Source organism: Nelumbo lutea, chromosome 1, assembly GCF_056320005.1.
Source record: "Nelumbo lutea isolate HS-2025 chromosome 1, American lotus-T2T, whole genome shotgun sequence".
Taxonomy (NCBI): Eukaryota; Viridiplantae; Streptophyta; class Magnoliopsida; order Proteales; family Nelumbonaceae; genus Nelumbo; species Nelumbo lutea.
In genome coordinates this window covers 119065319-119209497 of record NC_142684.1, presented here as the reverse complement: position 1 = coordinate 119209497, position 144179 = coordinate 119065319, and the positions used below count along the sequence as shown (strand labels likewise).

The 144179-nt window shown below is 37.0% G+C and overlaps 4 protein-coding genes, 1 long non-coding RNA gene and 1 pseudogene across 7 annotated transcripts; 3 read left to right on the top strand and 3 right to left on the bottom strand.

Moving 5' to 3' along the window:
• Positions 1–35679: 35679 nt before the first annotated feature.
• LOC148877097 (dihydroflavonol 4-reductase-like) lies at positions 35680–40871 on the top strand. The gene is made up of 6 exons (XM_088981710.1): positions 35680–36041; positions 36183–36352; positions 38843–39037; positions 39797–39956; positions 40079–40271; positions 40392–40871. Exons 1-6 carry the CDS (start codon positions 35924–35926, stop codon positions 40621–40623), a joined length of 1068 nt encoding a protein of 355 aa, XP_088837836.1. The 5' UTR covers positions 35680–35923; the 3' UTR covers positions 40624–40871.
• An 11822-nt stretch (positions 40872–52693) lies between these two features.
• On the top strand, positions 52694–67629 carry LOC148877096 (ornithine transcarbamylase, chloroplastic-like; annotated as a pseudogene). Its single transcript, XR_016107001.1, has 5 exons — positions 52694–52904; positions 54499–54813; positions 65924–66055; positions 66174–66449; positions 67297–67629. The product of XR_016107001.1 is annotated as an ornithine transcarbamylase, chloroplastic-like (transcript).
• On the bottom strand, positions 67593–80658 carry LOC148877095 (uncharacterized). Of its 2 annotated transcripts, none has more exons than XR_016110936.1 (9): positions 79826–80655; positions 73419–77112; positions 73246–73321; positions 72974–73071; positions 72794–72859; positions 72582–72671; positions 72301–72375; positions 71614–71790; positions 67593–67890 (listed from the first exon to the last, which is right to left on the bottom strand). XR_016110936.1 is itself a non-coding variant. In XM_088981694.1 (9 exons), exons 2-9 carry the CDS (start codon positions 80206–80208, stop codon positions 67855–67857), a joined length of 4620 nt encoding a protein of 1539 aa, XP_088837820.1. In that variant the 5' UTR covers positions 80209–80248; positions 80450–80658; the 3' UTR covers positions 67593–67854. The 2 variants fall into 2 exon arrangements, 1 of the variants encoding a protein (XP_088837820.1); XM_088981694.1 differs by lacking the exon at positions 72301–72375 and having other exon boundaries at positions 79826–80248; positions 80450–80658.
• A 654-nt stretch (positions 80659–81312) lies between these two features.
• On the bottom strand, positions 81313–82541 carry LOC148877094 (uncharacterized). Its single transcript, XR_016110933.1, has 2 exons — positions 81867–82541; positions 81313–81771 (listed from the first exon to the last, which is right to left on the bottom strand). It is a non-coding gene; the product is annotated as an uncharacterized LOC148877094 (long non-coding RNA).
• A 14537-nt stretch (positions 82542–97078) lies between these two features.
• LOC148877093 (proteasome subunit alpha type-1-B-like) lies at positions 97079–111602 on the top strand. The gene is made up of 2 exons (XM_088981656.1): positions 97079–98047; positions 110905–111602. The coding sequence occupies exons 1-2, from the start codon at positions 97697–97699 to the stop codon at positions 111340–111342; spliced, it is 789 nt and encodes a 262-aa protein (XP_088837782.1). The 5' UTR covers positions 97079–97696; the 3' UTR covers positions 111343–111602.
• Positions 111603–113171: 1569 nt separating this feature from the next.
• LOC148877092 (gamma carbonic anhydrase 1, mitochondrial) lies at positions 113172–122518 on the bottom strand. The gene is made up of 5 exons (XM_088981646.1): positions 122048–122518; positions 119495–119638; positions 116954–117079; positions 116685–116836; positions 113172–113809 (listed from the first exon to the last, which is right to left on the bottom strand). Exons 1-5 carry the CDS (start codon positions 122160–122162, stop codon positions 113534–113536), a joined length of 813 nt encoding a protein of 270 aa, XP_088837772.1. The 5' UTR covers positions 122163–122518; the 3' UTR covers positions 113172–113533.
• Between the last annotated feature and the right edge of the window lie 21661 nt (positions 122519–144179).

Here is a 144179-nt window from a genome sequence, read left to right as displayed (position 1 = left end):
AATATGAGGCCAAGGGCAACAAGATGATTTCGTTAGTATCCGAAACCGATAGGTCTGATTTGTAAATAGGAAAAAAGCATATGTCAGAGGCCCCAAGTGTTATCGTAAGGCAAAGACTTTGATGGTTAAATTAGTGATTAAAGAGGGACCAGACTAGGCAAGAAAGGAGACCTTAGAGCTTAATCCTTAATAGCCAATAATGCATGGGTCTCTCTGAATTATGGATGCTTACCTTAAGGTGAGTGCCCATTTTATATCTAACCTTGTCTAAGGAGTGATTGGAAGCAATTGATGATGTACAATCAGGATTTGATCTGACCGATGTCGTATGGTACGATTTAAGGCCCGCCAAGTATCCTTACATCAGTTACCATTACCTTAGTCTCTACCGGCACTTTTGGGGATGTGGTTTTTCTTGTTTGAATTGCATAATTGGAACCCAATAGTACCAATAACCACATGTTGGGTGGGCCCAAACACCCATCAAGGTGGTGTGACTGTGATCCCACAACCATCCACCTAAAGATGGATTGGCCTTTTCAACTTTTTACTTGAAAATCTCTCCGACCGTCTTCCCCATGTAATTAATTTTGCTAATTTTAATTACATGGGCTTCCACTATATAAATATTAAATAGAAAACTTTTTTTCTGACCGGAAAGGACCATTGTCACATTTCAAAATACACATGGACCATATACACACCATTAATCTGAAATGTTGTAGATCGTAACGGTCAATAAAGCAGGTTCCATACAATCCAAATGTATTAACATGAATTTATAACAAGAAAATTTTGTATGCTTAGTATTTTGTGGGATAAAGCTGATATGGACTAGAGGATTCAATATGACGCCAATCCAAAAGGTTCCTTACTCATCTACACCATATTGGTGAACCTTCTCTTTACTGGAAAAAGTTGTGTGCGGTTTAGCTTCGATCTCTCTTTTTTGATAATTTCATCACCATGTACTTCAATGGTCCCATGCATCTCAACATCAAACTTTGTGTGGCAAGGATGCAGATAGCCACAGCCACAACCATCATTCAATGAGGAAGGTGTGGAGTCTAGACCTACTCTGGATTAAACAAGATTTGCAATACTTGTTAGAACACCAACTCAGAAAAAGGAAAAAAGAAAAAATTAATGCTAATTGCAGATGGCAGAAACCGTAGAATAGTAGGAATCACTTGACATGTTTGTTTTTGATTGCTAACTAGTCAGTCCGGATGCATGATACAAAATCATATACACCCAGTTAAACTATCTATAACAGTTGAATACGCCAGTACTCATTGTGAGATCCAATTGGGATTCAGCTATACTGAACACTGGCATGTTCAACCATGATATGTAGTTCAGCCAGGTGTGTATGTTTTTGTCTCCAGTTAATCTATTCCCTTAACAAATATTGCACATATTATATGACTGTATCCATTAGACATGGACTCAAAGTGTTTTTGTGATTTCGTCAATGTACAAGCAAGGTTTGAAGTATTGGCATTGACAAGAACATTGAAAAGTCAGTTGATACTTAATAAACATCTATACTACTTTAAAAAGTAGGAATGATCTCAAGAATATTTATGGAATTTTCTAAGGATAATATTTACCCCTCTATATTTAAATTTAGTGATAAAAAATGAGGACAAATAGAATAATTAGTTCTTGATATTAAATGAATTGAAAAGAGATAATTTAAATATATCCAATTCATTCAATCCTCATTAAATTTAAATATATTTAAATATATTTAAATATAAGTTAAATATATTTAACTTATATATTTAAATATAAGTTATTAACTTGCATTCGTGTTCATTGAATCATTTATTTAATTAATAAGTCATTTTTATTTCTTATTGATTTATCATCGACCTCAGCGTCTGTTCCCCTTAGCATCGGTTCTACTTAGCGTTGGTTCACCTTCCATTCTTCGATTATCAACCCAGTGTTGGTTTGTATTCTCAGGTACGTTATCCTCTAGCCATTGTCGATTTATCTCCCTCCTTACACAACCTTCTTCTAATTGATAACTAACCTCCGTCCAGAGTTGCATGCTAGTTTATCTCTAACCCTCACACCAGATCACCCCATTTCTGCATGCAGCCGCCTCTCAAGCTAGCAAGCTTATCAACCTTGCATGTTTGTAACTTCTTCTCTATAATGTCCTCCTTCTCCGTAACTTCTTCTCGGTAATCTTTTGCTAGCCTAGCACCTTCTCCTCCTCTGTAACTATCCCTCATCTGTCTCACGTAACACCGCCAACACAACCCCCCTTCTCTGTAACTTCTCCTCTCTCCAACATATCATCCATGTAACCCCTGAAATTATCACCCCACATTCCATTACACTCATATCGGGTGGATAGGTTCTGCTACAACATAGACTCTTCCACATAGATTCTTCCACCTTTCCCTATAGATAGATTCTCTCCCCTGTACCACCCCACATTCCGCAGTCCCCATAGGGCCCCATCGGGAATTTACTGACTCTCATCCTCTCTCGTGAAAACCGAATAGCCCTCATACCAGTATGTCCTCAAAGGGAAAAGAAATAATATCCGCCACAAATTCCATGCATGCAACTGCGAACATGGAATCCCTCTTCTCACATGCAGTAAATATAAGTAGTGACTTTCAAACTCCTTCCTTCGAACCTATAGAGGAAGTTATTAATGTTATAGCCGTTACGTTAAAGGGGCACATTTTCCTGCGCCGACAAGTAACTGAAGACACCTTGGCTAACCATGTTAGCATTCAGTGGAAAGCTACAACTCCTATTATGATTCAATTTATTGAAGGAGGAAGTTTTGAGTTCTTGTTTTCTAATCAGAATGACAGACAAATTGCATTAGAGGAGGGCCCATGGTTTTATCAATCCAGCTGGATACTTCTTGAAGAGTGGAGTGATTCATGCACTGGCACAGTTAAGAAGGTATGGAGTCAAAGGCTATGGTTGCAAATACACATGCTACCCAGAGGGACAGTCGAGGATAGCAGGGTTTGCTCTCTCACACAAGTAGCAGGAGCAATCGTCCCCAATCAGGAAAAATTCCAACAGGTCACTTAATTAGATGTTTGTATGTTAGGAAGAAAATTATTATTGATCTTCGCAAACCCCTCTGCATAGGACGCTTCATATTCTATCAGGGTAAGCCGATTTGGCTCCGTTTTTGTTACGAGCAACTTTCTTGTGTCTGTGCAAACTATGGCCCCACCGGCCTTGTTTGGACAAACTGCAAGTGACTTATCTCCATAGCTGTGGATTACAGACAACTGCTTGAAGAGAGAACCATCGACAACCCCGGTGAATGGTTGAGAGCAGAGTTCTGCCCAGAGAAACCCTTCAATCTCCCAGTCTTCAACTTGAACAGAGACAAACCAGACTCTTGCAGAGTCTGCCACAGTGAACATGGCTCGGACGAGGATTCTAAAGACGGCTTAGGTGGTCGAAAAAGACGTATCAACAACTCCAGTGAACATCTCGCACTCATCTCTGGTAACTCGTGCATGCATGAGAATCATCGAGTCCCTTCCAGCTAGCACTCCCTCCAAGTCAACACGTGGCTGTCATGCAAGTATTTTGAGCCTGCATGCTAATCATAATCAAACGAAGTGGCCTAATGACCAGAAACTGGATTTGACAGCCACTACCTTACCAAAACAGGGAGCTTAGGCACAATCAATTTGCTTATTGGGAAGAGAAAACGTGGCCGACCACGTAGCTACTATATGGACCCTTCCTCCAACACTCTATTAGCAGTAAAGGATGGACAAGTGGCTAACTTCTTTACCAGACAGATGGTTCCCCCTGAATACATACTATCCAAAACCACTCTCCTTCCACCTATGCTCTCATCCGAACCGGACCTAACACCCCCTCCCATCCCTTACCCGATGGAGCACTGCTTGGAGGATTGCTACCACACCATTGACTTCACTAACCTGACCCTCTCACACTTTGAACCTACCCAGGTATGCTCCATCTTGCATTTTCTTTTTAATTTCTTCTATCTATAATTATGCATTCAACATTCATCATTTTCTTTACATACATTATGAAAATACTTGCCTGAACATAAATGGAGTTAATGACTCCCAAGAAAATTAGAGAACTCTCCAAACTATGCCGCAAAGAGAAACCTGACATACTGTTCCTTTCTGATACCAAACTTTGTTCGTCCATAACTCCACCACTAGTTAAAAAATTAGTTTTTTCACACCATGCACTATGGGAAGCAGTGGGTTTATCCGGAGGTCTATTATGCTGCTGGTCGAATCCCTCAGATATAAAAGTTCTCCAAACACACCCCCATATAATTCAACTGCAAATAAAAAATTGCCCCCCAAATCAATCCTGGCAACTTCTCCTTTTTTATGGCCACCCGGTCAGGCATTACAGGAAAATACTATGGAGTTATTTAACTCAATTGCAGTCATCCACAAGTCAGCCTTGGTTGTTAATGGGAAACTTAAATGATATATACAGACCGGGGGACCACAAGTCTTTCAGAAACAACAGCCCCATCCTATCTAAAGCTCTATCACACTTCATCATCACCTTCAACCTAATAGATTTGGATTTCATTGGTCTATCTTTCAATTGGACTAATGGCCAGCAAGCTACGCAAAAGTCCTGGAGAGACTAGATAGAGCTTTAGCCACTTTCTCATGGTGTTCTCTCTTCCCCCACACTATTCTTCACAACCTCCCCATCACCTCATCGGATTATGGTCCCATTTGTATAAATACCAACCCATCCCCACCACTTAGAAGACCTCAATTCCATTTCTTACCTTTCTGGACTGAATACCCACAATGCAAAGAAACTATCACCCAAATTTGGGACCAAAACATTACAGGTTCAGTAGCTCACCCAAATTATCTCCCAAATTTGTTCCAACTTCAGGCTTGGAACAAATCCCACTTTGGTTTGATTCAGGACCACATTCAAACACTCTCTAATAAAATTTCCAGCATCCAAATGTCCCATGCTAATGAGAAGCAGCACCAACTACTAAATTCACTCAAAAAGCAGTACCATTACTGGCTGTTCAGAGAAGAGCAATTATGGAGACTCAAATCCCAAGAACTCCAACTTAGAGAAGGGGACAAAAGCACAAAATTTTTTCACCGAATGGCTAATCTTAGAAACACCAAAAATAATGTGGAATGGTTAAAAGCTGCAAATGGTCACTGGACAACTAATCGGGGAACCATAACTCTCACTTTTAAAAATGTCATCTTAAACACGGGAAGCCAGTCGGAAAGCTTTAACCCGAATCTGCTAGAGAACATTAGCCTGCTCATGCTATCTGCCCAGCAAATTGAAGCTTTACTCCTCCCCCCAAAGGCTTCAATAATAAAAGAAATGAGTCCTCATAAATCACTAGGTCCAGATGGCTTCACGGCATATTTTTATCAACATTTCTGGGAAGTGCTCAAACATGACATCCTCTCCATGGTTCAAAACTTCTTTAACTGTGAACACTTACCCTAGGAAATAACAAACACAAACATAGTCTTTATCCCCAAAAATAATAAGTCAGTGGACACCTCTACTTACCGGCCAATCAGCTTATGCAATGTTCTTTACAAAATCATTTCCAAATGGATGGTGCTTCGTTTGCAACCTATTCTGCAACAGGTGATATCATCATTCCAATCAGGATTTCTTAAGGGCAGACAGATCACAGACAACATTCTCATAACGAAGCAGATCCTACATAAAATGCAAACTCAGAAAAGAGGGAAAGGTTTCATTGCTCTCAAACTTGATATGTCCAAGGCATTTAATTGGATGGGTTGGTGCTTTCTATACCATGTCTTACGGAAAATGGGCTTCCCAGCAAAATGGTGCAACATGATACATCAGTGCATCTCCACAGCCACCTTCTCAACCAAAATTGCGGGAGAAGCATATGAACATTTTCATTTGAACCGGGGTTTAAGACAAGGTGACCCACTATCCCCATATTTATTTATCATCGGTATGAAGGTCTTCTCATAGCTCCTACTTCAGGCTTCCAACTCAGGTAGCATTGAAGGGGTCACCCTTTGTCCTAATGGAACTCCCATTACGCAACTGCTTTTTGCTGATGATGCATCATCTTCTGTAAAGCGGACATGCCACAAGTTAGAGCTCTAGTCAACACCATCAAAATGTTCGAATCCTTATCTGGCCAACAAATAAATTATGCCAAATCCAGCATATTCTTTAGCAAAAATGCCCAAAGGCAACACAAAAATTTCTTCTCTCACTCACTAAAATTCAAGTCATCTATAGCATAGCAGGATCTTAAGTACTTGGGCTCTCCTATACTAGTGAATAACAGATTGCAAACATCTCATAAAGAATTAATTGACCGAGTCTCTTCAAAGATCAATGCGTGGAGTACCAAGCTATTATCACAAGCTGGAAGAACGGCTCTCATCAAATCAGTCCTACAATCAATCCCTACCTACACCATGTCAACCACCATCCTTCCAAGCACTATGACATCCAAACTGGATAAATCAAGTAGAACATTCTGGTGGTCCAACTCCAAAGATCCTACACATCACACTATAGCCTGGCAAAAATTGTGTTGCCCTAAAACTCAAGGAGGGCTGGGTTTTCGAACAAGTGCCGAAATGAATAAAGCCATGTTTGGAAAGCAAATTTGGAGGTTACTCACAGAGAAGCATGGGTTGTGGAATAAACTAATAAAAGAGAAATACTTTCCTAATACTTTTCTTTTTGCGGCCAAGAAAGGACAAAGAAGCTCATGTTGGTGGAAACATGCTCATCGGGTCTCTAATACCATGAAGTCCAATCTACTATGGGTTGTCAAGGACGGTTCCAATATTTCCACTGTAGCTGATCCTTGGATCCCATCCATACCTGGACACATTCCCAATCGTGTCACATCAGGCAATACAAGTCCAAATGCAAACATAGTAGCAGAATTGCTAAATCCAGATCACAGTTGGAACCGCACAAAGCTCCAAGAACTTTTTGACGAGGATTTCATTGCCCACATTCAGAACATTACACTCTAGCCCAATCAATCTGAGGATCTACTTATATGGAAGAACAATAATTGTAGAGTCTTCACAGTTAAATCTGCATACCACCTATATAACTATGCAGAAAGTTCAGTCTCAGCCAATCATTTCGATTGGAAAATCTTATGGAAATTCAAGGTTCCCTATCGCTTCCAATTATTTCTTTGGAAATTATTATGGGATGGGCTACTCACGAAGGATAAATGCTCTAAGTGGATGAGAAGCCTAGACCTGCTCTGTATTTTCTATAAGGAAAGAGAAGAGATAGTCTTTCATCTTTTCTTTCAATGTCACTATACTAGAGCAGTCTGGTGGAGCTCCCAGATTGGATTCGACCCCGGCTCTCTTGCAATCCAACCGGCTCACATCATCATATCAGATTGGTACAATTCAATGAAAAACCAGTTTGGTAAAGAACAAGCCTCATCATGTCTAAGCAAGTTTAGCTTGATCACCTACCACATTTGGAAGGCTCACAACAAGCTACTGTTCGAGAACATCACTACTGACCCACTAATGGTAGTCCAAAAGGCTCTACAACATTATTTATAAGATGAATCATCTTGCATCAGATCACAAGCTCACCTTTCCCCTCATCATGCACCATTACTCAACTCACCCACCACCTCCATGTTTATTGATGGCTCTTTTAATCCAGTTACAGGAAGTGCCGAACGAGGATTCATCATAAAAAATACCACTGAAGGATTCCAAATTGGAGAACGAGGTTGTTGTTGGGCCATCAACAGTTACGATGCCGAAATATGATTGGCCTCAAAGCTGCAAGCTCGAACAACATCAGGCATCTCCTAGTCTTTTCTGATAATGCAGATCTTATAGATCCTGTGAATACAGATCCACCAGCGAAGCATTGGGTGGATCAACTACATTGCTACAATCTAAGACATGCTAGATCTCTCTTTTTGTCTACAAATTTTATACATATTAATAGACAGCATAATCAAGCTGCTCATCTCTTTGCTTACATATCTTGCATAAGGCAGCTATGTATCCAATATGACTCAAATTTTATACATATTAATAGACAGCATAATCAAGCTGCTCATCTCTTTGCTTACATATCTTGCATAAGGCAGCTATGTATCCAATATGACTCTAGACGATCTTCTCATGTAACTATTTCTACAATCAGTTAATGAAGATCTTTTTCTTTTGCAAAAAAAAAAGTCAGTTTTATTTCTTCTCATCATTAAGTTCTATCAATTAAATCTATACTTAATAAATTAATAATTTTAATAAAATAAAAGCTTATAGCCTTAAAATCTACCTAACAAAAATAGTGTTCTCATCTAAGTGGCGGTAAAAAATTAAATCCTTTTGGGTTAAATGGGTTAATCCATGCTGCCAAGATTAAATAATAAATTAAAAAAAAATAGATAAAATTAAAAAAAATTAGGAACATTTTTAACATACATATTAAACAATAATAAGTATGTTAAATAAGAAATGTTTTTATTAATGATAAAAATGGAATGTAAATTTAAAACCAATTGGAAATAAAAATATTTTCCAATTCTCTCTCATTAAATCCTATATTTAAAATATTTTTTCTCATCCTTAAATTCTTGTAATTAAATCCACAATATTAATTTTAATATTATAAAAATAAATATTTTGAAAATTAATTTGAAAACAAAACCATCTTCTTCCCTCCCAGTGGTGGGCAAGCAATTTGACCATTTGGGGTCAAATGGATTAATAAATAGTGCTATAATTAAATAATAAAAATTTTAAATAAATAACTATGAAATGTAAGAAGTATTTTTATTAATAATAAAAATGGAAAGCCAATTTCAAAATCTACCTAGAAATTATGTCATAGTCAAATAATAAAATTTTTAATAATAGAAAATACAAAGAATCCCAAAAATAAAAAAAAGAGAAAATTTTGGGTACATATCTAATGTTATATATTTATAAAAAATAAAATATTGGGTACATCTCTAATATTGTACATTCATTATATTGAACAAAAATAAGTTTTATACGTAATAAATAATTTTATCAATGATGCAAATGTAATACCAAATTTAGTGTCAACCTAGAAATCAAAAAAAAATTATTTTTAGATGGTGGGTTAGTGGTTTGAGTAAAATGATACTATAACAAAAATTAAGTGTGATAAGGAAAAATATTTTATATAATGTAAATTTAAAATGTAAATTAAAAGGAAAATTATAGTCAAAGTCGGTTGTACATTTAAAATTAGGTTGCAGGTTGATCCAGAAACCAACCAAACTCTGAAAACCGGTTCTACATTTCAAATTATAAAAACCCCCGCCATGTCATCAGAGGCTTATGTGGTTGTTGCCAACATGGGACTCTTATTCCATGTTGCACACAACATAAAAACTATATCAAAAATAGGTTCTCAATTTCTCTCCCACTCCCTCAGTCTCTTGATCTCCCTCCCTTCTCTCTCACTCTCACAATCATCTCTTGATCTCTCGCTCCCTCTATCTCTCCCACTCTCTCTACTTTGGTTTGTGGCCAAATCAAAACATCCATTTCTCTATTATTCTCCCTCAATCTTTCTCATTATTCTCCCTTACTCTCCTTCTCGATCAAAATATCCTTCTCCCTCAATCTCTATCATTCTCTAATTGGTGTTGATGTTGATGTTCCAGTTTCTGGTCACGTATCATTTTTTTGTGCTAAGTACCTCGTCATTTGGTCTGCTCCCAAGTGGTCGATGACTCAGGCTAAAGTGGAGATCCTTGGTGTAGCGCAACCCAGCTACTCCCTGTAGGAGATGATCTGCTCATCTTTGTAGACGGTGGACCTGGTTGATCTGCAAGAACTGAATCAGAGAACCCAAGGGTGTTTACCCGACGAGGTCACTCCGATGGCTAAGTCAACACTTAGTTGTGAGTTGAAGATTATATTAGAGAGTGGGAGAGCTAGAGGGCAGAGATTACCTTTTCATCCTTCTCCCTCACCCCTGGGGGGTGAGGCCTTTATATACTAGAGTCGTCGTGGGTTTGGTGGAGAAGTTCTTGGGTTCCCGCTATGATGGAATAAAGCCACCAATTGGTAAGGTTGCTCATTTCCGCCTAAATCGGGGAGTGGGTGAACTAATATAGCCATTACAAGTCATAATCCCGTAAAATGTGGGGTACGATGGTGAGCTCCTCGAGGTTGTCATGCGGTGGTCAGTCTGACTAGGAACCGAGCTGCCTGTAAGGTGCCAAGCTACATGGTGGCAAGCTGCCTGTGAAGTGCCGAGCTGCTTGGTGGCAAGCTGCTTGTGAAGTGTCGAGCTGTCTGTAAGGTGCCAGGCTGCATGATGACGAGCTGCTTAGTGGCGAGCTGCCTGTGAAGTGCTGAGCTGTTTGTAAGGTGCTAGGCTACATGATGGCGAGCTGCCTATGAAGTGCCAAGCTGTCTGTAAGGTGCCAGGCTGTATGATGGCGAGCTGCCTATGAAGTGTTGAGCTGTCTATAAGGTGTCAGGTTGCATGATGGCGAGCTACCAATTGGCGAGATGCCTGTGAAGTTTCGAACTATCTGTAAGGTATCAGGCTGCATGATGGCGAGTTGCTTGTGAAGTGTCGAGTTGTTTGTAAGGTGCCAGGCTACATGATGGCGAGATGCCTATTAGCGATCTACCTGTGAAGTGTCGAGTTGTCTATAAGGTGCCAGGCTGCATGATGGTGAGCTGCATAGTTGACAGGAGGTGCCAAGTGTCATAATGTGATTGGAGGGCCAAATCTGCCCTCATCATTTGCCCTCCACTCCCGAACTGAAAGTAACTCGGCGAAGGGAGTAGATTTCTCCTTGGCCCAAAATTCAATTAGCTCGTAAGCGTTGATTCAATTCCTTAGGCTCTAGGAGCGACTCGCGGTCCACTCCTGGATTTTGCCCATGCCGAAGAGGCGATTGGGTCTTATGTGGTGCCGAGGTCTCTACTAGTTCGGTACTTTATCCCTTAGTCTCTGGGAGCGACTTATAGTCCACTCTTGTTGATTTTGTCCATGCTGAAGAGGTGATTGTGTCTTAAGTGTCCAAGCCAAGGAGGCGACTGAGACTAGTTCGCCCATGCCGAAGAGGCGACCGGGTCTTAAGTGTCCATGCCAAGGAGGCAACTGGGACTTGCTCGCCCATGCCGAAGAGGTGACTAGGTCTTAAGTGTCCATGCCAAGGAGGCGACTAGGACTTGCTCACCCATGCCGAAGAGGCAACTGGGTCTTAAGTGCCCACGCCAAGGAGGCGACTGGGACTAGCTCACCCATGCCAAAAAGGCGACTGGATCTTAAATGCCCATGCCAAGGAGGCGACTAGGACTAGCTCACCCATGCCGAAGAGGCGACTGGATCTTAAGTGCCCATGCCGAGGAGGCGGTTAGGACTAGCTCACCCATGTTGAAGAGGCGACTGGGTCTTAAGTGCCCATGCCAAGGAGGCGACGGGGACTAGCTCACCCATGTCGAAGAGGCGACTAGGTCTTAAGTGTCCGTGCCAAGGAGGCAACTGGGACTTGCTCGCCCATGCCGAAGAGGTGACTAGGTCTTAAGTGTCCATGCCAAGGAGGCGACTGGGACTTGCTCGCCCATGCCAAAGAGGCAATTGGGTCTTAAGTGCCCATGCCAAGGAGGAGACTGGGACTAGCTCACCCATGCCGAAGAGGCGACTGGATCTTAAGTGCCCATGCCGAGGAGGCGGTTGGGACTGGCTCACCCATGCTGAAGAGGCGACTGGGTCTTAAGTGTCCATGCCAAGGAGGCGACGGGGACTAGCTCACCCATGTCGAAGAGGCGACTAGATCTTAATTGCCCATGCCAAGGAGGCAACTAGGTCTTAGTGCCCATGTCAAGGAGGCGACTGGGACTAGCTCACCCATGTCGAAGAGGCGACTGGATCTTAAGTGCCCATGCCAAGGAGGCGACTGGGACTAGCTCTCCCATGCCAAAGAGGCGACTAGGTCTTAAGTGTCCATGCCATGGAGGCGACTGGGTCAGGCCGCAAGGTCGGCGCATGTGCCAGGCTACCAGGCCGCGCCAAGCTGCACGCAGGTTGCCAGGGCGCGTCAAGCCGCGCCAGGTCATGCCAGGCCACCGGGTGGGTGCCTTAGAGCTATGATTGCGTTGCATCAGCCTCGTAATGTTGGTCACCCACTCTTATAAGAAGCTACTAGGAGCTTGACCTTCAAGGGCAGCACTACTAACTTTAGGTCGCCAGCTCACACGAGAGCCTTGGAAGGCTCGACCAGCAAGAGCACCCATGTAGTCTGTTGGCCGTCAACTCCCGCGGAAGCTATGAAGAGCTCATCTTTGTAAAGGGGACCTCACGAAGAGGACTGATGAGGTTTTATCTGAATTGAAAGTAAAACTGGTAGAGCTACTTAATCTATTATTCATTCTTCATACCCTTTCTTTTTCCTCATGTAGATTTATCTGCCAAATAACTTATGCTCTCATTCATTGATTGCACTGTTAGATCTCTATTCCATTTTCATTTTCACTCCTAGCTATCAGCACTTATGTAGTAAAATAACGATTTCCTTAATTCTTTAGCACCTTTTAGTAAAATAAAGATGTCCTTGGTTCTCTTCCATTATCTTTGTCTTAATTCAATCCAAATTCTCTCTCGTGATCCGTTTTTTTCCCTTAATTGTTATCCCAAGAAGAAGTGCAAAAAAAAACTCCAATTTCGCCAGCAAGAATCATTTATTCCATTCGATTATCAAGGTATCGTTCTTCATTTTTTTTCTTTATTTCCTCTTGCTTGATCTAAAACCATTGGGAAGACCTGTGACATCAGAAATAAGAAAAAGAAAGAAAAAAGTAAAAAGAAAAAAGAGAGACCTGTATAATAAAATTAAAATGGCAGAAATATTGCAAGGCAAAATGTAGTTGAGCACAGGCTTTCTGAGTCTTGGCCAGAGTTGTAGAGAGATGCCAATGGAGAAATAAGAGCGGCTTTCAACCAGAAAGTCTTCTGTAGTAACAGCAGCGTCATCTCAAGAAATTCCTTTTGCATGGGGGGAATCCTTTAGCAGCAGTACAAGGAGGAGTATTGCAGAGACCAATGGCCATTGTAAGAAGAAAGAGAAATTTGTGTTGACCCACCCTAGTTGGGTGGATCCACCAAATCAACATGATGGAACTTGTGCCTATTTATATATGGCCCTCTGTCGTTAGTTATTTTAGCACCTACTTTACAAAAGGGTAAAATGAGTATTTGAAAAAAAATTATGCATTGGTTTAACGTATTTTATTGGATTATTAAAAGAGAGGTTTTTGTTAAAGTGAAACTATAAGGGAGGTTTTTATGATTGTTTGAAACTATAGGGGAGGTTTTGTATTTTACCCTAAACATAAAGATATTTTGGGTTGATTAGAAAACTATGAGTATGCAAGGGAAATGCATTATAAATCAAGAGCTCAAATGATTCTCAATAAAGTGCAAACATGTAAGAAATGCACATTTTAATAGTTTATATTAGTTACCAATTATTAAAATACTTTTATCTATCAAAATAGGGTAAATTGCAGATTAGTACCCAGTACTTTGGGGGTAATTTCATTCTAGTATTTAAACTTCAAATCGTGTCAATTGCCATTGTAGTATTTGAATTCCTGAAAACTATCAGTTTAGTTCCTATTGTTAATAGTCCATCAGTTATCTACATCATGTGATGACACGCATGACTTAAAACAATTAAAAATATCAAAATTACCTTTCAAACAAAGAGAATGTTCATTATCTTCTTCCTTAAGACTGAACTAGAATATGGCAATGATCTTCCTTTCTTTCTTTTTTCCTTCTTCTTCTTATATGGCCATTAACAAATAACAGTTTCAGTGATGAGAGATAATATCGTTTGTTAACGAAGGCAATACTGCTTTGTGTTCTTATAGGCTTTTTCCAATCTTTTAGGCCATTGCTTCATGCTTATGAAGTCGTTAATGGAGGCCCTACTACTTGAGCAGGACTACAATTTGCAAATTCGTTCTACGCTTTGTCTTATTTCTACAATTGATGCTTCACCCAATCCAGTCTTGACAATTACAGAGACTTCTAGCTAGACTCCTGAAGTTACTGAGTGCTTTAAGGTGAATGCCATTGTATATTTGTGTACATGCATTTGTAGATAAAAAAGAAGAAGAAACTGTTAGTGCATACATAACATACAGGAGAGGGAAAACAATGGCGCATTCGTTGTATTATGGTTGGGGAATCTGGTCTAGTGGTCTACATCCCAGCTTCTATTGTGATGGTGAAAATCATGGTTGAAATTTCGAAGAATAATGGTGGAAATCATTGGAGTAAAGGATAGTTTGGTAATTTTAACATATATTAACGGGAAATTGAAATGACAGTTTTCGGGAGTTCAAGTATTGCAATAGCACATTTTAAAGTTCAGGTATTAAAGTGAAACTACCCCCAAAATACAGGGTACTAATCTACAACTTATCCCCCTCCCAAAAAAAATATTAAAATACCCTATAAATCATTGGAAATAATGAAAAAAATCAATATATATAGCTTGAGAGCCAAGACTTAAAACTCATACTACAACTTTTTTTGGTAAAGGAAATACTTCATTGAAAATTAAGGCGTATCATGAAGATCATGATACTACGTTAACTTGATGGTATGTTGTCTAGTGATAAATACTCGGTCACCTATGTTCTATTTCAGATATAATCCGAAGTTGTAAGCTAGAATGCTGGTAAAGTGTGGTCAGATGTGTGGCTCCAATTCATGGCAGGTAAAGAGTGGATAGGAAAAGTGAGTAGGAAATCCCGAGTCACCCCGTCTTATTTAAGCAAATTCCTCTTTTAAGAATCCAAGAATATTGCAGGGCCCATTCGTAATTAATAATCATTGTTTAATTTTACTTGAAAAACAAAAACCACTAGCAAGTGTACTTATTTAGGTAAATATTTCCTAAAAAACATTTGTCTAGTAGGCTATTTATCCAAGTAAATAGCTTCCCAAAAAACGAACAAGATCTAAATGAAAATATGAACAACATTGATTTATGATGGTAAAAATATACCCAATATGGCTATTTCTGTCTTTTGCACTATATATATATAGGAATAAGATTTTCCAAAATCACAAACATTAATTTAAGGGGGTGTTCGACAACATGATTGATTTTATTTTTGAAAACAAAAACAACTACAGTAAACGATGTGGCAGGTTTTTTTTTTCAAAAACAAAACCAACTATTTTGTGGAACACCCCTTATGTCTTATATTTTAAAACTATCATATACCCAGTATCACTTATATCACCAATCTATAAGTATGTATTCATGTATATAAGTACATTTTGTAATATGATCGAGAAATTCATTTCTTATGGACACAGGTCCTCTTATATATATATATATATATATATATATATATATATATATATATATATATATATATATATATATACATTAAAACTGGCCCGTCCATGTCAGCATAGCTCTCCTTTGAGAGAAGCTATTTATCTATTTTCTCCATTTTTTATATTTTTTTTCTCTTTTGTTTTAAAAATATAAAAGAGTAATCATTCCTTATCTTGATTAGAATAAACAACGAGTGAAATGCACTTTCCCAAAACCTAGATAATCTCTTCTCCTAAAATTTCTCCTAAACAATCATCTCCCCTACTTTCTCCAAAATTATCACTAATTCCTATTTATCTTCTAAATTATCTCTAATTTATATTTATCTCCAAGATTATCTCTAATTCCTATTTATCATCTCCCCTACTTTTTATCTATATCTATCTAAATAAGGTTTGGATTAAAAAATATAAGAATTATTTAAATATTCTAACAAAATTATAGAATAACATTAAAATATTTATTAAAAAACAAAAAATAATTCAAATATTTATTAACTATTTAAATATTTATCATAACTAGATTTTAAATAGTTAAAATAACAGAATTGTGTAATAAATTTAAAAATTTTCTTCAAAGTAGAAAAATAATTATAACATAATATTGAAATTAAAAATAATTAAATATTTTTACATAATATTGTAAATAACTAATTTCACTTATATCAAGTAATAATTCAAGAAAAAAACTTTCAAAAACATTAATATTTATTAATAATAATTTTAAACTCTTAATCTATATTTATTATATAGTTATATATACTAAAAGTAATATTTATTGTATTTTAGTAATTATTTATTGTTTTTTGTGATAAATGTATTTTCAATGATTATGTATACATTTATTTTGTTTTGTTACTTAACATAAAACTTTTAATAGTTATTGGAGATTAAACTACTATTATTAAATTTTTTAAATTTAATTTATAGTACTTATTGTATTTTTGTTATAACTTATTGATTAATTAATATTTATTAGAGATTAAACTATTATTTTAGATTATACTATTTATTATCTAAGTTAATATATTTTTAGTACTTATTGTACTTTTGTAATTATTGTATTTTTTTTCATTATCAAGTTAATAATTTTTGGAGATTAAACTATTGCTATTTATCAGAGATAAAACTATTAATTTAGTTAAAATCATGAGTGTTCATGAGTTGGTTCGGACCAGTCATAGGCTATTTGGCCAACAAATTGACATGGTCATGTTGAGGAGTTGGTCAGTTAAAGTCAACTGACCTTTTGTAAAAATCGACCCACTCAAGTTGTATCGGTTTGGGTCAGTTTTCACAAAAGGCCAATCAGTTCAAAAGATTTAAACTTAAAAATTTAATTTAATTTTAAAAATTACAGTGCAATTGTAGGTACATGGTGGTCACTTAAACCATCAAAACAGAGGAGATGTCAAACTAATACTATGCGAATGCCTATAATGAGTCCAGAACTCATCACACATCTGTGATGAACTCATATCCGAAATAAGTTGTGATGAACTTTGGACCCACGCGGACTTGTGATGAGTTTAAATCCATCACAGAACTGCAATGGGCTCCGAACCAGTGCAGACTTGCGGTGATTTTAAAGTCATCACATAATCGCGATGAGCGCAGAATCAACGCAGATCAAAAACAAATAATAGAAACCCGTGCATCATTAAAAAACGCGTGTGATGGGACACCCCGTGAGCCTAATGAGGGTGCACAAGATAAATAGTAACGTCACCCATGTCACGTCCTTTTAAAAGGGTCATGAAAGGAAATAGCGCACGTGTATTATGAGAATCCTCAGATGAAAGGAAAGTCCATCATTGAGATATTTCATAAGACACGTGCCAAAACCTTAACAATGTTCCCTAACAACTGACACCAAATCCAAGATTCACTTTCCTAATGGGAACCAAACACTTTTGGCTCCTTCCTTTTGGGACCTTGGGATCTCTCCCTATAAATAGGGGTCCAATTCATAATGAGATAATCATTCTATCACCTTGTTTGTCCTAGCTTTTGGCCTACCTCCTGCACTTGGCTTTCTTTTGTCCTTCAAGGAGACTCCCGTACATAGCCTAACCACCTCACTCACATCAATTATTAAAAAATAAATTTAAAAATTAGATTTATGAAATGAAACATTTTAGACTAAGAAATATGGGAAATTTTTAACTTTTTCATATTAAAAATTACATTTAAAATATAAAATATTAATATATATCCATGGTTAGGTCATTCGATTTTTGTCGGTTTACAATGGCCAAAGTGAAACTGATCCAACTTGGTCAAATTGGGAATTTTTGAACCAAAGCCAACATAAAATACTAGAAAATTGACCAACTCGGTTCAAGTTGATTAGGTTGGTTGGTTTCATAAGTTTGATGAATAAACCTTAAATGAAATTAATTGTTGTTACTTTTGTATTATAAAAAATTTATTAAAAGTAGTATATAAAATATGAATAGCTATTAATTATTTAAAAAGTTGAAAATATAAAACAATTGTATACTCTTATGTGTTTATATTAGGGTCATTTATTATAACACACCTTATAGTTTTATATATTTACTTAAGTCTACCTTCTTAGTTTTCATTTTACTAAAATATCTCATATATTTTACAATTTATTTACTTAATCAACATTTCATTAAGGAGTGTTTGTTTTGTCATTAGGCCCATGATTTTTTATTCCAAAAAATACCTTTGACATTTTTTTATACAAACAAAAAAACAAAATTGGCCAAATATAGCCAATAGAGTGGTTGATCGTGTCTTATTAAGGGCAAAATGGTGTTTTTTTATTTCTATTTTCTTTTGATTAAATTTATTTAAATGAACATTAGGGTCAATACTATCATTTTCCACTATCATCTAATGGAAGATTGATTAAATCCATTGCAAATTATAAGTGGTGTTTTAGTAAAATGCTAACTATAGGGTAATATTTAGTAAATCCATAAAACTATAAGGGTATTTTAATAAATGACAATTTTTATTATTTATCTTTTCCTTAATAAATCATGTGCATCGCATGGGTCCCCGCTAAGATAATTATTAATAAAACTAAATTTATTAAAAAATATTTATTCATATACAATTAATAATAATTATCGTTTATAAATCAATATTAAATAAAAAATAAAATTATTAAATATTTCAGATTGTTTTGTGCATCACATGAGTCCTTGCTAGTATATATGTAAAGCTACCTAACAGGGGTAAGTCATCCCAAAACCCATAACCCCCACCCCAACCCCGATGAAGGTGGGATTAAACCCCAAACCTTCCGCTACAACCAGCCACAGACATTACCATCTGAACTAGTTGACACCTTCTCTGTGAATATAGGTCAGGCCAGTCCAAGGTCAAGCAAAGCTTAGTCCAAATTCAAGTTCGGTCCCGTATTTTGGCCCAGGAGAGACTCTATCCTTATGGGCTTGCTAAGATGGATCGAACTCTGGTCCGTTGAACTCAATATTCAACCCAAGGAGCAGCACTCCTTTTCGGATGGAGAAGGGTAAGAGTCTTATTGCTTGGACATCCCAGGATTGAGGAATGAGAGTATGCAAATTTGTTTTTGCACGTTATAAAAGGCAATCTTTAAGAGCTACACTGTTGGGCCCAGACCATTATGGGATATTGACCCATATTATAGCCCACTCTCCTTTAGCCAACTGTTTTTTTTTTCAAAAAAAAAAAAACAAAAACAAAAACTAGGGTTAGATTTTCTTTTGCGTGCGGCGTGTTGAAGAGAGAGAGGAAAAGAGAGAAATCGAAATACTGTGCAGATTTCTCAGTGCGCAGAGTTCATCAAACGGCCGGAACTTTTCGATCCACCGTCCAATCGAGCAGAAATTTGGACAGTAAGTGGATAACTCATTTTTTCTTCATTCTGAACGGTCGGATCTTTGATCGGAGCTCTGAATCGCCGGTTATTTGAGGTCGAACAGAAGCAACTCGTTGTTGTTCGGGAAAAGAAAACATTTCGCGGCAGTCTTCATCAATTATTCTGATCAAAGGTCATTTGTGGTTCGATTTGGCTGAAATTTGGTGGGATTGTTCGAAACTCACAGAACTACGATCGGAACGGTGGAGATCTGATTTGGAGTAGTGAAGGTCTCTATGTTGTGGCCTGAACAGTATCCGCGTTTGTGAGTTTTTCTGACTGTTATTTTCACCGCTTTTGGTATTCTCGTTTGTATGTTTGAGAATCTGTATTTGCTCTAAGTTTGTGAGCATATTGTGGTGTATCCTATGACCACTTACGTGTCTTTGGCTGTAAAGCATTTGTGCATGTGCCAAAAGATGAAAGGTCCAAGTTAGATGTCAAGACAAGACAATGTATCTTCATTGGCTATGGTCACGATGAATTTGGATATAGATTGTACGATCCAATTGAAAAGAAACTTGTAAGAAGTCGTGATGTCATTTTTATGGAGGATCAGACCATTGAGGATATTGATAAGGTGGAGAAATCAGAGTCTTCAAGTACTGATGGATTGGTTGATCTTAATCCAGTTCCTGAGACACATACGCCTAGTGTAGCTGAGTTTGGTAATCATGATGATGGCGAGAATCATATTCATGATGATTTGGTTGAAGATAATGATGATGATGTTGCTGATGATATTGATGCTTCTACCAGTGGTGCTATTAGTGAACCTGTTGCCCCACTTAGAAGGTCTTCTAGACAGCATATTCCCTCTACTCGCTATTCGTCTAATGAATATGTGCTTCTCACTGATGGGGGAGAACCTGATTGCTACAAAGAGGCTATGGAGTCTGAGCACAAAAAAGAATGGGTTGCCGCTACGAATGATGAGATGGAATCTTTGGTTGACAACCATACTTTTGAGCTGGTCAAGTTGCCTAAGGACAAAAAAGCTTTGCAAAATCGATGGGTTTACAGGTTAAAGACTGAGGAGAATACTTCTAACCCACGATACAAAGCTAGATTAGTTGTCAAAGGCTATCGTCAGAAAAAGGGAATTGACTTTGAGGAGATTTTCTCACCTGTTGTCAAAATGTCTTCTATCCGAGTTGTTCTTGGTTTGGCAGCCAGTCTTGATTTAGATGTTGAGCAGATGGATGTAAAAACAGCTTTCCTTCACGGTGATTTGGAGGAGGAAATTTACATGGAGCAACCAGAAGGTTTCGTGGTGAAGAGTAAAGAAGACTATGTCTGCAGATTAAAAAAAAAGTCTATATGGGTTGAAACAAGCCCCGAGACAATGGTACAAGAAGTTTGAGTTTGTTATGATCTAGCAGGGATTCAAGAAGACAACCTCAGACCATTGTGTTTTTGTGCAGAAGTTTTCTGATAATGACTTCATCATTTTATTGCTCTATGTCGATGACATGTTGATTGTTGGTCATAACTGTTCTAGAATTGACAAGTTGAAAAATGAGCTTAGTAAGTCTTTTGCAATGAAAGACTTGGGACCAGCAAGATATATACTTGGCATGTAGATTACTCGTGACAGAGAGGCCAAGAAGTTGTGGTTATCCCTATATTGAGAAAATACTTCAGCGGTTTCATATGGATAAGGCTAAAGTGGTAAGTACACCTCTTGCTTTACACTTTAAGCTTAGTACTAGACAAGCTCCTTCTAGTGATAAAGAAAAATGAGAAATGCAACGTATTCCTTATGCATCTGCAGTAAGAAGTTTAATGTATGCAATGGTTTGCACAAGGCCTGATATAGCTCATGCAGTTGGTGTTGTTAGTCGTTTTCTATCCAATCCAGGTAGAGAACATTGGACTGGTGTGAAGTGGATATTGAGATATCTCCAGGGTACTTCTAGTTTAAAACTCTGTTTTGGAATTGGGAAACCTATTCTTTGTAGTTTTACAGATTCAGACATGGCTAGGGATGTTGATTCTAGAAAGTCTACTTCTGGTTATTTAATTACCTTTGCAGGGGGAGCTGTGGCCCGGCAGTCTAGGTTGCAGAAGTGTGTTGCATTGTCTACGACTGAGGCTGAGTTCATCGCTATTACTGAAGTATGTAAGGAGTTGCTGTGGATGAAAAAGTTTGTGCATGAACTTGGTTTCACTCAAAAGAGGTATGTCTTATATTGTGATAGTCAGAGTGCTATTCATCTTGGTAAGAATCTAACATTTCATAATAGATCGAAGCATATTGATTGATGTAAGATATCATTGGATTTGAGATGTTTTGAACTCCAAGTTGATTGAACTTGAAAAGATTCACACTAACAAAAATGCTGCTGACATGATGACAAAAGTGGTGCCTCGAGAGAAGCTTGAACTGTGTGCCGGAGCAGCCGGCCTTAAATTTGCATAGTTGCCTTTTTTGAAGTGTCTCCCTTCTCTCATGGGCTGGAGGGGGAGAATTGTTGGGCCCAGCCCATTATGGGATATTGACCCATATTATAGCCCGCTCTCCTTCAGCCAACTGTTTTTTTTTTCAAAAAAAAAAAAAAAACAAAAACAAAAACAAAAACTAGGGTTAGATTTTCTTTTGCGCGCGGCGTGTTGAAGAGAGAGAAGAAAAGAGAGAAATCGAAATACTGTACAGATTTCTTAGTGCGTAGAATTCATCAAACGACCGGAACTTTCCGATCCACCGTCCGATCGAGCAGAAATTTGGACAGTAAGTGGAAAACTCATTTTTCTTCATTCTGAACGGTCGGATCTTTGATCGGAGCTCTGAATCGCCGGTTATTTGAGGTCGAACAGAAACAACTCGTAGTTGTTCGGGAAAAGAAATCATTTTGCAGTAGTCTTCATCAATTATTCTGATCAAGGCTCATTTGTGGTTCGATTTGGCTGAAATTTGGTGGGATTATTCGAAACTCAAAGACCTACGATCGGAACGGTGGAGATCTGATTTGGAGTAGTGAAGATCTCCATGTTGTGGCCTGAACAGTAGCCGCGTTTGTGAGTTTTTCTGACTGTTATTTTCACCGCTTTTGGTATTCTCGTTTGTATGTTTGAGAATCTGTATTTGCTCTAAGTTTGTGAGCATATTGTGGTGTTTGAGTTGCTGTAATTGTTACCTCAAGTTATTAGTGGAGATTTTTGGTTGGGTCTCCTTGGCCCCGTGGTTTTTACCCTTCACATTGGAGGGGTTTTCCACGTTAAATATCGTGTGTGTCTCTCTTTGCTTGGCTTATGATTGTTTTTGTTGATATCTTGTTTGGAATTGTGATAGTTGAATATCTACAAGTTTTTATTTTTGGGAGAAAAATAGTTTGTGGATAAACTTAGTTTCTTCCCAACATACACACCCTCTGTCAATGAATTAAATGGTCCCAATTTTTTGTCCTTGAACCAACAAACTCGGTTATTTCGCTTTTATGAGCGCTGGAACGCATGCATTTGCATACAACTGCAATTTATTTAGGGCTCCAATCTGCTACTCACAAGCTGTATCTACGAGGCATAAACACATAACATCTGTGCATTTAGAATATTTCCCTTGCCATTCATGTGAAATGTTTAGGAATGTGGGAGCAATTGGCAATTTGTGTGTAGCAGATCCGGAGTGATTGAATTATTGCACCCCAAAATTCAAAACCAAATCTAGTGGACATGGTCTATATCTGCTTTCGTCTCTTCCACTAAACTTCTTAATTAACAACAACAAATAAATGAAAACGTAAATATGACTAAAATAAAATAATAGAAGAAGCGGCTGCTAGCTAACAATTTAGCAGCCTTTTGTAATTCAACATATCCAAAGTCCAATTTTTCTGAGGTGGAGTGCAGTCTATTTATCCCTTGATTTTTAATTTTTTTATAGCTAGTGGTTTGTTACTTGTATCTGAACAGCTTTATATATCTTACACAAAATAAAAAAGTTGAATAAAATATTAACTAATTTTAGCACAGAAAAACTACAAGCTAAAAAGAAGAAAGAAGACGATGAGGACAAAATATTAACTAATTTTGCCAGACACACGGTCCAAGCAGCCATTAATGAATTCTTTTTGACACCGGTTGAATCTATACCCTTGAAATTAAAATTGCTATTTTCAGAAAGAATATGAATGTAAAAAACAAATATTATCCTAAAGGTGAGTATTAATTACAGAAAAATAACAATAATAAGGGTAAATTACAAAGACCCCCTTATATTATGGTATCTGCGACAAAGAACCCCCTGTACTGCTTCCATGAAAATGACTTCCATCATATTTGACGAGACACACACTCTCTCTTCCTCCGAACCGAAAAAGGTGCGACACGTGATGAACTACGATTCTGTCAACAAGCCAACTAACACAGTAACACTAATATTGTTCTTCGCTGAGATTTATTCTTTCAAGTTTTTCCCCTACACTTCCTGGAGTAAGCTATTAGAATCAGAGCGTGTGACAGGTGCGAACAGGGCATGAAACACCACTGCGATAATGGCTTATGGAAAGGGAAAGGCAAGGAGCTTTCTGATTTTCTATTTGACCTGAAGAAGGTCTCGCACCTCCTGGAGCTCCAAAGTTTGGGAGAATTAAAACTCTTTCCAGCAGATCTAACTGATGAAGGGAGCTTCGATGCCGCTGTCTCCGGATGCGAAGTGGTCTTCCACGTCACTACTCCAGTCCACTTTGCTTTTCCGGATCCTGAGGTCTTCAACGCACAGCTGCTCTGTCTCAACAACAATTATTGCTTCGTTTTTTCAATTTAATAACAATTAAGGATTAATTTTAGAGTGAATTGTTTAAAACTCCCAAATTAATGTTGTTGATTGAAACAAAATGACATGATGAAGCTAGCAATTCAGGGAAGGTTAAGTTTTGCCAGAGACTCGACAATTCCGCCCGGGACGAAGTGATTCGATCCTGGAAACATGTGAAGGACAAAACTGGGAAGAACAAAGTGAGGGAAAAATATTTCGGAGGTGGAGAACAGCAGCAGCGGAAACAAAATACAGGGGGTCTTTGTCACAGACCCCATAGTACGGGGTCTTTGTAATTTATCCTAATAATAATAATAATAATAATAATAATGTTTCTTCTAATTTTTCTGAAAATTATTGTCCACAGAAATGTTAGTCCTCTTGATTCACAACTTGCAACACTCTCCTCAACCATTCAGGTTTTAGTTTTCTAATTTAAGCAAAACACCTGAAAATACCAGTTTCTAAGGAAATAATTGATTTTTCCTTTCATTTGACATACAACCAAACACAACACGTAACAAAGAAAAATAATGAAACCATAGAGTACCCATTGAATTCTATGACAATCATACATGGATAAGACTTGAAATGAAAATCATAGAAAAAAAAAAACAAAAAAAAAGGTCTTTATTTTTTTCATTTGAAATATATAACGGGCCTATTTGAATCAGGGTCCCAAATCCCAGTCTCCTTCACATACTCCAGATACCTCAAGAATTCTGGCTTTTTCATGGCCTTCTTGCTTCGCTGGGGATCAAGAAGATTGAGAAGTGGGTGACTCTTGCCAAGCTTTCTGTTGTGCTGTGCCTGTGCCTGTGCCTGTGCCTGTGCCTGTGCCTGTGGTGGAGTTACTACAGTTGTCCCCTCCTGCATATGTTTCTTCCTCGAGGAACGAAGCATCTTAACAGGTGACTTCACAATCTTCATTTCGGACTCAGACTCATTCATGGATGACTCGTTATTCAGCCGTTCATACCCGCGGCGATTTCTTTGCGCTCCATACGTGAAAACCTTATTATCGGCACCCAGATCATCTGATGACAACATTTCGCCGGAGTTGGGGATGAAAAGGTCCGAAGTTGAAAAGGAAGAATAACTACTTGGAGTAGAAGATGATCTGATCGATATTGTTTGGGAATGGGGGTTCTAACTTCTAATAACTGGGAGATTTAAACAATAAAATGGTCCGAAGTTGAAATGGTCGTATTCTCATTGATCACATTGTCGGTTTCTTTTATTTAGAGGCACGATTTGAGTTATTCTTTTGCTCGAGAATTAAATGAGATTTGACTTTACGTACCAGAATTTGGGTGGACTTTGAATCATTCTTAGCTCAAAGAAGGTAGGAAAGATAAACGCACCTTCTGGCAACTATCACTATGTTACCTATTAGTAACCTGATGTGATGATTATTGGTTCACTCACTCTACCTTGCCGATTATTACAGTACAACTATGTTTTGGGCTTGGGCTTTGACTCCAGCACCACAAATTCTAAATCTTCTCTGTGAATTGTGATTGTCGTCTTCCGGTGAACGAAAAGTTGAGTTTGCTTTTATCTGAAATATAACTTTAATTAATTTATTTCCTAGGCTCATATGCGATCCTAATCTGTAGACTGTAGCTGATCAGCCCGAATTTGTTTAGCGCTGAATTAATAAAACTAATTTATAACGTAGAAAACTATGACAGAATCCTTTGGATCATTTCAGATCGTACAGCACAGATCCTTCCCCTAACCTTGTGTAATTGTTTAGTCTGCGGGGTTGTGTGCGTGTGTGTATGTGTGATACGTGCGTATTCGGGGTGGGGGATGATCAAAATATCTTCTTCATCTTCAACATGGATGTTCTACCAAACAAAAAATTCGATGATGATGTGGATTGCGTATTCGGGGCCTATCCTTAGGCCTCATTGTCAAGTGGTTGAAATCATATTACAAGAACCACAATTTTGTCAAACAAAATTTTCTATAATGTACTTTGGAAATTTATTGCAAAACTTCACATAAATAATTGCATCGACTATGATGTGGATTGCTTTATGAGATTTAGATGTCATTGAACGATAAATTGGGTGGTATAGTCCTATCTACAAAGTACGTTTATGGCATGAAAATTATTTGACACCAGACCACACAATAGGCCGGGGAGTTATTCGGAGTTATTCTGTAATGTGAACAAACTATGTGGATTGAACCACACAACTGCAAGGTATGGTGTATGTAGTTCAATGAATCTACATCTTTTAATTTGATTCTATGTATTTCACATACACATTTGAGATGATTTACACTATTGGTCAAGCATAAAAATTATCATGTTTTATAAATAAGATAAACAGTAAACAATAACATAAATTAATCATAATATAAAAATCATAAAAATGTTAATTATAAAATTAGTAAAAGACAACAAATTTATCTAATGATAACTAATAAAAACTAAAGAATACAAATTAATCCCGTTTTGACCCCTTAGACTATAATAAAAAATATAGTGTATTCACAACGCATTTCCATGTTTTAATCACTTTAAACTAATATGCTGAAATGGGTATCAAAAGAATACTGAGTAGTGATCATAAATCGAAAATCCCAAAAAGACCCAAATGGAAAACATACAAATATGTATAACAATGCCTACGGAATCACATCAGAAAGTAATGAATCAAAAATAAAATTAAGAATAGCAAACGTATTTGTTCAATAAGGGAACTCAAGATCATCAAAGCCAATGCATTAGAGGTGCATGTCAACATTTCCATCTAATTTCCATACCGAAGATCAAAAAACCAGAAAGAATGGTAGGCTTGTTCTATACTGAAAACTATTTTGCATCCATCTATATACACTTATTCAGTTTTGGCCCATGATGGTATGGGCCGTATGGCACAGTTGGGAACTCACTACACCGTCAAATATTTCCAAAACATTTCCATCCACACCTCTTTCCGTGGATAATGAATTGCAAGACAACCCAATTCAATACATAATATAGTGTCATTTTTCAAACTTTGTATAGGTTTTTCTGCTTTTCCCTTCCTTTTCCTGCAAACCAAACATAACCTAACCTCCTTTATCATCATCTTGAAAGTATGCTTATGGGGCACTCAGATCTTCTTGCCAAGAGAATGTTACACAACCTACCCACAAGACACTATATATAGCTTTATATCAGGAATATCTTCCGCATGCACTTGTATTTTATAGTTCGTAGAGGGATTCCAGATGTATGGCTATAGTGTCCTGTGGATAGCTAGTAGATATGGTATGAATGATATGTGGTTACAAAAGACCTTGGCAGCCCACAGACGGTTTGGTTGAAGGTGCATCTTTCTATGTAAAGATAAGATAAAAAAGGCAAGAAATTCCATTTCTAACTTTCTAAAACAAACTCAAATCAAATTTCTCCTATCTTTTTTAGAATACAACCTTTTGACAGTTAGATCTTCTCCTAGCCAAACAAAAAAAAGATGAAAACACAGGTTGCTGGACTCTAAACAGCCAACAACCTGCATGAAAAAATACGTCAAACCAAATGTAGGTAGCACACACATTTCCTCAATTCATATTTGAATGGTTTATTGATAACGACTTGGGTTGGATCATGTTAACTTTGGCCCTGGCCTGTTCAGTAAATGGACTTGAGTATTAAGCCTCCCTCCTCGGTATAATAGTTATCATAAAGCTCAGTAGCCCAATACTTTGCCTAAGTTCGACTTCTTATATATCCATTAAAAAAAGTATAAAACAAAAAGCTTCGGCTGGGCATTGAGACTGAGTGTTGTGAGCTGAGTGGTTGTTGAATGGGCTGTGGGAGCTACTAGTCCTCTTGCTAGCTTTGGGATACTTTGTGGAATTTAGGTGTAAGATTATATTTTCAGATTGTATCTATACCTGCGATATAAAATAATGTTGTATATCTCACCCATCTTCCCCTTGTTCTATTTCTCCTTCCTTGCATTCTCCTTTTTTTTTCCTTTCCAGCCCTCTCCCTATGCCTCAAATTGCTCCAAACCCCTTCCTAATTTTTCTCTTTTCTATTTTTAATTAATTTTTTATCATAAACAATTCATCCATGTCATCAATTTAGTATATGTTTGACATAAATGCTTTAGTTCTACTGATGTGTGGTTTGGAGCACCATTTTTTGCCTTTTTTTTGTTTGGAATCGTTGCTATCAGGTAGGACATTTCGTGGAGCAACAATAATTTTTTCTATTTGGTACCGGAAAACGTTTTCTGCACTTCTACCCATTATCTACTGCCACATCACTGCCATGTTGGCAGCAACGAGCTGCAGCTCCAGGAAACACCAAATTTGGCATTGCTCCAAGCCATGCCTTCTTGATTTCCAAGGCATGGCTTGGAGCACCATTTTCTATGAAAAAACGGTTCCAAACATATGGCTGTTTTCTACAGCAACGTTTTTTTCCTACATGGCACTGATGTGGCACCATTTTATGGAGCAACAGCAATGGTTCCAAACAGATGCTTAAACTATCGCATGACCCTCTACAAGTGTATTCTGTTTGAAGATGTTTTCGATTCCAATGAATCTTCACAAATGTCTTCGTTCCAACTATCACTGGGGCTAACTTTAGGCTATGTTTGGTTTGAAGCAAAAGGTAGAAAAAAAGGAAGGGAAAGGTAGGAAAATCTATACAAGGTTTGTAAAGGTTTCCCTACCTTTACACAGTCTTAGTGTTTCTATAGACCCTGTTTTTATTCTAAAATTAGAGAGAATGATAAGTTTGATCAAGTCAAAATCTCAGAAATGGAATTAACATCATTAGTCTCTGAAATGAAGTTGCAGCCCTAAAAAATTCCAATATATATATATTAAAAAATCAGTTTTCTGGAATGAAGTTGCATAATCTTATAAATTCTAAAAATGTTGTTAAGGTTCATTTGAAAGTAGTAATACAAATATGTACGGTACAAATACATACAAAATATAAGACTTTGCACTCTACATATTTATATTTATACTCCTTCCAAACTGAGCCTCAAATACAAATATGTATAGTACAAATACATACAAAATAATACAAAATACAAGGTTCTGCATATTTATATTTATACTCCTTCCAAACTGAGGTTAAGGAGATCAAAGTTTTATCCCATTTCTCTCGTGTACATTTTCTTCAAATGTGGTATTTTTTGCGGGTTTCTTATTGAAAATCAACTCATAGGAAATCTCTGGCATCAATACAATATTTTAAAAGGCTGATAATGGGTCAGTGGCCCCTAACAGCACTCCTAATCTACTATCAATAAATTGTTCCCACATACTTACCCACATAACACCATCGCCGTATATTAAGAACATCTCTTCATGAATGAAAAGGAAGATATTCCCAATGCATTACTTTAATATCTTGTGGAGTAAGGACATGGGAACAACTAGTGGATAGCAGACCCGTGCCCCCTTAACAGCTGCTATGTTCGTTGTTTCAAGCAAACCCAACTTAAAGTCCGGTGAAGAAGATAGGTTGAATGGGTCAGATCATCTCTGTACTGGCACCACATCTAACCCGTTTAAAATTTGATTAATCAACCAACCCAGTACAAAAACACACTTGTTGACTGATTCATCCCTGCCCAAAATCAGCAGAAATATAAAATATATATAAGACACCCTTTTTATTACAAACCCAAAGACCGCACAATCTATACCGTGAATCACACTATATGAGCTGAGTTCTAAGTTAATCCTCTCTCTCTCTCTCTCTGTTTAAACGTACAATATGACTAGCAAAAGAAAAACCCATATCAAAGTTCCAAAGAAAGAAAAAATCAAAGGTAATGTGATGGCAAGAGCCAACACGAATGAAGATGGTGACATGGAGTACCATTATTTTATGAAGATGGTCACTTATAAGGCCTCAAAAAGGTAATACCATATACATAATTACATACATAAAAATAACATATTCCAATAGTTTTATGAAGAAAAATACCATAATCAACATATGTAAATACGTTCAAATTTATCAAAGTATGTAATTATCATGTTCACACTGGAAAATTCACATTTGAATTCATATTTCTTGCTTCTAAGAGGCTACAATGAAAGAATTTAATTATCTAACTCCATAAAATAGAAATCATTCACAAGAACTAAAGTAATAACTCTTTTGGTATTCAAATTAAATGGTTATTTTCTATTTATTTTTATCTTAAAAAATAAATATAATTTAAATTTTAAAATTTTGACATAAAATTGTATGGGTTTGTGGATATATCGATTTCTGCTTCTTAATTAAAAAAGAAATCATAAAACTGTAACATCATATCATATTGAATAATATCAATTTCTTTTTTTTTTTGTAATTTTATCTAATTTTCTAATTTAATTAAAAAAAAAACCCTATGTTCAATTATCCTATCTAACCATAAAGCATACATTGGCACAACTTCTAAGTGAATATATACTTAATATTTTTTCTTATTAAAATAATACTATCTATTTTCTAATTCCAAAAATAAAAAAATAAATTTTAATTTCTCTATGGATAATGGACATGATAGATCACCCATATATATACAACAAATTCAATCCTTATCGCCAGATCACAAGAAAATATAAATAATTATTTTTTATTACTAATTCCAAACATTACAAAAAAGTAAAAAATAAATATTAAAGAAGAAATTCCAATTGTTATATGGATATGATAAATCATACATAGATCTACAACATACTCAATCTTTATCGGCAAATCACAAAAAAAAATATAAATAGTTATTATTTATATTTTAATTCTAATAATTACAGAAAACGAAAAATGATGAATAAATTTTAATTTTTCTATTGATATGATTGATCATCCAAAGATATATAACATACTTATCTTTATTAATAGTTTGCAATATTTTTTAAAAATTATAAAAATAGAAAAAAAATATTGAAGAAGAAATTTCAATTGTTATGTGGATATGATAGATCATCCATAGATCTACAACATACTCAATATTTTGAGAAAATATAAAATATAAAATTTTTATTATTTTATATTTCCCCAAATTTCTTCAAAAAAATCCATAAATCCATTTATAAACCAAAACATCTATGATTTTAGTACAAGAAATGTAGATCAACATAGATTTAACTATTCTCAAGCATTCAAGCAAAACAAAAAAAAAAAAAAAAACACAAGAAACATTATATTATAAGAAAATATGTCTATTTTTGCAATATTTTCCTAATCTTAAAAGAACTTCATAAAACTTGATGGATGACACCTTTCTTGTGTGTTTCTTTTTGTATGTCTCACAATTTGGAAATGGAATTTGTTGTTTTAGAGGCTTTGGGGGTGAAAAAGTGCTTCTTTTGAGGGTTAGAAACCCTTTTTACCCCTATATTTTTTTTTTTGTTGCCCTTCAAGAATTCATAGCTATCCATAGATACGCTACTAATACTACCAATACGGGGCAATACAATAACAAGATGGTGGAAAATTAAAAAACACTATCATGTCCATATTTTAAACCTTGGGCTACAATGGTCATCCCTTCAAATGGGGAAATGCCATTCCACCAAAAATGGGAATCAAAATACTATTATACCCAACTAAATGGCTAGAATTGATATGGACCATTCTTTTTCTAATTGTAAACTCCTATTCTTGCAAATCAAACGAACCCTTATACAGATTGAGAAATTTCATACTTCCTCCACTAATTTATTGCAGATGCATTTGGTACATGACAAGTGTCCCATTAAATGTATAATTATGGTTTCTATTAGCGAAAATACTAGTATGAGTATCTTTATGTATGAGGTGAGACATTTGTCACAATTTAAATGAAAGGGAACCGGATGGACTAGAGACAAAATCATGCACAACAAGCTTGGCAACCTATCACGAGTGAACACGCTAGTGTTTTGCACACATGAGCCACGTGGGACTAGGGTTGTAATCAAACCGAATCGAGTTGAGTTTTAGGTGGCTTGAAACTTGATTCAAGCTTGATTGTGTTATGAGTTTCATAGTCAAATTTGACTTGAGTCGATTCTCGAAAGCTACTTGAAGAGCTCGACTTGACTTGATCTAATTATAAATAAGTTCTATTAAAAATTATAAAAAATCAATATTATGAAATATTATAAATAAAAATATATAATGAAACTTTATTATAAATTTATTTATTTATTTATATTATAAATTAAGTAATATAAAAATAATATTTATTTCTAATAAAAATAATACTTTATTAAAATCCCAATTACACTCATGAGCTACTCAAGCTAGGTATTATAAAGCTCAACCTTGGCTTGACTAACTACTTGACTTGAGTCATGTTCAACTTGACTTGATAATCTTCAAGTTGAGCTCAAATATTTAACGAGCTAAGCCCAAGTAGCTCACAAGTTGGCTCAACTTGCTTACACTCCTATGAAGAACCCACACCTTATGTGTACAAAATTTGTCACCAACCAAAAGTGGAGAATAAGTGTAAAGCAATCTCATGAAGATCTGAATCTAGAATTAGAGAAAGCAAGCAACTTTCTTCTTTCTTCTTTCTTTTTTTTTTCTTTCTTTTTTTATTTGAATAAACCCAAGTCCAAATATTCATTCATCAACATCTTGGTTTACAAATGATTGGAAAGTAAACAAATCAAAATTGACTAACTAATCATTACAAGAAGGGGTATCTATAGTTTAGAAGAAGTGGCCAAAAAGGTCAAGCTTTGCAAAGCAATAAGCAACCTTGTTGAAAGGCTTCCTAACATGCATAACAAAGATCGAATCAACAGAAAGGAGGAACCACTTGCAATTAGACACATGTAAGCTATAGGAAGCTCATGGTTGGTTCAAGAAAAAGGAGTCCCCACTCATTTTTTAGAGGAAATGGGCCATCAATTTAGCTTTAAATTTTTTATTTCATCTGCAAAATAGTGACTCCGTTTCTCTACAGGAAAGACAATCAACCTAAAGATCTTGTATTCAAATAGATTAGGAAAGGGAAGATGTTATGTATCCCTCTTGCTCTCTCTCTCTCTCTCTCTAAGTTGTTGTGGTATCCCAATATAATAATTGTTTAGGATTAATATTATAAGGATTAGCTTTAAGAAAAAAAGAGGTAAAAGCACCAAACCTTAGGAGAAGAATTCAAACTTTCACTGGACTTGATTTGAAGTGATGTTATCAAGATTTAGGTATTGATTTCCCCAGATCCATTGCCTCTCTACCTCATTCTTTAAGCCCAAATGAAATATGGAATAAGCTAAAAAAAAAAACTACGAAAAAAATTAAAAAAAAAAACAAGTTGAGAAACTTACTTCTTGGATGTAGAATGCTTTCAATCACTTTTTTCAGTCAATCAAAGTTGGGTATGTCTCTTAGATGCAAGGAAGCCTTTAGGGCAGATTGGAAACTCAAGGGTTTGAGATCTAAGGGTTTCTTGTGAGAAACGAAAGTGAGGCCCCTTCAATTGTGGGAAAATGCTTCCAACTTGTATTTTTCCCTTTGGGGCTTGATTTGGGTCATTATTTATAGAAAAATGAAAGGAAATCAAGTCTGAAATTGGCCCAATTACAAGGCTTGAGTTTCAAGGGATTATTTTTTGAAAAGTGTAAATGATTTTGAAATAAAAGGTAAAGATGAAACATTTTTCCTCAATTTGCGGTTAATTTCAAGGGGTTTTGTGCATCCAATGGGAGGTTAGGGCATGCCTAACATTTCTAGTTCGAATAGGACACCCAATGGCATAAAACATAAATTTAAGATAAACATAAATGCCATTTTGTTTTTTCTTAGATTTAAGTAGGGGTATCTTTGGGTTTCTAGGGTTTTTAAGCCTATTAGGCACAATTTTATTGGTCCAAGTGACCTAAGGGGTTAAGCAGAGGGATGACAACAGCCCCTACCCTTTTGAAGTATGAGATGGGTTAAGCCTATTAGGCACAATTTTATTGGTCCAAGTGACCTAAGGGGTTAAGTGGAGGGATGATAATAGGGCAATTTGATCTAGTGCATCAAAAAAAAAAATCTTTCTTATTTAACGGTCAAGTGGAGGAATTAAGTTGTGAAACTTGACGTATTAGGGTTTTTTGAGTCTTTGAACATAGTGGTGAGGTTTCATTAATTAAATGAGATTTGAATGTTAGAGATCTACTACTAATAAGTTTTAATCAGTGAAATTTATTAAAATAGAATCTTGACTTGATAGTAGGTTGAATAAAGGAATCGTGGGATAAAATTTGGTGGGTAGATATTTTTGAATGTCTTGAATCTAATAGAAAAGATGAATCTTTGATTTAAAATGTGAATTAAAAGATTTAGTTCAAATTAGGTTTTAGCTTATGCTTCATCAATTAATGAGAATGCTTGAAATGGAACTTTGTTTTGAAAGGAAATGAAGGAATTTAGGTTAAAATTGGATGGGTAGGTTATTTTGATTTTTAAGGAATTTTGAGTTAATGAGAGGGGTTTAGTTGTTTAATTAGGTTATAATTTATTGTATAATTTATCATAAACATCAAATTAAAATCTTTATTGACCGGATAGTTAAACAAAGAAAATTTGATGTGTGGACATGGATTAAGATGAGGAATCAGGTGGGAGGTTCAGACTTGAGAAAGAATTTGTTGATCTTGACTGTATAACTTTATCCATCTAAGGCCGTCGAAATGGAATCTTGGTATTTTATAGTTGATCATTGTAGATTTGATGTGGGATTTAACGATTGACCTTATCTTAGATCCTTTAGGCAATGGATGTATCGGATTTGATTTTGTGAAGATGAAAAGTGAATCTCTAGAGTTCGATTATGAAATTCAACATATATTTAAGTTCTAGTTTCCTAAGTCCAGGGATTGTGCTTGATCGGGGTACAAAAGCTTATAAAGTGTTAGACATTGATCTCAATATTCTCATTAATCGAAGCTTAATTTTATTGGTATAGTTTAGTCGAGTATTTGATGTATAGATTGTGCATCCAAAAAAAAGGGAATTTGGGTTTCGATAAGTCTTAGATTGATGTTATTATATTTTTAAATTTTAGGGTCTAGAAAGAAAATATAAAGAAGCAAGGTGAAGGGGCTGGACAAAAATGAGGTAATGACAACACATAGCTAAGGAGGAGAGAAAGAATCTTCCAACAAGTAATGAATAAGCTAATAAGTATATCTCCCTCTAATAAGTTAAATGACTAAATCAACTTAAGGCTAGATAAAAGGGGTTGCGATTCGCCAATAAAAACACTACCTACATTGGAGGAACACACATAAACGGGCCGCCAAGCACCGTTGGAAAGTTGGATATTAATGAGAATATTGTCACTAATGGGGTCAGTGCCAACCCACATTAATCTACTCATCTTTGAGCATATGCTTAGACTTAAGGGCAGATGCAAGTAAGTATGCAACATGCAATTAAGGATGGCTCATGGCTGGGTCAGAGCTATCTACCATTCGAAAATCTGAAATCGCTCGTCCATTGGCTCTGATGTGTTCCGCCTTTCACGGCATCAAGGGTTATTTCTCCACACGGTGGGCTCCACGTGTTCGCTCCTTATTGGTTGCCCATATTCGCTCACTTTTTATTCGCATTTAGCATCATGAAAGTAAAAAAGAAAGAATGCTTAATAAGCTACCATTCTATGCTCTATTCCCCTTCCCCCAACTGCTCACGAACGTTTGGTGGCAACCACGTGACGGTGTCCCAACTAAAATTGGCTGAAAGGTTGCAATTGCCTGCTCTCTATTTAAACACTAATACTCAACGGCAACAAAATTGTACCAAACCCAAAGCAAATCGAGCAAAACACACACACACACATCGAGCAAAATAACATTGAGCCTTTGCAACTCTCAACTCTCAACTCTTTTAAGCACCCATCAATTTCTGCAAAAATTAAAGCATGGTCGCCGAGCGAGGTACCGTGTGTGTGACCGGTGCAGCTGGTTTCGTGGGGTCATGGCTCGTCATGAGACTACTGGAAGAGGGATACACCGTTAGGGCTACCGTGCGCGATCCTGGTTGTACTTTTATGCTATATCGCTATGTTCTCAACAATTAATCAAATATTCGTTTTTTGCTTTCGCTCTCTCTCTCTCTCTCTCTTTATTTATTTGTTGATGTTGATGATTTCCATTTTCCGGCGATTATTTAATTTACAGGCAACCTAAAGAAGGTGAAGCACTTGCTGGACTTGCCCAAAGCAAGTACGCACTTGACGTTATGGAAGGCCGACCTTGTCGACGACGGAAGCTTCGATGAAGCCATCCAAGGATGCAGCGGTGTATTCCATGTTGCCACGCCTATGGATTTTGAATCCAAGGATCCTGAGGTGAGTATACTCTCTCACTCTCAACCCAACGGGCGTTTTGCCAACGCTCTTGACGTTCCAATTTCCAATAATTAAGTTGCTCTAAAAAGGGCAATACATCAATGTTAGTCAGAATAAACGGTGTGTCAGGAAATGCCTATTTGTTTAGAACCGTTTTCCATAAAATAGGCTGTTCCAAGTCATGCCTTAAAAATAGAGAATGCATGACTTGAAGTAATGCTGAATTTAGCATTTTTTGGAGCTGCATTTCATTGCTGCCAATGGTAGTGACAGGGACGTTTTCAATCCACACATCAACGGTACTGTTAAAACGCCAATTATTTTTTGAAAACACTGTCCTTCCTTTAAGAAAGGAGCCAAGTTAAAAAGCTAACTTGTCATGTCATAATCAGACCTTTAGCTACTCAGGCCTTTTTCTAGGGAGAAGTACACGATTCAGAATTCTGAATTCCAGCCCCCTCTCCCCCTATAAACCATATTCTACCTGTAAATTTGGCATCAATTCACGGATGCATTTTTCTTAATTAACAACTTTAGTTTATTAGTTTTCTAGAAATAAACCCAATCGATTGAGGAAAGACGATTCTACCTGAGGAAAAGTTTTCACTCCGAGTATTAGAGTTGTTTTGGTCAAAGACGTTTGCGTCCTGAATTAGATGTTGGTGGGGGATGGTATGATAGCAAAGTTGAACTAATGAAACCTTCCTTCTCTAGATTTTCTCCTCACACCGATCACTGGATCAGGCACCACGTCGCTTCATTCGTTTGGAATGATGTGAAGTATCATCATACGCATCAAATCATTAGAAAACGAGATACCAATAAAAAGCAGCTCAAATAAATAGCACCGGAAATAGCTGGTCAGGGGGCCTTGGCCTTGGGGCATCACTTATTTATTTTATTATGTTTTTTGGATAAAAAGGGAAAACGACCTTGGGGCTTGGGTTAGGGCATTATTAATTATTCTTACATACCTAAAAATCAAAGCCCTCGGAATGTCATTATTTCTTTTAATGCTGCTCAGTATTTGGTTTTTTCATTTAAACACTCATATATGATAATCTTTTTTTATTGGGCCACTTACATATCCATGATTTTTTTAATCCACAAAATCTGATCATTTCGCGTTTTGAATAACATTATGTCGGTCTTTTGTTACCTCTAGGATGGCCAACTTGCAGCTCATTGAAGCTATTCTTTAATTGCCGATTGAAACCCAAAACAAATGAGGATTGAGGAACTCTCTCCATATCAACAGTCTTTTTTTTTCTGCGTTTTCGATTTAATTATTAAAAAGTTGGGTGCCAAAGTCGCTAGAAAAGAGTGAGGAAGACTAGAAGAGAGAGAGAAAAGAACACAGTGCCAAGAGAAGAAGAGAAAATTAAGGGAAAAAAGCAAATGGATCAGATTTTTATTTTCTTGTTTGCATGGCGGTCCGGACATGATACCCATCTCTTTTTTCTTTGTTTTTTATTTCATAGGGCTACGTAACAGGGGTAGTCCATCCAAACTCATAACCCCTCACTCCCTCAGTCCTGGTGCGGGTGGGATATGATCCTCAGTCTTGGCTGCAATTAGTTAGAAACCTTACCAATCAACCAGTTGGAACCTTGTGTCCAGACTTGAAATTAGAGCATTGCATGTTAACTAATTGAGTGGGAACTTGAATTTCATGCACACACCACCCTTGGTCTTTTTCAGTCATGTATTGGGAATATCTTTCTATTTGTATACTTTTGATTTATAGGATTATGAGGACAGTGTGAAAACAGTTTTGTGAGGATGAAATCCCAATTAATTAATTGAGAGGTACATTCCAATAAAAAAAAAAAGAGAAAATAGAGAATGTATGGAAATGGAGAGAGAAAATGTGAGGGTCCTAGGGGAGTTTACATCAGCACCCCACAGTACATTCCGACCTTGTATTGAGAATATCACCTGATGATATCTCATCATCTCCCATACTTATCATTGGGGGAGATATTCCCAATACAAGGTCGAGATGTGCTGTGGGACATTGTGGGGCACTGATGTGAATTCGTGATGAGGAGAGAGAAAAATAAATGTCAAACTTTTTTTTTTTTTGTTATTTCAGTGGAAAAACAGCATGTTATCCCTTATACAAATTATAAACATCATAAATTCTTAAGCCTTGAGGTGGAAGGTTCCTTGAGAGATTAATGTTTAGGTGTATTTCCCAAGTTAAAATTTTGTTTGCAGTAAGTTTTTTAGAAGGCCCTTGAAGGAAAAAAGTTAACAGTCAGTTTAGGGAATAGAGCGCCTCCTTGATTCATTATCATTTTCTTTTATTCTTGGATTCTTATTATTTCAGAGGAGTTCTAGTAAAAAAAAAAAGAAAACTAGATTTATGCAACTCATAGAATCAAAAATGGATTGTGTCGAAATAGTACTCTCATTTTCTGGGGTTGAAAGCTCACCACTTGCTTAGAGATGTCTAACGGATTGGTTTGGTTGGATTTGGTTTTGCAGAATGAAGTGATAAAGCCATGTATCGAGGGTGTACTGAACATAATGAGATCATGCGCCAAGGCAAAAACTGTTAGGAGGGTTGTATTCACATCCTCTGCAGGAACTGTCAACGTTCAAGAACACCAACAGCCCGAGTATGATGAAAGCTCATGGAGTGATGTCGACTTTTGCAGGAGAACCAAAATGACTGGATGGGTTAGCTTCTCATTTCCCCTTCTTATAAGAAAAAAAACATTCTAATTCAATGTATGGTCCCTGTCCCTATACCCACCAAATGGAATTCTATTTCTATTTCTAAAAAGAAAAGAGAAAAAAAAAAGGCGAAGCTCATAATTTGACTCTAGACGGGTGGCATTTTGGTTAGGTACTTGGGTGTAGATGGTTTGGTATGATCCACCTATACCTACTCTAAATTTCAAACCAATCCATGCCGACCCACTTAACTTTACCTTCCTAAATGGGTTTTCGGGTGAAATTGGGAATGTGGGATACCCAATATAAAGAATTTATGCATCATTGGGCCCATTCAAATCCTCAACCTGAGCCTATCCAAATGGTATAAATACGCCCCTCATGCATTATGTTGGTTGGGTCAAAGACTCCCTGCCCCCACTTTATAGCTCGCTACAACTTACAAGCTACCTACCTCCCTCGTTGTCCTCATCTTCTTCTTAGTCTGTGTTTGGTTTAAAAGAAAAGATAAGAAAAGCCCCACTTGTTGTATTATGGGGGAATTGGCAAAAACACTGCGTTGCCATGTATTTTTAATTTATTTGAGAAATAGGACAAAATCACAAAACAGAGAGCTCAGTAAAATGGATCAGAACTTAAGTTAAAGGCCATCTCCTTTCTGTTTGTTTTTTGAAGAACCCATCTTTTGGCCAAATTCGTTCTTGGAACAGTTGCATTATTTTGTAGACTTGGCAACTAAACTCTTTGGTATTGTGTCTTCAGATGTACTTTGTCTCCAAATCACTGGCGGAGAAAGCAGCCTGGGAATTTGCAGAGGAAAACAATATAGATTTTATCAGCATCATACCAACGCTTGTAGTTGGGCCTTTTATCATGTCGTCGATGCCACCAAGCATGATAACTGCACTTGCCCTCATCACTGGTAATTAAATTAATTAATGCTAATCGACCTTTTCACCACAAAGTATACTCGATATCCTTGTCAATTCATTAATTCAACTCCACTATTATAGTAACTAACTGAATTAATGTGCATTCATTCAGGAACCGAATCTCACTACTCAATTCTAAAGCAAGTTCAATTCGTGCACTTGGATGACCTTTGCAACGCTCACATTTACTTGTTTGAGCACCCAGAAGCCAAAGGAAGATACATTTGCTCGTCTGACCAAGCCACCATCTATAGCCTAGCAAATATGTTAAAAGAGAAATTTCCCGAATATAACATCCCCACCAAGTAAGCCTAGCTTCATCCCCATCAACTCATTATATATAGATACAACCCATAAAATTATACATATATGCAGTAGATTAGATCTAGTAATAATTAGAAATTAATGGCGATCATCAATTACAGGTTCGAGGGCATAGATGAAAGTTTGGAAGCCGTCCGCTTCTCGTCTGAAAAGATTAGAAGCCTAGGGTTCGAGTTCAAGTATAGCGTGGGGGACATGTACGTTGGGGCCGTAAAATGTGCGAGAGAGAAGGGATTGATCCCGCTTTCCACCGCCGTGGAACCACCTGTCAATGAAAATGCAAAAGATGTACTAGTACAAGGGGAAACTCAAGCGATTGAAATCATTAATTGAGATTGATGAAAATTAAAGGCGGCTGCTGCTGCTGCTTATCGTGGTTGTTTTACTTGGGATTTTATGTCAGTTCCATCATATATCCCAAGACTCAAGTTGGGTGGTTGTTTCAGGTTGTCATATGTCATCTTTTTTTTTTTTTTCCTTTCGGTGTTTCTTTGCTTAACAACTTTGTTATGTATCAGAAATAATTAGTGCTAGCTTGGCTTTTAACTAAGATGAATTATGATATGCGCATCAAATTAAAATGATGATGATCATAATATATATATATATATATATAAACTCTTGGTTGAATTCTTAAATGATTTCAAATGCATTGGACTCAAGCTTAAAGAAACACCTGTGAATACGATGATCATGGCTTAAAGAAGAAGAATAAGAAAAAGGAAAAGCCTCTAAAATTATTTAACAACCTGTCAGCACTCAGCAATAAGGCTGCAACTTAGCCCCGATTGGCCTCAATTCGACGCAAAAAATATCAGATTGAATTGGGTAAGGTTGATGTTTGGATTAGGGTAAGGGTTGAAATTTTTGAATCCGATTTTATTTTGGATTAGGTTGAGATTGACCCCTCAAACAATCCGACCTATCCCAGCCTAACTTGCAGCCCTAGACAGTAGTCATGGCGTAGCCATTGTTATTGGTGGACTGCACCTCGATTTTTTTTATACAATGTAACCATTGTGGCCAAAGACAATAGAAACATAAAAAAGAAAGAGAAGTTAAATACTAGTTTATACTTTACTGTACTGTTAGATTGATGAATTGATTGAATATATAAATTTAGGCAACAGACAAGAAGAAGAAGAAAAAGAATCTTTTTTATACCATTGTGGTCATCCTACTCACGGGTGTAACCATGATGTCGGGTGAAACATGAAACTAATGCTTGTAAAAGGCAGACCAATAGGAAAATAGAAAAGAAGGGAAAGCTAAACATATATTAGAGTCTATATTCTCCACTTTGACTATTAGATTGACCAACTGATTGAGATTGAACCAACAAGTAGAAGACCTTGTGATGATTTACCAACCTGTCATCGTGGCAATCTTAGTCATCAGTGTTGGATGGACATCAGAAGAAACATATATGAAATTGCAAAAGAGAAAATAGAAAAATTAGAATAGAAGGGCTGGAAAGCTAAATACTTATAAAGTCTAACATTCTCCGCATTGACCGTTAGATTGACCAACTGATTGTGAGCAGCACCTAAGAAAAAGTAGATTAAGCCTTTTTTATGATTTACCGAACCTGTCGTTGTATGGACTCCCATTGCATACTTATATATGGACATAAAATGTAATTTAAATAATCATTACTTCCATTTATATCAAATCCCTCTCATTAAGGTGTTTATTCCCATTGCATACTTTACTTTAAGTATTTTTGTTTCTGACCAATAAAGTTTATTAATTAAATTTATATCTAATTTTTTTAATAATATGAAACATGAGTTCAAAACCAATATGAAAATTAAACCACCCTTTCCTCTAGGTGGCAGGTAAGTAGTTCATTTATCTAAACCAAATGGGTCAATTAGTAATCTCATAATCAAATAAATGAATATTCAAAAATAAATAAAAATATAAATATTGCCAAAAATTATAATTTTTTGTGAAAATTTTGCGTACATCTATAATATTATATATTTATCATATTAAATAACAATAATTATGATAAATAAGATGTATTTTTTATTAATAATGGAAATGAAATACAAAATTTAAAATTAACCCAAAAATGAAATCATTTTCCTATTCAAGTGGTGGGTCAATGGTTCAATCTTTTAAGTCAAATGGGCCAAACCATGATGTCATGATTAAATAATAAAAAATTATAAAATATAGAGATGCAAACAATTATTAAAAATCTGTGAGTTTTGTAAAAAACATTTGGGTGCATATAGTATATATTATGTATTCATCATATTAAACAAAAATAAATGTGATAAATAAGAGTAAATTGGGAAGGCTTAACCCAAGCCCAAACTGATCCATCTCACAATTTTAGATAGGTTGCATATTTGGATTTTCGGTCCTCAAACTGGGCCTAGGGAGCCCAAGTTAGGTCTGACTATAACATACATGCATACATACATTTATGTCAAATTTTGTTGTAGGGTTGGATGACAAACCCAAGTCTGAGCCCAACCCAAGTGCATCAAGTTTCAATGCAAGTTTGGCCTAGGTTGGATAGATCAAGCTTGACTTTAGTCTCAAACCTTAGGCCTAACGCATAGGGTTGGGTCTAGGTTGAACTTGGCTTGATTTACTTGACTTGCACCATAACAATCTAACCGTTTGGATAAAATGGGCCAACCAATGATGTCATAATTAAAAAATTAAAATTAAAAAAATAGATAGAAATATAAAATATATAACATTAATAGAAAATTTTGGCATATCTAAGATATTATAAATTTATCATATTAAAAGAGGTAAGTGTGGTAAAAAAGAATTATTTTTAGAATTAATTATAGAAATGGAATAGAAAATTTAAAGTTTCCCAAAAACTATATCATTTTTTCAAGTCAAATAGGTCAACACATGATGTCATAATTGTATAATGTGTCATTTACTAAAGCACTACCTAATGTTTCACGAATTTACTAAAACCTACCCTATAGTTTGTGTTTTACTAAAGCATCCCCTATAGTTTTTAATCAATTTACTTAATTGACCTTCCATTAAATGAAAGTGGGAATGACAGTATTAACCTTTAACATTCATTCAAATCAACTTAATACTGTCATTCCCACTTTCATTTAATGGAAGGTCAATTAAGTAACCTTTAACATTCATTCAAATAAACTTAATCAAAAGATTCCCTAGTAAAACATAGACAACCACTTTAGTTTTCTCTATTTGGTCAATTTCGTTGTCTGTACAAAAAAGTGTAAGGGGTACTTTGGAATAAACAACCATGGATCCATACCTTTGAATATCATCCACTCAGTTTAGGTGATCATGTTACTCTTTTCATATGGAAAAACAAATAGTTCTTAATGAAAGTTGATTAAGTAAATAGGTTGCAAAGTATAAGGGGTGTATTAGTAAAATACAAAATATAGGTAGGTTTAAAGGTAGGTTTAAGTAAATATGTGAAACTATAGAGAGTGTTCTAGTAAATGACCCTTATATAATAAAAACTCAAAAAATATATATATAGAAATAAAAAAATTATAGAAAATACAAAAATTGGACACATGTCTAATATTATATTTATCATATTAAATAAAAATAAATATAATAAATAAGAAGTACTTTTATTAATAATGAAAATGAAATACAAAATTTAAATCCACCAACACACACCATGCTTTGATTACCTATCTTTTTTAGGGAAAACCTAAGATACCAAAAAAAACATGGTACTGAAAGAGCTTTGACCAATCAAAGTTCCATGTGAATTTTAATGAATACCCCTGACTGGTCATCTTTTTTATGATACTAGTTGATTGGTTGTAAGTTTTTCTGATATGTATTGTAACGATGAGTACTTCTTTTTAGTGGGTTGATTGGCGGTGATTTTAATGAATACTTCTTTTTAATGGGTTCTGATCAAGGATCAAATTTTCGTAATGTATCAGCCCATATCGATTGATATATATTATAACGATGATCCAGTGATATACGAAATATAGGGAGGTTTGGGGTAAAACTTGTATCAGGGGGTAGCCAAGACTTATATTGACCTCTCTAAACATGTCTGAAAAAAAAGGTAAAAAGATAAAAGCGTGTGATTTTAAAGTCTGATACGCCCTATTGATACTTTAAACCTTGGTTCTAGAAGAATATTGAAATTATTATTGTTATAATGTTATCTGAGGTTGCCATGTACAACACACATGCATATTTAATAGTGCTTGCAAGAGACAAAAGCCTATAGTCTCCACATTAATCATTAGGGTGACAAACTAATTCAATGTATAAACGATTTTTAAACATTATTAAAATATTAAAAAAGAAACAACATTATGATTGACCAATGGTATTATGAACTATGACTTATAAACCAGGTTGGATGGTTTAGTGCATTGGCATATCTATGTATATGTCAGTGTGGAAATTGCCCCCATCAAGACTTGAAACTTTTTTATATAACAATGAAAGAATTTAAATTTTTTCACAATTGCCCCCACTCAAGTAGAATAGTAGGGGGTCTATAATGACATCCATGTTCCATGACCTACTTAAAGCTAAAACTGAAATGATGAGAAGTGATTCTTATGCCCTTATTTTTTTTCTAATATGACCAATGACAAACATGATCCTTGAAAACTAAACGGACCACTCAAACCATCTATTCTCTTTTCAAGTTTAGGGTTGGAGTCTTGGAGCAAGTTACTAGACCCTAGAGGAGGAAACCAAGAATAGGGGTGGACATGAATCGAACTTTTCTCGAGCTATTAAAGATTGGCTCAAGAAAAACGTGATTCAAGCTGAGCCAATTCGAGCTTATACACACACAGACACATACATACATACATAAATACATGCATGTATATGCTTTTTGATTTTTTATATGTATATATATATATATAGATATATGTGTGTGTGTGTGTGTGTGTGTGTGTGTGTGTACATTTTGAGTTGTGCTTAATTTTTTATAAGGTCTATATATTTTTTAATTTTTTTATTAGTGGATTCCCACTCAAGCCAAGCTAAGCTCAAACATATGAGCTTTTGAGCCAAGCCAAATGTGATCTAGCATTTCAAACTCGAATCAAGTTCCAGCTCATTAGACTTAGACCTATTGTTTTTTATTGAGTCGAATTCATATCAGTTTAGCTCAAATCCACTCCTATGGGGGAGATGAATCTAGTAGTCATTCTCTTCTATCTATATTCACTCTAACATTCTTGAAGAGTAAAACACATTTGAAAAGACCTCTCTCTTGGTGTTTTACAAATTATAGCCCCTAGTTCTTTTATGCAAAATTGTCCTAATTGTTAATGTGATAGAATAATGTCTTATTTTCTTTCTTTTTAGCTTTTACATCCCTATATGCTTGAGAATTTCACAAAAAAAAAATAAAGGAAAAGATGATTCATTTGTGAGATGTATTTATTTCTCTTAAAGTGTTTAGAGTGGACATATTTTAATCTTAATTTTTTGTTTTAATTACTAAAATGTTATGACTAAATTGATGTTATGATAATTCCTGCCCCTAATAATCAAAAGTTTTTGTGGTTAAAATGTTTGGGATTAACGTTTTTTTATTGGCTAACAGGTTTTTCTCTATTGGCATGTTTTAAGTAGTTAAACTGAACTGTCTTGACATTCAGTGGCATATTCAAATATGCGACCACCTAGATTCTAGACTAATGATGGGTTAAAAACACTATTTAAACTGATTAAGGCACAATAAGTACCAATTATTTGGTTGATAAGGTCTCTTGTTGATTGTAGCGGAGACTTGGGATCAAATCCCACTTGCACGTGGTTTGGGGGTTTAGGGGTTTAGGGGATAACTCATCCCCTGTTGTATAGCCCGATGGAGAAAAAAGAAAAGAAATGATTAAGACACAAAGAAATGCTTTGGCTTCATATTTAGACTGCCATATGAAAAGTCTAATCCATTTATTCCTCCACCCTTTCTCTCTTTCAAGCATTAATGATAAACCAAACCTTGGGCTAGGGCCTTAGGGAATATCCATGCCCACATATTGTTCCCACTTCCCACATCTCCTATAAAGGACAAAGGAGACATCTCTATATATGGCGGTAGTGTCATGTGTGCATGGATGTGGGATAGTTTTTTGTAAGAGATCTGAGATCTTATGAAATATGAAAATGTGTCACCCTCTACTCCCCCATTGGTAGCCCCCTTTCTTGAGAAGCGAAGCCTGGATTAGTTGCACTAATTTGTTTGACCAATGATGATGCCTCATGGTAGTTGTATATGCCCCAAGAATCACTCCCACGTCTCCCTCCACATGTATGATGAATTGGGATCTGCTCCGTGTCCTCATGGAGCACTCCTCAAACCGACCTCACAACATATCTCAATCGCACATCAAGAACATCTCCCATACTTGTATAACTATTTCATGTATGACTAAGGTGGGGCATTATTATTGTTTTTTTTTGTATTTGGGCATTATTATTTATTAAATATCCCTAATACAACCATCAAGTGCAACTAATCTAGATTATTCAAAACCGTGCTCCAATGATTCAATTTAGCCCAGATTTTGAATCCTGATCAAGGTAGAGTTTGGGAGTACTTATATGAAAAATAAATGAGTATTGAGCACATTCTTATTCTAATAAGTTCTCATGAGAATTTGGTGAAAAAACACATATTTCAAATAGGTATAGTATAGGAACTTTTAAAATGAAATGACCGGTCTTTGTTTGGAAACCAAAGATTCCCTATAGATCCCAGTTCTTTGTTTGGGAGGGATTGCCAACCAAAGACAAAAAATGCCACTAGTTCAATCCCTCGAAGTTAAACTGTGTTTTCTACTCACAGCACACAGAGACCCTCCCTCACCTCTTCTTTCATTGCCACTACTCTAAAGAAATTTGGTGTGAGGCCCAAGTGGGAATTAACCCTGACTGGATTACTAATCAACCTACCCACAAAATTTTACTCCATCGGTACAAAAACATTACACTCTCTCATCCCAAACCAGTGGCAAAAGACTCTTTTGGAAGGGGTTGTGCTCTACTGTACCTAATTTAGGAATCTAATTAGAAACAAGAGAATATTTGAAAATCTACGTCTCCCCCTGGGAAGTCATAGCAAAGTGACGTACATACTTTCATTAGAATGATCACCATTCTAGTACATCTCCTGCCATGTCTATATGCAACATAAGGCCTCCACCCAACACAACAACGTTGTAGATTGATGACTCATGTGATCACTTAAGAAGTTGTTTATGGTGCTCATTCATCTTCCAACAAGCACAAGGATTGCAAACCATATATGAAGGGAATCCAAGCTGGGCCATCAGCCCCTATGAGGCTAAGCTAAGAGCCATGTTAGATGGTTTAAAGGCAGCTTCAAGTCGTCAGTCGACAATCTAGCTATCTACAGTGGCTCTATGCAGCTAATATCCATTTTTGTAGAACAAACTCACGCCTACTACATGGATTAAACATCTTCATCATTAGAGTATAAGTTTGTGTAACGTAATTTACAAAATTATCTCAAAAATTCTTGTGAATAGAATAAAGCCATTCCTTGACAAAATAATATCTCCCTATCAAAGTGCCTTTGTTCCTAATAGACAAATAAATAATAGTATTCTAATTGCACATGAGATAAGAAGGAAAAAGGAAAAATATGAATGTTGGCCTACAAGGTTTGTATGAAGAAAGGCTTATGACAAACTTATATGGAATTTTTTAGAAAAAAGTGCTGACAAAATTTGGATTCCACAACAAATGGCTGGATTGGGTTATGGAATGTATCAGATCAATTTTTTTACCAGGTTCTGACAAATGGTTGTCCAACGAGAGAATTTACTCCTTCAAGGGGGATTAGACAGGGGGGTCCTTTACCCCCTTACATTTTTGTCCTTTATGTTGAGCCTTTAGCAAGAAAGCTTAAGAAAGAATCAGAAAATATAGAAAGTCACATTGGGTGTAAAGTAACAAAAAATAGTCCTAAAATTCCGACTTTACAATTTGTAGATGGTTGTCTTAATTTTGCTGAAAGTACTATCCCTACATGTCCAAAAATTAAAGAAATTCTCTCAAAGTATGTAGTTGCCTCAGGACAATAGTTTTACTAAGTCAACTATCCAAATCTCAAAAAATAACCGAATAAGTTTCAAAAAATCTTGGCAAGAATTTTGAGAATCCCAATTCAAACGAACATTAACACTTACTTGGGTGCTCTGGTTATAAATGGCCGAGTTACAAAGAAAACGTTCACGAGTCTGAGAGAAAAAGTTTGCAACAAATTGACTGGATGGAAGGATAACTCTGGCTGATAGGATAATTCTACTTAATGCCTCTAGCACTATGATGCCCTAGTTTCTTATGAGATCATTTAAACTGCCCCAAAACATCATTAATGAAATTGACTAGTACCAAAGAAATTTTCTTTGGTCAAACTCAAATAATAAGAAACCCCTCCACCTTATTGAGTGGAAGAAGGTCTGCTCTCCAAAATGTTGGGGTGGATTGGGTTTAAAAAATTTCCATTGGGTCAATGAAGTGAATTTAGCAAAGCTTGGTTGGAAAATTTTCCTCAGATTCAAGAGAAGATAAATTAATTTAGAGACTAAATGTTGATGGGAAATTCTCAATTAGTTCAACTTATAAAATGAAATGTAGTTGAAACTTAACGAAAATAACAACCGTAGCTGGAATTCAATGGTGTGGAACCTAAACTGTCCCCCCAAACTAAAAACTTCCATGTATCTTTTCCTTAAAAGAAAACTCCCAACAAAAACTTTCATTCAAAACAAAGGTTTTAACATTGATGGGGTTGTTGTAGGGAGGAAGAAGATATTGACCATATATTTTCAAGAACTGTTAAATTGCCAAACAAATTTGGAGAATATTATCCTCTTCCATAATTAACTCAAATGATACTAATTCTTCTCTTGTTGATTGGTGGGATAAGGCAGAACTAGTGACCTAAGTGGTGGTCTCAATAATATAGAGAAATATGTATTTATTTTGTGGAATATTTGAGAGAATAGAAATCAAAAGAATTTTAATAATATTTGTACCACCCTCAAATGATTTTGGAGAGAATTTTAAATGCTCAAAGGAAAAACAAAATTTTCATAAAGAAAAATTCTCTTATTCAACAAAAATTGTGGAAGCTCATTGTTTGGAAAGTTCCAAATTTCAACACCATTAAAATAAATTTTGATGCCTCTCGCTCTTGTAGTGGGATGAGCGTTGTTGCTAGTGGTGGCAATTGGGCAGGTTGGGTTGGGGTGGGTTTGGTTTTGGTTAAATTTCAACCCAATCCATTTAACCTGCCAACCTGTTAACAACTTAGTTATATAAAATTAAATGGGTTGGGTTCAACCTAAACCCGCTTTAGTCCAATCAAACCCACCCAAACCCATTAATCTTATACTTATGTACTTAAAACAAAAAACTAACTCCTTTTTAACAAATAAATTAGTCATAGCTTAGTGGTAATAGTAGTTGTTATTTACACAAGTGGTGAATGTTCAAATCACATTACGTGCATGTTATGCTTATACAAGCAGCAAAGCCATTTAACTATGTTCGGGTTTCGGATTTGATGAACCACATAGGCTCAAACCGGTCAAACCAATTTGAACTATCTAATTGGATTGTTTTCGAGGTAATCACACCAAGTTCAAGAGTGGTTGAACCGTTCAGATATGGATCAGTCTGGTCGGACTAGACCTCGCCCAAACTAGTTCAGTTCGGTTGGACCAGACCCCGATCAGACTGGTTCAGTTTGGTCATGCTAGATCCCGACCGGGATAGTTCTATCTAGTTGGACTAGACCAGACCGGGGCAGTCAAATGGTGGATTGACTTAGGTCAGCTCATATCAAGTTTGTGCACGACTTTAGGGCCGAACTGATTGGCCCAAAGTGGGTCAAAAGAAGTAAATCAGACTTGGCCGAATTCGGGTCGGATCGTACGGATATGGACCACACTAGGCAAAGCAAGCAAGGCGGTTTAGGGTTTGGACCCCACCCAGTCTTACCTATTTCGGGTTTGGGTTGACCCGGATCAGCTTGTACCGGGTCAAGCCGGACTGTGTGAATAATGATTGGACCAGACGACCCAAACTGGGCAAAGTAAGTGGTATCGAGCCATCCCATCCGAGGTCTATTTCGGATTCAGGTCGACCCGGATTGGTATATTTTGGATCAGGTCAAACCGCATTGAACTGGTCCGGACTTGGGTCAAATTGATTTGGATTTATGTTGGGTGAAGTGTGTTGATTTAAGACAACTAAATTTAGTCAATAATTAATAGAAAATTAATGCATTAATTATAAATTACTTAATTCAAATGAAAAAAATAAAAGAAAATGCTAAGGAATTAATACTAATGTCTATAATGTTTTACCCAACGGTTATCCACAACCCAACCCAACCCAACCCATTTAAATGGACAGATTGGGTGACGTGTTGATCACACAACCCGCCAAGTAAATGGGCGTGTTAGATACTGGGTGAATTGGGTGAAAAATTGCCACCCCTAATTGTTGCAACTATTGCTAGAAACCATCTTGGAGAGGTAGTGGACTAAAAGCTTACATCTTGGGGGCTGTTTCCATCAATCTAGCTGAGATTGGGCAGCTTGGAAGGCTCATAATTTGGCGGCAAACTTCATCAACAACCCCATCATCATAAAAGAACAACTCAAACCATTGTAAGGTACTGCTTGGAGTTGAAAATGCAATTAAATGGAAATCAAGTACTGGACTAATTAGCTAATGCAGCACTCTCATCCACTCATGGCTTGATTTAAACAATCTTCCGGGTCCCTTGGCTTTCATTTGTATGGGTGATATGAGGGGACATGCTACCCCTATATATAAACAGAGAAAACAATCAAACTACGCATATATTAGCTTACTTGGCATGTAAAGCTCGCCTATTTGTACATTATCAATCCCATAGGTCACCTCATGTAGGCTTCAAATATATAAGTAAACAAAGCTGCCTTTTGAATAAAAAAAATGTCATGGCCGGTCAAGATAGGCCAGAAAAGAAATAAGCATTTGTTGAATAATCACTTAAAAATAAGTTCAAAATTTTGAAAATCTCAAATAAGCACTTTTTCTTGAGAATATTCAGACTTATTTCTTAAAGTCAAACAATTTACTTATTGGTGTGGCCCCAAACCTTTCGGCCCAAAATAAGTGTTTATTGGAACTTAGGTGGCATTTGGTAACGCCACATTGACCACTGAACACTAAAAATTTTGCTTTTCGGTATTTGGTGGTTGTTCAGTTATGCCTCTTAATGGAGCAGTCGGATACGAATATTTCAGATGCTAAGCTACCTCCGAGCGGATTTGAAGGTAGCACATGAAAATTGAATTCCAACGGTATTCTTTTAAATTTTTTAAAAAACCAAAGTTATCCCCTATCTTAATATTATTTATTTTATATTATTCAAAATTATCCCTTATTGTTTTACACTATTTATTTATATTATTTTTATTATTTATTATATCTATGATAATTTTTACTCTTATATCTTTTTTACATTATTTTACTATTTTCAAATCTCTCTATTATATTTTATATTATTTTAGTTATTAATAAATTATCTTTTTATATATTTATTTTTTTATTACCATTATTATTTCTTTTTATATATTTTTATTATATTTATAATAAATTTTACTATTTTATCATTTTTAACATTATTTTTAATTTTTATTAATATTACTTATTATTTTTATCATATTATTTGTTATTTTTGTACTATTTTTTATAATATCATTTTATTTTAATATTTTTTTTTATTTTTATTTAAATAATATCTTGAAGATTGAATTTATAAAGCACAACTTTTTTAGATGTAAAAGCATTCAGGAACAACTCTATTATATTTTTCACTAAATGCTTTTAGAGTTTTTTCTTTTTTTTTTTTTTTTTGCTTTTCTAGACTTCATATTTCAGATTTACTTAACGCAACCTTAACCCTAGCCCTTAAAAATTTAAAACTGGTGTGTGATCCTTCAAGATTAATGCCTAAATTCCATGTAAATAACCCACCTAGGATCAAATTCCGCTGCCACGGGGGTTGGAGAGGTTAAGGGAAAGGGAATGGGCTACCCTGTTGTGTAGTCCCATGAAACAAAACAAAAAAAAAAAAAAGAAAAAAAAATTAGAAAATGATCTAAACCGTCTAATGCAAATATGTATTATTTTATAAACAGAAATTAGAAAATGATGTAAATATGTAAAGTATAAAATCTTTTATTTTGTATTATTTTGTATATATTAACGCTGTACATATTAATGTTGTCTGAATGGGAGAACCGGAGAAAATCCTCGTAGTCTCACGGAAACCTTTTATTTGAAACTTCGCCGGTATAATAAGCCATCGGAAGAAACCTCAGGGGTTTTACCAAACCAGCAATGATGGCCGCGATCTCTTGCAACTGCTCTGTTCGATCAGACACCACCACGTCTTTCTCGTGTCACTCTCGACAAATTCTTCGGCGTCCCGTGCTCTCTAAGGGAAAATTTTCCTGCATATCTGTCTTCTCATGCCGGATTTCCGGCTCTCCATGGCCGTATTTCCTGCCAGAGCTCCTCTGTTGCACCTTCAGTCTCTTCTTCCGTTGGTGGGAAAGGTCCTTTTTTTGTCCTTTATCGAGATTCTTTAGTTTTTCTCAAATTTAAGTTCTCTTCTGTGCAACTTGTTACTGTGCTAGCGTTGTCAGCATCATTTATCCAGCATCCCCATTCTTGTTGTTTGAGATAAATCGAATTGAAATGAAGTGTATATGCTCTAGATGTAGCATAAAATGAGGTTACCTGCTTCGACTCTCAGAGATTAAAGAGGAGAAGACATCCTAATCTTATTGCTAGTGTCTGCATTTATATGAGTAAGCTTCAACATCTGCTATTTGAGTTCAAAGAGTTAAGATTTGGTAACAATCACAAATTTTTATGAGAAATGATCACAATTCATCTCCCGAGTTCCGTGTTTACATGTATTATAAGGCAGGGTATTGGATGGAAACGTGAACCCAGAACTACTAGATTGTGTTTTCGAAGCTCTACGTAATCTGTATACTTTTGGTGCACGAGTTAGAGTATGAACCATTCATTCATGGTGAAAGCTTAGATCTGGCATTGGTGCATGTTTATTAGACCAGTAAGCTAATGTAGCTTAGGTGCATGTTCATTAGATCAGTAAGCTAATGTAGCTTGATGTTGATTCGCTACATCATTTGGTGGGTAGTAGAAAGCAACAGTGTCAAAGAGAGCATTCTTTTGGGTACTGATTACTGAAAAATATTATTGGCCAGAATCATCTCAATAGCATGAATCTGACCAATTATCATTATATTTGGAATTGCTAGAAAGGTATGACCAGAAGTACAGATGAAAGGTGTTTGATCAAACGGCTGTGATATCTAATGATAATTGGGACTAGTAGAAAGCAGCAGTGTCAAAGAGAGCATTCTTTTGGGTACTGATTACTGAAAAATATTATCGGCCAGAATCATCTCAATGGCATGAATCTAACCATCTAAAACATTCTATTTATATTTGGAATTGCTAGAAGGATATGATCAGAAGTACAGAAGAAAGAAGTTAGATCAAACAGCTGTGATTTCTAATGATAATTAGGGCTAGTTAAATGGTTTGTCCAAATACCATATATGTAGCCATATTTTATTTGCTCTATATTGAGAGTCCACTTTCATTCCTTTTAAAAAGGAGGGAATGCTCCTTTTGATGGTGGATTACAAAGCCACATCATCCATGTCATCATCAGAAGTTTAAGGTTTTCTCAAATATCAACAATGCCAGTTTGTTATCCACCATCAAATGGAGCATTCTGTCCTTGAAAGGAGCCAAAGCTTTTTCATTATTGATGACTTTGGATGATATCTCCGTGCCAATGTATAAGCAGATCCATATTTAAATACATGCCCCATCCCTGGACCTATAACCCTGTCTGCACTACATCTATTGTCATGTAATTGGTATTGCTGCCTCTAATGCATCACCTAGTTTCCTCAAATAAAAATGTCTACTTCTATGACTATTAAAAGTGCCTATACTTGACTTTTGTTGGAGTTTTCTCTATTCAGTATTATTGGTACAACTATAGATGCAACCATCCACAATAAGATCCTTATGAAAAATCAATTCCGTGTGAACCTAACAAATGATTGACTAGATTTAGTTTTGATGCTTGTGTTTCCATTTCAGCAAAAACAGATATCAAGGACTTTCTGCATATAAGCGACTTTGACAAAGCCACTATTCTGAAGATCCTCAATCAAGCCAGTGAGATCAAAGCTTTGCTGAAATCAGGGGAATGGATATTTCTCCCATTTAAAGGGAAGACAATGGAAATGATCTTTGCAAAGCCATCCATGAGAACTCGGGTTTCATTTGAGACAGGGTTCTTTTGTTAGGTGGCCATGCCATATATTTGGGACCAGATGATATCCAGATGGGTAAGCGAGAGGAAACACGTGATGTTGCTCGTACATTATTATGGCCCGTGTGTTTGCTCATCAGGTATGATGGTGAGTCTGTTGTGTAGTGACCATTCTCTTTTACACTTTGTCTAATGTATTTATATGCAAGTGGATTCCTTGTCTTGTCAACCTGCCTATCCAGTGCTTGTCCAGCAAATTACAGTAATACATGCTTTGTCAAGATCAATAATTTGATGAGATTGAGATTTTAGTCAACTTTGAGGAATTGCATTTGTACAAGCTCTTGTTGACTAATATACCATAGGTTGTGATGTACATCTGATTATTTCTTTAGTTTAATAACAATGGTGAACAAATGATCTTTCAGCATTCATAAGAAAAAGAGATATTTTTTTATCAGCAACTCAAGAAATTTTATTAAGACTTAAACAAAAAGAGAATACAACAAGAAGTTGTTGGGAGAAAAACCCTTTACAACAAAAAGATCCTCCACCCTATTAACATTGAGCCCAAAACAAATGATGTCTATATACTCCTTAGCTAATCCATCCGCCAAACCATTAGCAAACCTCTGAATCCATCTTACATGAATTTGCAATTGTCTTGACAGCAACTTGAACCTCCTGAATTCGTTTCTGAATTTCCATAATACCTCTTCTTTTTTCAACCAATCAATGACTATTTTCGAGTCCCCTTCAACAATCAGCCTTGTAATTCCCAAATCCTTAGCTTTTTGCTCCCCAACAATAGCAGCCATGAATTCATCTCTCACTAATCACCCTGATCATAAGAAAAAGTACCTTTCAACTTGGCAGTGCTATGTTACATGGACTTCTTAAAACCCAAGGAAACCTACTGTTTACATACTAATACCTACACAACTCACACATTCATGAGGGAATCATCTCCAAGCAGAGCCCATAACATGTAGCTAAGAAATCACAAATTCTTAAGCTAAATTTTAGGAATGAATTGTAAGTTTGTAATCTCTTATGTAATCTGTAGCTGTTCAAGACTGCTATCAGTCTTGATCACTAAAAAGTTTCAGATTCGATGAGAAGAGAAAGTGAAGAAGAAGTAGAAGAAAGAGTGGTGAGAGAGCAATAGAACACAGATTTTGAGGAGAAGAACAGAATGCCAATCTTCTGCCGCCGCCACTTTAATTTAATATATATATGTTATGCTAGTTACATGAAAGGACATATCTGCCCTTGGTGTTTACATCATAACTGCTAAAACATAACAAACAATATAAAACTGAAAAATAAATAGCAACTAGGAATAACAAAATAACAAATTGACCACAACTGTGACTAGATACATTCTACCCTACGAACAGAGTGGGACCACAACTGTGGGGCCTATATCAATGTTCTCTACACTCCCCCTCAAGTTGGGAGTATATGTTCATCATTCCCAACTTGGATAGATCCGCTTCTAGCTTCTTTCTTGATACAACTTTAGTGAGGATATCTGCTAGTTGCATACTGGATGTGATGTAAGGGAGGCATACTTCTTCAGATGAGACCCTCTCTTGTACAAAGTGGCGGTCAACTTCAATGTGTTTGGTTCTGTCATGCTGTACTGGATTATGTGCTATATTAATGGCGGCTTGATTATCACAGTACAGCATCAGGGGCTTCTCATACTCAATACCCAACTCCTCAAGTAGAGATCTTAGCCATAGGATTTCAGCCACTCCGTTGGCCATGGACCTATATTCTGCTTCAGCTCTTGACCGGGAGACAACACTTTGTTTCTTACTTCTCCAAGAGACAAGATTTCCTCCCACAAGGGCACAATATCCTGAGGTAGACCTTCTGTCATCAACACTCCCAGCCCAATCAGCATTCGTATAGACCTCCACCTTCATGTGATTGTTGTTCTTGAATAGTATACCACTACCTGGGCATCTCTTCAAGTAGGCTAAGATTCTTTCTGCCGCAAGAAGATGTGCGGTTCTAGGAGAATGCATGTACTGACTGACAACACTAACAGCATAAGTAATATCTGGCCGAGTGAGGCAGAGATATAGGATCTTTCCTACCAATTGTTGGAATATAACTTTGTCTTCAAGAAGCTCCCCACTCTCGGCACTAATCCTGTGGTTCTGTTCAATTGGTGTATCTGCAGGCTTGATACCTAATTTTCCAGTTTCTGCCAACAGGTCTAGGACATATTTCCTCTGAGAAATAAAGATCCCCTGTTTGGATCTAGCAACCTCAATACCCAAAAAATATCGGAGTACACCAAGGTCCTTCACCTCAAATTCTTGATGAAGAAGCTGTTTAAGAGACTCAATCTCATGGCTATCATTCCTTGTGACCACAATATCATCAACATATACTGCCAGTAATGTCAAAGAGGACTCCACCCTCTCGATGAATAGGACATGATCTGACTGGGCCTGTACATAACCAAACTTCACAAGAGCTAGTTTGAATCTATCGAACCAAGCCCTAGGTGACTGTTTCAAACCATACAAAGCCTTGTTGAGCCGGTAGACCTTCTTACATATTTCTGCATCATAGAATCCAGGAGGCAAGCGCATGTAAACTTCTTCCTGCAGATCTCCATTCAGAAAGGCATTTTTCACATCCATTTGGTATAAAGGCCAAGTGTGACTTGCTGCAAGGGACAATAGGACTCGAATAGTAGTCATCTTGGCTACCGATGCAAAGGTCTCCAAGTAATCTATGCCATAAGTCTGTGTAAACCCTCTTGCAACTAACCGAGCTTTATACTTCTCAATAGATTCATCTACATTATGCTTCACCGTAAATACCCATCTGCATCCAACTGGTTTTTTTCCTTTGGGCAAATCAACTACCTCCCAGGTGTTGCTTTTGAACAAGGCATCCATCTCAACTTGCATTGCATCTTTCCATTCAAGGACGGATAGGGCTTCTTGCACTGTTCTTGGAATAGGGACATTGGAAATGGAACTAAGGTAGGACCTATAGGTAGGAGATAGGCGATCATAGGATAAAAAATGGGAAATACAGTGGGTTGTGGATGTGGTACAATGTCGTTTCCCTTTACGGACTGCAATCGGAAGGTCAAGATCATCTGTAGGGGAAGTCTCTGTGGGCTCTAGGACTGTAGTATCTGGACCTAGAGCTGCAGATGAGATTGGAGTTGGCCTGGACTGCTGATGATCATGATCAACCTGCATGCACCGCCTGTGATAAACCCGCAACTCCTGATCCCTCTGACCACCCTCACCATTGCAGCTCTCCCTTAACTCCTGATCCCTCTAACTACCCTCACCATTGTAGCTCTCATCACCCAATGGAATAGGTAAAGGAACTGCCCCACTCTCATTGCTCTCCCCCTGAAGACAAGAACTCAAACCCCCACACTCACTGCTCTCCCCTTGAGGGGAAACCCGAGGATAATAGGGTGTTCCCTCAAAGAAAGTGACATCAATGGAGACAAACTTCCTCCCAGAGACAGGATCATAGCAGCAATAACCCTTTTGAGTTTGTGCATAACCAAGGAAGATGCATTTGGAAGCTTTGGGTTTGAACTTGGAGTGATGAGGTCCGAGAAGCTAAACAAAGCAAGTACAACCGAATGTCTTAAGAGGAATTGAAAACAAGTCCTCACGTGGGTGTAGAAGGGAAAAAGGAGATCGCATATCAAGGACCTTGGAAGGAACTCGATTAATAAGGTATACCGTCGTGAAGATAGCATCACCCCAGAAGCGAATAGGAACATTGGAAGTAAACATGAGGCTTCTAGCCACTTCCAAAATGTGCCTATTCTTCCTTTCGGCAACTCCATTCTGCTGAGGTGTATGAGGGCAAGAGCTCTGGTGGATAACCCCATGATGAAGAAGATAAGATGTCAATGATTTAGCAAAGTATTTCTTTGCGTTATCAGATCTGAGAACTTTGATCTTGGCGTCAAACTGGGTTAGGATCATTTGGTGAAAATTTTGATTCAGGGAAGGTACCTCATCTCGTGAACGCATGAGATAAACCCAAGAAAAACGGGTATGGTCATCAACAAATAACAAAAAATATCTGTACCCACCCATGGAAGGGATATGATAAGGCCCCCAAACGTCAATATGCACAATATCAAAAGAATTATCACTCCTTTTATTACTCAATAAATAAGGCTTTCTACAATGCTTAGCAAACTCACAGCTTTAACACTGTAACTAAGACAACTCAATAGACTCAAATAAAGCAGGAAACAGACTCTGTAAAGATCGAAAAGACAAATGACCTAATCGGTTATGCCAAAACATAACCGGACTCACACTCTGAGAAACAAAAGACATCTTCTCAACTGACTCTCCCTGACAGAACCGCTCCCCGAGCGGATAGATCCCATTCGCCTCACGGCCAGTCCCAATCACCTTCTACGTCTCCAAGTCCTGAAAAACACATCGGTTAGGAAAGAAGGTTACTGAGCAGTTCATATGCTTGGTGATATTACTGACTGAAAGAAGGTTAGTATCAAGCTTAGGAACATGCAAGACAGATGACAGGAAGATAGTATCTAAAAGCTTGATGTCACCCTTCCCAAAAATAGGAACTAGGGAGCCATTAGCAATAGATACCTTATCCCTACCAGAAGACAAATGGTAAGTAGTAAACAATGAAGGCAAGCTAGTCATGTGATCAGATGCACCTAAGTTATTACCCAATAAGGTTCAGTAGTACTTGGAGTTGAGGCATGATAGGCTGAAGCTCGAGTACCTAAATGGGCGAAGGCAGATGTGGCAGGGGCTGATGGAGGTTACGGTGGCTGAGCTGAATTTCCAACTTCCTTTTCTATCTGTATTAGGGCAGCCCGAACTGTAGCTAAGGTCTCCAAAGATGTTCCTTTTGTGCCAGACGAGGATGTTGAATCAGTGTTCACGGCTACATGAGCAGTGCCCTTCTTGTTTCTCAACTTCGCAGGAACCAAGTGAGGATGTTGTTTCCAACATGTCTCTTTTGTATGTTTGGGCTTCTTACAATATTCACATGCCACATCCTTCTTGTCTTCCTTCCTCCTGTCCTTCTCTAAATCACCCCCTGATTCGGGTGTAACCACTATAAAGGCTGGTGTGGGTGGCTGAGGTTGCATCATAACCTTCCTTCTGGTCTCTTCACTGTGTACAAATGAGTATGCCTGAGAGAGAGTCACACTGTGTCTAGTCAAAATCTGTTGCCAGACAATATCATAATCTGAATTTAAGCCTGCCAGAAACTCAAATACCCGGTTTGTCTCAACCTGCTTTCTATATATCTGTGCATCTCTGGGACTCTCCCACTCAAGAGTCTCTAAGTGATCAATCTCACGCCACAGGGATTGCAAAGTAGAGAAATATACTGAAACCAGTCTCTCTCCTTGTCTAAGATTTTTCACTTCACATTTCAATTAATATGCTCTGACAACATTAAGGGGTTGGGAATAAGTTTCTTTCATAACATCCCATATCTCCTTAGCTGTCTTTTCCCACAAATAATTCCGGCTAATATGAGGCTGCATAGAATTACATAGCCATGCCATAACCAAGTAGTTTTCTTGCATCCACTTGGTATATGTCGGGTCTCCCTTGGGAGGTTCTTTCATGTCTCCCAAGAGGTACCCTAATTTACCTCTTCCACCAATAGCCATCATGGCTGATTGGGCCCATTCCAAATAGTTTGATCCATCAAACTTTACGGTCGTAATCTGACCACCCATCAAACAGCACTTGAACTACCAATCTCAATCAAAACGATATAGGCCTGATCTGTATTCTCAGTGTAAGTGCACAAAACTGAGATAATTCTGATCTGAAACTAACTAGCCAACACAGTAGTAGCTGTCCGTAGAGCTCTAACCCCTTGGGACTCTGAGAACAGCTTAAAAAAATGTGATATGCTTGCAGTAGGGTTTAATCAGTCCTTAAGTAAGCAATTCAGTTGCACAACCCAAACAGAACTGTATAGATAGGCTTGCAGTAGGGTTAATAAGAAACCCTAGAATCTGATCAGACCTACCAATAAACTTAAGGGTAGCTCTAGGTAGATCACAGGGTTCAGTCAAACACTAGGGCTTGCCACAAGATCACTTTCAAACCCTAGAGTAGAGAGAAACACAGTTGAGACAGTTCAGTCCAGGGTTTGCTGTAAAACCCTAGTGAATTGAAGAGAGAAAAACCTAGAATGGTTCGGTCTTCCCCTCCAGATAGGTCCAACCTATCTTCTTTGATAGAACTTCTCTTAGAAAGTAAATAACTTACAAGGAAAATTTGTTCGCTGCCTTCTAGGGTTACCCAAACCCTAGTCTTCTCTGATCCTTCCTGACCACCACCACTTTGCAACCCTAGCAAGTTTCCAATAGCTGCTAGCACCTCTGGCAATCTCCAAGAATCAGTCTACGAACTCCTCCTTTTCAGCTTCCAATCCTAGGAGATTCTCATGTGGTCGGCTGATATTAGGCTCACATGAGAAACCCTAACTTGGCTCTGATACCATGTAGGTGTTCAAGACTGCTATCAGTCTTGATCACTAAGAAGTTTCAGATTCGATGAGAAGAGAAAGTGAAGAAGAAGTAGAAGAAAGAGTGGTGAGAGAGCAGTAGAACACAGATTTTGAGGAGAAGAACAGAATGTCAATCTTCTGCTGCCACCACTTTAATTTAATATATATATGTTATGCTAGTTACATGAAAGGACATATCTGCCCTTGGTGTTTACATCATAACTGCTAACACATAACAAACAATATAAAACTGAAAAATAAATAGCAACTAGGAATAACAGAATAACAAATTGACCACAGCTGTGGTTAGATACATTCTACCCTACGGACAGAGTGGGACCACGGCTGTGGGGCCCACATCAATGTTCTCTACATAATCAGTATAGTCAATTTTCTTTAATAACAGTTCAATTAATTAACTAAAACTTATGTAATTGTTGAATGTTGTTTGCATTGATTTATGCTTCTATATTTAATTTGTGTTAATGTCCATCAATTATTGAATGATTAATGTGATACTAAAACATATTATAAAACATGAGAATGAAGAACATAATTGCCAGATCTTGGAATCCTATTTCTCAAGTTGATAACCTTGTACATATCAGATTCTTAAAGTCATATCAGTATCAACTTAACATTGCCTGTCTATTTTGCTGAAGCATCTTGTAAACTTGTTTCTTATGATGGAGCTCTCCTATTCTTAATGTTTTTTATGTTTAATTTTACTTAGGATAAGGCAATGAACTAAAATGGACTTAAACATGCTAGAGGTCATTACTGTTATTATTTTATGTTCAATTTCACCATAACAAGACAAAGGAGTACACAATACAGAAGGGGTGTTGGGAGAAAGTCAAGAAATACAAGGTTAAAGTGACATCAATTGTTAGGGAACTGGGGAGCCAACAAAAGGGAATAAGGGTATATTCTAGAATGAAAAAGGAAGAGGCCACATCAGCAACAACCTAACTAATTGAACAACTGAACCAAGTTGTGAAGTTGACAGCAGTCTGTTAATTGGTTGAGGAATTAGTCACATGTAATAAGAATCAGTACAAAAGAAAATATGTACAGAACTGAGAATAATGAAGAAGTGTGGATCTCTTTCTATTACCTCTCCCTCTCTTTCATTCTTGAAGGAGGCAGCTCCACGTTGAAGAGGAGGGACCTGAGTTGGGGCAGCAACCCCAACATCAATATGCCAATGTACACCCTCTGAACCCCAGGTTTTACCAATATGCGGTGTCATTTCCTTCTCTACAAGGGAAAGGTGCTCAGTGAAAGTTCTAGGACTTTATTTCCCTAATCACATGGGCCAGTCTCCAAACGTGTGCTCCTCTCATTCCTCAACAGTGCATGGAGCACACCTTTTGAGTCTCCTTTTACAATTACCTTGGTGAAACTAAACTCTTCCATGTTCCCCAGCCCTTGGAGGAAAATAAAATCCTTCTTATAAGCTATAGGGTTCCATATCTACATCATACCTGTTTTCTGTATCAGATAGTTGATGCTCATATTCATGTTCCAAACACCCTGTACCTGTTTTAGGTTTACATAGATAAAAGGTTTCTTTTGACCTAATTAGTGTATGACTTGCCTCTTACAATGGATTAGTCCCTAAATGTTCAACTTGCCATTTACTCCCCAGTTATTGCATTCCTTGATCTCCTACAGTTGGTGAAATTAAACTCTTCCATGAGTCCCAACCTATGGTGAGACTTCCATATTTTATCAGGTTTGAAGGTTACCTTCTGTTCAGTCAATTCTTCTTACCACAGGTTGCCTAGGGCTGTAATGAAGCCAAGCTGTCTCAGCTAATTCGTACAAGCCAAGCTTGAGGTTGAAATTTAGCTCATTTGGCTAAATGAGACTGAGAACAATTAGCATAGATACCATAAGACATATGATGTTTGATGTATTATACATATAATTTTTGTTCTTTTTTTCTTTTAATGTATATCAATTATGGACCTTAGAACATGGGAAATGGTCCTAAACTCCTAATACCAAACAAAAAAGGCCAAGCCTGAGATTTGCTAGATGAACCTGAGCCAACCCTGTGCAGGGCTGCACCCACCCTGACCCAAACCCAAGTTTGCACAGATTGGGCTTGGATTTTTTGGCTTTCGTCTGGACTTGGGCCTGAAAACTGAGGCTTCATGTTATGGGCCCGCACGTAGGATCTCGTCACGGGTTGGTCTACGAGGAGAAAGCCTTGCTTTCCCTTGTGCCTTCCCTTGCGTGCAGACCCTATTGCGGAAAACTGAATGGGTGATTTGTCCAAGAGACCACCCGAACTCTCCGAATAGGTGATTTGTCCAAGAGACCACCTGAACTGTCCTTACTCCTCTCTTGACTGGAAACTGAATACATTTACTTCAATTCGTAGCTCCTTAAATAGGAGATTACAGAAGGAAATTCCTTGTTGGATTTGGCTAGGCTAGGGTAATCCAACTCAAACTAAAACTCCTAATTACCTACTCCTAATGGTAACACAACTCTTACTTAAGAAGAAATAAGATAAGGATAAGGGATAAGGAATAAGGAATGGTGAAGCTGGCGGCGAGTTGGTGAGCAGAGCTGATGTGGTAGGATAAGTGTGGACCCACCCTGATGAGCTGTCATGTGGGCCCCGCTGTACTGCTGCTGCCGGGCGGTGCGCGCGTCTTGCAGTGCTGCTGCCGTGAGGTGCGTGCTGCTGTCTAGTGCTGCTGCCGTGCGGTGCGTGTTGCGCACTGCCAGGCGGTGCATGCGGCGCGTTGCCGGGCTGCTGTGCGGCGCTGCCGGGCGGTGCGTGCTGCTGTGCGGCCCGATGTGTGTGCTGCCGCCTATGACTGCGCTGCAGTGCGCTGCCGGGCGGTGTGTCCATAACACTTCACCTGAACTTTGGTCTGGCTTGGGTTAAGGACTAAGGGTAGCCTAAGCCTGGTCCAGCACAACCCAAGCCCACTTACCTTCTATAATATATTTATCCCATGCATGTATGTCCATTGTGTATTTATGCATCGTATATATGTCCTAGGTAATATGATCAACCTAGAACCACACTCATGCACAATATGTTCGTGAATGTGTGCGTGTTGTGTAGAAGTGCATAACATGAGCACGAAATCCTTAAAACCCCACAAACCTGCCTAATTCTGCTTGAGCCTGCCCAGATTGACTTGTATTGGGCTTAGCCTGATAAGAGCTCAGGCTGGCCAACCTGGGCTTTGATCTTGGGTTGGTCCAGATCTTAGGGTTGGACCTGGGTTGGCCTTAAACCAGACCCAACCAACTCAAGTTACAGCCCTAACACTGTGCTCAAGTATTAGCTCAAAACCTGAGCTGAGTGAGCTGGTCGAAGTTTGGCTCAGCTATGTTCATTCCTTCTTTACACCCATAGTGGTATGTATTCTGATATTCTCAACTGGGCACCTTAAAATCTTTTGATTGTTAGGGTCTATGGTTATTCAACATATTAAAATTGCCATTAGGAGGACATGGTGGCATGTGGTTAGTCCCAGGCTTTACTAAAATCTGGATCAATTAAATTAGGGAATATATGAAAAATAAAAACCTCATTAACCACATGCTGATCAGGAAAAAATAAGAACCTCATTATACCTCATAGTAGAAATCTGCTGAATTAAAAAATATGAAAGTAGTTTCTTGAAGAGAGAAGGAAGAGAGGAGAAGAAGAGAAGAAGAGAAGTTGAGAGAAAAGAGAGAAATAATCTGGCCGCCCCCTTCACTTATTATTTATACTAAAATAATAGAACAGTACAAAGACAACTATGCCCTTATAGGGCAGCAAAACATAAAACAGCATATATAACACTCAAAAAACATAATAAAATTTGGACTCACATAACTACTGTGGTCCCCACCTATCTAACAACTAACATAAAACATCTACTCAGAAAAACATCATAAAACTAATTAATCTTCAACACTCATAAAGCTTACTCTTCTAAATATCCTTCTAGACTTCCATACAACTCCATGTTCTCTGGGTTACCCAGTCATTTTGCATTCTGAGCAAATGGATTAACATACATTTGCATTTTCTCCCTTCTAGGACAGGTTTTAGTACTGATTTATGACAATAAAACCTCATGGGAGTCAAAACTATTGCTAGTATTGTGGGGAATCCAGACTTAGATTCTTTTTATGTATGATAAATCTATATGCTCCTATTTTCTTACTAAAAGTATCACAGGAACTAGGGATGAGTTGAACATATACTTTTTTTTGACAAAGGAATTATATATGATGAAACCCATAATTATTAGTCAGAAAGTGTCTTAAAAGAAAAGGAGTACACCTATGTATTAATTTGTTATTATAAACAGGGATATATATTGTCATTTTCATGGTTGTGCCAAAAGATATTATTGTAACAGAAAACATGGGCAAGGGCTTCAAACCAACTGACTTGGCGAAACACCAAAAAATGATTGGAGTTGTGTAAGTTATAGGGCTTGCATTCTTGCACTCAGAGTGCTTCATAATTTCATACAACTGAAACCTTTACAACTGAATCAAAATGTTATATTTTACCAAGACCTATAAAAAATGATACTTTTTTCCAAGTGCCAAGAACCATTCTGACATATATTCTGTCTTAAGCCACTTATGTTATCATTTTTTCTTTCCTGTAGTTCCACCTTTCATGGAAGAAGACACTTATGTTGTTTTAAATTCAATTTTATTTACATGCTACGAATGTTGCAGGACATCCTTGATCTGGCTAAATATGCTACTGTGCCTGTAATTAATGGGCTGACAGACTATAATCACCCTTGCCAAATTATAGCAGATGCACTCACCATAATGGAGTATATTGGTCAGCTGGAGGGAACCAAGGTTAGACTTTTTTTTTGTTCTTTTTTCTGTTTGGTTATCTAATTTTTAAGTTGCACTCCTTGGTGGGGTGGGGGTTATTCATGCCCAAATCTAGATTCTGGTTCATGGAAACATTCAGGTTGTCTATGTTGGAGATGGAAACAGCATTGTACATTCATGGCTCTTGATGGCATCAGTGATTCCTTTCCATTTTTTCTGTTCCTGCCCCAAGGGCTTCGAGCCTGACCAGAAAACGATTGAGAAGGCCCGAAGTGCTGGAATCAGCAAAATTGAGATAACTAATGATCCTAAAGAAGCCGTTAGAGGAGCTGATGTTATCTAGTCTGATGTGTGGGCCAGCATGGGTCAAAAGGACGAGGCTGCATATCGTCATCAAGTCTTCCAGGGATTTCAGGTACAATTCTTATAATTTTCCTGATTACATTAGATGATTGACCTTTTATATTTAAAGGGTGATGAGTATATCGAATCACAGGAACGCCTGACATACCTGCCCCTCGTTATTAGAGTTGTGCCCAAAAGCTCTGAATATAAATAAGATCATAATAAGGTCCAACTAGGGTGCATTGATTTAAGATCAATGGGGAATTGGGTCAAATATGGAAATATGGAACCATTTGGTAGCGCACAGTAAATATACGATTATTTGAATACATGAGATTTATATAAATCCACGTTTTTTTCATTTTTAACTATTTATTGATGAAATTTAGATTTCTAAAACATTTTTCAATAGAATTTTGACAATGACCAAATACCCAAAATTAGTAACAACTATTTAGTGGATCAGATCAGGAACCATCTGAGTCTCTGATGGGAAGATCTGAAGCTGATAATGCGCATGGTAGGAACTCCGTCTGCATAAGGTGACTTTTAGTCTTGACAATTTTTGATGGTTAGGCACCGGACTAGTTTTGGAAATTTGGTACAAAGTACAAACCAGATAGTTATGCTAGTTGGTCCCATTCATTAAACAAATGCTTTATAGGATTTAGGATTATTACACACTTCTGATCCTTGACTCCTTGTAGGATATTACCAAATGGTGGTTGCATAAACCGCTGAAGACCCATTTTCTGACCTGTAACTGTTGTTTGTAATGGAAGAATAGAGGACATCGAGAAATGATAATGATAAATCGATAGTCTGAAAAATACATTCCATCCGTTTCATAGATGGGCACCAGGTGGCTGTGGGCCAAATTTTGTTTTTATGCTTAAGCACGTGAACTATTCTTGCAGGTGGACGAAGCCCTTATGGAACTAGGAGGCCAGAAGGCTTATTTTATGCATTGCCTACCAGCAGGAGGCGTGGAGGTCACTGATGGGATCAACAGGCTGAGAATCGGATGAATCATGCTTCACATGCTTGGCTTATGATTTATGACCATTGCAGTTAGCTTGGCAATGGTGTGAACCGTGTGACAATCCCCCACCACAAATTTGTGTCGAGCCAATCATGATGGGGTCTTTAGACAGATGCAATGGAATGTTAAAAGATTGTAGGTTAATTGCAATTTGAATGGAAGGTAAAACTCTTTTAGGAACTAATTATGTATTCTTTTGTTGTGAGCCTTTTGTTACGAGTCTTGAAGCACATCCAGGTAGAGCGGAGCGGTCTGAAAACTGAAAAGAAAGCAGTAATCGTGCCTACTACCTAGCTGCTCCTCTATCACTAAGCCTTTCACTCTTAGTGTCAAAAAAATAAACGTTTTACTTCTGAACTTCACAAATGGATGTACAGAAATGACAGCACGTGCACGCTCGACAGAATGGAGATGAATTGCTTCCACAGCACAATTACCGCTCTTCTGAATTAAATTTGTTCCATGCCTCCTGCCATGATGCCAAGTATTTTGGTTATGAACGGATTTAGAGTTACGAATATCCAGCGAAAAACAACAGAAAAGTAGTACAATACAAAGCAAAACCCTTGATTTTGTATTATTTTATATATATATATATATATGTAATTTTGTACATAAACATATGCAAGTTGAAGGATTTTCAAGTTAAGGTATTTATGCCTTACACACAAGCATGTATAGCAAAAGAATAGACGGAAAAATACACCACTAATGCAGAATTCTGAATTCCAATGTAGTCCTATAACAATTCAAAATATTAAACAGTCATTCTCTCAAAATAAAACAAAGTGGTACATTTTTGTCAGAAAGCGTACATTTTGACTTTGTTCACTTCCACTTGCAGCCCTAAAATATATTTTGTTGTTACTGTGTCCCCCACAGCCCCACTAACTCAAATTCGTAATCAATGTCATCCCACATATTTTAATATTTTAAGAGTGGAAGCTTGAGCCTAGCCTCGTAAAATGCAGGAATCTTACAATACCACACTACCTTTGTTTAAATAACACAGGTCCTATTTTTTAACCTCTAATCCAATTTATAAACTTTGAAATTAGTATTTTAAATATCAATAAAATTTATATTTGTTTTCTTAAATGCTTGGTTCTTCCATTTCCCGAAATTATCAACGTAAATCCCAGTAATTCACAATTTACATAAATTACTTCAAGCTTAGATTCAGTGTTAGTAAGTATTATTTTATTTTATTTTTTGATCAAGGGGGATTATTGAATGTATTTGCAGGATTTGTGAGAGTTATATGTATCCATGACCATCCAGTTATTTCTATCATATCCGTGTACCCAAAACTAGCTAACTTGAGAGAATTATCCGTTGAGATTTCAGCTGGGTTGGCTAATCAAACTTTTATCTATCAATCAACGCATCACAAAAGTGGCATACTTTCAAAAAGTAAAATGAGTAATTTATCCAAAAAAAAAAAAGCCGTGTACCCAAAACTAGCTAACTTGAGAGAATTATCCGTTGAGGTTTCAGCTGGGTTGGCTAATCAAACTTTTATTTATCAATCAACGCATCACAAAAATAGCATACTTTCAACAAGTAAAATGAGTGTAACTTATCCAAAAAAAGCAACTAAAAAGTGTACAACTTATCTCTAGATTTCTTCTTGTCCATGTCCATGCTTATAAAAAAAAGTTGAAGTCCGATAATTATTAAATGAATGTAATCAGGATCATCATATAGGATTAGGGCAGATCCCAAGCATGGGTATTGATTGATTCTCATATATTACATAATTAAGATTTCCCTAGTGTGTCACAGTTTAAGTAATCGATATTGCTCGCTTTGGCTCCATAAAAAACTTAAAGATTTGCTACTTTTTATTTGGTCATAAAAGATTTCCGTTACAAACTAAAGAGTGCAGGATATAAAGTCCAAACAGAAGCAGGAATATTGGATAAAACCAAACAGAAACAGAAAGTAGATTAGTAGATCAAAACATTTCTAGTCCCAGATTTGTCCACGCTCATCATGGACAAGTCTAAGATTACTGGAGATGTGACAGTTAAGATTTAACACATGTAAGATATTTTTCTTAATAAAAAATAAATAAAAAGCTAAGATGCTCTAACACAAATCTGGATACTATTCATAATATAACCCAGTAGGAAAATTTTGTGGCTCTGCACAAGGGAGTGATGTCATGGAGCATTTGAGAGGAGAGATCACTTGTAAGTTATTTAACTATAAGATAATGTCATCGAATAGCAAGGAGTCCAGACATTTTCTCAGTTGATGATGATGTCAGACAATTGCAATCGGTATCCACTTCTAGTTGGGTTTGGTTTAAGATTCTGATACCACTATTCTCACTGTACAGGTGAAAGGTGATCCAGAAGTGGTTCTTGGCTAAATGTCCCCACTCTTTTACTGGTCCTCATTCACTTAATCACCTTATTAGCTAGGCTAGATGGCTATGCTGCGAACATTTCCAGCTGCCAACTCCAGTAGTTCTATCATAGTTGTCAAAGGCAATGCCTAGGCAACAAGGCACCCTTGGAGACTCACCTCACTTAAACGCCAAGCAGTTTTGTATGTTGTGTAATAAAATACTTTTATATTTTTAATTTTTTGAAATTATAATTATAAAATAGGCATTATAAAGCTAAATTATTCATTATGTGTGTTTATCTACTAATTTCTTTTTATTGTTTTTTATTTTGTCTAATTTCTTCCTCCACCTTTTTTTTTTTCTTTTTGTCTTATAACAAAAATAGGGCTTCAGCCCCTATATTTTTTGAATTTGTTTTTGTTTCTTCCTTCTCTTCTCATGAATATGTTGATTTCAATACCTTTAACATGAACTTTATACTTTTCTTATGGAAATTATGGATAATAATTAAGGAAATATGGTTATGGAACCTAGGGAACTACCCTAGGATAAATATTTTTTACTTAAAAAGAATTCATCGCCTAGGTGACTAGGCGACAAGGTGCCCCCCTGTCCCTAGCCTTGCCTTGGTGCCTTGAGAACTATGAGTTCTATGTCCAATTTGGTTTTCAAAATTCCATATGAAACAAACAATGGTCATGCCAGATAAAAGGGAAACTTGGGCAGTCAAACTCTGGGACAAGACAAGCCTGAATCTAAGTGAACAAGGTCTAACCCAAACCCAACCCAAGAATAACTAGGACTTCCTCAGGTTAAAGACAATCTGTATCGGGGTTTATCTGGGCTAGTTTTATATAGAATGCTGACAGTTATAGGTTGGAATTTTTACCATATTTGTATGTGTGATCTTTGGGGGAGAGCTACCCCCGTGCTGTGTATCCCTTTTTCCTTGTCAAAAAAAAAGAAGGAAAGAAAGAAAGAAAGAATGCTGCTAGTAGTAAAACATGATTTAATAAGGTTTGATAACAGGTCTTCTGAAGAAAATATGATACTCAGCATCTGATAACATTCTACCAGAAAAAAAAAAGCATTTGATAACATTCCAATTTAGCACATATTCTCTTCCCAGAATACCAGAAGCATTATGAAGCATTGCCTCAACTACTGTGTTTATTTGAACAAATTCCTTTTTGAAAAGAAGGTGCACTTCAAAAAGGCCCTGATTAATAATCAAAAGAAACTTCAAAAGATTAGTACCTATACAATTCAGTATATTAGATTTATCACCGTAGAATGGTCAGCTATTCTTTCTCATTAGGAGTTTGTCTTACCAAAAAACATATATGGTTAAGTTACCATCCTTAGACACAATCAGGTAGAGCTTGCCAGGACCCCAAGCCAATCCAGCTCAACCCCAACCTCAAATCAGTAAAAATAAAATGCTGAACCTAAGTTGGATTGGGTCAGGTGTGCTCAAGTTTTTTTTATTTTTTTGGCAAACAGGTGTGCTCAAGTTGGACCAACCTAAGTCGCACCCTTAAAATTTGATGCAAATTGAAGTACATAAGGCCACGAGGGCAATAGGAAGTCCACGGATCTAGAATGGCATAAGGAAAAGATAATGACAACATTTTAACAAAAGATAAGGGCAGCACTGGGACTATGCCACCATTTTTTTTTTTTGCAATATAAGAGAAGAAAATCTACATCTCTAGATAAATTTAAAACCATGCAGATTACTATATCATGACTATGCATTATCAGTGCTGATGAATTTATTTCTAGATAATTTTTGAGTGCAATCATGATTAGTGAAATAGGAAGCCAGTGATGCACCTTTAGAAGATCAAAGACCTTCTCGCATATGTACTTCTGCTGAATGCTTGCACCCCTTTGCTGCAACTTGTCAGGATGAACACAAAGAGTGGCTTTCCTGTAAGCTTTCTTTACCGCTGCAGCTGTTATAACTTCTGTTAATGGAATCGGCTGCCAACCACTATCAGGTCCAAGGATCTGTCGGCAAATCAAATCAATTTAAAATAATAATGATTGATTTGCCATCTTTTCATTAAAAGTCATATTGAACAATAATGTGAAAAGACATAGGATAATCAAAAGAGAAGGGGGCAAAAAGGGAGCAATATCCAGCTAAACATCACAATTAGCATAACAAAAATCTATTACAGAATATCTGTGGTAATTAAGAACAGGTGAGATACTTTTTAACCATTCAGAAAGATGACAAAATCTTTTTTAGTAACATAATAATCAAATACATTTTTAACAGATGAACTATTATTATCCAATAAACTTGGAATATTGCATTCTGTCATTGTTTCTTGATATTAATATAACAGGGCCATTGACCACATCATTTAGCAATGCACTTATGCCTAAAATACATAATACTTAAGGATGAATCATTCATGTAATACAGTATTGAAGACACTTATTTTCATTATCCAGACCATTCATATGTTAGACTACTTCTTTTAATGGTTGTAGCCTAAAGTTTGCACTTACGGCTCATCAAGAAATGGATGTGCAATCAATGAAGCAATATGCATTTGAGTAATTAGAAGATTCAGCTGGTGGAATCTGTAGGCAACGAGGCCCAAAAAAGCAATGTAAGTCCTCAGTAGATCATTAAATACACTTGTGGGCATCACTTATTGAAGATAACAATGCAATTATACCAGTAGATGATTTAACATTCCGATAAGAACAAAATGCCTTAACAGTAGTAGTTAATCAAACCAGGATGCAAAATAAAAGGCATAGAGTTGCTGAAAGATTGAATATACATATTGCAGTGTAGAAAGTAGTGCACGCAAATTCCCTTCTTTCCCATTGGACCACCTTTTGACATCAGCACCCAGGGTTTCTGCTAGCCTCTGCAACCAGAATAAGAATCAGGTACAACAATCCAAGCTTAGTCAGTACCATCCTCTCAACAATTTGGTCTTCTATAAAAACAAGCAAGAAAATCTCTAGATTATATAAGCAAAATATTTACATGTCTCTCTGCTTGCTCTCTCTGAGCGAGAAGGTCGCGCATGTTTTTCTCTGCTAGAGCTTTTGCCTGAAATAGGAAAATTGAAAAAAAAAAGAAAAGAACGGATTTATCTTGTTTCAGTTCAAACACCCCCCTCTCCCCCCCCTCCCCCCCCAAACTAAACACAAGCATGGCACATACCGCACGTTCAACTGTCCGTTGATGCCTTTCTAACCTAGCTTTACATCTCTGAGCTGATTCAACTTCTGCTCCTTGAAATTTCTCAGCTGCATGGGAAGCTTCATAGTAGAACAGAAACATAGTTTAGAACTTTAGATTAACCTAAAAAGGAAATGCAGCAAAATTCTCTAAATGGACATCAAGTCATCGATGCAACATTCTGCAAAAAAAAAAAAAAAATCTATATATCTGTGTGTATGTGTATGAATGTATGTATATATACAGTTATGTACCATCATGATTTGATAAATTTGGATATCTTGAACTACTGAAGGAACTTGAGCTTTGAAATTGTGGGTCCCGCAGTTCCTGCATTTGGACATATAGTCACCATGCAGCTGAAAAATATGCACCTCGAATAAAAGTAGAGAATGGTACTAGATAACTAAAAACTAATCATACTCACAGAGGAAGAAGTACTTTGCTTTATCCCACCATCTGTGGGGGTAGTAGAAAACTTATCAGAAGCAGATCGTTCCATGCGTTCTCTTGCCTCCATAAGAGCTCTCTCAGCCATTGCTTTCTCAGCAGCACGTTCCCGAGCCTCTGCAGTTGCTCTCTCCACTGCAGCACGCTTTAACCTAAGTTTGGCTTCCATGGAAGCCTTCTCAGCTAATGACCTCTCCCGAGCCTCTGCAGAAGCCTTCTCTAGTCTTTCTCGAGCCTCTGCCATTGCTCTTTGCCGAGCTTCAGCTGTTGCTCTCTCCACGGCAGCCCTTTCTGCTCTTTCACGAGCATCAGCAAAAGCCCTTTCACGAGCTTCACGGGTTGCTCTTTCAACAGCCATCCTATCTTTTTCTCTTTCTCTTTCCCTCTCCCTCTCTTCTTCTATTTTTCTTAGTTGCTCTTTTTCCTGATCTATTTCTGTTTGCATCTTATCTTCTTTCTCCTTTGTTTCTATTGTAATGGTCTCACTATAGCACCTCCTTTTCTCCGCAGCATAGCTTGTATTAGCTTCCTGAGCTACTCTTGGCATGTTTTCTTTCTCTTCTAAAACACTTCTCCTATTCTCATCCCACTCATTGACTGTCTGAGCAAGTCTTTCTTTTCTCTCAAAGTTTTCCTGATTACAGTCAACCTGATATTTTCTGTTAGATTCCTCTTTTTTATCTTGACCAACATCTGCTTCACACGCTCGTGATTTCTTCTCATTATCATCTAGTGGAAAGACCCATGTTGCATCTTTTATCATGTTTCCATTTGCTTCATGTGCACTGGCAGTCTGAGATGCTTTATTATATTTATCATTTTGATCTTGACCAACATCCTCTTCAGATGATCCAAATTTCTTCTCATTATCATCTAACTGAAGGGGCTCTATGGCATCCTCCATTTTGTTTTGATTTATTTCATGTGCATTGGCAGATTCAGTTATGTGAGATCCTTTCAACCTTACCTTTTCATCTTGTCCATTTGCCATAAGAGTTGCTGCCCATTCCTTCCCCTTCTTTTCATGTCCGCAAGCATCTCTAGCTGAATCTTTTATGACTTCCTCTTTATCTGCTTCCAATTTCCTACTCATTTCATATCTGCAGGTTTCTTGGGTTGCCTCTAAATTTGTTTCTATGCCATCAGGATTAGAAATCTCACTCACTAACTTCTGATTCATCTCCTTGTGTTTATGAGCTTTCTCACCAGCTTTTAGTTTCTTCTCATTTTCTTCCCACTCGCAAGAATTATTTTGTCTTCTTTCATTTTCTACTTGCTCAGAAGATTCCTTCTGCCTCTTTTCATCTTCATCCAGCACACAACCCTCTCTCCGTCTCTTTTCATTTTCTACCTTGTTACGAGCCTCTTTCGGTCTCTTTTCATTTTCTACCTTGTTACGAGCCTCTTTCGGTCTCTTTTCAATTTCCTCCTGTTCACAAGTCTCTTTCAATCTCCTTTCACTTTTTTCCCTTTCAAAAGCCTCTTTTAATCTCCTTTCATTGTCTTCCCTCTCATGACTCTCTTTCAATCTCTTCTCGTTTTCTTCCCTCTCAAGAACCTCTTTCAATCCCCTCTCTCTTTCTTCCCATTCACAGGCTTCCTTCATTTTCTTCTCATTTTCTTCCCTCTCACAAGCTTCTTTCAATTTCCTCTCATTTTCTTCCTCCTCAAGAGCCTCTTTCAATCTCCTCTCATTTTCTTCCTTCTCAAGAGCCTCTTTCAATCTTCTCTCTTGTTCTTCCCTTTCAAAGGTTTCTTCCAATTTCCTCTCATTTTCTTCCCCCCTACAAGCCTCTTTCACTGTCCTTTCATTTTCCTCTCTCCTATGAGCCTCTTCCATTTTCTTCTCATTTTCTTCACTTCCACAGGCATCTTTCAAGCTCATCATCTCCTTTTCTTCTCTTTGATGAGTCTCTTGCATTTTCCTTTCCTTTTCTTCTCTTTCATGAGCCTCTCTCAACCTCTTTTCATTCTCTTCTCTCTTAAGAGTCTCTCTCACTCTCCTCTCATTTTCTTCCCTCTCAAAAGCCTCCTCCAATTTCTTTTCATTTTCTTCCCTCTCACGAGCCTCCTCCAATTTCTTTTCATTTTCTTCCCTCTCTTTAGCCTCTTTCAATCTCCTCTCATTTTCCTCTCTCTCCCAAGCCTCTTTCAATCTATTCTCAAGATCCTCCTTCTCACAAGCCTCTATCAATCTCCTTTCGTTTTCTTCCCTCTCACGAGCCTCATACTGTTTCTTCTTATTTTCTTCTTGTTCATGAGCCTCTTTCAGTCTTTTCTTATTTTCTTCCATCTCACAAGCTTCTTTTAGCGTCCTCTCAAGTTCTTCCTGCACATGAACTTGTTTTTGGTTCTTCTCACATCCTTCCTTCTCAAGATTTTTTTTTAGGTTTTTTTCACTTCTTTCCTGCTCAAGAACCTCTTTATGTTCCTTCTCATTTCCTTCCCATTCACAAATCTTTTGAGCCTCCTTTAGTTGCTTCTCATGGTCATCCTGTCTGCATACCTCCTTAGCTGTTTTCATCTTCCTATTACTTTGCCCCTGTTCTTGAGCTCCCCAATCTGCTTCAGAAGCTAATCTCAAGTTATCTGTTGTTACAAATTCATAGAATTGTTTCTCTTCTTTCCATCTACCTGTTCCATCTTTCTGATTGCTAGATCCTGGAATTGATCTTGATTCCCTCATGTACTTTTGCTCTATAGATTCTTTAGGTAGATTTACTTTCCCCTTCTCTCCTAGATCAGGAACTACCTTGGTGGCCCTCATGACTTTTTGCCCTTCCTCCCTAGAAACTCCTTTAATCCCACCATGCTCTCTTTCATATTTTTTCTGAGTTTTCTCTTCTTTGAATATGTGGGCCTCATGAGCAGCTTTACCTTCTCTCTTTTCTTTATTCTTTAAGTCATCTTTCAACCCCAGCTTCATCCGCCCTTGAAGACCATCCCTGTTTCTCTCCATTGATTCTTTTGCACTTTTTAGTCGTGCTTGAGCTTTCTCCATTGCTTCTTTCATAGCAGCTGCAGAGGCTGCAGCTGCTGAACACACTTCTTCCTCTACATTAAAGAAATGTAGTGAGCTGTTGCCAGCAGCGCCTTCAAGATCACAATTTTCAGAAGTTTTAAGGTTGGGTGGCATCTTGTTAGCCAATTTAGGTGGTGGTCTTGATGGTGGCGGTACATGGGAGGGCTGTGTCCTAAGGTTGATTTCAGAGACAGTTAAAAACACCTCACTAGGATTAGACCTGTTCCTGCCAGATCCTTGTTGAGGTTTGAAGTCATTCAGACACATCATTGGTTCAATACTATATGTAGTGGGCTGTGACATGGTTTTCCTCAAACTTTTTCTTTCCAGTATTCTTGCACTGACATCCAAGTTGAAACTGAGATCATCACTTGCCCGGGATGGTGGCTTCTCACTGTCAGATCCATGCAAATGGGCACTTTCATCAACTACATATGTAAACCCAGGAACATCTGGGAGTTGGGTTGTGTCTACTGTCCCACTTGTCCCATCTTCAATTTTCTGATTAGCTTTATTAAATGAAACATTTAACTGCTTCACACAATTAAATGAGTGATTAAAGGTTCCATTTGACAACACTTTGTTGTTTTCTGAACAAGAAATATCTCCATTTGACCCTTCTGAAGGAGACCCGGTTTCAGCAGGTGTCCTACACAAGCAATGGAAATGGGGAAAAACAATATTAGATCAAACATTAAATCCAAAATATTCTAAAAAAAGGAAAAAGAAAAGGATCCTTGGTATCAATGTATCATAAAGGACCTGGGAAAATTAACAAAAAGAAAAGTAATAGTGATATAAAACCAGTGACCTTGAGGCTGAGTGATAATTCAGTGGATGATCAGAGATAGGCTAATTCTTATCTTTGGGGGATAATACAGCAGAGGCATGTATGCTGCTTCAAGACTTCAAAATTGAAAATTAACTGGCTTAGGAAAGCTAATGTTGTTAACAAAGATGATTCCACAAATGCTATTACTTGAACAACCTCTTGGAAACTTCTTCGCATTGTATACAATATTCAGGAATTTGCCTGTTAAAAAGACAATTGTCCCGGTTCCTAAGCTGACTAATGAAATGTGGACATTTTCACAAAAGGGTGAGTACAGACTCTTTCTTATGTATTTTGATTTAATTGAAATTTTGTTTGGTATCACTATAAAGCTTCTCTGCAGCTGTATATCCATTTATTCTATTTTTCCTTCTTTTTCCAAATAGATATACTTTTTTTTGAGAAAACAAATAGGTATACTCCACTTTATTAATAAAAACATATAATGATGATAATAAAAGAATAAATAAATTAGGAACCAAAAGTAAGATATTCAACAGAAGCATACAAAAGTAACCTTTTACCATTTTACACAGAAAAAAATAATAAGTTATAGTTGTTTTTTTCAGGAATGAAGTACTGTCTCTCCACCATATCATCAGGGTCATCTAAAGTATGATTTATAGGCATATCTACAATTTGAACACACCATAAAGGCACAAATATATTTCATTAAGGTTTTTGGGCAGCATTGGGTGATTCCAAGTGATATGAAACTCCTAGTCCATGAATGGCTAGTGAAGAGCATTAGTAGGAGACACCATATCCTTAGAAATCTTTCTTTTTTATCAATTTTTGACAGATGACAAAAAAGAATTTTAGTTAAAATAATCAAAGAAGAACAAATATAAGGCAATTATAGAGTACAGATATTTATCAAAAAAAAAAAAACTATAGAGTACAGATTAGGTAATGAAGTTTATAAATCTTAAGGTTCGCCAACTCCTATGCATCGCATATCTTGTATACACCATGCTGCTTGCACATGGAAGCTGAAAACAATGAAAATGGCAGCAGAAACAAAGAAGGCCATTCCCCATGTTGGGCCCATCTATCTAGTGTCTTGGGAGAGGTGGACTGGATATGGACCTACTTTTTGCATTTTTCTGAGCAAATTGATCACTCTCAGACTTGAACCCATATTCCCATCCTTGTTAGCCCAATATTTTACCATTACACGAAGCAATAACCCCTTGGGAAGCAGCAACAAAAAGTACAAAATTCATCAGATGTTGGGCCCATGGCACTCTTATTAGGAGTTAAAAAGGGTGTAAGTGTTTCTTATTGTAATTGTGCAGGCATTTGATATTTCCTATTTTATAAATCTAAGTCTAATGTTACTTAGGAATTAGGCCATTGTTAACAAATATTAATATTAATATTTATAATAACATAAATATTAATATTAACTAAGGAAAATATTAATATTATTCTAATAAGGCAAATACACTATGATTCTTGAGGTTGTGTACATAACAGTTAGTTTTTGGATGTAAATAATATCATAACTAATTGTGGGCATGAAATTGTAGATTTGTATCTAAGGCTCAGTTTGGAAGGAGTACAAATGCAAATATGTAGAGTGCAAATCTATGTTTTTTGTATTATTTTGTATGTATTTGCACTGTATATATTTGTATTTGTACTCTTTCCAAACTGAGCCTAAATCTTTAGAGTGGAAATCCAGATTTGGCCAGATGTTTTCTTTTCCAATGCTCCCTAGCGTGTGATATATTAAATCTGAAGATATTTCACCTCAGAGCCTTGAATACAAATTCAGCCATATTGTTTCATGGATGCACTAAATTAATATCTCGTATACACATTCTTTGTTTATGTGTTAAGTTTTTTTCTTCACAACCAGAAGGGAAATAACTGTGCACCATGTTAAAATCCAGGATATTCAGGAGTCTTCACCCTTTTTACCTTTTTTGTCTTTCAGTTTTTCAGTGTGCCAGACGAGAGCAGAGCAGTTTCCATGAACAGAACAGAGTCCCCTTCCCCCAACACAACACATATACACACAAAGAAAAAAAAAAGCGAGAAAAATAAAGTAAATGAAAAACAAGAGAGCAAAAAAAATATAATTGCTTCCTACTTGACTGCACTTGGCGTGTCATTTTCCATAACGCGGGCACATGTTAATAAACCTCCAAGGAGCAAAATTTCCTCCACTAAGTCATTGTCTTTCCTTCACTAAATCGGTCCTATATAGTATCAAACCTATGATGGTTGGCCATGGTCCCACAAGCTTTCATGTTAATCTTTTAACTGGTTTAGAAGCCAATGGCTGACCCAAATTGTAACTACCAGCCTACCAGGCATGAATACTGTTCTTCGCGGAAGTCGGTTCAACTTGAAATTCCACCAACTACCGAGAACAACCAAGTAACAAATAAAGGCGCAAAAAAGAAGCCCAAGAACAAACATTTCTTCTCCAAAGTTCATCAACTAGTTTAGAGAACAGAAAAGAAAAAAAAGAAAAGAAAATGAAGCAAAGCCAGAACTCCCAGAGGAGAAAAGAACATACCAGACCTCCTCAGAGGAACTCTCGTCTCCTTTTGGCTCCATAAACAGTTCCTCGTAAGAATCAGCGAAAGCTACAAAATCGAACCCGCCAAAAATTTCCGAGTAATCGAACTTTGAGCTTCGAACATCGAAGGAGATATCACCTCCGTCGACAACAGGAAGATCTAGAACCGGAATCGAAGAACCACGAGAAGAATGAAAACTGCCGAAAATCTCGCTGTAGTCTTCTATCCGAGAAGTGAAAGTCGAAACTCCAAACTTGGGCGGACCACCAAAGACGTCATCGTAGACAGTATTAGCAGTGAAGCCATTTCCATTGGAAACTTTCTTCGAGAGAGTTACAGAGGCTTCACTCCTGTGCAGAGAACGTGAAAAATCCTCCATGGAAGCGAGCTCGCTAGGGTTTTTTTTTCTTTTTTGCTCTCTAGTGCAGACAGAAACAGAGAGAGAGAGTGAGAGAGAGAGAGAGAGAGAGAGAGAGAGAGAGCTCTGCGGAGTCAGAAAGGAGGAGCAGGACCAAAATCCAAAATGCGAAAAACAGAAGAGGAGTAGAGGACTTCGATTTTTTTATGCAAGAATAAAAAAACGGATAAAAATGCAGAGTAAATGTGGTCTTGCTGTATACCAGCTTTATAATAATAATCGGCGATCTTTCATCGACGACGGTACGTCAAAAGATCGGCTTCAAGGAAGAAGAATGGCCAACGAAACTGATAAGTGTGACAAATGACAAAAATAAGTTGTGAAGAAACACGACCTATTATTGGCCATCTTCACTTGCTTTCCAGTTCCCACCAAACTGTCCAAAGCCCAATGTAATCATTTTCTTATTTCTCTTGACCAACAACTCCATCGTAATTTATAGAGATGTCGTTGGATTCTATATTCTTGCAATTTGACAAAATTAACCTTCTAAAATAATCTTTTTCCACTTCACACTGCACGAGGGCACGTTTGTCCATTCAAATTTATCCGTATTCAGGAAAAGACAAAAATACTCTTATATGACTTCTCATCCTTCCTGGATTTGCTGGTAACAAAACAATTTATTAAGCACGTTACAATTCTCCACGTGGCTTTATAAAATCAGAGTGGATTTGCTGACTCGCTGTAAAATCCATCATTTAGTACGAGTTGAGATTTCCTATACATCTTCAACAAAACACGTTCCAACACCCTATCAACTTCATCCTATACTATACATCTTAGCAACTATGGGCCACCATAAAAGTGGTACCGTCATGTATGCGATGCAGAATTTTAAATGATTTTGGTGTTAAAAATATTTTGTTGGGACTCATTTATGGGTAGTGTGGAGCAAAAACATTGACCCATAGTTACTTACTCCCTATTTGATGATTAATTACTTGTTAAAAAAAGTATTTGTTACTTATTAGAACTACTTATTTTAATAATCACGTAAATTGTTTGGTAATCCACTTTTCAAATCATTTATTATATTTTTAAGTACTTATTGGGGTGGAGATGTTTGATAAGCTATTTTTCTCATAAGTATTTATATTGATGCAAATGTCAATTTTACCTTCCACTATAGATTATTCAGATCTCTCCCTCTTCCTCTCATTTTCTTCACCAGAATTGTCGAAACCGTCGAAACTGTAGATTGAACAACAAAAAGACTCCTCCGATTAACAATCTTTACAAAATTCTTGGATTCCCATTTCCACCTCCCAAGTCTCTCTTGACTCCCTCTCCTTTCGTTGTCTTCTAGCTTTATCCCCAACTAATCCATTTGATATCTTAGCATCTAGTTTGCCTCCAACTTCATGCCTAGGAGGATTCCGTTGCTTCCAATTGATATCTTACAAGGTCCAACTCCCAATGCTAAAACCCAGAACCATGAATTATAATATGAATTACAACATGACAGACAACAGATTTTGCAACAACTACAACTACCCTTTTTTCGAGTGCATAGATCCGCAACTGCAAGAAAAGTGAAGCAAACATGAAAGCATTACAAAGACCAAGCATTAATTAACAAACTAGAACATAAATAGGCTAAAATATTTTGGGCTTACCTTGGTAGAGTTTTTCTTTTCTATTTTAATTCTCAAGAGTTGCAACGCCGCAAAATTATCAACAAATTTTTGGTGGTTTTCACGACGGCCTCTCCTAGAAGCGTAGCAATTGTAGCAAAGATTATAGACATCTATACTTTTGTCGTAGAAGCATTCCATGCATGTAAAGTAAATTTCCTTTATCAATATTCTTCACCCAACACAGATTACTATTCTGGCTGTTAAGATGTAAAAGAAGACAATGGCTTCGTCAAAATCTAGAAACCCATTGTTGTCCCTATCCATTTCCCCATTTTCTAATGTTGGTATTGGAGCCACATCTCCTATCGCACAAAGAGAAGCATAGCTTGATAACGCTTTGATGTACAAGCAAAAAAGGTAAATGATGTTGATGCAGATGGAGTTTCTTCGGTGACTGGGGGATTTCTATCGCCAAAACTCGCCATTTCTACCAATTTTCTTGATTCTCTAGGGTGGGTGGGTGGATCAGAGATAAGGGAAGAGATGAAAATTTGACCTTTGGGGGACTTTGGGAAGGAAATGATTTTCCCTTCAAATTGGCAATTTGAGTCGAGCAAATTAATGGATTCACCCTTTGAAAAGAAACCCATCCATAAAAAGGGTGTCTTGTAACCCAAAGGCCAAAAGCTTTACTCATTCCAAATCTTCTCTGGCCACGGCATGGTCTTCATCTTCACACCCACCAGCGCAATCAATGCACCACCTCTTTTCAACATGTCGGCTTCGTCAACCATACCAACAATGGCAACTTTTATTTTGAAACTCGAACAGGGGAGTTCAAGTGCAGATCTGCGAAGAATAGGGAGTTCAAGTTAGAAAAAAACCAAAAAAAAATTATTGAAATGAGAAAAAATAACTTCAGAAAATAGAAGAAAGTGGCCAAACAACATGATCGCCGGCCACTTTTCCTCAACGTCGATCGTCGCTGGTGGACCTACAACTAGTGCGCCGCTACCTAGGTTTGATGTTCGAATGAATGGAGAAGGAGGTATAACCCTCATGGGAGTATTTTAGGCATTACAAAAAATTATTAGGGACTGGTTTGTCCAAAACACACAAAACCACTTAATGTGTGGTCCTAGCTCTTAAAAGAACTACCTTAGTTGTTTTGGTAATAGACCTGTTCATGGGCCAGGTAGTTTGACAGCCCAGCCCACTCCCTGATTGAGTTTGGACATGTAGTTAAGCTTGCGAGTTTGACCTCGGGCCCAAAACATCAAGTCCAATTGTATTTTCAAGTCCGGCTTGGGATTTGTCAAAAATATAATATTTATTATAATATATACATGTTTTTTTTTTCTTTCTAGTTTCTAAACTCCCAAGTCTCAAAACACTATTCGAGTCCAACATTCCCCTTTCCTCTCTCAATTTCTTCATTGTTTTCTTAAGAAACTCGTCTCTCAGAGGTTAGAGCTCTACATAGCAATGGCTAATGGATCAACATACGTTCTTCTTCTCAAGCATTTTCTTTTTCGATGAGGTAGCGATCTTTGGCGAGATGAACTAGCAGTTCTCAATTCCCTATCCAGTTGTTCCCTCTCAACCATTTTTTTCTCCAACAATCTCCAAGGGCAAACTCACACCAACACCTCAATGGTGCCTTCTCTCTGTTCAGTAGCGGCAACAAGCCTGACCAAGTCATGTGTGTGTGTGTGTGTGCATGTGTGTGTGTTTGTGTTCAACGACAACAAGTTGAGATTCAGACTTCAAGCTCGGGCTCAGGCTTGAAAATGATATATTAATGAAGAGTGAAAGCCCGGCCATGAATAGGTCTATTTGGTATAAAAGATTAGGATTAGATTTTTCTATACTTGGTTAAAATTTTGTTTCTAAGAATCCTTATTTGACAAATGAGTTTCAAGCTAAAACTAATTTTTAAACTTTTTCTTTTGCTCTAAATTACCAATTTTTTGAATAAACTTTGAATCCAAAAAGAGTCAATTCAAACGAATTTCATGCATCCAAACTAAAAAAGGGATTCATAAAAATAACCTTATCCAAAAAAGGGAGAATGATAGTTCAACCCAGGATCAGAATTTTTAGGCCCAAAGTACAGTTGGGGTAGGTGCCAACTTGGAATTGATGCCAATTTACAGGGGGGGCAATGGTGTATAGAGTGGGGGTTTTTGACATTTTGAATGCTTATAGGTCAGTAGTGGAATTCAGAAATATGCATTGAGTCTGTCTGTACTTTTCCAAAAAAAGGGATTTTTATACTACACTTCACCTCAGAATTCTAATTTGGACTGCAGACCTACAACAATTCAAAATTATAAGCAGCTCCACCTATAACACCCATACCCACCCGTGAATTGGCATCAATTCTGAGGTGGCAACTACTCCACCTGTTCAGTGGAATTAGGAATTCTGAGGGTGGACTGAACAGTAAAAACCCCAAAAAAATCACCGGAATCAATTATTTAAAAGCATTCCAAACACATCTAAAGTTTTCAAATAGAATTATCTAAAAATTGCAATTGTACGGGGCTCACTGCAAGTCAGACTCCAATAGCCATGCTCGGCCAGCAAGGTTCTGGATTTGGATTGTTTAAACAACCAGTGTTTGGGTTGATCGATGCAAATTTGCATATAACTGTTATTTGAAGCTGTTTATAATTGAAATAGACAGCTTAAAAATAATATTCTTGCTTGTGTGAGTGGGGAATAAATCTAATCATTTTAGTTATTTTAGTTGAAGTAACTCTTATGTGTTGTGACCTGTGACGATACATATCTGATATATATCTCACTAATTTGTATTATATCCATCCAAAATGTTTGAGATATAAGCAACAATGTCACCAAACATAGCCTAGGTCCCATCCTATAAATTGAAAATGAATAACAATTTTTAATCAATTATCAATATTGTGAGTTAGTTTTGTCAATTAATATTCCGTTGGAGGAGATGCTATCATATTAGGTCAAGGTTCAAAATATCGATATAACTTATACGTCAGTAGAAGCGTATCAAGCAGTATTGGTAATTTTTTCTTTAAATCTAATTCAGAGGGAACAGTTTAAGGTCTGTTCACCCTATGAACCGGTCAAAACCCCGATATATCTTCTATAGAAACGTATCGAGAAGCTCCCGATACAATATATATCCGCCAATATGTATCAATATTTTAAACTTTGGATTAGGTGATTAGTAAGTATCATCTTATGCTTCCTAAGAATACATCGATATTATTAAATTGTTCCGGCCATTTGAAGATTTTGATTAGTTATGATCATGACCTCAATGGAATGTTTTGTTTATTAGACAATGGCCTCGAATTGCCAAGAGAAAATAATATAAGGTGAGTCGGGACAGTCCATCCTTTTGAATGAAATTGATGGTTTGAGTGGCCAAATAGGAAACTGAGAGACAACACCGAATGAAATCAAGTGAGTTACACGGGCCACGTCATATCTCACTTACCTCATTAAAGGGAATGATCCTTTATTAAAGGCAGCCCACGTCACCAACACACATTCCAATCAGGGATTTTGTTACCTGCCCTCTGGTTTTCTACTCCTTTATATCAAATCAAACATAGCCTAGCAGATGGCATATATTTGTCCTAAATCGGATATAATACCATTTGCTTATGAAAGCCCTCAGAGAATAAGAAAAAGAAAAAAGAAACATGCATCAAAGTGGTAATGTGATTAATCCAATGACTTGCAATGCAACAGAAAAATATGGCTATTGATAACTGGCGTAATTGATCCCAAGTAGTTGGCTGAGACAAGATGATTATCTTTGGTACTAATATAGCTATATTATTTGATCAATCCTGCAATTTTTTTGGTATTTTACGTGCATTTTTTTTTTATGCCACATGGCTAGTAAATACTAATTGGGAGATGATGAGGTTATAAATATGCAATCTGTGACCTTCGGGATCTCTTGCCCACAAAAATTCTATCCAGAGAATACTACTTCCTGCATTCAAAACATCTTCCCAGAAAATAATACTTTCGTGCATTGACATCTTTCGGTGCATGATAATATGCAAGAGCATGATATATTCCCTAATGTGTGGCTGCCATATCATGGGTAGGTGTGGGTAGAGTCGTCTTAGATAGAAGATCCAGCCTCTCCTTTTAAGCCATCAACTGAACTGTAGTGCGTAATATTAGAAGGGTGTTTGCCTATATGGCTATATATGGTTTTGTTTAAAAAAAATTAAGTAAGAGCTGGATGTAGGGATGCAAATGAATTGGGTTGGATTTGAATCAGGGTATATAAAATCCGATCTGATCCAAAGATTTGATGAGATTTGATTTGTATTCGCATTCTATTGGTAAGCTGGATCTTTGGATTTGATCCGATCTAACTTGTTTTTTCTTTTTAAAGTTAATAAATTATTAAAAAAGATATACCAATTTAAATTAAATAAAAACAAAAAATACAAATATTTTTAATCTGATTTTTTTTAATCTTATTATTTGATTTGATCCAATCCGAAGATCCAAACAGGGAGTGATCCGAATTCAACCAAATAAAATTGAATCTCGGATTGGATCAGATCATGATCCAACCCATTTGCACAGCTATCAGGATGAGCCCACAAAAGCACATGCTTTCATTATCATGAACAACCCATTTGATGACAAATGACCCAATACTTGAGATGATGATCAAGTGACATCTTTTCCAAAATGGACTTCAAGCACACCCTGCATTCGATAGTTGATTGGTCATGAGCTGATCCCAACCAACTTTGAATATTTTGTATAAATCATGTATTATGTATCTCCATATATAACAACAATGACTAGATGCAAAAACCTACCTCCAAACTCAAAAGGGGTGTTTGGCATTGATGCCATTTCTCCATAAAATTGTGATACATTAGGGCTATGTTAGAAAAATTGGTGCTTTAGAAAATGGTAATATGTTTGAAAAAATAGTACTTTAAACCATACCTTGAAAATTAAAAATGTTTGGTTTAATGAAACACTGAATTTGATGTTTTTTCAATTTAAAACTCATTGTTGCCCATGAAGACATGATGTGACAGTGATATGGACTTTCTATAATGGGTATCAATACTAAAAATAGATATGAAACAGTGGTAACAAACAGAAAGTATCGTTGTTAACCCCAAAAATATCCTAACTGACAGTAATATTTCTCAAAAAAAAAATACACTATTTTCTCAGAATGAAAACAATACTTCTTACCCATAAATATACAACACCATTTTCTTATCAAAAAATGGTGCTATATATACAACATCGATGTCAAACAAATACAAAAATTTGCAAAGTGGGTCGAACTGAATAAAAATAATCACCATCTAATAGCAGTGAAAAAAAGATGGAAGGGTATCTGAGTCATTGTAAAGTTAGATGTCTTGACTCTTAAATCATGTAGCGCCTATTTTTTTTTTCCTTTCATGCCCTTGGATTTTGTTCGTTGCAAAAGGGGAAAAAAAAAAAAGGAAGGGGTCATGATTTGGATTCCGTGTTGAACTTGGACCCACACCCGATGTCAATATCTTCTTTTGGTTGTTTTGGTGTTATTTTATATCGATCCTCACATGCATTCTCCCACTCTGGTAAAATAAACAAAAACAGCTTTGGGTCTCGAGCATTGGAAGTTGGAACCCACTTCCTTCTTTGTCTAAAGAAGTCCATCTTTTTCCTTTTCTTTGTTTTCAAAGCAGTGTTACAAAGAGAAAGTGTGCACATCTGCACAAAAGCTGTTAATGGTTAGATCTGATTAAGTTTGGGAGCCTGGTGTTATGTAGAATCTACTTATACAGTTACAGTACACAGGTTGATTAAGGGGCCCTTTAAGTTGTCACATCTCTAAGAAAACTGAAGATTACTGATGGGACCCACTAAGAACAACAGTAAGATTAAAATCATCACAATTGAACAATTTCAATTTGTTTAAAAATAGACAAATAATTGATAATTAATAATCCCTAGATTAATTCACAAATCAGATTATGGAAGCTTATGTGATGTTTTTGAAAATTTGAACATGTTCTCCGTGATGTTTGGTATTGTGTGTTATGTATTCATTGCGTTTATTTATTGGAAATCGGCAAAAAAAAATGTTGAGGGCATGAAGTGTGATAGTAACATTTTTCATTTTTGTATTACTTATGTGCATCATTAGGCATTGGTAGGCAAAATACAATAAAATAAAGCTTAAAATGAAGTTTCAAAGGAGGGTTTCACATAACGTGAGATAAATAAAAAAATAAAACTTATGAATTCTAAATTTTACTGCAACTTATAATAATTCAAAATTTCAAATACCACCATCTGTATTGGCATTAATTTCGAGTTGGCATCCATCCAACTATACAATAAAATTAAAATTTATTAAATGGAATGGACAATAAAACCTCTGAAAAATACAAATCATTTATATAACACATCAGGATTCAACCATAATTGTCTAAATTTCACCCGTGTGTCACTAAAATAGAATTACAGTAGACACACAATATCACAATACCAAACACCCACCTTGTTGGGAAAAACCTATTTGATGGGTCCAGATGTTTCATACATCCAATGCATAGTGATTGAAGAGAGGGCATCATTATGGAATAGTTATGATGAGTCCACCCTTATTATATCATAGATTGGCTTTTGTCATCTAGTTTGAAAGATGCCAACTGGCTGTGCCTCAGCTGATAAGGCGGCAGCATTTGATTTGTTGCTGAGGGGGCATTTGGTAAAAGTGTAAATGCCATGGTTTTTAAAACCGACTTGGTGATTGAACTGGTCAGGGTCCAGTTATTGGGTCAAGCGGTCCGATCGTTCCAATCAAGCACTTTCTGACAAAAATAAAAATGGTCAAAATCCTTCGAATGGTTAATTATCCGGTTTAACGGTTTGTTGATCAAAATTAATGATTTTAGGGGAAATCCGATTTTTAAGAGAAAAAAACCTGATTGGTTCCTAGTTTTTCCGGTCTGATCATCCGGTCTGGTCCAGTTTTGAAAACCATAGTAAATGCATAATCGAAGCAAATTTATACTCTTGCTCAGTTTTAATGGTGTTAGATAAGAATTTTTTAACGAAAAGTAAATTTGTTTTTCAACTATTTTTTCATATGAAAAGAGAGCAAATTTGCTTCTACAAAGTGAAATAGTATAGAAGAAGTTGTTTCAGTCAATCTAAGAAATGGGATTAAAAAAAAAAAGTTGTCCAATCCGATTTGTTTATGTAAAAAAACCAACAAAAAAAATCAGGAAACAACGATGTCACCTAGGAGTCTAGGACCAACTAATGGTTTTAGTTTTCAATTAATCATCCAATGACATGCGCCATTTGATTTTAAGAGTGATGTATTAAAACATAAAAATAAGGGAAATTGTTAAAAACTGTTTTTAGCATTTTTCTTAAATTCACCACAACTTTTCAAAATGCCTATAATTTATTTAAAGTTAAAGAGACTAATGGCTGTTAATATATCACTATTTTAATCTTCATAGAAAAATATAAAATATATATATTTTAATATTTAGATATAAAAAAAAGAAAAAGTTCAAAAAATATTTTCAAATACAAAAACACAGAAACAACAAAAAATATAAAACATTATAGAAATTGCACACAAAATAAAAAATTATTTTCAAATTATAGAAACTATAAAAATTGAAAAACAAAATCACAAAATAAAAATTGTAGAAAAAACACCATAAATTATAGAAAAACATAGAAATTGCAAATAAATAACAAAAAAAATACAGGAATTTTTATAGATGGTAGAAAATAGAAAAATGTAAAAAAGCAGAAATTATAAAAAACATTAGACATTATAACAAAACACTAAAAATTTTAAAAATTAGAAAATTGAAAAATGAAAAAGACCATTTTCCTCTAACTCGCCATTCAAAGGTGATTTGGCCATAAAAATTGTTATTTATGCTGATGTGGACACCTCTGTTAAGAAACATTAATGGTGCACTAACGGAAGCTAGTGGGTTTTGGAAAAAAAAAAAAACTTACTGACATGGTGAGTTTTAAACATTTTAAAAAGTTGTGGTGAGTTTAAGAGAAATGATGAAAACTCATGGTGAGTCTTAGACAATTTCCCAAAAAAAAATAGAATGGCCTTTGTAAATGTAGGGACAAAGTTCATATCTGTTTATCACAAAACATTCACCTAGCCACAAATTAAGGTGATGTTTGACATCAATGATAATTTCTTGAAAATCACTGTTATGTTGGAGCCATATTAGTATTAGAGGAATTGACGTTAAAATTTCTATTTGGTTGGCAGATTTTGATGATTTTCAGGAAATTGGTCAAAAATAGATTTTTGAAATCAGCCCTTTTTCAAGTATCACTTTTTTTTTTTTTTTGTGATTTCTGATTTCTAGATGATTCCAATTTTTTGAGAATGACATTATAACTAACATGGCATTGAATAATAACTCTAATACAAAAGTAATTGGCCCTTGAGAATTGATACCAAGCAGACTCAAAATGGATTTTTCAAAAATCAACTTACATGACATAAATGTTACCAAATAACAAAATTTATTCATTTTTGAAAAATCATGGATACTCACACCATGCTCACACCCTCCACATAATCTCTTACCACCTTTCATTGAAAATATCTCTCGATGAAAACAAAGCATATAAGCACAAAGATATTCCCAATACACGAACATCAGGGCCACCATGGTCAACAAATAAGTGACTATTTATTTTTATTATTTTTTCATTCTTATTGTTTTTCCAGCTGTATGCGTTGATTGTAGGAAATGCATTGACGAAAAAGTTTTGGCTATTTACGTCAGCTGACAATAAAAAAAGAAAAAAAGCTCTGAAGTGGGGCCGCGTCATTTGGAGTTCCGCAGTACCGCAGCTGCTCGTGAATTTGAAATATTCAATTATGCCCTATTTCACATAACAGGCGAGGCGGAATGAAAAAAAGTCTTTTATCTGAACAATGACACGATCCCGTGAAAGTTAAAAGTTAAAACTCTACTTATTTAGCCGTAAATGGCACCCCCCATAAATCACAAGGCCAAAAAAAGATCACGTCTTCTAAGTTCGCATTTCCAATGCTGATGCAATGATTGGTTCGAGCTCCGATCACCCAAAATAATTAGTATGTGGTAATACTCGAGATACAAAATGATCGCCAAATAAAAGGTTTCCAAAATGGCTACCGAAAGACCTGTCAAAATCTGCGTCCTCTGTGAGAGTAGAGACTTATGAGAACCCGTAATTATGTGTTAATTTTTGTGGTCCCACCCTCTCAACCCATAGCAAACGTGGGTGATTAATAGTCAGGTAGAAGTGGCCATACTTAACACGGAATAATAACGATCAGTTGATGAACTTGCTGAGTCAGATCGTCTCCCAAAGTGCATGTCCACGTGCACAATCCAGCAGGGGATATATTGTAGGGTGCCGTATCCAGTATATAGAGTGACGGTATGAATGGTACCCGAGACTCATAAAGTTAGTGGCTGAGGATATGATGTTCACCTTATACCATATTAGAACAGTACTCCACATGTTACTAGGACTCAAAAAATAAAAAAAAAAAAAAAGAAAATGACGGTTCAGCCTAAGGTCAGAATCTTTAGGCCCAAAGTATAATTAAGATGATTATTAATGTATAGAGTGGGGTTTTTGATATTTTAAATATTTATAAATATATAGTAAAATTTAAAAATCTGCATTAATCTTATCTGTACTTTTTCCAAAAAAAATCATAAAGTTATATTCAACTTAATGAACCCCAATATAATATATTAAAAGTTGAATATGTTTAACATCAAAGCCACATGATATTTTGAGTACAACCCTCATGAAACACATATCATAAATATCATGCTAGGGGGTGCGTCAAGAAACATCAATTTGATATTCCCTATTTTGAAAAATAAAACCTAACCCCTTGACTTAGGTGGCACTGATGTGTTGATGACATTCATAAAAAACACATATTTCTCACCAAGATTCAAGTAAATCTTTTCAACACGAAACAGGTGAATTCAGATTCGATCCTCACAGAACCATCCTCACACCATTTTCACTGTCTTTCCCAATTGTGTATCGAGACGTTAATAAAAATATACAAATATAAAGATATTCCAATGCTCAATTTCTAAAGACCAAGGATGGTTCTGAACCAAGTCCACTCTTAAAACAGGTTGAAAGACAATGGAATCAAATGACAGATATATACTTATACCTTGTGACATAAATTAATCAAATCAAGCATGCATGCATTCTTAAGCCATCCCCCATACCCATAAAGCCCCCAACCCCCGGTGGTTGTGGGATTCCATTGTGCCAACACTCCAGCAACAGTACCCATTGAACTAGCGAACCACCAATCAATTGAACTAGCGAACCACCTAACTTGAGAGAGTCAATTTTAAATAGCAAAAGTTTGTTTTGATTAGATTGCACATGAATGAAATAATCAGAATAAAAGGGAAACTTCATTTACAAAATGCTAAAAAATAAACAACTTTTCTTTTTATTTTGGGAGTGGAGGAGAATTAAATCGTGATTCTTTGCATTTTAATTCAAGTTTTTTTTTTTGTGTGTGTGGGGGGGGGGGGTTGTGACCCATTTTATTACATTTTTTTACCCTGCTTCTATTTAATAACCATATAAATAAGGGACCTCCACCCCACCCACCAATATACTTGGCTCTGGCGGTAACCATGAGCACTAAGAACAAACAACTCGAGAAATTCTCTGAAAGTGGCATCAGCATTAAGAAAAAATATCAAAAGTACAAGAAACTATCAAAATTGAATCGAATATTTAAATATTTAATCAAATTCAAACATTGGTTTGAAAATCCATCGGATATTAAATTTTTTAATGGAATTCAATTAGTTTACACACCTAACAGTCACTTTTGATGATCAATATTAAAATAGCCAAACTGAACGCCCTTTAAAAACCACATAGACACACAACATGAAAGGGTGCAAGGTGCCGCAAAAATTGCACCCCTTCCAACTTCCAAGTGACCACTTTTTTTATGTTTTGTTTTGGGTAGAAATTGAATAACATCAAGGTGATTAACCGCTAATAGAAATGGAAAGGTCACTGGAATGAGAGTAACACCACACATGCATCCAGGTTGAGGTCGTGGAGAAGAAGATCCCCCTTAATTTTCACCTACACGATTTCATGTCCATCGTTACCATTTACGATAAACAGATACATCCTGCCCACCAACGCTAGTGACAACTACACCTTCTCGACCAATATCGGCAACAACTACACCTTGTCCTTTTCTCGTGACAACTACAACCAGATCACCATTACCAGTAGCAAATACACACAACCACCAGTGCCGGCCGGCAATCATTAAATGGTTCATGGTCGGAGATATAGAAGAAAATCAGTGTTACCAGCAATAACAAATACACCCTATCCACCTGCACCTTAATCAGCGGTCCAAATGCACAAAAATCAGCCTTCAACTTTGAACCTGTAGTGTAGAAGCCTCATCCATCGTCGTTGTAATTACTTCATACATCGTAGCTTTCACTCGACTAGAAGCACAAACAAGATAATGCCCAACCAAAAATAAATTGTACTAATTCTGTAATGCTAAATGCATTTATCCAGCTAAGTGTTCTTTAGGAAAGACTTATTTGGGTAAGTACATTTACCCATGTTCTTTTATTTTCCATGTAAATAAGACAATGACTATTTTAACTATAAAAATCTAATATTAAAAGGGACATTTTTGTTTCATTCAAGTGTTGGCAATTTTTCGTTATTTACACACTTAGGAGATGAGTATTAAGAAAAATAAATTTTCCCTAATCTCCATATAAATCTGAAAAAAAAAAAAACATGAATTTCTTGGTCAATGGGAATTTGATTCTCAATGACCAACTTTCCACCACTTAAAATTTAGATAAAGAACGCCCCCATAGTAGAAGCTCCTTGTATGACCAACTTTCCACATTTTGTATTTGTACTCTTTTCAAATGGAGTCTAATTAACAAATTAATGTCCTAATTCATTTTATGTATAGTATAAATATATACAAGGTTTTACACTACACATTTGTATATGTACTCCTTCCAAACTGAGCCTAAATGATCAACCAGCCAACTTGAAGAATCTAATGAAAGTTATAATTAAAATTTCTAATTTACTGACTCACAAATCAATTTTGTTAGTAGTATACTCCATTTCCAATGCATATATAACAGCGTACCTGCATTATTTGTCCAATAATCTAAATAATTATTTGTAGTTTGTTTGCAGTTTAATTTTGCATTTGGGTTGGGATAATCCAAATCCAGTTTTCGATTATAGTACACCATCTCAAATCTTTTGCCATCTTAATTTGAAAGCAGAATCTAACAAAAATGTGAATAATTGATAAATTAAATGTGAAAGATGATATTTTTAACATTGTTAAGTCTTTAACATGATTGATAAATACATTATGTGAGATGCGCATAAAAGAAAAGTATATAGACTATGTAACATCATTAATATAATTGTTAAGTCTTGAACTGACCGGTTCAGCGGTTTGTTGATCAAAATCAACAGTTTTGGGGAAAAATGAAACCAGTCAAGTGATCGGTTCCCAGTTTTTTCGATCCAATCGCCGGTCTGGTCTGGCTTTAAAAACCACAGAGATCTCTAACACGTTTCACCTATTTTTTTGTGTCACTATATAGAACATTTGATAGGATTCTACATGCTTCAGGTTAGAACCAATTGCTAGATGTTCAAATTAAGCCAGCTTTTTAACAAGTTTAAAATATAACTGAACTAAATATAAGAAAAAGGAAATTTATCTGTTCATCATGATCCAATCTGAATTTGTCGGATTCAGATACCCCCTCCCCCTTGTCGCATTTTCAGATAATTCTACATCAGATAATAGGATCGATAAAAGATCAGATCAAATTCAGATCACTCTTATGATTTTGATAAATAACACTCTTATCCTATCCTATGGAAAGAGTTTTGACTAATCAAAATCAACCCATGAATTTTGATAAATAACACCTGATTTGCTATCATATTTATGATTTCAATTTATTGGTCAGTTGTTTTTCTGAAATCATATATTTTCCATATCATAGTTGAATTATATATATATATATATATATATGTGTGTGTGTGTGTGTGTGTAGTTATTTATTTATAAATATGCTTATATTGTATTTTTATAATTTTTGTATTATTTATCTTTTATAAAAAGGCATATATATATATATGATAAAAACAGTTGAAAAAATGCTTGTATTTTTTTTGTTTTTCTTTATATAAACTATTATATTTTTTCCTTTTAATAATTTGTTAAATTATACAAAAGAAAAAATAAATCAAATCGGATTATATTTGGATATCCAACATCCTTAACGGATTCAAATTCAAATTGACCTTTTTGAGATCTGATCAGATCAGATTCAAAATTTATATTATCGGATTAGATTCAGATATACCTTGGTTTGAATCTAATCCAATCCGTTTGCGTCCCTAGTAGTGGTTTGTGTTCTAAATTATTTTCTTTTAGCTCTGGATAAGTATATTTGATAGACTCTATTCTTAAAATCAATATAGCATACAATGTTGTCATTAAGGTCAATTTTATGTATATATTAGTTTAAGAGCACATGCTTGCATGTTCAAAATAAATATTAACCACATATGATATAATGTATTTTCAATTTAAGTTTAATGATTTGCACATAACCGAAGGCAAGTATCCACTTTATATGTATAGATATAGATAATGGATATATTAACAAAAAATGTGATGTAGATCAAACCCGTAACCTCAGGCTTAATGTAGTTAGGTCAGTGGATCGCATATACACTCGTGCTATATATGTGTTATGTCAATGAACAAGAATAAGAACAAACTTAAATTGTGTAACAGATTTTTGACATCTAATACGGTTTTGACAATACTAATGACTAAACCAGGGGCCAATGCTCACAAGACCAAGCTGACTGAGCCCTTTAACTATCACATATGACATGTTCAGAGGTTTGCCGGAGTCCCACCATAAAGACCCATTGGCTGAAAACATTTACTTGTTTTATTATCATATCCATAGAACAGTTCTAGGCTCTATTGGCAATCACGAAATCCTTAAATCACAAAAGGACAAGCCATGATTTTGTACAGGGAGATGTTTTATTGCTTTATCTTATTTTCTAATAAGCTCCATGGCTTTGGATGGTTTAATATGATTCTATTCGAATCGAAATTTGAAAACAATGTACACCAGTTTTAGTTTTAAATACTATAAGACACATCCAACTCTAATGGTTAATATTGATTCTCTCAGTGCGACAACATGCATGCCATATATCATATATGAGGCTACAAACTTAGCTAGGCTAAGATAATTGTTAATATTGACCCATTACAAAAATTGCCTGAAACAAAGAAAGCCTTACAAAGGGACAACACCAAGCCGGATCTGAAAACCCCAAATTAATCAGGCCCAAATTGGATTAGGGCAGTTGAGATTCGGGTTGGGCCACCCTAAATCATAAGGAAAAGCCCGGTTATTAGGGGACAACACCTAGCCTAGTTTACGTGCATGATTATACGAGGCCTCGATGGCTCACTTCTCAATTCAATCCCCTTGTAGTCGTGTGTTCAGCGTCCAGTGACCTTATTTTCGGTTAGAATAGATTTGTATTTCTTATAAAAAACTGCTAATATTAATGTTTTAAAAAATGATTCTGAATCGAAACCGTTCTGATTATCGATTTTTGGGTTGATAGTTTGATCGTTCGACCCAACACAATAAATTTAAACAATCGCATATAACATGGTAATCAACTCAGTCGGAAATGGGTCGACATTGACCCGTTAATTGATTAGCAAAAAATAGGTCAGTGTAGACTTATTTATCTTTATCTTCTTCGCCCAATTAGTAAAAAACGGGTTTTCCTACAGCATAAGGTTTTCTCATATTTTGGATTTTCTTTTTTACATGTTTTCATACTAATCACTTCTATAGTGTTTGCAGCATAGATTCAAATCGAAAACAAGTAGGAATAGAGTAAAACGTACTGATCATGCCTGGTTTCCTTTCACCCCTATTTTTAGTAAAAAAACAATGCCTTCCTCGCCCCTGTTTTTAGTAAAAAACCAACAAATGTTAAATTGGGTTCGGAATAGAGAAAGAAGAAAGGAGATGGAAAAGCATTTTTACCTATAAAAAAAAAAAAAGGAACAAAATGGATCTAGATGGGTTGGCATAGAATCATGAGAACATTAAGTGGGAACATAATGAAGAAAAACTATGGAGAACCAAAGTGGAAGAAAAACACTAAAACCTCTTAAAATCGTGAAAACATTATAAGTGTTTTAGTCGGACACGATCTAGGAAAGGTTGGAGATAATAAATCTCGAATCCTAATGAAACATGGTTCTTTCAAAGCAATCAGATATGGCTAAAAATGGATCAAATATATCAATTCTATTTGTTATATACAAAAAAAAAAAACATAGATTAAAAAAATTGAAAAGTTAAAAAAAGAAAAAAAAATCTTCACTTCCTTCTTTTAATAGATAGATAGATAGATAATATATATTATATTAACATGTTGATGTGAATTAATATATTAAAGAAATTCGGTTTTAAACGAAAACCGAATTGAAATTTTCTGCTTCGTTCCATTTCAAATTTCGGTTTTAAAAATTTGTACTCATTGGTTCGGTTGGTTTTTAACCGAATAAACCGACTTCTCAGCCAATCCGTTGGTACCTTGAAGAGAAAGAAAACTCCGAGCCTTTTACGACTACTGCAGCAATAGCGTGAATAGAGAGTAAGGAGAGTAGCTGTTTGTTCATTATTTCGAACATGTTCAGAAACCAGTATGACACAGACGTGACGACATGGAGCCCAGCAGGACGGCTCTTTCAGGTCGAATACGCAATGGAGGCCGTCAAGCAAGGGTCGGCCGCAATTGGTCTCCGATCAAAGACACATGTCGTCTTGGCTAGCGTTAACAAGGCCAATTCAGAGCTTTCGTCGCACCAGAAGAAAATTTTCAAGATTGACGATCACATTGGTATCGCCATTGCTGGCCTCACTGCTGACGGTAGAGTCCTTTCTAGATATCTCAGATCCGAATGCATCAACTACAACTTCACTTACGAATCTCCTCTTCCGGTTGGGAGACTCGTAGTTCAGCTAGCCGACAAGGCGCAGGTGCACAACGAACCCTAGTTCTATTGTCCCCATTATTTACTTTTCATGGTTGAGTTTAATTTGATTAATGGAATATTGAAATCTTAGGTTTTGGAATGGGAATGGAAATGAATGCATGTTTCCTTTAGGGTTTTGGGTTGGAACATGTTCTGATGAATTGAAAAGGAAGTTAGATAAGATAATTATTGTTTTCTCTCTGTTTATTTGTTCAATTTGTTCGCATTGTGGTTGTGTATGATTTTTGACGGGTGACAGTAACACCATTATTGGATCAATGAAGTGAAAATTTAGGCTTAGTGCAAGAAGTAGCAAGGTTGAGATTTCTCTAGGTTAGGGCTTTAGCTGAGGGGATTAGGGAAATTTGGAAGCGGAAAATAAGATGGAGTATGCAATTCTTATTTCGTTTTCTTTATATGTTCTTTTTATTTCTTTCTTTTTTTTTTCCTTTTCTTTTTTGCGAGTGGGGGAGTTTGATTTTTGGTGTCAGTATTATTTGACGTCTGAAAGCTATAACTAGGTAGTTAATGTTTTTTGCCCCCTTCTTATCTGCAATTGAATACTTTATGATCCATACCATATGCTTATTTCCGTTCTGTTTCACCAAGGTTTTTGGTGTCTTAATATTTTTTTTGTTCCCCTATAGAGGGTAGAGAGATCCTCCACAAAGTTCAGTGATATACTCAAAAAACAGAAACAAAAGGCATGATATTATCTTGAACTCGTTAGACATACCTCAAAATAACCACATTTTAGTCACTCCTTCCTGAATCAATCTCCTGGTAAGTTGGCGAATTTGGGCAGTCCAGCCTAGTAGTTTGAATTCTTTAGCTATAATCAGTTTGTGTTTAAAATGTCAGAGTTATTGATTTAGTCATTCAGGAGTTATTGTGTTTTTGTAACGATAGTGGAGAGCATGGAGACTGATATTGAAATGATATTCAAGTGAATTTTCTGCATATAATGTCTATGGTGAGTGATTCCTATAAAAACTAGTGGTTTTAGGTTCCGGTTGAGTGATTCTTTGTGTTCTCCCTCTTTTTTCTGTCTCCATCTTCTCTCAAATTCTGTAAACAACCATTGCAGTCATCAGAAGCCCTACGATTCTTTATCAGAGGAGCTCATTCAACAACCCTAAAGGTCTAAAACTGATATAGGTTTTACTTTTATTTTTCCAAGTTTACATTAAAGCCTGTAATTTTCCTGTTTCAGCAATTTGTTGTCATTTGTGCCAAACAATTTCTGAATTTTCTCATACTTGGATACCCCTCATAAACCTTTATTTAATTATACAATGTTTTATCTTAGAAATTCACCTAAAACTCTAGATTCTATGTTTTCTTAAGTTTTCTTTACAACCCAAAATTTTTGCCTTTTTTTGTGCAATATGTAATCTGAACCACACCAAACTTGGTTGACCTGTACATCTATATAGGACAAATGTATATACTATGTACAAAATTTCAAACCTATACCCATTTTCCCCAATTCAAAACTTTTCACACTTTTTGGACAAACCTGCAATTGTTGTAGTTAAGCTCTGAGATCTCTAATTCTCTACCTCTATTCTTGAAAATTGAAATCATCCCCAAGCCCTATTCTAGCTAATTATTTATTTCCTAGGTCATTCTAATCCTACAACAGTTTGAGACCAAAGCAGGTGGTCCTACATCAATTGGTAGCAAAGCTATCAGTCCTACATCACTCACACAATGAGGTGCCTAATGCCAAGGACATGAGTGTTGCATACCTCCGTTGAAGTAGGTTTCTCATCACTGGGTTCAGTTAAAGATTGGATTTTTCTTTTTCTTTTCTTGTATTTTGCTTCAATATGGGTTTTAGTTAGTTTGGGCTAATCCTCTTTTTGGCATCATATTTAGTATTTTAAAATCTTTTTGATTTTATTTTTTATGTTCATGTGCTTTTGTTTTCAATTATGTTTTTTTTTTTGGCTTTGTATTCATGACTTCTATGCCCTTCCATTATAAAATGGCATCTAAGCATCTGCTTTCATCTATTTAAATAAGAAGGTAAAACTTAATTGAGGCAATTTTTATATCTTATTTTTATGTCAATTAAATATTTTTCCCTGTATAACGAATTAATTCTTATTGCCATGTGTACTTTTATAGATCTTCCCATTTTAGTTAATGTTTCTATAAGGATAATTGAGGCCAATGATGTTTAAGCCTCAAACATCAAGCAGTATTGCATGGACTTGGGCATAGGAGTTGGAACCTGACGTGTCGAGGAGTCCAATTCAGTGTGAACTAAAAAAAGTAGGATTTATGGACACATTTCACATAAATAATATTTTATTATATATTTAAATATTATGATTTCTAATATTATTTTTAAAATAATAGAACTATAAGTAATTAAGGTACTCTTAAAGAAATCTAGGAACTTATTGAGGTACTCTTAAAGAAGGAATCATAATTTTCAAGGTGCTAAGGTGAGGCTAGGTGACAATGGGCGCCTTGTCACCTAGTTGCCTAGGTGGGCGTCTAGACATCACCTAGGCGATGGATTCTTGTAAGTCAAAAACATATATCCTAGGGTAGTTCCCTAGGTTCCATAAACATATTTCCTTAATAATTATCCCTAATATTTTTTTTTTTTGAGAAAGGTAAAGAATTTATTTAGAACATAAAAGAGAGTTACAACAAGGCCCAAACCACTAATACTACCTGGGCCCGATACAGATTACAAGCCCATCCATGGTTTAGAACAAAACAAAAGAGATGCATTCTGGTTTTTAAATTCCTCATTCACCAACACCTAGGAACATAGCTTGCCCATGGCTCTCTGCACTACTTCATCCGGGCTTTTGAATTAACCACAGAATATTCTGTTATTTCTTTCAGTCCAAATGGACCATAGCACAGCTAGCGGAATGGTACTCCAAACAAGCTTTCCTTTCTTGCTGAGACCCTCAATTCTCCAATACATCAGCAACTCCTTCACAGATTTTGGCATAGTCCAGCTAATATCCAAAACCTTTAGAAAATGCCCCCAGACCAAAGAAGAAACTGGACGATGGATACACAAGTGCTCTGTAGTTTCTGCAAGGTTTCCACACAAACCACAGGAGAGGTCCAGAATCTGAGAACCCTGTCTCTCCAGGTTAGTCTTGGTCAGACTTTTATCAAGAGCCATTGTCCAGACTAGGAAATTGATCTTGGAGGGACTAGTTGGATTTCAAATCTGCCTGGCAGGGAAGTTCTCCTGACCTGATCTGCACAACTTAAGAAACAGGGATTTAACTGAGAAGCTACCATCTGCATTCCACTTCTAAACCCATTCATCCTCTAAACTCAAATCAATCCTCTGATTTTGAAGCAGCCCCGACAATACCGCATACTCTTCCACCTCCCAATCAAACAAACTTCTCCTACACAGAGGAGTCCAAATAGTGGAGTCACCAGAAATGCTAAAGTTATCAGCAACTGAAGAATCTTGATTCATAGAAATTTGGAACAGAAGGGGAAAAGCATCAACCAAGGAACCCTTTGAACACTAGGGATCCTTCCAAAATTTGATTCTATCCTCCTTACCAACCTTAAACCTGATCCCATCCAGGAAAAAAGGAATGTTCTTCAAGATACCTGCCCAGAGAGATTTACCCCCATTTGGATGAGGCTTCTTAGATCTACAATCACCTCATACCACTCCATATTTTGCCGCAATAAGACTTCACCACACATTCCTCTCAAAAGAAAATTGCCATAACCATTTACTAAGAAGGGCAGAATTAAGTTCCTTCAACTTTCTTATTCCCAGCCCACCAACTTCCTTGGGAAGGTACACTTGCTCCCACTTTACAATGTGAATCTTCTTTTCATCATCCCAACCCCTCCATAAGAAACTCCTTTGGAGTTGCTCCAGCCTATTTGCAATTTTGTTTGAGATGGGGAAAAGAGATAGGAAATAAGTAGGGAGGTTGGAAAGGGTGCTCTAAATCAATGTAACCCTACCTCCAAAAGATAGATATTTTGCCTTCCAAGAGGCCAGTTTCTTCTTCATTCTCTCAATAATTGAGCACCAGATTGAGGAGGAAGAGTATTTGGCCCTGAGAGGCAGTCCCAAATACTTTACCGGGAGGAAATCAGTTTGACAAGTCATCACTTTTGCACATTCTTCTAAATTTGAAACATGGCCCACTGGGATGATCTTATTTTTACTCATGTTAACTTTGAGACCAGACACCACTTCAAACCAGCTCAGAATCCCAAGCACTGAATCCAATTGAGTCATAGAAGCATCCACAAAACATAGGGTATCATATCCAAATTGGAGGATATTGACTTTCTCCTTTCCAGGGGAGATTGCAAACCCATTCCATAAACCAGATTCTGCTGCCTTCTTGCTAAAAAGTGTGAAAATTTCCATGATACAGATGAACAACAAAGGGGACAGAGGATCTCTCTGCCTCAGACCTCAAGAGCTACCAGAAAACCCCGTCGATTGACCGTTAATTAGGATTGAAAATTTTGGGGTCTTAATACAAACTTTGATCCAGTTTCTCCATTTCTGTCCAAAATTCATACTATCCAACACACGATCTAGACAATTCTAGTTGATGAAGTCGTAAGCTTTCTCAATATCAAGTTTACAAATCACACCTGGGCTTCCCTCTATTTTTTTGGAATCAATTAACTCATTGGCAATTAGAATTGAGTCTACCATCTGCCTCCCTGGCACAAAAGCACTCTGGTTATTGGAGATCACACTGCCTAACACCCCTTTCATAAGAAAAGTTATAGAAAACCAACACATTCATGATGGTTCAACCCTTATTTTTTATTAGACAAAATTTTAAGTTCTTCCTTACTTATTGGTTCAAGTTTTGAAGTCTTTGAGGTTCAATACAGTAGTTAGCAATGCTTGTGTTGATTAAATCCTAACAAATAAGAAAATAATTAAAAGAAACTAGTATATAAACACAATATGAATATTTTAGTTTAATAATGTATATTTTATAATTATAATCTCAAAATATTAAGAACATAAAAATATTTTATAACACAATATACAAAACTACTTGGCAATTAGGCGAGGTGAGCCTCTATGGGCGCCTTTTCGCCTAGGCATTGCCTTGACAACTATGGAAGGAATTGCAAAAGGAAAGAATGGGCAAGGAAAGTGAGGGAGTTAAGGTTTTTGAGGTAGGAACAAAGTTGGAGGAGGACAGAGGAGAAAATAGAGAGGAAGTGTAGAAACTAGTAGGGAGGATTCAATGGTAGATTTTGTAGGAAGGTTTGGCTGTAAATTGAAGGATCCAAATGACCTGAAAGCTTTCTTGAGTAAGAAGAAGGTTGAGAGTAAAATTTGAGTTGACCTCATTTTTATACAAAGAGACAGAGAAAAGGAGGAAATCAATTCTCTCTCCAATTTGATCTGTCTCATGAATCAAGTCTATTTGGATTTGCCCAAGCCAGACAATAGGATCTGGGTTCCTTAGCCCAAAGGGACCTTCTCTTGTACTTTTTTTTGAGTCCCTTTGTCAATTTTCCTCTCAACAGGTTTTCCCTTCAAAGGAAAATTGGTGTTAGCCGGTTCCCCCAAAGATAACGGCTTTTTGTTCAGTAGCGTATCATGGAAAAGTGAACACTTAAGATAACCTACAAAAGAGAAGGCATTTTCTTTGTATTTCACCCAATTGGTGTACTCTCTGTAGAACTCATGGGGAGGACTGTCACCGCCTACTAATGTCATGTCCTTTTTTTGCATAATTATGGGATTGGTTCTTCTTGTTATTTGGGTGCAGGTGGAACATGCCAGCAAAAGTGTGGATGATCTTTAACCCTTCTACCTTCAGTTGGCCCAAAAAAAGAGGGAGAATCATGTGGAGATGTGCTAGAGCAGTCTTGCTATGGTCAATTTGGGAAGAAAGGAATGCCAGAATCTTACAAGACAAGAAGAGGAGCAGCCAAGATCTAAAAGATTGTGTGTTGAATAGGGAAATCCACTGGTTAAAGACTTTGGAACTTTTCCATCACTTTTCCTTTTCAAACTTATTGAGAAATTGGTTAGCAGTAGCAAGGTGCTCTTCTAAGAAGACTAAGCAATTACAAGATGGATCCCACCGCCCGAAGGTTCAATGAAACTGAATTTTGATGGGAGCAATCAGGGCAATCTAGGGCACTTTGGAATGGGGGGGGGGGTGTCTTGAGAAATGAGGCAGGTGATATTGTACTTCTCTATTCAAGTCCATTGGGATTTGGGATTCACTCAGAGCAGAACTATTAGCAGCCATACAAGGAGTGAAACTTGTAAATCAATTAGGTGTAAGACAACTTGTTATCAAAGGGGACTCCAAGGTGGTGGTGGGGTGATTGCAGAACCTTGAGGGGTGCTACAGAAATGAAGTAAAAAAATTTAAGTGGCTGACAAGGAATATGTTTGTTAGTACACAATGGGTGGGGAGATCAGCAAATGCTTTGGTTGATGGCTTAGTTAAGCAAGGGGAAAATAGGGAAGTCTTGTTTTAGGCTCAGCTGTAATGCTTGCCTTTTCCTTCAGTTTCTTTGTAATCAGTTGAGAGAGGCTGCAGCTCGCGCATCTCCACAGGCTGTTGTATGGGTTCTCCGTTATCTTTTGAAGTAATAAAATTATCTTCATTCATAAAAAAAAGAAGGTTGAGGGTAAAATGAGGAAGAGGAAATTGAGTGAAGCCAAAAGGTTGAAGTTGGATGTGGAAGGAGACAAGAAGTTTAGTAAAAGAAGAGAAAGGAGAAAAGGGAATAAGTAGGAGGGTAAAATTGAAGTTATTTAAAAATGAAAATAACAAGTTGGGATGTAAGAGGTATAGAGAACGCAAGGCATAGTTTTCTAGGTGCCAAGGTGAACCTAGGCAACAAGAGAATGCTTGGTCGCCTAGGCACCCGCTTGGGTGTCACTTAATGTTCAAAAAAGGATAGAACAATAAGGGGTTGAGCCCCTGTTTCTGTCGTAGAAATATTAGTAAAAGAAGGGGCGTAGTCCTTGTTCTTGTCATAGAAAAAAGAAAGCATGAATAAAATCCTTAGAAAGGATGGAGAAGAAAGGGTGGAGCCCCTATTTTTGTTCTAGAAGAAGAAGAAAAAGAAGAAGAAGAGCCTCTACCCTATTTTTATTCCAACAAATAAAAATTAAAAAGAAGGGGAAGAGACCCTACTTTTGTTCCAGGGGTGGAGTCGAGCCACTATTTACTCCAAAAGAAAAGAAGGGGTGGAGCCCCTATTTTTGTTCCAAAAAGAGAAGAAGAAGAAGAAGGGGCTCTGCCCTTGTTTTTGTAAAAAAAAAAAAAGAAGAAGAAGGGGCGGAGCCCCTGTTTTTGTTCCAAAAGAAAAGAAAAAGAAGTGGTGGAATCCCTGCTTTGGTTCAAAAAAAAAAAAAAAAGAAAAATCCAAAAGAAGAAGGGGTGGAGCATACCTTCTATGGTTGTTCATTTTCCTTGTTTCTTCAAAGACTTCGAATGAACAACTATCCTCGTTTCTTCAGTCTGCGAATAACTATCATCGAATAGCTATCAAAACCCTAGCGAAATAAGAAACCAATAAAAACATATTATTTTATGAAAGAAATAAAAAGAATGGTTTTGTGTATCTTAATTATCTTAATATTATAAGCTCAAAATATAAAAAATATAAGAAACTTCAAGAATTTATGTATAAATGTCATGGCTAGCGAGGTAAGCCCCAAAAAGTGCCTAAATGCCTAGGTGCCTGCTTGGGCATTGCCTTGATAACTATGGAATGAGGAAGAGATCATTCATAAAGGAGATGATTAGGAAAGCAAACCCAGATGTGGTCCTAATTCAAGAATCTAAATTGGCAGAATTTGATAATGGATGGGCCAAAAATATTTGGAAGGCTAGGGGATTAAGGCAATGGTACCATCTTGGAGATCCTTAGCCTCAGGGGGCTTAGTGACTTTGTTGAAAAGTGAAGTGCTCATAGGCATTGAAGAACTTGTTAGTAATTTCTCAGTGTCCATTAAATCTAGACAAGTGGAGGATGGTTTTGAGTGGGTGCTAACAGATTTATATGGTCCCAATGGTTATAAGGAGAGAAATGAAATGTGGAAAGAACTAGAGGATATTAGAGGGTTATGGGAAGGGCCTTAGTGCATAGGAAGTGATTTCAATGTAATTAGATTCATAGAGGAAACCAATAATTTGAGTTAGAGAGTAACGACAAGCATGAGGAAGTTTAATCAATTTGTGAGTACATTTGAGCTTAAGTAAGTTCCCTTGCTACACAATAATTTTACCTAGTCCAATCTCCAAATATCCCAATTTGCTCTAAATTGGACAGGTTCCTCTTCTCATTGGATTGGGAAGAGCATTGGGGAGGTTTAGTGTCCAAATCTTTGCCTAGAGTAACTTTTGACCATTGGCAAATTCTGATTTATAAGGAGGATTTGAGAAGTGTGGGCCCATCTCCTTTCAAATTCGAAAATGTGTGGTTTGCCATCTAGGTTTTATAAAGAGGGTAAAGGAATGGTGGGAGGATAGTGACCCTAAAGTTAAATGGCAAGGAATGAGATTCCAGAAGAAACTCTATATGTTGAAAATTAAAATTAAAGAATGTAACATCATGGATTTTGGGTGACTCGAAGAAAGAAAGCAAATAGTGATTGAGCAGGTTGAGGAAATAGATTTGAAAGAAGAACGGGGTTCTTTTGAGGATAGTGATAAGGAGCAAAGATGGTCTCTGAGGAGAAATAGTTGAAGGACATTATATTCCAAAAGGAAATAAGTTGGAGACAAAAATCAAGGCATAAAAGGGTAAAGGAGGGAAATAGGAATACAAAGAATACAAAGTTTTTCGTGTAGTAGCAAATGGGAGAAGGAAAAATTTTATCCCAAAGTTCGAGGTGGGGGTGAAACTCTCATGTGACAAGATGAGATAGTCGAGGTGTTTGTGGATCACTTTAAGTCAATATTTAGAAGGCCCCTAGGTGGAAGAGTGTTAGTAGAAGGATTGGAGTGGCCAAGTTTAGTGGTGGAGGTCAAGGAGTGATTAGAAAGAAAATTTGAATTGGAGGAAATAAAGGAAGCAGTCTTTCTATGGATAGATCAAAACCTCCAGGGCCGAATGGGTTTACAATGGCATTCTATCAAGATTGTTGGGATATCTTGAAGGAGGACATTTATCTAGTCTTCAATGAGTTTTACAAAAGAGGAGTCATTAATCCAGGGCTGAATTCCACCTTTATTTCTTTGATACCCAAGAAGAGTGATGTTTTCTATCCAAGCGATTTTAGACCAATTAGTTTGGTGAATAGTCTGTATAAGATTATAGAAAAAGTGTTGTTTCTTAGGATTAGGCAAGCCCTTTCCACCATTCACCTAATTAAGGGGCTTTTGTGAAAGGGAGACAAATAGTTGATCAAATATTAATTGCAAATGAAAGTGTAGAGTGTTTGAAGAGAATTGAAAAGAAATGTGTGGTTTGCAAGATTGACCTTGCAAAAGTGTATGATTTGGTGGAATGGTCATTTTTATTGGAAGTCATGGTAAGCTTTGGGTTTGGAGAGAGATGGTGTTATTGGTTGATGGGGTACCTTAGGACTTGTCATTACTCTATTTTGGTGAATGGAACAATGGTGGATTTATTCCTTGCTTTGAGGGGTATCAAACAAGGTGGCCCTCTCTCCCCTTTCCTCTTTACCTTAGTAGCAAATGTTCTCGAGAGTCTCTAGAGTGAATTCAAGAAACTTAGTAAGGGGTTGGAGAGTTGGAAGGAATGGGGTACCTATTACTCATTTACAATTTGCAAATGATACAATGTTTTTTTGTGAAGGGGTGATTTGAGGTGGACTAGGAACTTGAAACTTGCTATACAACTTTTTGAGCAGATGTCAAACCTAAAAGTAAATTTTGATAAAGTTGTATAGAGGGAGTCAACATGGAGGAGGGGGAGGCCTTATAGTGCACAAGTATTTTGGGGTGTGCGGTTTCCCAGTAACCTTTGAAATACCTTGGTTTTCCTTTGGGAGATTACCCTAAGAAGTGTAGTTTCTAGAATTTGATTGTAGAAAGATTTGAGAAAAGACCTCTTGGAAGAGAAACTACCTTTCTCTTAGTGGTAGAACTACCTTGATTAGGTCCACTCTAGCTAACTTCTTGGTGAATTATTTGTCAGTGTTCAAAATCCCGAAAGGAATAGCTAGGAAATTGGAAAAAGTGATGAGGGACTTTCTTTGGGAGCCTAGGGAGGAGAAAAAGGATCATAGGGTGAAATGAATGCGGTGACTAGAAGCATAAAAACTTGGAGGGCTGGGCATTGGAAAATTTCAAAAGAGAAATGTGGCTCTTTTAGGGAAGTGGCTGTAGAGGTTACCCCTTGAGAAGGACAGTTTGTGGGCTTAGGTAATTCTAAGCATTAATGGGCTTGTGGATAATGGTTGGGATGCTGGAATTTTGGCTAGAGTTACAAGAGCTTCCCCTTGGAAAGCAATTCATGCTATTCCACCTTTGTTCTTGCCTTGGATCAGGTGTGATTTATGCTTTGACAATCACATTAAAATTTGGGAGCAGATCTGGGTTAGAGACCCCCCTCTGAAAGACCAATTTTCCTCTTGGGAGGAGAAAAAGGATCATAGGGTGAAATGAATGCGGTGACTAGAAGCATAAAAACTTGGAGGGCTGGGCATTGGAAAATTTCAAAAGAGAAATGTGGCTCTTTTAGGGAAGTGGCTGTAGAGGTTACCCCTTGAGAAGGACAGTTTGTGGGCTTAGGTAATTCTAAGCATTAATGGGCTTGTGGATAATGGTTGGGATGCTGGAATTTTGGCTAGAGTTACAAGAGCTTCCCCTTGGAAAGCAATTCATGCTATTCCACCTTTGTTCTTGCCTTGGATCAGGTGTGATTTATGCTTTGACAATCACATTAAAATTTGGGAGCAGATCTGGGTTAGAGACCCCCCTCTGAAAGACCAATTTTCCTCTTTGTTTGCTATCTCAAATTACAAAAATGAGCTTGTCTCTACCTTTTTGGTACCTTCCAATTCCAAAACTAGGTATGGATGGGGTTTGGGATTGAGAAGAGCCATTATGGATATAGAGGTTAATAGCATCTCTATGCTACTTGATTTTCTTGATGAGATTTTCTTGGAACCTACTAAATCTGATAGTCGAATCTAGACCCCTTCACCCTCTGGTGTGTTTTCTTGTCCCTCTTTCTTTAGAACCTTAACTTTATCTGATGTTAAAGGTGGACAACCTTTCCCTTTAAAAGAGGTTTCGAGCAAGCTTATTCCCCCTAGGGTTAGGAGTTTTTGTTGGGAAGTCTTCCTAGAAAGAATCGATACTTGTGATTTGCTTTAAAGAAAGAGACCTAAACGTTGCTTATCCCCTCACTGGTGTGTTCTTTGTAAAACTAATGGTGAGAATTGCTATTACTTATTAATCTCCTGATCCTTTGTTAAAGTTATTTGGGAATGGTTTCTTTCTTTGTTTGGGTGTAGGTGGTCACCCTGCTGAATGTGCAAAGTTTGTTTGTCTCTACAATTTTCAGTTGGCCAAAGAAGAGGGGAAGGATAATGTGGAGATGTGTGAGGGCTGCTATAAGTTGAACTGTATGGGAAGAAAATGAACTCAAGATTATTTTTCAGACAAAGAGAGAAGCAAAGAAGCTATCGTAGAGGTGGTTTTCAATAGAGTGGTACATTGGATTAAATCCTTTGAATTTTTTAAAGGTTTCCCAGTGGAAGTTTTTTTAAGAAGCTGGAAAGGATATCTATCAAAAAAAAAAAGCCGGAAAGGAGTTGCTTCCTCGGCCCTGGTCAAAGATGCCTTATTTTCCTTCTTGGACCCCCTCCTCCCAATTAATGGGTTTGTTAAGATGAATTTTGATGGGAGCGGTGCTGGAAATCCAGGGCCCTCAAGAACTGAAAGAGTTTTTCAGATGAGGAAGGAAAGATCATTGCATTCTTTTCAGGCCCAATTGGAGAGGTGATTCTCTGTGGGCTGAGCTATTGGCGGCATTGGAAGGAGTAAAAGGGGCAAAGGATACGAGTAGTCGAAAGTTAATAGTAGCAAAGGATTATCTTGTGAACTGAATTAGAAGTTTCTTGTGAACTGATAATAGTAGCGAAGGATTATCTTCCTCGCCCGAGTCCTGACCAATTTGTCTGGATTTTCTTGTCATCTTATTGAAGCAAGGTAGCTATATTTAATCTTTTGGCATCTACAACTTTGCAAGGATCTCTTGAATTGTTTAGAGTATTTTTGCAAGCATTAGATTGAAGTGAAATATTTTTTAACTTATATATTGATAGCTCTATCACATGTGCTTGCAAACAGTTCAAAGTTGGAGAGCAAAGTATTTTGAACTTAGGATCCAGTAACGCTAAAAAAACACCATGGTTTAGATATTTGTTATGAAAAGAAGGCTTTGAAATAAAGAAACAAGGTGGCAAATCAAGGTTCGATGCATAATATTTGTTTTTGTTGAAGATTAATTAGTTTTATTATGTTTTTCTGAGTAGATGTTTTATGTTAGTTGTTAGATAGGAGGTGGGGACCACAGTAGTTATGTGAGTCCAAGTTTTATTATGTTTTTTTGAGTGTTATATATGCTGTCTAATGTTTTGCCGCTCTACAAGGGCATAGTTGTCTTTGTACTGTTCTATTATTTTAGTATAAATAATAAGTGAAGGGGACAGCCAGATTATTGCTCTCTTTTCTTTCAACTTCTCTTGTTCTCCTTCTCTCTTCCTTCTCTTTTCAAGAAACTACTTTCTTTCATATTTTTTAATTCAGCAGATTTCTACTGTTTTGACTTTTTTGGGTGAGTATTTGTTGCAACTTGTGAGGGAGGAAACCTATAGGCTATGGTGCTTTATGCTTCCTGTTTTCTTGGTGGCAGGTTTGCACACAACGGTCTTGGAAACGTCCTTATGGTGTGGGCTTACTGGTTGCTGGCTTGGATGAATCTGGCGCTCACCTTTATTATAATTGCCCAAGTGGGAACTACTTTGAATATCAGGCTTTTGCCATTGGATCCCGCTCGCAAGCTGCCAAGACTTACTTGGAGCGCAAGTTTGAGACTTTCATGAGCTCCACCCGGGAAGATCTGATAAAAGATGCACTCTCTGCAATCAAGGAAACATTACAAGGTGAGAAGCTGACCAGCTCTATTTGCACTGTTGCCGTGGTTGGAGTAGGGGAGCCGTTTCACATTATGGATCAGAAAACCATACAAGAAGTGATTGAATCATTAGAGTTGAAGGAAGATGAGACTGTTGACCAAGGTGCAGCTATGCAGGAGGACAGGAGCCCAGAAGCAGCCCCAATGGATATTTGATGACACAAGAAGAAGCGGCTGTTTTATGAGGGAACTTAGAGATCGTTTTGAGAAATAGGCTTAGGGATAATGACAAACTTCTCAACGGATCTTTTATGAATCCTTACTTGTTCTTGGTTCCCACTGCCCATCTTTTTTTGAACTTAATTTATTGGACATTCTGTTTTAATCAGATATAGAAGACATTTTGTGTTGTGCCCATGCTACAGTTACTTAAGGTAATCAAGTTAATTGTGTTATATATTTTTAGTGATTTTCAACTTGTCAGGAGGAATACATCTGGATTAGAAATTTCATGTAATCAACGAGCCTTTTCTTGAATTGTGCTTCTACTGCTTTCCCTCTAATGGGTGAGCGTATTAAAGGTTTCAAGTAGGACCTATAGCTAACCAGAACTGTCACCCGCCGACTCCGTTGGTGCTTTAATTGCTCGGTAAAGAGGCACTATTACCGGCCATTTATCGCACCTATTCCCGAAAGATGAATGAATTCACTTGGTAGTTGCTAAGCGGATTACTTGCTATTTACGTACCACATGTCTACATATTTCCCCTTTTTAATAATATTCTCGTTATAAATAACTTACCATAAATTGAAATCAAATGATGATCTCTGCGACCGTGGGAACCAGTGATGGTTTAGAAAGAAGTATACTTAGCATCCACAAAACTTAGGAAATGAACAACTCGGCAGATCTTGGCATTGGGATCTGCTGCTGCTGCTGGTTGGTGGTTAACCTATTTCAGATGGATCCAATAGGAATACAACTTCGAGCATGTAAAATACAGACCTTATATTGCATTTGCATTATGTGCCGACATCGGAATTTCATGCAGCGGCTTCTGGCATTGCAAGAGCTAGGAAACCCCGAAATCCATTAAGCCTTGTTTGGTAAAAATCTGAAAAGCCCAAAAAAAAAAAAAAAAAAAATAGGCTTCCATGAGCCAAAAGATAGCTTCTCTGAAGAGGCTCAATCAACGCAGCTCAATCACTGCGGAAACCCTTCCAAACTGGCTAAGTTAGAGGGTGCGTTCTTATCTATTAGGTCTAATAAGTAATACCAAACTGCGCTACTGAATTTGAGCTCTTTGGACTAATGGTGGGTAGGCTCACCGGCCCATCAGACATTTCCCTGTAGGCCGTAGTTTAAACGACTCAGGAACCTTCCATCTGGCAACAAGGTTGTAGAGTGTAGATTGGTTCCCCAGGCATTAATAGGACCTGTTCACGGGTCGGGTTTTGGGCTCGATTTTACAGTGTCAGGCTCTGGGCCGCGCCCAGCCTATGAACTGGTGGCATACCAAACTTTCGCGTTGGTGCACATTTCGGCAAACGGCAGAAAAGGAGTTTGGATGGTAATTAGTCTGATTACGCCAGAGCCCAGATGCTTCCTATCTTCATGGGCTGGATCTAATTTGGGCCAAAATTCTGTAACAGGCCCCCATTAGCATCAAGATTCAAGGCCCAAGGATACACATTGCTGCTTCATAGCCCAGAAATCAACATTCTAGGACGAGTTAGGCTAATTAAGTTCTAATTCAGTCAATACAGCCTTTTTAACCAAATTAACATTACAAATATGGCTTATCTTGATCATTAATATATAACAAAATTTAAGCCAAAAAGAAAAGTATTTTGACCTGTGCAAAATCTCCAGGCAGAAAATCAGGCATTTTGTAACAGAATATAAAATACATTGAAGAGTTCTAGAATCTAGATTGAGATCAATTTAACAGCTACCATTAATTGATTTAGACAGGGTGACTAGCATACTTGCATTTGAGGAATATGGACCATCAAAATACTAGGATGGTGCTGGAATCAGCATATGACAAGTAAAATTTCACGGAGGATTTAATTATTATTCCCGTCATAATCCAAACCATCCTAAGATAAAGAACAGATCGTTTTTTGATAGTTAAAGAACAGATCAATGATAGCTCTGGAAGGAGGTACAAAAAATGGCAATTTGTTCTTAGAAAAGGCAAAATAACATCGAAGTACTTGTTGCAATGTAGCATTATGTTCTCTAGAAACTGGAAGAAGGGTTCCGATGAAACTAGAGAGTATAGCCCCAAACCAGAGAAGTACATCATCATTGATCCTTAACATGGATGGGTTCCAAAAATTATTAGAGAAGAAACGAACCAAAAGGAAGATTACTTGTCTTACTGAGCAGTGACAATCTAACTTAGGCTTTTGGTGATTCTTTTGGAAGGATATTGTCGGGAAGGATAAGCTGCGGAGGGACTTCACGGACAACACCAAGCATTGAATCATACTCCTCGTCTCGGTGAGCAAATTTCTTACGGAGCACTTTTTCCAACTCAATCTCGTCGAAGGTCTTTGCATTCTCAGCTGCATGGACCTGGGCTAAATTTGAATAGTTGATAGCCGACTGAGAGATGAATGCTATCTCTTCCTCCGTGAGCTTTCTCAAAAACTTTGCTGGATTACCTCCCCATACCTGTGGGTTACAAATAAGACATAGGTTAGGGTTTATGTGTACAGGACCAATAATTTGTGGTCCTCTTTCAGAAAAAAAACGAAAACACCCAACAATTTCTTAATGAAACCCAACCAGGATTGATTTCTGCAAAAGACAAATAACAAGTTCAGTGGAAAGATGGGGAAGTTCCACCCTTAGGATCAAATTGTACAAACTAGATGGATTTACTTTGAGAAGATCTCCCATGAATGCAAAATTCCGAATCTAGTATTTTTTGTATTAATAGTACACAGAAAATACAATAAGAAGTCTACTTACTGCTATTTAGTGGCAGGAAGTGCAGCTTCACCCTTCAATACATCCAAAAGTTATTCAATATTATTCCTACTATCTCCCCATTACATACCTAATACGTAGTGGCAGGAATTGCCAAACTATAGCTTCAGCCTTTATGTTTTTCTACACAGAAAGTACAAAAATCAATATATAGAAAATCCAAATATTATGTCTATCTACTCGACAACCAACTTCCACCCCAAGAAAACCTGGGGGAACATTGATCCCCTCATCCCATGTCTTCTATTATTTGCTTGCAGGAAGTACAACTTCACCCTTCATGTATCTTCTTTTATCCATAACAACCAGGTTTTCACTGATTTATGATTAAAGAATGAGTAATTATACAACCATACCTAGTACCTCTCTTCTGTAAGCTAGACCAGCTACCCACCCTCCGAAGACCTATATATTTTGGTTTACAACCTGTCTCTTCGCAAGATCCCCAATACAATTAATCCATGGTCTTTAATCCAATCGAATGCCCTTCTCATCACCCTAGTCAAGTGTTGCACCTCTATCATGATGTACCTATACTTCCAGGAACCTTCTTTATTATTTTTTATTCATCCTACTACCACCCTTCAAGTCTCTCTCCCTCACTAGATCCCTATAGTAGAGAGATTTGACTAAATCCAGCTCATGTAAGGCTGCTAATAGAGCTCTTGTTGATTCATCATGCTGCATGGACCTGGAGTAAATAGCCAAGACGATCTCTAAATACTCTTTAACAATTTTTTTTTTATCAATAACACTTTCACTGACTCATCAATAAAATATTTACAATAGGAAGACAAACACACTTATCTTCCAAGAGCAACAAAGAACCTCAAGAAAAGGAAAAAAAGAAAGAAAACACACTATAGTTATAGCTTAGCCCAAAATAGTGAGTCCCTTTCTGCCCCTTGTTTAGCTAAACCGTCAGCTAGGGAGTTAGCCGATTTTTTAACCCAACGTATCTTAACTTCCATCTCCCGCACCAGCCACTTGAATTTCCTCCTCTCATTATTGTACTTCCATAAGCCATTGTGATCTTTAATCAGCCACCCTATCACCACCTCTGAATCCCCTTCAATTAAGAGTTTCCTGATGTTCAACTCCTTAGCTTTCTGAACTCCTTCCATAACTGCAAAGATCTCAGCTCTAAGGGAATCACCCACTCCAATTGGGCCTGAGAACATGGCAGAAATGACCCCATTTTCATCCCTAAAAACACCCCCAATCCCCGATTGTCCTGGATTTCCCCTGCTACACCCATCAAAGTTTAGTTTCACGAATCCACCAAGTGGAGGGGTCCAAGCCACACTCATAACTGACTTGGGGAATTCCAGCTACAACCAAATAGGGACAAGCCCTGCAAGTCTGATGGGGGATTCCAACTACATCCAAATAGGGACAAAGCCCATTCCCAATTTGGCCTCGCAAAATGGCAAGACACAAATAGGTGAAAATCAGTCCCCCCATCCGCTTTACAAAGAACACACCATTGAGGTGACAAACAAGTATTGGGTCTCTTCTTTTGGAGTAGATCACCAGTGTTGATTCTTTCTAGATAGGCTTCCCAACAAAAATTACCAACCCTAGGAGGTATTGCTCTGCACCAAACCTCATCAACAAGAAAAGGGGGGAAAGTAGGACTGGTGGACTGACTTAAGACTCTGAAGAAAGAAGCACAAGAAAAGATGTCGTTGGGGGTAGGTGTCCAAATTCTAGAATCCGCCCTAATGGGGTCTAAGACGACGTTATCAAGAAGTGCTAAAAGGCTCAAAAATATTGTCAAAGCCTGAGTCCCTCAAGTCCTTTCTTAGACCCAAGTTCCACCCAATCCCAGAAGTGGAAGAGGATGGGGTGGTGAAAGACAAGATTGGCTCATTTTTCAAATCAGAAAGAGCATACAGAGAAGGAAACTGATCCTTTAGAGGGGCACTCCCCACCCAGGTTTGGGGACTGGGGACCATTCTGATCCTTAAGTAGGGCCTGGGGACCATTCTGATCTCACAAGATTCCTGGACATAGAACTAATAAAAAAAGGATTCTTGGACAAAGAAGAATTTGCAACAATATTCCAGCATCTAATTAGGTCCTTAGTAGAGAAAGGTGCACAAGCGGCAATAGTCTTTACCCGGTTCACCACTTTCAAGCATCACCCTTCAATATTCCTCTGAATCAACCTCAATACACTGTTGATTTAGAATTTGGAACCTTTAGAATCTTAGATATCCCTTTTAATAAACCTCTTAAACTGTTCATTTGGAGTTCAACATGTGACAACAATTTCAAACAACAAAAGGTTCAAGCTACAAAATCAGTTCCACGCACAGACCAGAAGAATTGAAAAGCAAACAGCCGGTCTTGCCAAGGCATTATTGAAGTACATCACAAGGACAACTCAAATACTGAGTAGCACCAATTTGTTATAATTTGTAAAAATTCAATATGGAAAATTTAGATTCATAGAACTACAAAATCTGCAAAGGTCCAAAATAATCATATTATCAATCTGCAGAAAGTAAAAGCATCAGGATGTCCTTTAGGAGAAAAGTGTTCATGAACAAACCTCTCCAAATGGGATCCTGGTATTCTGCCTCACAAGGGCTCCAGCAGCAACCATGGAATTTTTCTCAACAACCACACCATCAAGCAGAACTGCTCCCATACCAATGAATGCCTCATCCTCAACAGTACAGCCATGGAGGACAGCACTGTGACCTGCCCGGTGAAGATTTTATATCATAAGATTTGTAATGCAAAAAAAAATCTGATTAAATTAATAGCAGAAATATTTACGTGCTGACATAACATTTAAAGATTGATGGTGTCACCCACCTATGGTAACATTGTCTCCAATAATAGTTGGTAAGACCTTCCCACTTAGATTAGATTTTGCAACATGCACAAGGGAATTGTCTTGTATATTAGTTCCAGACCCGACACTGATGCTGTTCACATCTCCTACTCAAGGAGACAATTTTATGACAAAGATTAGCAAGAACATGAATATATAGATTTATGTAATACATACATACATGAGCAAGATTATAATGACTAACTTTTTTCCTATTTTAAGGGATAATTAACTTTTTTCTTTTACTTGTAAAGAACAGTAGCTATACAAGTAGAAATTGAATCAAAACAAAAAGAATGATTTTATAGAAAGGAAAGCATAAAAATAGAAGAATCATGCCTGCCAACATGTGCGTACAAGAAGAGTTTCTGGACAAGAGCAAATATTGTGACAGGTCCATTGTCACTAAACCAGAGGGACTTCTGCCATAATCATGCTGGACACATTAATCAGACCATATTTTCCAGTCAATTAGACACTTCTTGGTTCGGGTATGGCTTATAGGCACTCCAGTAAGATACACCTTATAGTAAATCCAAAAATTACATTTTTGAATGGTGTAATCCTCTCGTAAAAATTATTTTCACCAGTACTAAGGACAAGGTAAATGATTCCACTATAAAGGTCTAGCCATTACAATACAGATTATCCCACTGACATGATTTTTGAGGCCAATTATTGAAAAAATAAAGCAGCACATATAAATGACCATACGTACAAATTTTACAGTAGCTAACAGACATTATTAACAAAGCCTGGAAAATATTTGTCCTGTTCCTACTTCCTAGAAAGGATTAAAAATTAATGTCCACAAGTATAAAACCTACTTCAAGAATATGGTATGATCAACAGGACTATAAAACCTGATTCATTGATGTGGTATTTGGGCCATATGTAGTGAAAAAATCTGGTCCATCAATTTGGATCATGATATAATAATGTCCAAAGATAATGAACATAAGAAACATGCTTAAAGCATCACATGATCACTTACCTACGTGAAACTAGACATGAACCGCTTTGACTCTGAAACTAGGTCCAAACTATAAAGTAAATTATATCCATTTATTCTGTTATTTTGGATTTTCACAATTTCTCAAATTGCAATGATATGTGATATGGGTCATTTAACCAGTTCGTAATTTTTTCCACTTCTGTTTAACCAGTTCATAGTTTTTTCTTCTTTTTTTTTTTCTCACTTACAATTTTTCACATTTTCCTGGTCATATGTACAGAAGGCATTAAGAAAGAATTTAGAGGACATAAAAGGGCAGCTTGCTCTTATCTTTTTTACACCAAGCCATGCAACTAAGCCACCACTCCTGTTTCTTTTTTTCCTTTGTTGGGATTGGAGGGGTCAGCAACAGGAAAAACTTACAATGAAGCAAAATAGTAACACAGACATCCCCTTCGCAATGACCACTAGACTGGACAAAAATCCAGAAAGACTAATACAATGATGAAGAAACAATAACATGGCTCAAGAGAAGAGATCAAAAGAATTAAATCTCAGGATCCATTTGGACAAGGCAGTAATTCTAGATCCCAGGGCACTAGTCTCTCTGATGTGATACCACAGTGGCCAAGGGCCCCTAAAACATCCTGCATCAAACCTATAACAACTTAGGAGTCTTGCCCTACCTCAAATCATTCAATGCCAAAAAAGAATATCAACCTGAGAAAATAATGAAGAGGCAATATGTCAGCACTAATAGGGTACCCTACTGTCTGTAACTTGTCTCCATGATCTCTACAATCTCCAGCTCCTTAAGACCAAAGGTCCATTCAAAACAGACAATGCTTTTTTTTCTTTTGAGTGTAAAACAGACAATGCTATTTCTCAGGTTCTCCCCTTGTTACTCTCCCTAAATTGGACAAAATATGATGCCATCTGCAAACTGAATGTGCATAATGATTTATTTTAGTAGTCAACAGCAAAATTGCATCACATAACTATTTCTCTATCCTTCCTACCATAAAGCCTTTAAATCATCCCAGTTCTAACCACTATTTATCAATGCCAAAGAAACATTAAGGCAAGGAGACCCACTTATAAACCTTTCTATTCACCCTTACTAGAGATGGCCACTAAATAATCACACCTATAACTCTATATATTTTCAAACTTTTGACCTATAACCTAGCTCATCTCTGAGGTGTTAATTCTGCTAAGCCTACTGAAAATAGCATAAAACATTTATGTCAGGTTTGACCATTGAGGTATGGAGCAAATGCTTAGTTATGAATACAAGGAATATGACATTGGGTAAAAAGGCACCTCTAATAAAATACAAAACTTTTATTTACATATTCATCCTCTAGGTCAGACAAGCTCTAATAGTGTAAAACCTTTTAACATGTACTATATGATTTTTTTATCAGTCGCATGTACTATAAGATTCCAAATTTGAGAGATTGCAATGCTTCACTTATTCTAATCCATCAAGGAAGAAAACATAAAAAATAGAATTGATAGAAAGTAACATACATGGAATGAGATGTTTGTTTATTATGTAACTTACCTCTCAAAACACAACCATACCAAATTGAGGACCCTCGCCCCACCTGAACATCTCCAATGATGGATGCACTTGGAGCCACAAATGCATCTTTATCAACAACAGGAGCTTTATCAAAAATATTCATAAGTGTCCGATGTCTAGACACTATAATAACACGAGGATCAGTAATTGTTAGATACACTGGTAAACAGAGTTTTATAACAAACACGACAACACATAACCTAAATTAGGCAATGTATCACATTATTGAAGAACATAAGCATGGCATGATTGTTTACATATGGGATAGAACTAATGTATATGGTATTCAATAATGATAATCAACCACAGACGAAAAGTATATCTATGTTGAAACATAAAAGTAGCATGTGTGTGTGTTTTAATGTGTATATCTTAAATAAACAACTCAAGACGTAGGACATCTCCTAATGAGAAAAAAAAAATAACTCTCTTTTAGTGAAATGAAAATATGGATTGGATCTCAAAATTTCAACCAAACTAAAGATAATTGGAAAGTGACTTCACCCAATATAAACAAGTAATGCAGTTTCTGCTGTTCAGATGATGGCTTTGCCTAGTCAGAGGAAACTTGGAGAGAACCAACTAAAAAGAAATCGCTCAGGGTGGGGGCAGAAAAGATAAAACAAAAATACATGCCAACGTCATCTAGGACCATGGGAGGAAGGCAATCTAACCCTCTCCTTTCAAGGCTTTTGTGAGGTAGAGTCCCCAACATGGATGAATTGTGGGCATCAATGAGGCACTTGATGTAATAATAGATGCAGATGCAGAAACTGAAATTCCTTGCAGATCTCCAATTATCGCTGCTCCCACCATCCAAACCATGGAGAGATTAATCCAATAGCCCTTTTCCCAAGGAGATCAGACTTCATTTCGATGGAATATCATATAGAACCCTCTGGAGCTCCAGAACTGATGAATATATCTCAAATAAGAAAGGGCAGGTGGTATGGGCTTATAGTTGCACAATAGGAGAAATCAATGCTACTGAAGCATTAAGTAATGTCTATCCTTGCAGGCCCAATAGATACCATGTCCCTGAGTCTATCATCCCTTCTAGTGGAAGGAGACCCTTCAAATGACATCTGATGGGTAAAGGGTTTGGGAGGGGGCATTGGTGGCTATAGTCATAATATATAATACCTTCCAACTCCAAAGTTAATAAATGGAAGGATCAGGAACAAAATTTTTCTGCAATGTCAAACAGCTCTGCAGAGCTGAACATTCATCTTCAGATAAGCACAATGTCTGCAATCCCCAATACAAAGAAGATCTAATAAGTATAACCCCATTTCTGGCTAGACCATCTTATAGAGAGTTTGCTAATCTTGGGATCTATCTGAAATAGATGTCCATCATGGCTGCCAACAATTTTGCATCTCTTATGTAATGTTGCATTTCCCAAGGCCTTCTAATGTGGAGTCCATCCAGCCCATCACAACTGTTGAATCTGCTTCAACCTTTGTGCCTTCCATGCCTAGAGAGTGACCTATACTTAAACCATGCAGAAAAGAAAGACATTCTGCCCTTGTTGCTGTTGTTTCTCCAATGGGACCAGAATATGCTGTTATCACCTATACACCGTGGTCTCTAAAAGCACTTCCCATGCTTCCTCTAGCCAATACCACTTGGTTGCATAGAGAACAACCATCCAACTTAAGCTTCACCTGATCATGAGGTGGGGGAGTCAATTTTATAACATTTGCCTTGGGCAGGAAAAAGATGCTACTGCACCACTTTCTTATTAATGAAATCTCTTTTAATGTTACTGTTCAGGGAAAATATATATAAATGCCTTGCATATTCTATCCTAGCTTCATGCTTTCAATTGAAACGCTTCCAACCAATTACAATAGTCATGGAAATCCACAACCGTCCAATAAAAATACTAAAAACAACATTCTTAGAAGCAAGTGTGCATCCAAATACGGCATTTTTTTTATCAATAAAGCCAGCATATAGTTCTCATTTGCAATTAAGTAGGGTTCCACGGGACACTTACCCTATTTATGGGTCATGTTATGAATTAATTGCATTTTATATTTTCTGAGAAAATTTAAGAAAAAAATAGCACTTTTAAGAGCTAAATGAATTAAATTTTATTCAACAGGCAAGACCCAGCCGTATAGACCACACTCATCAGACACCAGAAGATCAAAGATTTCTTTTCCATGTATAAATAATAACCAATCAAAAGTAGATAACTAACCGACTGTGTTTAAATCCCTAGGCTTAAATCAAACTCCTAAACAGCAGGAATCTACATTCAACACAATTGGATAACGTGAAATGCGAACCTAATTTCCTTCCAAAACATCCTAGAACATTTCAGTACCCTAGCCCCTATTTTGATTACGAGGGAAAAACGGTTAATAAATGAACTAATTGGAAACATAAAGAATCACCATTTACAAAAATGTGAGATTTCTTCGATCAGAAATCTATGGAGTTGAAAGGATAAGCGCATGAAAGAAATTATAGGATTATAAAGTAAGCAAAATAACATCTATGGTCGCCGAAAGATGATCTTACGTTGCTCTTGGAAGTAATAGTTTCCCTGGAGGCGGCAGCCGAGACGATCAAGGGCTTGACCAGTCTCTCGAATCCAGAATCCAACGGTGTAGATCGCCTTTCCCAATGTACCCATCTTCTTCTAGTGAGAAGATTTCCTCGGTCCTTATTTCCTGATTGCGAGAGGAGATAGGATTTTTTTTTAGCTATAAGTGTAGAGCATACAGGAATAGGAGGAGAAAAAGGGAGGAGAGAGAACGGTAACTGGAAACTAGCAAGCCAGACGAAAGAAAGAGAAAGAGCAGAACCACCCGAAGTTGTGGCAAAAAAATGGAGTGCCCTTTTTTCTGAGTTAAATTACGAAATGATCCTTTGTTCTCTGTTCTTTGACAAAATGAACCCCCCTGCCCCCCTCATGGAGTCATTTGCAACTTACCACTGGGTTGGTAGATGGGTGAAATCCGAACCGGCCGAAATCATTCAAATGGTTTCACTTGCATGCGGAAAGGAATATTGGTTTTTAATATTGTGGACAAATTAATTATACATTATTTATATATAATATATTATTTATTATTTATTTATAAATATGTTATTTATATTATATTTTTTAAATTTTTTATATGATGAAAATAATTGAAATAATATTTATATTTTGTTTTCTTTATTTCAACTATTATATATATATTTTTTAATAATTTATTATTTTTTAAATTAAATCGGATTGTATCAGATTTGGATATCTAACATCTTGATCAAATTCAGATTTGAAGCAATATTTATGAGTTCTGATCAGATCTTCGGATCGAAACAAATTTGAATATACCATTATTCAAATCCAATTTGATTTGTTTGCATCCCTACCAAACCACTTGCCTACAATGACCTAGCTAATTAAATTAAATCGGATCATATCATATTCGAATATTCGACATTTTGATCGGATTCGGGTTCGAATCAATATTTATGAGATCCAGTCAAATCTTTGGATCAAATCAGATTTGAATATACCTTGATTCATATATTCAAATCATATAAAAACCACTTGGATGGAAAAACCATTTTGCTTTTTTTGGTTGATTTTAAATCATATATTCCATTTTATTATTGATAAAAGTAATTCTTATTTTCACATTTATTGTCGTTTAATATGATGAATATATAACAATAGAATTGTACCAAAATGCTTTATACAAAGCTTATATTTTTCTTTGAGTTTATGTATGTATGTATGTATATTTAATATTCATTATTTAGTTATGACATCATAGATTGACCCATTTGACCCAAAATGTTAGATCATTGACCTACCTACCATCTAGATATTGAAATGGTTTCATTTTTAAATTGGTTTTAAATTTTTCATCTCATTTATATCATTGATAAAATAATTATTGTTTATCATACTTATTTTTGTTTATATTATAGATGTGCCCAAAATTGTCATATTTTTTTGCACTATTCTATTTAAAAAAATTAATTTTAATTATACATCATGGATTAACATATTTGACCTAAAAGGTTGAACCACTAACCCACCCCTAGATAAAAATGGTTTAATTTCTTATCGGTTTTAAGTTGTATATTTGATGTCCATCATTAATAAAATTAGGTCTATTTTATCATACTTATTTTTTAATATGACAAATATATAACAATAGAAACGTATCCAATATTTTTCAAACTTTTTTTATATTTTTTATATTTATAAATTATATTATTTGTTTATGACATCATGAAATTATCCATTTGACCCAAATGGTTGAAATACTTACCCACCACCTATATGGAAAATATGATTTCATTTCTAGCTTTATTTTAAAAATATAAAATTCCATTATATTAATAATTATTATGTATGGATTTATTAGTGGAATTTAATGATGATAAACAAAATTATTTTTTGTATTTCTAAATTTGTATTACTTATTTATAACATTATGAAATTATCCATTTGACCCAATGGTTGAACTATGGTTTAAAAAATGACCTGGAAATAGAACTGTTATGGCCACTAGTTTCTAGGTTGACGGTCTGATCGTTCGGTTCGAACAGATGGTCCATTTCGACAAAAAAATTAAAAATAATAAAATAATAAAATAATAAAAAATAAAAGGCAAAAAATCGTTGAAATGGGTAAATGGTTCGATTGCCCGGGTCAATGGGTCATTGACTTTTTCAATGATTTTTTGCCAGGGGCCGGGTTTGGGGTAAAACGGAACTAGTTGTTTAGACGGTTCTCGGGCCGAACAGTCTGACCATCCAGGTCAATGGCGGTTCGAAAACCATGGGTTGAACTACTTACCCCCCACCTAGATGAAAAATATGATTTCATTTTTATGTTTATTTTAAAAATATAAAATTTTATTCTCTTAATACTTATTGTGTATGGATGTATTGGATTAAATGAGAGAGAATGTGATCTATTTAATGACTTAAATGTGAGACTTAATGAGGGGTAATTAAATGTACTTAATGGTATTATTTTAATTACATTTTATGCCCTTTCAATGGAGATGAAGTAAATTTAAGATGAGAGATATTTTAGTAAAAATAATTACAAAGTCAATACCTCTTCATTGGCATTTTTATTAGTATAGATAATATCTTTCTAGTATCATAATCAAACAATTTTTTCATAATAGTTAATAGCATGTATCATGCACGTATGCATCTAAAAGTAAATTTTTTTTTTCTTTTACTTTGGCTCACGACCTTGGCGAAGCAGGATAGGATCCCAAAATAGGTAAAGATATAAAAATTAACCTTATGTATATAATACTCTAATTTAATTTTTATGATTTGCATTGAAACTTAGGTATTGGCAACATATAGTATAGGTAGAGAGCAATGTGGAGGGTAAGGGCAAGTAAGACTAAATGTTAAAAAATCAATCCTCAAATTGGAATCTTTTCAGTATTCCATCCCTAGTTCAGCCATTACCAAGCGTGTAGTCTTACAGCTTAATGGTTGAGAAAGACGGAATTTTTGCACCATTAATTTAACAATAAGAAAGTGACAAGTTATTGAATGCTAAAAATGCAAATCTTGAGTATTTTCAGCACCTAATCCCTAGTTGAAAAAATACTAATTTGATAAGTTGAGATGAGCAAAAGAGTATTACTAGTATGGGTCAGTTTGGGAAGAGCACAAATATAAATATATATTGCAAATACAAGGTTTACAATACATGTAATTGCAATATTTTACACTGCATATTTGCACTTATACCCTATGGCTCAGTTTGAAAAGGGTACAAATGCAAATAAATATAAAATACCAGGTTTTGTACTCTATATATTTGTATTTATACTCCTTCCAAACTAAATCTATTTTTTAATTTAGAAGGAGTACAAATACAAATATATATATACGGTACAAAAACATACAAAATAAATCAAAATAGAAGGTTTTACGCTCTACGTATTTGTATTTGTAATGGAGCCTATATGACAGAATTATTAGGGGTAAAATAATAATGATTCTTGCTATTCTAATTCTACTCTCCTCTCTATTAACTCAATATAACATTACTTCTATCCCAAATCATGTGATAAGAACTCTATTTCTTCTCAACAATTGACCATGCGCCCATGACTAGGGACAAGTAGAATTGTTTTATTGTGTTGATACTGAAGATAGTAGAAGTAGGGTAGTAGAAAAATCCAGACACAAAATAATCACCCAATACCTGTATGCAAGGTTTTTAAATTCGACTATGGAATGAACTGGTCAGGGGTCCGGTTCCTGGGTTGAATAGTTTGATCGTTCAAATTGTTTTAACAAAAAATTAAAAATAAAAAATAAAAAACATTTAAACCCGTTAAACGGTTCAAACGCCTAAGTCAGCGATTTATTGACCAAATTAACATTTTTTTGCCAAAATCCAGTTTAACAAAAAACAAAACCGATCACCTGATCAGTTCCCAGTTTTTTTTGGTCCGACCGTCTGGTCCGGTCTGGTTTTGAAAACCATGCCTATATGCATAAGGTACTGAAAGGGTGAATAGGGCATTTTTATACTAAACTGCCGAATGGATTTTATATATATAGAATCATTTTCACGTTATCGCTTTCAAATTTCAATGCCTATTCCGGTAGTTGTCATTGGTCAAGCACCATAACATAATCGATTGTATAGATGCTGCTGGTGACAATACTTGACATTTTTGGTATTTGATACGCCAGCAAGTGTTTGGTTACGTGTTTAATGGAAAGATAACCAGAAATACAGATTTCCTGGACCCACACATCCTTCCCTGCAAGGCCCAAATTAGCAGGGCATTCGATCTATGATGTCTTGTTGGTCCTCAACTTTAGAGGAAAAATTAGATAAAAAACATAAAAGATCGGACAGTTTGGGCCAATTAGTGAATGTCTCGTCCAATGGATCTTCCAGGTGGCAACTTTATGGGTTTTTTTTTTTTTACTTTTTTTAGGATGTTAACATCCATCTTGAATGAGTAAGCAACAATCACATCAGCAGGCCTCTCAGTCTATACAAGATCCTATCTGATCGAACTGCCTACCGCCTGGCCAGATGAACGATGTCACTGATGATCGGCCCATGGGCCACATGGGCGGCATTTATCTCCTGGTTGATCTGGCGGGTAACTTGTAAAGCATCAGAGTCTAAACCCGCTCCACTCTCCTTGAGCTGACGCAAGCCCTTTGAAAAATGCTACTAAACCTTGATTCACAAGAATTTTGACTTTTGTTAGTTCAATGAAATTGTGGTCAGATTTGTCAGTTTTTTCATCAAACATAACTTTTTTTTTGAGGTGTGAGTTACGAGAAATTCTTGGCTAGCTCAATGAAATGGAGTCGCCACTCATTTTTAAAAGAAATGGGCTCTCATTTTAGTTTTGAAAATTCAATTTACTAGCTTTGATAGTAACTCCGTTCTCCTTGGAAAAAACACAGAACCAAGAGATTATAAATTGGAACGATTGGGAGAGGGAAGGTGTTAGGCACCCCTCTCTCCAAGTTGTTATAGCAGCCTTAAAATAGGAGCAATTTAGGCTCAAATTCTAACAAAACACCCATGAAAAGTAGGGGGTGAGTAAACGGTTTATTTGGTTAATTTTAAATGAAAAACCAAAATCAAACTATTGAAAAATTGAAATAACCAAAGCCAAAATTTTTGATTTAGTTTTTGGTTATTTCGGTTAAAACCGAATTTCAACACTATATATTTAATATATATTATATATTAAAATATATATATATATATATTATACAATGTATATAATAAATTATATATTTTAATACATAATATAATACAATATAATGTATTTTAAACATATTATATATGTATTATGTGTTAATATATATATATATATATATATATATATATATATATATTTAGATAATAAATTTGGTTTTTTTTGTTAATCAAATTTCTAAACCTAAAAACTGAAACCGAAATTTGTGGTTTGGCTTTTCGATTTTAACCAAATAATGCTAACTCCTAATTAAAGGTGTTGCTCAAAACTCTAAAAATTAGGTGAAAACGCTCACAACTTTACCCATAATTGATTTGAGGTGATGTTATTGGGTCTTGGGTACTGATTTTCCTAAGACCCTCATCTCTCTACCTCTTTTTCTCAATCTGGATAAAATTGGGAATGTAAGTTTCTTATAATTTTGGGACCTCAAGCAACCCAGAACACTGAAAACAGAGATTTACGAATTTAAACTTAAAAAAAACGGTGGAATGAAAGACTTACCTCTCGTGTGCAACCTTGATAAAGGTTTTGTAGTAGCTAGAAAACTTCAAATGAAGTTTGGGCAAACTATCTAGATGGGATGAGAGTTTTTGACTTTAAATCTCCGGTCTGGAAAATAGGGGAGGCAGATTTGGGGCTTGAACTTTAAGGACTTTGGGATTTCAAGTAAAATGGATACATTATAAAGGCTGGGACAATGCTCTTCTCTTCTCTCCTCTCCCAAGCTTGAGCTAGGCCTCTATTTATAGAGGAAAAGAGAGGGAAATGGATCTGAAATTTGTCTAGATGTGTTTGAGATTCAATAAAGTTCTTTTACTGAAATAGACAAGGTTTTTTATAAGAAAGGGCCTTTAATTAACCCTTCCTTCTTTGTACAACAAATTTTCTCAAGTTGGAAAGTTTTTTTATGGATTTCATGCATCCAATGAGGGATTGAGGAGTGTCAGACGTTGCAGCCCCGTATTTGGGGCTGGTAGTGGCAAAAAACATAAATTTGATGAACTTTTGAATGTGGTTTTGTCATTTCTTAGTTTCAAGTAGGGGTATATTTGGTATTTTGATATTTTTAAGCCTATTAGGCTCAAATTCATTGGTCCAAGTATTTTAATGGGGTCATTTAATTAAGTAAGGAGCTGACATCAGTCCTCACCCAGGTGATGTGGCAATTCAATCTAGTGCATCAAAATGGCGTCTTCCTAGTTTAACGGTCAAACGAGTTAATTAAGATGTGAAATTTGATGTGTTGGGGTTTTTTGGGTCTCTGAACATGTTGGTGGGGTCTGATTGTTCCAATAATGCTTCAATGATGGAGATCCATGACAAGTAAGCTTTTGATCAATAAGGCTTGTTAAAATGGAATCAAGGTTTAATGATGGGTCAAACGATGGAATTTTGAGGTGAAATTTGGTGGATAGGTATGGATTGGGATTATTAGTCTATCAGGAGGTTTTGATCATGTCATCTATGTATAGATCATAGGTTTTAGGCTCAATAAGCGTTGTAATGTCAGATACATTAAAATGGAACCTCTAATGGATAATAAGCTAAATCTAGGAATTTAAGGCTGAAATTTTGTGTGATTGGTTATTTAAGGGTTTTGTTTCACATGGTGGACTTTGATCGATGATCAAGTACGGTGATTTGGCACAATCAAGACCCTCAAAAAGGAATCATGTAGATTTAATGATGGATTTGTGGGCATTTGAGTTAAAATTTGGTTTCTTAGGGTTTTGGCATGTTTTAAAGAGATTGGTTGATCCGATCAGGCACCCGGAATGTAGGAGATGGTTCAAATAAGGGACCGAGCAAAAATTGGGTGTTGACATGAGGTTCACCTTTCAAAGCTAGAAGTTGTTGCGCGAAAATTTTCCAAATGGGCACTAAAATTGGCTTTAGCAAAAAAAAAACAAATTTTTAGCTAAATTAAAGCATATCTAGGCTTTCCAAGGTTTTACCAAATAAAACTTATAGGCATTCCATGTGGGGTCTACCTTGCAAAGTCAAAAGACACCGTGTGCAAAATTTAAAGTACTAACATAATATGCCCCATACCAAGCATATCGTATGGTATCGATAGGTATTTGATACCCCAAATAAGGGGTGTTTTGGATTTTTGGGTGTTTTAGGGGGTAGACATGCCTAAAACCAACTCCCTAAAGCAATTTTGAAAAAAAAACTAAAAAAAAAGCTAATTAAGTATGAAAATCCACATGTTAGACATGTATAAAACCAACCCCCTAAAGTAATTTTGAAAAAAAAACTAGGGAAAAAATTATTAAACATGAAAACAACTGATACACCTCTTCATACATATCAGGTGTATCAATACTTTAAACCATGACTGCATGAAAGCCTTCACAAGCGAACACCTAATTACTAAATCTCAATACAAAATGAGTTATAATGCTAATGTGGATTGGGGGAACCATGTGACCAATTAAGTTGATGGCAAAAGTGATGACCCAATGAAGACTCGCAAAGATTGGATGCCTATCTTTTGGTCTAGTGCGAGTGTAGGATCCAACAAGATCAATTTTGACGCTTCCCACAATTAAGAGGGATGGTGATCCACTACGCGTATTGCTAGGGACCATCTTGGTAGAGTCCTTGACTTTAAAGCGTATAACATTGGTTTCTCCACGATTAATCTAGCTGAAGCTTAGGCCACATGGGAAGCTATCAACATCGCCATCAACTTCAACAACTCCCATATTGTCCTTGAAGGTGACTCGAAACTCGTCATTGATTGCTTAAGGAAGATCACTGCCTTGGAGATTGAAGAATATCATTTAGGAGTATCACCAATTTTGCACTAGCTTAAATTCAGATATCACTTTTCGTCATGGATATCATGAAGCTAGCTAAGTTTCTGGCTTACTAGCTTGTAATTCTACATAGGGTGACCCATTTAGTTCAAATTGTTTACTATGGTCTCTTGTTGGGGAAGTTACACTATAGTAGCAGAAATGAGTGTAAAACCAATCCCAAGACAACAAGAACTTTTCCCCCTAAGTTTGTGTATGAAAATGGGTATGCCAACAACAATAATAAGTAAACAATTCAGCCAAGTAATAGAAAAACAGATAACAATCACCACACAATAACACACCGGAATTTTTACATGAAAAAACCCAAAATCGGGGAAAAACCATGTGACCTATGGTCCATAAAAGTCTTCCACTAATTCTAAAATTAATGGGTAAAATATTCTTCTCTAGTTACAACTAGAGGCTTATAAACATCAAGGAAATAATCCTTGGCTCACAAGAACAGCATTAACATCACCAAATGCAAGGTGGATATAACACAAACAGAGGTTTAGATCTCACAAAGTTGCTGTAAATCTGAAGTGAGAAGAAGAAGAATCAAGAATCAAGAAATTTGAATTGGAGAAGGATTCTCAACTCCAGCACTTAACCTCATCAAGAACGGGCTTGAAAGATAACTTGGTCTTGAATGGAATAAGAACCAATTTTTCTTCTCTTCTTTACAAAACTCAAAAAACCAGAAAACCCTCAGATATCCTCTGCTTTCTTCTCCTTCACATCTTACAACCGTTGGTTACGAATAGATGATGCCCAAATAAAAAAAGAGGTGGAAACCTTTTTTTTTTTTTGCTTCCACTATGCGACTCCTTTTGGGAGCAAATAAAAATGGGTGGGCCCCACATATGGTTGGACCCACACCCAACAATCCTCCCCCTCTAGCTCATATGGGGGGCTTCACCAAGCCCGCAACTTCTTTGTAGAATTCAAATTTGTCTCTAGGCAAGGACTTTGTTAACATGTTTGCACCATTCTCATCAGTATGAATCTTCCCAATGTTCAATAACTTCATATCCAATACATCCCAAATCCAGTGGTACCTTACATCAATGTGTTTGGATCTTGAGTGGAAAATTGAATTTTTAGAGAGATGTATAGCACTCTGACTGTCACAATAGAGAGCATATCTTTCTTGCTTTATGCCTAATTCTTGTAAGAACTTCTTCAACCATAGGATCTCCTTACAAGATTTTATAACTACAATGTATTTATCCTCTGTAGTGGACAATGCAACACACTTTTGAAGTTTGGATTTCCATGAAATTGCTCCCCCTGCAAAAGTCATTAAGTATCTCAAAGTGGACTTTCGGGAATCAACATCACTAGCCATGCCTACATCAGTGTATCCATCCAACATGATTTTACCATTCCCGAAGCATAAGCATATCTGAGAAGTATCTCTGAGATACCTGAATATCTATTTTACCATTGTCCAATGTTCTTTGTCGGAGTTAGAGAGAAATCAACTAACTATACCAACAACATGAACAATGTCTGGCCTCATGCACACCATAGCATACATTAAACTGCCAACTACTGAAGCATAAGGCACTTTCTTCATTTCTGTTTTGTCTTTCTCACTTGTGGGACATTGTTTAGAGTTGATCTTGAAATGACCTGCAAGTGGAGTAGTCACTGGTTTTGCATTGTTCAAGTTGAACCTCTCAAGAACCTTCTTAATATATTTTTCTTGAGATAACCATAACTTTCCATTCTGTCTATCTCGAGAGATCTTCATACCAATAATCTGTTTAGCCGGTCCCAAGTTCTTCATTGAAAAAGACTTGCTAAGCTCCATTTTTAACATGTCAATCTTGTTAGAAGCATGCCCAACTATCAACATATCATTAACATAAAGCAAGAGAATAATGAAATTACCATCAGAAAATTTCTTTACAAATACACAATGATCTGAAGTGGTCCTAGTATACCCATGATCAACCATGAAAGAGTCAAATTTGTTGTACCATTGTCTTGGTGCTTGTTTCAATCCATACAAGCTTTTCTTTAATCTGTACACCAAATGTTCTTTTCCTTTTTCTTTGAATCCCTCAGGTTGCTCCATATAGATTTCTTCTTCCAAATCACCATAAAGGAAGGTAGCCTTCACATCAAACTATTCAACTTTCAAACTTAGACTTACAGCTGGTCTAAGCACAACTCGAATAGAAGACATTTTCACCATAAGAGAGAATATTTCTTCAAAATCGATACTCTTTTTCTGGCTGAAACCCTTCACAACCATTCTTGCCTTGTATTTTAGTTGTGAGCCACTCTCATCAGATTTCAATTTATAAACCCATTTGTTTTTTAGTGCCATTTTCCCCTTTGATAATTTCACCAAATCATAGGTGTGATTCTCATGCAAGGATTTTAATTCCTCTTGCATTGCTTTCAGCCACTCATCTTTCTTGTCATGTGACATAGCCTCTTGATAAGTCTCTGGCTCTCCCCCATCTGTCAGCATCACATACTCCTGTGGATGATACCTAGTGGAAGGTCTTATCTCTCTAGTTGATCTTCTAAGCTGAACTTGTGATACAACTCCCCCATTTACAAGAGTTTCATCACTAACTATATCATCATGTTCATTTGGTACAGCTCCCCCATGATCACCATCAACTGTAGGTGGGAAAACCGGATCCAAGTTAATCGGAATATCAACAGAGAATTTTGGCTTCTCAATTTTTTCTATATCTTCAATTGTTTGATCCTCAAGAAAAATACAACATCTCTGCTTCTGATCACCTTGTCCATTGGATCTCATAACCTGTACTCAAACTCTTTGTGCCCATAGCATAAGAAGATGCACTGTTTAGCCTTGTCATCAAGCTTAGATCTTTCATCTCTAAGAATATGAACAATTGTCCTGCAGCCAAACACTTTCAAATGACTATATGATATGGTTTTCCCTGTCCAAACTCTTTTAGGAGTATCTCCATTCAAAGGAAATGAAGGACAAAGGTTGATGAGGTCAATTGCAGTTCTCATAGCCTCACCCCAAAAGGATTTAGGTAACTTAGCATGAGAGAGCATGCATCTGATTCTGTCAGTAATTTTTCTGTTCATTCTCTCTGCTACTCCATTATGTTGATGAGTCTTAGGAACACTTTTCTCAAGTCTGATACCATGGATCCTACAATATTCTTCAAAAAAACCCCTATATTCACCACCATTATCAGTTCGGATGCACTTCAACTTATTCCCTATTTCTCTCTCAACCTTGGCATGACAATACTTGAAAACATCCAACACTTGATTCTTAGATTTCAAGGCAAATGTCCACACTTTTCTAGAGTGGTCATCAATAAATGTCACAAAATATAATGCACCACCAAGAGATCTATCTTTCATGTAATAAACATCAATGTGAACTAAATCTAAAATATAAGGTATTATATATGGAGGAAATTTATGAAATGCAACTCTATGTTTTTCAGCTAAGTAATGTACACATATTTCAAGAGACATACCTTTCACATCAGGAAAAAGATTTTATCTATAAAGTATCTAAAGCCTTTTTTCACTCAAATGTCCAAACCTCCGGTGCCAAAGCTCAATGGATGAATCATGAACTACATTCACATCTCCTTTGCCCAACCTTGCTTGCATCACATAAAGGGTATTGTGCTTCTTTCTCTTTGTCACAATGAGTGAACCCCAACTAAGCTTCCATTTTCCATCATTGAAGGTGTTTGCATAACCTTCATCATCTAACCTGCCAGTGGATATCAGATTTAAGCAGATATCAAGAACATGTCTAACATTCTTTAAAATTAATTTGCAACCAGTATTGCTTCTAGACAAATGTCTCACATGCCAATTATCTTGAATGCACCAACATTCCCCATACGAACATGTCCAAAATTACCTATAATGTAATTTGTGAAAAATTCACTATGGGGAGTAACATGGAAAGAAGCACCCGAATCTATGACCCAATCACTGTCTGGACATGCAAAGTTGACATAATTATCATCACAAACAATAACAACATCACCCTCGGCTGCAACAGTTGTAGTATCTTTTTCTTCTTTCTTGCCTTCAGTTTTCCCTTTGGCTTGTTCTCTTTTCCAGATCCTGCATTCATTTTTAATATCCCGGTTTATTATAGTGATGACAAATGATGTTTTTCTTAAATCTTGACCTTCCTCTTGATTTATCATATTTGTTACGGGGACCTCTGCTCTTACTTATTTCCTATTTTTCTTTCTTTTTTGTCACAAGAGCTTGAGATTCTGAGTAAGTCCCTTGTTCTTTTCTCCTGTACTCTTCATTCAACAAAGCATCTTTGACTGTGTCAATGGTTACTATACCATTAGGGGCTGAATTACTAAATGAAACCACCAAGGTTTCCCAACTGTCAAGCAAGGAACTAAGTAACAACAAGGCCTACACTTCATCATCCAGATTCAATTTCATAGTAGTCAATTGATTTATCAAAGCTTAAAAATCACTCAAATGTTCAAACATATTAGTCCCATTTTTATATCTCAAGTGTGTTAGCTTTCTAATCAAGGCAGCCTTGTTTAAACCCATTTTCCTTTTATACATAGACTCTAATTTTTTTCATAAAACACCAGCCCTAGTTTGTTGTGCAACATGGTGAAAAATACTGTGGTCAATCCACTATCGGATTTGGCCTATAATTTTCCTATGCAGTATTCCTCATTCATCACTTGACTTGTCACTTGGCTTTGCTTCATCACCTCTTATGGGTAGGTACAAATCTTTGTAATAAAGAATGTCCTCCATTCTGGGTTTCCAAATGGCATAATTCGATGAAGTCAATTTTATCATAACACTAGAGGATTCCTCCATTTGTATGAACACAAACAATTAATTTCAGCCAACCTGGTTCTGATACCACTGTTGGGGAAATTACACTATAGTAGCAGAAATGAGTCTAAAACCAATCCTATGACAGCAAGAATTTTCCCCCCTAAGTTTGTGTGTGAAAATGGGTACGCCAACAACAATGATAACAAGTAAACAATTCAACCAAGTAACAGAAAAACTGATAACAATCACCACACAATAACACACCAGAATTTTTATGTGGAAAACCCCAAAATCGGGGAAAACCATGAGACCTATGGTCCATAAAAGTCTTCCACTGATTCAGAAATTAATGGGTACAATAGTTTTCTCTAGTTGCAACTAGAGACTTACAAACATCAAGGAAATAATCCTTAGCTCATAAGAACAACATTAACATCACCAAATGCAAGGTGGATACAATACAAACAGAGGTTTAGATCTCACCAAGTTGCTGTAAATCTGAACTGAGAAGAAGAAGAATAAAGAATCAAGAATCAAGAAATTTGAATTGGAGAAGGATTCTTAACACCAGCACTTAACCTCATTAATAACGGGCTTGAAAGGCACCTCCGAACTTGGTCTTGAATGGAATAAGAACCAACTTTTCTTATCTTCTTCACAAAACTCAAAAAACCAAAAAACCCTTCGATATCCTTTGTTTTATTCTCCTTCGCATCTTACAACTAGTGGTTACGAATAGATGATGCCCAAATTAAAAAAGAGGTGGAAGCCTTTTTCTGTTTTTTTTTTTGGCTTCCACTATGCGGCTCCTTTTGGGAGCAAATAAAAGTGGGTGGGCCCCTCAAATGGGCTAGACCCACACCCAACATCTCTAAACTTTATTTGTTTTTGTGATGTCTACCCCTATCTTGTGTAACACCTCTCAATTTACCAAAAAAAAACAAACAAACAAACAAACAAAAAAAAGGGGCCCATCACCCAATGGACGGTTTGAATATCGGAGTATCCCCATGATTCTACCACAAAGCGTACATAGTTGTGACCATCTAACTATTTGAAACTAACTTGACTAGGGAACATCTTTTTACTTTTATATACATTAATTTCATGATTCATCATATTTTTCACTACAATGCATTCATTAGTATTAACTACACATTAAACCTAAATCTTAGTAGGTGTTTGGCATCGATGTCATTGCTTCAAAGCCATTTTCTGTGAAAATGGTGTTGTATGGATGAGGGTCTATTGCACCGTTTTCTCAAAAAAATGACTCATTTTTGGCATTGATTCTGCCACATAAGATGTTTTCTGTTGAAATAGAACTAGTTTTGTTTGGTAAAAGTGTTGTATAACCATTTTCAGCAATGGTCTACATTATCCAATGCTTCAGATGATGCCACATTGGTGCCATGTCATTGTACCATTGGCAACAATGGTCTGGAACCTCAAAAAACATTGAATTTGACATTTCCTCATACCATGCCTTCCCGATTTTCAAGGCATGGTCTGGGGCAACATTTTTCTGGAAAAAACAATACCAAACATAGGTCGTTTTTTGGGGCAAAAACATCAATGCCAAATACTGCCCCAATTAATCATGTTAAAAAAAACTTACTTTTCATTAATTCACAATTCCTCTTGCCTTTGTGCAAGCCATCCTCTTGCTTCCTTTTTTGGTCTCTCTCCTCTTACTATGATGTTTTTTTCTCTTTGTTCCTTAGGGGTGGATTCGACCCAATCCGAGCCAAATACTTGGCTATTTAAGCTCAGCTCGCAAGAATAGTATCAGGATCAAGCTCGACTATAAGCCTCTTTTTTTAAATAAAAATTATATGTATAAAATTATTTTTTTATTTTTTAGACAAAAGAATTATAAAAATTATTTGCAAGAAGAAACATGCTCTTCTTCAACAGGCCATTCAAAATTGCAAAACTTCAAAGGGGTGTGAGAAGCTACAATCTCTTCTTTTTAATAGAATTACGATAGATATCCGTGTTCATCCACATCCCCATAATTCTCGAGGAAATATCAGTTCGTCACCTCATGATATAAACACTACTGATGAAGATGATAGTGATTGTGCTCTTGTTCGATTATCGGAGTCATCTTCGAGACCGTCTAACTCTTTCTGGTGTAGTTCAGCGGACGACGAGATTACCTCCGATATTTTCGGGCATACTCCCATCAAATCAGGTACAATGTCTCCTCCCTTTCAGTTTAATAACTGCCCATCTACCTCAACTTCAAAATTCAAATGGCTCTAACCGTTCTCATCAGCCAATGCACTATGCATGTGCCGTGCGAGATCGGGTCGGATATGGATCTTGATGTAGCTGCCCCAATCCGCTCGCTAATACTCGTGTGGCTTGAAATTCTCATACTCACTCGAATAGCATACACGTGGAGGATGGGCATGCACCTGTGACCGATGTATGTAATCACTTCATTCAAGCCAGATGCTTGTGAAACTGTGGACCCAAATGGAAATTTACAACAATGCTTTCCAACTATTGAAGGAAATAAGGCAAGAACATTCCGATTTCTACTGTCCACCACAATTGATAGCACTTTTAACTACTCCTTGATGTAATGCGATCTAACTACTCCCTGTTGGAGGATGATCTGACTTCTAGTCGGTCAATGAACTAGGTGAATCTGCAAGAAAGGATCAGAGAACTCGGGGTTGGTGCCTTTATATAGTTGAGCCCTCACGGGTTTTGCGGATCGGTTCCAGGATCTTCGTCCTGATGGGATCCGTTTTCGCTTTACTTGAGGAGAAACGTTATAAACTAATAAAGATTATCAATCCCAGCCAAACTGGGCAGGGTGAAGATAAGGCATGCCATTACACGGCGTGAACCCGTAAGGTTTGGAGTTTGTTGGAGAGACTTCCGAGATCGTTACATGATGGTCCAGATCGGTAGCCTCAAGCTAATACTTTAGTCTTTTAGTTTCGAACTGGATTAAGTGCCATGGTGATCCTGTGCCGAGGTGAGCCTTGTGCCAAGGTGACTGAATACCCAACCTCAATTGTTGCGAACTAATCTTGCCTGGCTGAGTTGTCATCTCTTGGTCAGGACGTTTCCACGTGTCCCCTTTTCGCTAGGTCGGGCCAAATCACTCTTCATCAATTGCCCCCGACTCCCCGAGCCAGGGGTCTCAACCCAGTGCGAGGAATTCATGACAAGTCCAGGTGGATTTGGCACGAGGTCTAGGCGGTTTAATGGGCGAATCATTGGTCGGACCAGCTCAATTGCTCAGCTCAACCAAGAAATAACCCTGGTCGCGTCAGGTGTATGCGCGGATGTCAATCCATTTTATACACTCCATGGACGTCAAAACACGCACTAAACCGATTTCAACCTCGGGGGTCGTGCAACTGGTTTTCCTAGGTGTTGTTGGATCATGACGATCTTGACCGTTGATTCCCGAACACATCAGCTATAAATGGGGGGTAAGGGACTCATTTTCTTCGCTACAAGTCTGCTAATCTTCAATCTGAGGTTGCGCTTGAATCCTTTCAGTTCGGTGTTGTTTCGAGGTCATCTTCCTTTCTCCGATCTTTCTTTTGGTGAGTCTTCCCTAACTCTCCTTTTTGATTTCGCGTCTTTCCATTATGTCTAGCTTTAGTTTCGATAGCCTTTTAGATGGGAGCGGTGAATCTGTTAGAGCCAAGGTGGGTACCTCGGCTCAGGCCGTAGATCTCTGACCTACCAAGGAGGATACTTCGGGTCAGGATGCAGTCCGCGGTCCTCCCGAGGTGGACTCACCCTGGGGGGAGCGAGAGGCCTCTGTTGACCTGGCTTCCACCTCGCATCAAGGTCGGCAGCCAAATAACTTTGGCCCGTCAACAATGACAACGGATAGGTTCCTATCCCTAGTAGCCCGGTACAGACTTCCCAATGACCTCGTGTACAATATCCCTTTAGGTAATTTCCCTTGGGAGCATGATCGCGACGAGATCATGATCTTCGAGGAACAACTCGTAGCTAGTCTTCGTCTTTTGCTTTACCCTTTAAGAGTCAAAGTCATAAAGTTATTCAACATCACCATAGACTAGTTGCACCCGAACTCCATTCGTAACGTAGTAGGAACCATTTCCCTTTTCCACGACTACAACCTTCCTCTCGACCTTGACATCTTTTCCTCCATGAAGAACTCGTCCTGTGTTCTGCCCGAGCACAGGCAAACTTATTACCCGTCACCTCGTCCTGGCTTCAAACTCTTGCACGAGCTCCCGAACAAGGTCCCAGCCTGGAAGAGGCGTTACTTCGTGGTCCACAACACTGAGAGGTGGCCTTTTCCAACCCATTGGAGGGCGGCCATCCAGGACCCCGGTGTCTAGCTGGACCTAAAGACAAGGGAGGCGCTCTGATCTTGGGCGGAGCTTGGCTTGAAGTTCGTAGACTTCGTGATAGAGGAGAAGCTTGTGTAGGCCAGTCTGAGTCTTGGTAGGTCACTGTTTATTGTATTTCCTTTGTTTTATTTTAGTACTATTTCTGACAGTTCATTCTTGTTGCTGCTATCATGGACATCCCCACGACCAAACTCTTCGGGAGTATGAAGAAGGGTAAGAAGAAGTGAGCTTCAAAAAGAGTTCACGCTGAGTCTCCATCAACTGCCGTTCAGAGCCCGAATAGCCATCAACTGCCAAGCAACCTCTTGTGATAGACCTGGTCGAGGAGGAATCAGGCAAGCTCTCCCCGCCCCACACGCCCAAGGAGGTTATGTTTTGGAGCCCGCCCCGGCATCCGCCACTTCTTCAAGGAACGATGATGCAGCTCGGAGCACTCTGACTCCGAAAATGACCTCCTCAAGAGCAAAGGTGCAGTGTATGCCGAGGAGGTTGCTAGCTGGGCCGAACTGCCGGTTGCCCAGCTCCAAGCCCGAGTGGCTAATCACTACATGGTGGTAAGTTTTCAGGCTTGTCTTCTTCAATCTGTCTTGTTCTTCGCTTTTTATATATTGATGCTTGTTTTCTTCTCTTGGCAGGTGAATTCCGCCATCCACGCCTTGACTTATCAGTCCGAGGTGAACTTGAAGCGGGCCCTTGTAGCCGAGGAGTCTTCCTGCAAGGCCCACACCGAGTTGAACTTAGCCCGCAACGATAATAACCAACTGAAGATGGACGTGCGGGCTAAGAAAGAGCTGATCACATTGTTAATGTTTGAGAAGAAGGAGCTAGTGGAGCGAGAGGCAGCGCTGAAGAGGGAGGTGGAGAACCTCGAGGCTCATGTGAAGGAGCGGATTGAGATACTTCTCAAACAATGGAGGAGGCCAAGGTTAAGGTCGTCAAGGAGTACAAGACTTCGGCAGAGTACCGGAGGGAGATGGTCGAGGTGGGGACGGCGAGCTACCACAAAGGCTTCAAGCTTAGTAGGTGGCTGACCCGATATGAGTTCCCCTATCTCGATCTTTGTCCCATAACTACCTTGAGGATCACGAAGGAAATGGCTGCCAAAGCTGTTGAAGATCCAGACTCCAAAGCAGGAAGCGACAGCGACCTGTTCAATGATGATGAGGAGACCGGTGCTGGCAAGAGCCGCATGGAGACAGATCCTCCTACCGAAGCTTCCGACAAGGGTGAGGAAAACCAAGTTGACCAGAAGCCTCTTCTTGATCCTTTATGATGTATACCCCGAGCCTCTGAGCTCGGTTCATAGTGGAACTTTTTTTTTCTTCTTTTTTTTACACAACTTTACATCAATGAAATACAAGTATTTTGGCCATCTCTGTGCAAAAAACTTTCTAAGTGTAAATAACTCCCAAATTGGCGAACTAGACCAAATAGGAGATTTTTTTCTAAGTGTTGGTTACCCCAAAATATCGAGCTAACGAGCTGGACTTTGAGTAGGGATAACTTTGCATTACTGTACGCCGAGGTGGGTGGACATTATAGGGTATATGCCCGACCTGTCTTCGCACGGGCTACTTGCTTAGGTGTCGATTATACCTCAGTGTCAAGCCATCAGGCCTGACTTCAAATGGGATTAACCTATCGTTATATGCCGAGGTGGGCTAGACATAGTAGGGTTTGTACCTGAACTATCTATGCCTTAGGCATGAGAATTGATTTTGCCTATGCCGAAGAGGCGACTAGGACTTGTCTGCCTATGCCGAAGAGGCAACAAGGACTTGTCTGCCTATGCCAAAGAGGCGACTAGAACTTGTCTGCCCATGCCAAAGAGGCGACTAGGACTTGTCATAGTGCCGAGGTCTTATGTCAGCTCGGCATCATGGCCCTTGGGCTTCTGGGAGTGACTCATATTCCTCTCTCCAGTTCGGTGATCACAAGTAATATCTTCTTAGGTTGCCAATGTTCCACATTCAAGGTACTTGCATCCATTCCAGAGTCTCGAGCTTGTATGTACATTCTCCATATACCCATCTTACTCAGAACGGACCTTCCCAATTTGGTCCGAGCTTACCGACACCGGGTTCAGGTACCATAATCTTTCGAAGAACCAGGTCGCCGACGCGGAAGTGTCGCTTCTTGATCCGGGCGTTATAGTACCGAGCTACTCTTTGTTGGTAAGCCGCAGTCCAGATGTATGCTAAGTCTCATACTTCTTCTACTAGGTCTAGGTTGGTACGGAGCTCGCTATCGTTTATCTCTTTGTTGTAGGCCTCCAAGCGTAGTGTAGGCACCTCGATCTCTACTGGGATCACCACTTTTCTGCCGTAAGTGAAGTTAAAAGGAGTCTCACCTATGGCAGTCTTAATGGTAGTCTGGTAGACTTAGAGTACACTGGGCAGTTCGTCTATCCACAATCCTTTGGCTCGAGCTAAGCGAGCTTTCAGTTCGCAAAATATAGCTCTATTGGTGACTTCCGATTGCTCGTTTGCCTAGGGGTGTGCCACCAAGGTGAAATTTTGCTAAATTTCCATTTTGGCACACCAATTCTGAAACTTGATATCCTCGAATTGCTTCCCATTGTTAGAGATGAGTACCCGAGGTAACCCAAAGTGGCACACTATGTTCTTCCAAAAGAAGTTTTGTATGTTGCGGGTTGTGATTGTTGCTAAAGGTTCAACTTCCACCCACTTCTTAAAATAGTCTACTGCTATGACCAGAAACTTCCTCTGTCCTGTCGCTGGCGGGAATGGGCCAAGTATGTCAATTCCCCATTGCGCGAAGGGCCACGGTATAGTGAGGTATTTCAGATCGGCAGTAGGTCGGTGGTGGATGTTAGCGTGCCTCTGACACTTATCACATTTCTTGACAAGCTCGAGTGCATTTGCCTTCATCGTGGGCTAGTAGTAGCCCTGCCGTAATACCTCCTGTGCGAGAGCCCTGCCCCCCAAGTGTCCACTGCAAAAGCCTTCATGGGTGTCGTGGAGTACGTACTCGTCCTCTGAGGGTTGCAAGCAGCACAAGTAGGGAAGTGTAAAGGACCTTCTATACAGCTGTCCGTCTATAATGACGTACTTAGCCGACTGGCGCTCTACCCTTTGGGCTGCATTGCGTTCTGTAGGGAGGGTCCTGTGAAGCAGGTAACTCATGAGTGGGTCGATCCAACTCGGTTCTGCTTGTTCTATAGGAGCGACCTCTCCCCCCCCCCCCCCCCCCCCCCGAGAATGTTAGGCCAAGGTAAGTCCTCTATATACATGGTCTGCATGGTGTTGCAGCTTGTGCTGGCTAATCGGGACACGGCATCAGCCTCAACGTTCTTGAACCTCAGAATCTGTCTGATGAAGTAAGAAATGAAGCCACGCAGGATCTCCCTAACTTTGGCCAAGTAAACAACCATGGTGGGGTCACGGGCTTCATACTCACTGCTGACTTGGTTGACTATGAGCTGAGAGTCACTGCATATGACGAGGAGCTTTGCCTTCATTTCTCTTGCTAGGGAGAGTTCGACGACCATTGCTTTGTACTCTACTTCGTTGTTCGATGTCGTGAACCCAAATTAGAGTGTGTATTCCAGCTTCACCTCGCTTGGGCCATACAAAATTATTCCTGCATTGCTTCCTTGTTGGTTGAACAAGCCGTCAACGTGGAGAATCTAGGGCTCCTCGTCCCAGATTGGACCTACTCTAACCATGACTGACACCGCACTGGTTGATGCTTCCATTGTCTGTTTGAGCTCGGTCAGCTCAGGAGTTATGGTATTGAATGTACATTCTATCACAAAGTCGGCCAAGGCTTGAGCTTTGATAGTCGTCCGAGGTTCATACCGGATGTTGTACTCACTTAGTTCGATAGCCCACTTCATCAGACTGCTAGACACCTCGAGCTTGAGCAAGATTTGTCTCAGAGGCTTGTTGGTAAGGACGACGATGGTGTGGGATTGGAAGTACGAACGAAACTTGCGAGCTGCTATGACTAGCGTGTATGCCAGTTTCTCGATCTCCGAGTACCTCGTTTCAGCATCCTGCAAAACTTTGCTAACATAGTAGATGGGTCGTTGGACCCGATCTACCTCTTTAATCAGTACTGAACTAACCACCTCGTTACTCACGGAGAGGTATAACTTTAATACATCCCCTTCCTCGGGTTAGGTCAGAACTGGGGTGCTATCTAAGTATCTTTTTAGCTCGTCGAAGGTGAGCTGACACTCTGCAGTCCACTCGAAGTCTTTACTCTTTTTTATGGCTTTAAAAAAGGGTAGGTAGTGATCTTCCGACTTGGACATAAAACGGCTTAGGGTGGCAATCCGGCCATTCAGCCTCTGAACCTCTTTTAGTTTGCGGGATGGTCTCATATCTAAGATGACCTTTATTTTTTCTAGGTTTGCTTTGATGCCACGTCGGTTGACTATATAACCCAAAAATTTACCCGACGTGACCCCCGAAGACACACTTGTTGGGATTTAATTTCATATTATATTTTTGTAAAATTTGGAAAACGCTTTGCAAATCATCTAATAAAAAATTTGAATATTGGATCTTCACGACCATGTCATCAACATAGCATTTGACATTATTGCCGATTAACAGCTCAAAAATTTTGTTTACAAGTCTTTGAAAGGTTGCCCCGACATTTTTTAGTTCGAAGGGCATGACCTTATAGCAATATAGCCCGAGCTCAATTACAAAGGCAGTCTCTTCTTCATCAATGGGGTCCATCTTAATCTGGTTGTAACCAGAATAGGCGTCGAGGAAGCTCAGCAACTCATACCCTGAGGTCACGTCCACTAGGCGGTCGATCTTAGGCAGTGGGAAGCCATCTTTCGGGCATGCTCTATTCAGGTCGGTGTAATCGACGCACATGCGCTACTTGGCATTAGCCTTTTTTACTAGAACAGGGTTAGCTACCCAGCTCGGGTAATGGACTTCCCTAATGAAGTCTTCTGCTAAGAGCTTCCCGATCT

Bases quoted from the DNA above. Each gene is read 5' to 3' on its own strand.
- LOC148877095 (XM_088981694.1), bottom strand. From the start codon at position 80,208: ATGGAGGATTTTTCACGTTCTCTGCACAGGAGTGAAGCCTCTGTAACT. The intron at 77,113-79,825 runs GTATGTTCTTTT...TTGCTTGTGTAG, and splicing joins AGTTCCTCTGAGGAGGTCTG to GACACCTGCTGAAACCGGGT. The intron at 71,791-72,581 runs GTATATTCAATC...ATTTGCCGACAG, and splicing joins TACTTTCTACACTGCAATAT to ATCCTTGGACCTGATAGTGG.
- LOC148877092 (XM_088981646.1), bottom strand. From the start codon at position 122,162: ATGGGTACATTGGGAAAGGCGATCTACACCGTTGGATTCTGGATTCGA. The intron at 119,639-122,047 runs GTAAGATCATCT...GTGTTATTATAG, and splicing joins CTATTACTTCCAAGAGCAAC to TGTCTAGACATCGGACACTT. The intron at 116,837-116,953 runs GTGGGTGACACC...TTCACCGGGCAG, and splicing joins TGGAGACAATGTTACCATAG to GTCACAGTGCTGTCCTCCAT.
- LOC148877097 (XM_088981710.1), top strand. From the start codon at position 35,924: ATGGTCGCCGAGCGAGGTACCGTGTGTGTGACCGGTGCAGCTGGTTTC. The intron at 39,038-39,796 runs GTTAGCTTCTCA...TTGTGTCTTCAG, and splicing joins GAACCAAAATGACTGGATGG to ATGTACTTTGTCTCCAAATC. The intron at 39,957-40,078 runs GTAATTAAATTA...GCATTCATTCAG, and splicing joins TGCACTTGCCCTCATCACTG to GAACCGAATCTCACTACTCA.
- LOC148877093 (XM_088981656.1), top strand. From the start codon at position 97,697: ATGTTCAGAAACCAGTATGACACAGACGTGACGACATGGAGCCCAGCA. The intron at 98,048-110,904 runs GTGCACAACGAA...TCTTGGTGGCAG, and splicing joins AGCTAGCCGACAAGGCGCAG to GTTTGCACACAACGGTCTTG.